The 107,855-nt window shown below is 43.8% G+C and overlaps 1 protein-coding gene across 2 annotated transcripts; it reads right to left on the reverse strand.

Annotated features, from left to right (window-relative positions):
* Positions 1-5,579: 5,579 nt before the first annotated feature.
* TBX15 (T-box transcription factor 15) lies at positions 5,580-98,326 on the reverse strand. Of its 2 annotated transcripts, none has more exons than XM_039559838.1 (8): positions 98,205-98,326; positions 42,123-42,336; positions 34,285-34,386; positions 32,328-32,499; positions 31,797-31,964; positions 28,218-28,282; positions 21,333-21,430; positions 5,580-7,938 (listed from the first exon to the last, which is right to left on the reverse strand). In XM_039559838.1, the coding sequence occupies exons 2-8, from the start codon at positions 42,212-42,214 to the stop codon at positions 7,154-7,156; spliced, it is 1,482 nt and encodes a 493-aa protein (XP_039415772.1). In that variant the 5' UTR covers positions 42,215-42,336; positions 98,205-98,326; the 3' UTR covers positions 5,580-7,153. The 2 variants fall into 2 exon arrangements, with proteins under 2 accessions (XP_039415772.1, XP_039415770.1); XM_039559836.1 differs by lacking the exon at positions 98,205-98,326 and adding an exon at positions 95,488-96,012.
* Between the last annotated feature and the right edge of the window lie 9,529 nt (positions 98,327-107,855).

Consider the following 107,855-nt stretch of genomic DNA (forward strand, 5'->3'; position numbering starts at 1 on the left):
CCCTATCTGAGCAGTGAAGGGCACTATCCAGCTGAATGTCAGAGCTTCCAAAATTCTCAACAAATTCAGAACATTACTGGAATAAGAACAGCATCTGTTGGAACTTCAACCAGTGTAAAATTACATGCTCCTAATCCTTCTCCCCCACAGCACGCAATGAGTTCCACATCGAGTCAGAAAAACAGCCCGACTCGGGGCTCCAGAGATGCACTATTGCACAACTATCCCCACTGTGGAGGTTTCTCACTCCTCCCTGAATCAGCTGGTGCTGACCACTATCCAGCACAGAAGCCATGCTCCCCAATGTGCTGTCGGAACACAACAGTGCTCAGCCATGGGAACTGCTCTTTTCTAGCCTAATCCTCTGTTCAGACAGGCTAGAATTGTTGGAGCTCTTTATTGTAGAAAGGAGGTGATATTTGAAGAGATGTGCTCCATACACTGCTCCTGTACTTTGTGGCCATGTTCTGCCTCCCGGGTGATAAGCAGCAGCTACTGACATGGAGAAGTAACCCTTGAAAGGAGTTACATGGATTTTAGTTGTATTTAATACAGTTTCCCAGACAGTAATTACAGATAAATTATAAGAAGCAGTCAGAAAACTGAGTGAGCCACTTTTCCAGCAGAAGTTTTGTGGGTCAGCATCAGGCTACAGAAGCCCCTCCCAGCTGACCCATAGAGAAGCTGTCCTGGGGTGACTGTATGGTACTGTATTCCCTATTGTCTGACCTATGCCAAACAGGAATCCTGTGCCTTCCTGTGTCTTTAAGCTGTTTCTCAGGAGAGGGGGGAGAGAAGCCAGGCGAATTTTTCACAGCGGTTTGTGCTCGAGGACACACACTCTCCTGCATTCCTGCTGCTACCGAGCCGAGGGAAGCACCTTCCTGCTTTTCTCCTCAGCTCTCGGCTCTCTGTAGCAGGGAAGAGAGTGGCATTCTCTTGTTTTTTAGCTAGCTTCTTGTTCGTTAGCTAAAGCATGGAGTTTCCTGGGACTTTGGCTTCTTTTCTTTCTCTTCTGGACTGTCTAGCAGCACCAGAACATCACCAGGAGGCTCTGCACCACGGCCCAGAGGGGCCCATGCCAAACCCCAGCTCTGGAGACGGGAGAGCCGCACCTACCAAGGATTCTGAATCTTCCTAGGTCTTCTCCACAGTGAGAGGTTTTATTATTTAACATTATTCATTCTTTTTTCTGTGCCTGCATGCACTTCGCTTGTTAAATAAATAGGGATTTTTTTTTCACTTTCCTCTGAAGAATTTCTTTCTGAACCCGGTGGGGGAGGAGCTGCAGAAATCTGCCTTCTATTCGAGGATATGTTCATTTCAGACCTTCCTCCAAATTTGTCTCAAACCAAGACAGAAGCTCTCAGAAATGATCCCATCTGTGGATTCAAAATGCTGGGCTACAGACTTGGCCAAAAAGCCTACTCCTGCAGTCTGTCTCTCTATAGAAGCAAAAGTGCTGAAGGAGTCATATGTTCTCTGGACAGAGACTGGCTTATTTATAGCAAACTATCCCTTGGCCACAGCAGCACCCTCCTCCCGAAGTCCTGTCATTGCTTTTATAGCTGCATTTCTACTACATCTGTAGCATGCAATGGGCAGGCTCAGGCATTCCTCTACCCAGCCCTCGGCTGCATTTTCATGTTGTTGTTTCATTTAGAATGATGCCCAGCAAGCACCATCCAGCAAAACTGATCTGCTAGTGCTGACCTCATATAGGATGTGCGCTCTGGGTCGATGCACCTATTTGAGTTGGGGAAAAAAATAATCTGAACACTTTTTGGATTTTTTAAATGGCAGATGCTATCTGTCAGCCCTCACCCACCTCAGTAAAGCTTCACCCAGTATGCAATAAATGAGGGACTCTAGCAGATCATCTTCTGCAATGCTTCTGCAATTTCTGTACTGTATTGTAGGGCCCCAGAAACATAAAACACTTCCCAAAGCATTAACTTGGCCCATTCAACTCAGCAAACTCCAAGACCATTCAATTTTAAGTTACTCAAAATTCCCCTAAGAGGGAATTAGAGGAAGAAAGAGAGAAAGACAGAAAAGATATAGAAAAGGACAAACATAGCTACCACTCCTGGTTCCTGCAGTGTTCAGCAGATAGAAAGTACAGAACGAGGTAGGGTCAAGACATGTCCTTGCTGCATGTCCTCATTTAAATACCTGTTGGCTTTCCTGGGCCCTTCCCCCAGGTGGGATTTCTGGTCATTTTAGCAGCCAGATTAGGGGCTCCATAGATGAGTGTATTGCCTCTGGTGTGCCAGGGATTGGCACCCACTGCCAGGCTGGGATACAGGCTCGAGGAATAGGGTGTGCAGAGCAGAGCATTGCCTCGCCAGGGCAAGGCCCAACCTGCCCTTTCCCCTCACACAGGCACCCAAAATGTTTCAAACCAGCAATACTTCCAGCCTCTCACATAATTCAGAGAATGTCACAGGCTGTGCACCTTAATTTGTATTAATGTTTGTGCCCTGAACATTTTGCTTTAGCCCATAGTACTTACATTACCTCCAGGAACACTATGTTGCACTGGACTGCAGTGTCCTGGTATTGCTGAGCTTCACTGACTGTGGTAATATTTATGTCCTGTGCCTGTCAGTGTGTTAAGGAATGAAGCTAAATAAATACTGTAAAGCTTGCAAACCCACCCTGATTATTTTTGTGCCATTCTTTTCATTTCTGTAACTAGTTGTTAGGTTTGCACTCGGATCAGCCTGTACTGTAAGATGAGGGATCTCCTATCATTGAGATTTCCACTACTCTTTCTATGATTTGGATAGGGCTTTTAAAAAGGGATACTTCTACAAAGAAATACATGATGTTTGACCTTCTAAATTTGCAGCATTGAAGTGGGAGATACAGAGCCTTCTCTTTTCCTGGACTGGGAACCAGAAGCCTGCATGGGCTGAGGCCAAATGGGCCAGCCCAGGAATGGTGGAGTTGAGACCCCCTGGTTTCTGCAGCTCTGAGTAGATCCCCTGGTGTCTAATAACATCCATACGCCAAATGAGACTTGTGGTTGGGGGCTGCATGCAGGACACCTGTTCCTTGTGTGGCTTCTTTGAATGAGATGTTACACAGTGGCCTTCCCTGCACTGGGAAAATTAATGGGTCCCTGGCCCCCTCCACTGTCTCTTTTAAAGACACATGTGAGAACTTCCATCCCAAAGCTGCTTAAAGCTGGCCAAAGTATCCAAATGTTCATGGTAAAGTAGGAAAGGAAGGAAGGAAGGAATTCGGAAGGAATTCGGAAGGAAGGAAGGAAGGAAGGAAGGAAGGAAGGAAGGAAGGAAGGAAGGAATTGGGAAGGAAGGAATTTGGAAGGAAGGAAGGAAGGAATTCGGAAGGAATTCGGAAGGAAGGAATTCGGAAGGAATTCGGAAGGAATTCGGAAGGAATTCGGAAGGAAGGAAGGAAGGAAGGAAGGAAGGAAGGAAGGAAGGAAGGAAGGAAGGAAGGAAGGAAGGAAGGAAGGAAGGAAGGAAGGGAGGAAGGGAGAGAGGAACTACAGCACTACAGCACTGCTGCCTCTGCCACCCACACACACATATTTTGCAAATGAGCCATCAAAGGGCTCCTGGATGAGAGTGGGACTATGCCAGGAGGGCTCTCAAGGCCTGTGGTTAGGGCAGTCACTCAAGGAAAGAGAGTCTGCCAGGGGTGGCTGCTGTGTGTTCTGCAACCCAGCCTGCCCACTAGGCCAGCTGGACCCTGGTGGATCTCCCAGTGATCCTGGTGCCTCTCTCACATTGTCTGTGGCCATCACCTCTCTGGGAAGCCCCAGCAACAAGTGGCAAATGGCTCAGGGCCTTGTGTCTGTACGTGGGTGGCAGGGGGAGAAGAGCCACTGCTGTACAGTGTGCTGTACACACGCCCTGTCACACCTGGGTCCACTTCAAATTCAAGGCTCACCTCGTCTTTCTGGGGTGGTGTCAGGCCTTAAGCAGGTTGTCTGCTCAGGGGAGTGTTACCCTTGTGCCTCTAAATGAACACTAAATATTTACAAATTTTAACAAGTTTGTCCTGTGTTTTCTGATACTGCTCTCCACACACTGCTCTGATTTCAGTTTGCACAGTGACTGCCAAGGAAAAGTAGAATATTTTTTGTCCATTTCAGTATTAGCTTGTTTTTAATCCTCATAAACTGTCAGTGTAACTTTCACACTGAGTACTGTTTGTGTACTTATAACTACATCTTGGAACAGGGGAGATTCAGATTTTTTCCTATTTTTTTCAGTTTTGATGCTGACTACTCTGACCCTGCAGCAAAAAACCACTAAGGAATAACTACTATCTTGCTAACTAATCTCTCTCATTTTATATATGTGCCCCCTAAGAGTTAAATAAATATGTCTATAAATACAGTCCATGAAAGCTCACCCAGGGGTCAATATGCTTCATACCAAAAGCAACTTCAATTCATACTAATACAGTAAGATTTTCTGAAGAATATTGTTGGATCAGGGACAAAGTACTCAATAACTTGAAGGATCACACTGCTGAAGAGTCTGGGTGACCATTCCAAAGCTCTTACCCAAGGATTCCTACTAAAATGCATGGAGACTAGGATACCAGTCACACTAATATTGAAGGTTGTGCCCTACATATGTTTTGCTTTTTTGGGCAACTGTTTCCAACGATAATTGTTTTGTTTTGTTTTGTTTAATCCAGATTAGAAACCTGTATTTTGATACAGAGAATGATTTTGATTTTGCTGAGTCTCTTCTTCTAGCTGAAATACAGACCCACTGACAAAGAATTAAATTGATTAAATAAGAAAGAGCAATCTAATGCAAAGAGCCAGCAGAAGGAAATACTGGTTCACACAACATACTATTAACCTGTAGAAATTGTTGCCATAAAATGGAATTAAACCCAAAAGCAAACATCAAAGCACAGATTGAAGGGCATTTCTGAAAGATTTTGAAAGCATTTTAGAAAGGCTCTAAAACCCCCTGTTCAAGATTAAACCGATAATTCATTGTTAGGGGTCAACAAAAGACAACAAGGTGAAGATTGTCCCCATCCATAATCCCCCTTACCCTTTTCAGCAGCATCCAAGGCTAGACACAGTAAAAGCCAGAATACAGTCAGACAGACTAGGCATAGAACTGGGAATGGCATTAGTATATTTATCTTCCCTTGTAAAAACAAAAATAAAGAAATTCTTGCAGAATTGATCTTTAAAGGTCTTTCTACCTTTCTGGTGCTTTTTCAATTCAGGGGAAAAAAAAGTTTATTGACACAAGGAAAGCTGTAAACTCTGCAGCCGTAACTTTCACCCAGGTTTGAGGGGACTTCAGCTTCCCCACAGCTTTCAGTTTTAATGTCTCAGTCTCATATTAGAAATACAGTGCAAATAAAAAACTGACACATACCCCCAAATGACATTTTAAAATTATTTTAAAATGAGAAATAAATTATATTGCTATTTTTAAGTGTTGTTGACTGTATTGACTGTGAAAATTTATTCTGAAGAGCTTCTAGAATAATCAAAATAACAACTCCAGCTGTTTTTAAGATACACTTCCTGTGAAGAAGGCAACTTACAAATTCCAAGGACTCAATTTTTCAAATTTCTTGACAGAATTTTTATTTTTATTGCAATATTGCCTGGACTTCACAATCTAGCACCGAGTCTTCACCCCCTCTATTGTGCAAACACATGTGACAGTATTTTGAAAATGTCTGTCTCTAGAAAACCACTGAGGAAGCCTCACAGACAGAGAAGAACACAGAGGGAACAATTGCAAAGATTTATTTAGCGCTTTCTGTGCTTGGCACTTAGAAACAGAGTTCCGTCCATAGGGCAAATCTTTATACAGCTTTTTCTTCATACATATTTTACATACCATTTTTATTGCCCTCTTTTATATTCATAATATTGAATACCCCACTAGGCATATAAATACATTTATCTACAACACCTCACAACAACTCTCAATAATATCTGTATTCTGTTACTTGGTATTTGCATTTTCACACAACTTAAATGCATAGCTTGCACCAAGCTACAATTGTTTTCTTATTTTTAAAGGATTTGAAGAGAAAAAAGGAAAAAAAAGAACAAGGAAAAAAAAAAACCCAGAAAATAAAGATGTTAAAAGGTAATGATCTATTTGGTTAAACAGAGACCATGTGGCAGGTGGAAGGTTGGCAAATACTCAACCTCACTGTGTCTGAAATGCTAATGGTTTTCTACGGCAACTCTCGCATGCAAGGTCAGCTGCACTCCTGTAGAGCTCTCTTTTTTCATTGCTCTTCCCCATGTGCTCAGTCTGGACAGTTTCTTCCCACTGGGATGAGTGCTGTGGGACACACACATTCCCGACCAAGGCTGTCATCCGTTCGGTTTCACTGCATTACTTCCAGTCAAGTCGACAGGAGCTGAGCCCCCTCCCCCCATTCATCTTTCCAAAGTTCCCTCCCCATTTCTGTCTGAGGCTCATTAGTGAGCTAAAACTTTTCTCTCTCCTCTCACTCCCATCTCCATCTGCAGGTTGGATGCTGGTGAGCTCGACCTTCATAAAGCAACAGCCAGTTGGGCAGAGCCATGGTGAAAATGCAGAAACCTCTTTGGAAGAAGCTCTGGCCCAGCAGCGCCATTCCTGTGCTACAGTGGAAGAAGGCCACACAGGCCTTGCCGCTTGCAGAAATGGGCTGAGCCACTCCAGCAGTGAGGACAGTCTGGGAAGGGGGAGGGCTTTAGAGCCATGCACAGCGCAGCTTCAGAGGATGAAGCCCTGGGAGACTGCCCTTCTTCAGCACCTCTGGGAGACAGCACAGGGAATGGGTCCCTCCACGCCGAAAGCTCACACTGCTTAAAGTTAAAGCTTAAACAGTAAATTCAGCTGCTTCTCTCCAACTTCTCATTAAAGTCATGCCCTCTTCTCTGCAATGTCCAGAAAAAGTAGATGCTCCATGCCAATCTGGAGGCCTTGGGCTACAACAAGCTGCCATGGCTGTCAGTCGAGGCTCTCCAGAAGGTTCTGGGGCACACACCTAGATGGCTTATGTTCTTTTTTATCATTACAATACTAGTTCCACTATAAGTTTGAAGGCAAAAGGGTACTGGGATGGGTTCACCCCTGGGAACAATGAAGGTCCGGCTGCCTTCAGTGCCAAGGAGAGGCATGGCTTGTTAGACCATGTGCACAGACATCTGTGAGGAGGAGCCCTGAACCGCTCCGTACTGTCTGTTGTCACAGGCGGCGGCCGTCTGCTGGTTGCTGGAGGGAGGGCTGATCATGTGCATGCCGTGATCCATCCCTGTGGAAAGGTATTGCCTCTCTCCAAAGGCCCCACTGGATGGGGAAGAGCAGAGTAAAGTGCTTTGGGAGGTGGTGAGTTTCTCTGGGCTTGCCGCCAGCCTGGGGGAAGCAGGGAAATTGTATCCATAAAGATTGTAGGGATTGTGCAGGGAGAAGGCGTTGTAGGAGCTCTGCTGCATGTGGCCACCACCAAACATGTGTGAAGAGGAGGAGGTGGAGGCAGGGTTGCCTGCTTGCATGACATACTGAAACTGGGAGCTGGGGAAAGATCCCAGCTGGCCACTGTATGCCTCCATCTTGCTGTTGCTGGGCAGGGAGGAAGGAGCCGGCATTCCTGAGATCAAGGAGGGAGTCCTCTGAGGCATGAAGGTTTCGGAGGGCTGCGAGGCAGAGGCAGTGCTGCTCTGCAGCCGGTTGTAGCCCCCATCGCTCAGCCCTGGGTAGCTCTGCAGTGCTGCCATGTTGCTTCTGGCACACGGAGGATAATCAGACAGGTTGAGGTTGCAAAGCTGACTCTCCCGGCAGCCAACATTGAAAGTGTTGGGGGCCAGATGGAAGGCTGGAGGAGAGCAGGATGGAGAGAGAAGGTGAGAAGAAGCGGATGGTGATGGGGTCCCTGTGCTGGAGGTGGTCGGGGAGGTCCCTGTGCTGCCTCCTGCAAAACAAAACACATGGGAGGATGTTCAGCACCCAGAACCACATCTGCATAATGAGATGGTCTCACTGAAAAACAGCTTAGTTTAATAAAGAGGCAAGGGTGGTAAAATGGCCGCTGGAAAACTCAGCCTTTCTTGGCAAGGGCCCTCACTTTATTAATAGCATCCCTTGGTCTTTCTTTCTTTTTTTTTTCCTTACGACTTTGTTTTTCAACAGAAGTTTTATTCCTTTTTAAAATGGGAGAGGGAAGCAAGCCTGCCACAGAGTAACCCAAGGCATTGGGAAAAGCTGCAAGGAAGCACTGCTCCATGAGTCAAGAGATCTGCCATTTCCAGGCATCTTTGCCTAGTCCTTTTTTAGGGGAAAAAAGGTAGTTTCTCCTCTTCCTGGTCTGCAGGAAGACCACCAGTCAGTGAACTGTATGGTCCCACCGCAAACATGCTTTATCATCTGCTCAGGGGCTCGTGGTGGGAAGTGGCTGAGAGCATGTTGGACTTATGCACCATTCAGCATTTTTTGTCAGCTGGCTCACGGTGCCGCGGGGCTGATTCAAGCCAGAAGTAACGCTAAAGTGAAGGGACACAGTTTCAAGCTATATCCTGCTCCAGAGAGTGCAGAAAGGGGATGTGTCAGGATTTTCAATCCTGTGCTTAAAATTTAAAAGGGATTCCATATGTTGTACCACTGGTGTTAACAAAATACTGATATATGCATGTCAGTAGTATCAATGCATTATACAGTATTTATCCTATGAATGATGGAATTGACCGTTCTTCACAGCAGGGATGCTCACATGTTCTGACCTGGGAAAATAATACTGTGTAATACTACCAAGAATGGTAGCAAACTGAAAGTAAGTGATATGAAGAAGATGATGGCACAATTTTGAGCTTGAGATTATTTATAGGCAACAGTCTGAATCAGAGGAAGCTTCCTTGAACAACCAGGAAAATCAGTTTTGTACATAAGGGAATTCAGTGTTCTGATGTGAAATCTTTTATTTTCATTTGATTATTCTCTTTGTATGAGATTCCCTTTCTTCATTAGGGCAACCTACACTCGAGACTCTTGTAAAAGGATGGAAGAAGTGCTGGTGAAGAAATTTGACCAGGGAATAAACAGACCCAGAGGAACTGGGAGGCAGCATTTCCAACAAGGTAGAAGATTACACATGAGAAGCAAAGGGACTTGAAAAGATGGTGTTAGAGTGGGCAGGTGAAATTCACCAAGGCAGAGATTGCACACTGAGAATCAAAAACAAGGGACAGCTTTTTCTTGTATCGCCTTATGGACAAAAATCCAGCAGGATTTTGAGGTCAGTCTAGGTCAGCTGCAAAAAAACTGGAGGAACTTAATGAAGTGTTGCGTGATGAAAAGAGAATAGGTGATGCTAGTGGTTAGGAGATGCACTAGGAAAACAGGTTCTGTGTCAGTATATGGTGGTGAGAATGAAAGTGAGATTATATCTGACTCTTTCTGACACATCTAGGATGAAACAGAATGGGCAGTGAAAATGTAACCTTGAGACATTAATAATATTTGTGATTTTTTAATTAAAAATTTTTTTGAACCCAGATTCCAAAAAAAAGAAGAAAAGCAGCATTGGGTAAGCATAGCCAGAAGTGATTGCTGTTTACCTAGGCAACACTAACAAAAGGCAAATTTCTATGTTGCTAAGTCAAAGCAGTCATTCCCATTACCAGCCATGGGGAGGAATGCTTATCAGTTATTGCTGAGCCACTGACTCTTTTTGTCACTCATTCAGAAGCATAAAAGAGAAACATTGCATCGAATCTCCATTAAAGTAAATGAGAGAAATTGAATTTCAAATGCCGTCATGGACCCTCTGCATTCACTTCTCAACAATACTGAAATGCTCAAACTTGCTCACATATTTTATCTCCAGAGTTCAAAGGCTTGCTGCGTAAATTTCTAATTTAGCATTTATTTTAAAGGCTACACTTCTCTGGTTCATTTAAGGCCTCTGATAGACAACCTCAGGCTGTTTTGGCTGTGGTAAGTTAAGATGGTACCTTCTCCAGCCTTTCCCCCTGTCTCTCTTTTACAGGTTGTCAATACTGCAGTAGGGTCAGCAGAAGGGAAGGTCAGCCTCTACACGAGTAGCTCAATTGCAGCCTGTTTTAGTTGAAATTGCTGATAAAGGTGAGATTGAACTGAGGTACACAACTACAGACACCCATTTTTCTGTTAGCCCTTGATAGAGAGAGCACAACATGTAATGGGGAGGGCAGGCAGACAGGTGAATTCATGTATCATCTTCTAGTTATCCAAGCCCAAAATATGGAGGTCAAATAACCACAAAACAAATATAGCACAAAGTGAGATGTATTTAACCCACAGGAAACCTGCTTTTGACTCTTTACACCATACATTTAATGAACAAACTGCAGAAAGTGACTCACTTGCTGACAGTGTCTGGAGAATAAGTAAAAATGGGTATGTATATATGTATGAGTATTTAATGATCTGCTTGAAATAAAATATGTAGAATAAATTATTAAATGCAGTGTCTTCATTTCAGTCTTCCTTTACCCCATAGTTAACCTTTAAAAACTCAGGAGGAGAAAAGTGCACACACCAGTTACCTCAATCATAAGAGGCTTTGGCTACACAGAGTAAAAGTAGAGATTGCATATTAGCAATTTCAAGGATTCCTTAATGGTTCCAACACTGAGAATTGCACATTTCAGGTCACCCCCAAAGAGGGTCTGAGTGATTCTGCTTTGAATAATCCCTATTTGCAGGCCAACAGGAAAACCCTGAAGTGACAACACAGAAGTGAGGAAACAAAGTAAAAAAGATTTTTCTTTTTCTCTGTTAACTTCAAAATGATGAGGAGGTAAGAGACCCATCAATGGGAGCAAATGGCAAACTTGACAATTATCTTCCAAGAATGCTTTGCTACTAACACCAATCACAAGCACAGGACACACCACACTTTTGCTGCAACAGAGCCTATTGCAGAAGCAGGAAGTTCCTGATCATTTGCAAAACAGTCTTTACACCTTTAAGTGGAACAGGAAATAGTACAACGCAAGGCCTGTCTCAGCTCATCCTCTTTGGACCAGCTCCGCTCTGCTCTGAAGGATATTTCTTAGCCATCTTTGCTAGCAGCCCTAAGTATGGGCCATACACAGCTTGGACTTACGTGAAGTTGTAACTTGGTGTGTAGCTGTTACAAAGTCAGCCAAGTACCCCTAGAGATGGCAGCAAGCCCAGCAAATATATCCACACCATACCACAGTCTTGGATACACAGATGTGTGTGTCATTTTAATGGAAGGCATGGATACAAACCAATCTAGTTAAACTGATACACAGAACTATGTTTAGGTCTGGTTTAAGTCAACTGAAACCACATTTAAGCAAGAATAAAATGAATCCCTCAATAATTCTCCTCTGTTCCTTTTCTCTACCCACTGTTTCCTGTGGGAATAGTTGCCAACACCAAAAGCATTTACCAGTAATGTCACAGTATCTCTCACCTCTTATCATGATTCCAGAGTGATTAATTACTATTTTGACTGGCCTCCAGAAGATCATTTTTTGGCTATGCAGACATTGGTCCCACCTATGTGTGGTGATCAGGTCACATTCGTATAAAATAGACGGTTCAGAACTTCAAAGGCCCCTCCTTTGTGTCTGAACCCTGCCCCACATGGCAGGAGAAAGTGTCTGTCCTCACAGTGTCCTGCTATTCTGTCCAGGGTTTAGCCAAGCAATGCTGTCAACCTGAAAGGAGCTTGTTCTCTGGGCATACAAGTGATAACTAAGTTGACCTTATCAAAAGGACAGAAGCATTTTCAATGAGGGGAACTGGAGAATGATCAAGTGCAAGAGAAGTCAAAATTTGCAAACTGGGTCTGAGAAGTACGGAAAAAGAAGAAGGAAATCATGGTGGAAGACAGGGAGACCATGTGGAGAGGGTGGGATGTAAAGGCAAACCTTCCTCTTCTTGCCAGCGTTTCCTCTTGTGACACCGAATAGAAATGCTGTCTGTGCACCAGTGTCAGATACAGGCCCACAAGGCTTAGGGAAGAAACTCCAGCTTTTCCTCTGGGTATCAACAAGAACTGCCATTAAAATATCATCTGAAGTAGCTTACGACTGGTATTTCCTTCCTGTCTCGTGTGTCCATCCAAGCCTCAGTAATGGTGCTGTCTTCCTGTATGTTCTCAATAAACCCTTGCTTTTGCTTTAACCTAGACTGAGCTTGTGTTATGGACAATTTCAGGGCAAACTGCAGCCCAAACATCCATAGTCATACATGCCTTAAATGTGCCTTAAAATGAGGGGTTTGGAGTATTCTTGAAGCATTCAGCATGACAGGGCATCTGAAGTGCTACAGGGACCTCTTCCACAGAAGGCAGGTCACGTAGAGAACTTCTAACACTGCAGTGTAGATGGAAAACACATCTTCCAGCAGCCAGCATTAGCCAAAGGAGCTTTCTGGCAACAGCAAGATAGTGGGGAGAGCGTCAGTGCCAAGGGAGTCTGAAGGAATTGTGCATGGAAAATTTTCTGGGATCTCTTTTACGAATGACACCATACTATTCACTTGACCCACAACTTATCCCAACCTCCTTTATCTGAAAGGTGCACATAAATCAAACTTTGGACTCCACTGCAGCATATTTTCCTTGCCAATGTTTCCAGGCATCGGATGCTACCATCACCTGCAGTGCCTCCATACAAACCTTTCGGTCCCTGAAGTCCTTGCTTAGTGCAGAGCTGCTGTCAGCACAAGTTACCTGAACATGAATGCCATACCCTGTGCAATGGCAGGATCTCATCAGACAGACAAAAACTCTAGAGCAGTCTGGGCACTTGGTCACAACCTGCAGTTCTCAGCATGGCTGGTCTCAGACAGGGATGGCCTGGTATTCATTGTCACATTGCAAAGAGATGTGGCTGCGTGTCCTCAGAGCTTGTGCCTTACTTTCTAACAAGGATGGGAGCAGCAAGGTGGTTTGTCTTAAGATTTTACATTTTGATGGGTCAGGCAGCACAAAGTTATTCTTTGAGTGCAAGTGCTTTTTAGAGAGCTTAGCCCACACCCACCTACAAGCTAGTTTATCTTGTGGCCAGACACGAACTGCAGGGTCAGCATGGCCAGTCCACAGCCTGGAGGCTGTGCTGAGCCCACAGGACAGTGTCCAGCCCACAGCCTCAGCCAAGCCATCTCCTTCCACCTCCATATGTGAACAGGACTAACTCAAAAGCCAGATGCTTGCATTGATAGGTGCACAACCTCACCTATCCACCTCCTGGAGGAGCCACAGCCCCTCCTCTGACACCTGCCTGAGATGTTGGCATCTTCATCATGTGATAGGCAGGTGTCCAAGCACCTGAAGGTGCAGGAGAAAGGGACTGTGGCCTCTAGTCATTCACCTGGCTCATAGCTCTCCTCCTGGCACTTAACTTGAGTAAATAAGCCCTCCTGAGAGGCAGTTTATATTCACTTGGGCACAGAGCCATGATAATGCAACTCTCCAGCTTTCCAAATGGAGCTGGCCAGGAGCTGGCATGTGTCTGGCCAGAAAGGAGCACAGAGGAGCCTGTCCGTGCAGATGTACTCCAAGGCATTTTTGAAAAGTCTGGGTTTTGTGAGGATTCTACAGTCTTGAATGCATATGTACAGGGTCTTTCTAAAGCACAGGAAAGAGCAACTCTTCCCAGTGTTTTGCAGTGTTTTATCCTCGGACACAACAGTAAATAAATGTAATGGCATGCATGCAGGAAAACAAATTTGAACAAAAAGGTAAATCCCATTCCTATTCTGTTCACTTGCACACACATGCACAGTAAGTATGGCACACGAAATTTACTCTCTGCCTTCCTTCACCCTTGGCTGCAGAGCAAAAATTAAATTTGTTAATTGCCCAAGGATGGGAACCTGAGGGAGTAATGAGGTCAGGAGGGAGGGTTTGTGCAGATTGCCTGACTGATAGATTACGAGGCCAGAGTGTGCCACTGTAATTATCTGATCTCATGTCCTTTTGGAGCCAGGCATAGCACAAACCTGGATCCATTTCTGCTTCAAGCAGCACATGCCTCAGTCCTGCTTGATGCCTACAGACATCTAAATGCCACAATATCAGGTGTCACTCCTGCTCTTACCTATCATGGCAACGTTTTCCTTGCAAGTATAATTGGCAGCTCAAGGTCTCTGCTCCCATTCCTAGCTTTCCAAAACTCAAACCTAAAACCTTCAGAAGGACTAAAAGATTCTTCATCACCATTGCTACTCCTCTGAGTTCCCTCTTTACCTCCTTGGAAAACTAAATGTCTTTGATGCCTGTTGTCTTCTCACCAAGAAAGAGCAGGGCCACTTGGTCTGTGACATGCTGGACCCTCTCTCTTCAATCCTTCCCTGTTTTTAGGAATGAAAACTTCCCACTTTTGTGGGAATGAGAGCCATTTCTGTCTTCACGGAGTGTAGCTGCCTTTTTTTCTCTCTAGAGCCCTTGGCCAATTATCAAATTATGAATCCACTGGTAAAATCTTTAAAAGGCCCAGATGAGACTCAGAACCTACTGTGTGCCAAGTTGCTGGGTTGTAGAGGAAACATAAAGAGTGCTTTGTAGTTCTTTGGGATACAGCTCACAGAGCACATAAAAAAAAAAAAAGATAATTACAGCAATAGGTTTAACGGGGAAAGTATGTACTGTATGGCACAAAAGTGAGGAATGAAAGGAAATTTTGGTTAAGGTTAGCAAATTACAGAGAAGGACTTTTTTAATACCTTTGCCTCAAATTACAAGAATCACTGGAATTAATGGTAGATCTAGAACAGCTCAGAAAAATACTTTACTTCCCTTTACCTCTTACAAATTTCTGCAATGCAAACTGAGCAGTCAGAAAGTTAGAGATAAAACTTGCCTCGGTCACCCTCAAAGATAAAATATTTTCAAGACATAATGGTAAAAAGCAACCCTTTTTTGTAATGTGGACAAAAAGTGCGATTCAGGACATGTGATTTCCATTCCCACCCATATCCAGAGCTGAGACAAGACAGCTGAGGAAAAACGTCAAAGTACTGTGGCAAATTCAAGGAACATGTAATTTTCTATTCATAACAAAATAATGTGCTGCTCTGAGGAAACTGTGCAAATCTTCAAAGTGTCATTGCCCACCTCCAGTTATTCATGTGAAATCTGATCACCACTCATCAGGTAACAGAGACTTAGGCTTCAATCACTAGAACTCAGGGTAAACACCTCTCCTGAGCAACAAAGCACTTCAGGCTCCTTTTAGGTCGTGAGGAAGTGGCACAGACTTTGACTTCCAGCTTCTTGTGTCACATCTGGGAGGGTATTTTAATTTTTCAGTGAAGCACCAAAAACGTCCCTTCTCTAAAGAAAAACTTTCTGCAGCTCAACCTAGAAGAAGCTGGAACAGCTTGTTCCCTGGTGCTTTGTTTAAATGAGGCAATCTACGAGCCATTTGAAGTATGCAGCAGAAACCAGCACTTGATCCCAATAACTCTGGCAACAACTGCTCTGTTTCCAATCTCCTCTTCAAGGTCAAAAGAATCAAGCAGATAATTGAGTCCACACCCAGCTATCTGACCTCTGCCAATAGCCTAGACTGTACACAATTGACTTAGAAAGGGAAGCAGCATCCAGATTATCCTGGTAACATTGGTGACAGAACTGATGGCTGCCTTTGGGAGGCAAGGGGCCAATCAGATGAAGTTGTAGGTGGTTCAACCTCCCTTGGCATAAGCAGCTCCACTCCTTTGGGAGACACTAGTTTTGGGATCTAGGATCTCAGATAAAACCAAAAGGATCTTAATATTTATTTACTTCTTTCTGCCTGTGATGCCTTCAGATGAAATTCTGGAGGGCTCAGTCTTCCTTCTGCTTGACACCAGTACACACTTGTGTGTTCAGGATTTTGTTTTCATATGGGTGCAATCAGGGCAGCTCTCTGAGCACCACCCCCATGGGGAAAGAGTATTATACCGAATGAGTTACAGGCAGTACAGACAAACTTTGGCAAGACAGAGGTGACGCTTGCCCAGAAAGGGTAATGTTTACTGACAGAGAAGCTGGAAAAGCAGCAACACCTCAGCTTGGGGTATCTGTCTTGCATCTGCTGATAGCCCATGCAGACTTAGGGTCTGTCTGGAAACATCGTTACTACAAGAAAACATTATTCCTTTCCAGCAGTAAATGAGATGCTTGAATCTCTTCCACACGGAGGAGAGGGAGCCTTTTGTGCGTATCCTTGTTGACACATTACTGTAGGGTTGAGATATTCCCCTCTTGGAAGGAGACAGTAGGACCTGTACTCAGTCAGTTTGTACATGCAAGCTGCTCTAGAGATAGCACCAACTGTTTTACGAGGGAGGAACACACCCCTCTTTCCCTCCAGTACCCTTTTAGACAATTTTCAATGCTAATCTCAAGAGCCATTAACACCAATTTTGCAGACTCTCTAAGAGGTGGACTCTCTACCTCCAGCCCAAGATCAATGAAGATGCTCAAGTTGATAGAGAAGGGATTGAATCTACTGGATCTATCCTTTGGTGGAGTTCCCGGCAAAACGCTTATTCAAGAAAAGAGCCTATTTGAAAGGAAAGCTGCCTTGAGAGCTCACCAATAAAGTTTAAGATGTTTGATTCTTGCAGATTTGCTATGCATCTGTCGAAACACTCATTTAATGACAAAGTGAATTTTTATGTGCTGCAAGCCTATGGATAGATCATATCATGTCACTCTCATATTGGTCCTGAAATTCTGCTTAGGAGGCACTTCTTCCTACCAACTGCCAGGGTACCTTTGATTTCACTTTTTGATAAGTCATCAGCTTTTGCAGAAAGGATTAGATACTGATCACTCTTCTAATATTGCCCCAGTACCTTTTTAGTCTCTACGTCCTTGCAAAACTTAGTCACTGATAGTGATCCACTCATCACAATATCCTGTGGGAAACTGGATACCACATAGGAGCCAGCAATAGCTCTTTTTACTCTTAGTGACATAATGCAGAGTTACTGGAACTCTGATTTTCTTTTTTCCCTTCTTTTTTTTTTTTATGTTCCCTTTTAAAATCAAGAAACTGAGCCACAAATTTTTTAATAATGAGAATCTGGATGAGGTTCAATCTAAGTTTTGAAAATATATTCCAATTAAAGACTTTAATAGATTCTTGGCTTCCCGCACATCTCATTGCCATGTGCATTTAATAATCCCAAGCCCCCTTTCTTGCTAGTAGTAGGTAGGCTGTAGCATGGGTGATACCGTTCTCTGGAAGGTCAGCTGCTCCTGAACTGCCATTTTCTGAGCATTTTGTGCAAAGGTTTTTTCAGGGGAGGGGGGACTTCTTTCTCTCAAAACTGGCTGCAGATCTGCTGTGATTGTGTCCACCATGGTGTTCACTCTTGTGAAGCTGCAGATACTTTTGGATTCTGTGCTCCAAAAGAGAGGTTTTGGTCTCAGTTCAGGGGATTTCACTAACTAAAGCAGCATGTTCTTTCCCTTGGTAGGACAACATGGTGACCACTCAGGTCACAAACCTGCAGGGACTTGCTGATGCGCTGTCCTTCAATGGCAACACGTGAGACTAAAGCTCATGGACCACAAGATTCAGCTGCACCAGGCATCTGCGACTGGGTGCGACATCAGACTCTCCAGTTTACATGGCAGCTGAAACCTATCATTGTGCAGATTAAAAGTTATTCAATCCCTGCGTGAAACAGCTGCATCCAGCACACCAAGTATCGATTTTGGTGTGTCACTGTGGCCCTTGCTCCACATAAAGCTTGGGCCAAACAAATGAGTAAGGCGCTAGGATGTAGGTTGAATGGCAGAAAGGATAATGTGGAAAAAATTGTAATATCTTTAGATAATTGTATCGTGCGGATGTGTCTGGAATACTCCATGCAGGCTTGTGTTTAAAGAAGCGACTAAGAAGCTGGAAAAGTTCCCACTAAAAGAGAAATTAAACGATTGGTCCTATTCACTTCAAGAGGCACAGAAGAGGGAGATAAAAACATGTAAAACAATTAAATATATGAAGAAGGTGGATGAGGGGAAACTTTTCCTTAGTTCTTAACACCCCACAAAAAGGGATAAACATTTAGTTAGAGCAGAAAAATTAAAGTCTCTTGAATGAAGCATGTTTGCCTGCTTGCAGGTTACCAAGCAATCCCAAAAGTAGCCCTTGGTACTTTTGTCCCCACTTTGCAGTATTTTTGGGATTTGTACCTCTTAGGAAATGCACTAATTCATTTAGCTCTTTATAAATTAGTATTAACTAATTAATACTGGAACCAGTAATACTGGGATTGTCCTCACTGGCTGGTGCATTTGTAGTCATCAGCTTTGAGATCCGTCAGCTACTCATTTCACAATACACACTAACTTTTCCAAACTGGTACATGTGGCAATAAATTAAACGCTCTCCAGAAAATCACCACACCTATACAGTTATTTTTATCAGTCAAATCTCTAACCTAGCCAAATAATTTTTTGTTGGACAAAACCATTTTGGAAAAGGGAGATGGCATTTTTATTTCATGAAAAAATTACTAAGTGACAAAAGAAAAGTTAAAAATCTGTAGAAATCCATAGCACAGAAAAATTTACCTTGAAAGCAAGGAAGACACCATATTTATGCTGCTGATGCCCCAAGCTTTTGCCCCAGAAAACATAACTTTTCCTATTACAGTAGGATGGATCCATCTCTAGAAAATCAAAACTGAATTCCACAGTTCCTATGGGGAAATTGTTCCAGCACATCCTTAAACTTCATGTAGCTGGAACCTACTGTATTTTTTCCTATCACCACAGACAGCATCTTATTTTAATACTATTATCTATTCTTTCCCTCCTCACAGGCTGAAGAACCATGGCTTGGTCCTCATCAATCCTAGGCATGTGGCCACTCTTGCTGCCCTCATCTTGTCTCTCTGCAGTAAGAACTCACTCCTCTTTAGCTGCAGTGGACAAATCTACTCCCTAAAGTCTCCTGTAGCCCCCATGCAATTTCCCAACAAACATTTCAGGGGATAAGAGGAAACCTTGCATTTCCTCAAATGTTTATTCAGAAATGTCACATATTCACCCAGCTTTGGAGAACACAGTGGGATCTAGAATTAAAGTATCAGTTTATTGAAATTTAACCCTGAAAGTTTCTAATTCATAAATCTACAAGGGTATGAGATAATACCATGCAGCTCAGAGCACTGAAGCTCCAGATGGGGGAGAGGAGGAAACTCTGGGGCAAGTCACATCCCTGTAAAATCTCAGAGGATCTGAGGTGCAATAGTTTATGCTGATGTCAGCTCTTAAACAGCAGTGATTTACTCACCTGTCACCCAGTTCATGTGCTTGACAGCAAGGAGATGAAGAGTTGTGCACATGATATATCCTGGTTGTCTTACATTTGGGGGAAGAATCACATGTGGCTTAAAGCCATCTCAGCAGTTTTTGCTCTATCTGCTGGCAATTCCGAGGACTCCATACCAGCATATTTGTCCTGGCCTTTGGGGGCTGTCCCAGCAGCCAGAAATTAAAATAGAGTGTGTTTGTACCTTGGCTTTGCACCTATTTTTGAGACCAGGGGTCAGCTTTTTTACAGCAACTACTGGAGAAATGAGCACTATGAGGGTTGGAATATTTCTGATTTATTATCTTGAGATCATTTCACGTGGCCAAATGCAGAGCTCAAGCCCTGTTTTGTAATGAGTTATTAGGTTTTGAGATCAACCTGTGAACACAACTTCAGTTAAGGGCTGCCCTAGGCTTTATTGTCTGTGGTGCAGTGGTGGTGGTCTGCACAGGGCCTGCTGGTTACAGGGTACTGGCTTGCTTCCTGGTTTTTCAGCTGCCGAACTATATTATAACAAGCTAAAAATACATTAAATATTTTCCTTTCCTAGTATTACCTTACCACGTAAGCAGTAGTTGGAGTTGCCACTAGGATGTTATCTGATAACTGAGGGGAGGGAGGCGGGTGAGCCCGAATAGGGGTGAGATACTGGGGAGAGGCGGCTTCAGCGACTGTGACCAGGAGGAGAGGCTGTTATGTTTCTATTTAGATGGGTGATGAAAACATTTCTAAATGCCTGCTTTAACCCATCTCTGACCACATGCCCCACCACAAGTGCTCCTCGACACAAGCCCATGAGCTTTTGCAAAATCTCTCCTGCCCCATGCTGTGCTAGTCAAGAAGAGTTGGGTGGTCATGTGAAGACCATGCATGGGGAGTCTAACAGAGATGGCTGGAGTGTGCTCTGTCCTACTCCTGTGCTGTGCCATCAGAAAAATTATTTAGCAGGAGACCTGGGCCCTGGGGTGTTGCATATGGAACTGGCATGGGGGACAGTCAGCAAGCAAGGAGAGATTCCTGTGCTGGACACCCTTCTGATTCTGCCTCAGTGATGGGCAACCCCAACAGCCATGGCTACTTCCCTGCATCTGGAGGAGAACACACCATCCCCAGGCGGATTAAAGATCTGGAGGGAAGTTTTGGGGATGATGTCAAGCTTGAATGTGAGAGGCTAGAGAATCTGCTACATAGGGCAGGCACTTGGTTTTGATTGTTTAACCTCACTGGTGTCACATTTGAACACCATTTTGAATTATTTCTTTTCTTGCATGTACGTTGGAATAAAAAAAGTATCAGGCTGCTGCCTTGATATCTCTTTCTCAGTGATCGCTGTGTTTTTAACCAGAAATAGCTGCACTAAATTGAATGGGGAAGACCTACCCCTGCAAAAAGCAAAATAGCAACATGGCCTGAAACTAGAGATGAAAGCCCTACTTAACAAATGAGATATGTAAAGGGCAGAAGCTATGAAAAGACGGAGCATGAACAAGTGGATAACACTTGGCCAATCCAATAATTCCTCCCAGATTCTTACTGGCAGAAAGTGTCTTTGGCAAGGCAGCATGACCCCAAAGGGAGACACATTCTTGGTCTCCTAAAGCTTCCAGAGGACACCCACCCTGTTCCCCATGTGTTTCCATACAAATGACAAAGGTAAACTGTAGATAAAGAACAACAAGTCTGATAGGGTTGAGCATTTCCTCAGTCTTTCTGTGCTCTCTTCACATTTAACTCAAGCTGTGTACTTGGCCTGGGTTGCCCAACCCTACAATCCTTCCTGCTCCTCCTTCTAGCTCTTAAGACTCTAGCTGTAGGGAGACCAGGGAGCCCAAGTGGTTCCATTGCCATCATAAGGCATGGCCTGTTCACCGTTTCCATCCCCCTCTCTGCTCTGTGACCTTCAGCCAAGAGCTCAACAATGTGTGTGACATCCCCATTCCAGCCACTGGACACACAGAAAAGTGCATTGCTGCTCTTATGCCCTCTTCTCCTCCTCTTCCTACAGCTCTTTGCAATCCCTTTGCTTGCTCACCTTGCTGCTTCTGCATGGTAGTGAAATCTTCAAAGGTGAGAGTGCGCACTGGGGGCCTCCAGAAGGCGTAGGTCTCCATGATGGCCTCCAGCCCCGTCCTGTGCAAAGGAAAGAAAACAAGGAGTGAATAATATCAATCAGCTGGGGATACAGGCACTGAGGAAAGAAGGCTCTGACCTTGCTTGGCAGGCTGGCAGTGGCCACCGGAAGGTCACCTTGGCATCTGTGAATTCCTCAAGTGAGCCTTCCCGTACAGGTGCTGACCACGAGAGTAAAATGAAATTTCCCCAGCCTGGGATTTCAAAAGCTCCTAGCAGTCTCTCAATGCCTTTTTCCCTTCTAGCAAGAATCTCAAGCCTTCTGCCTGCTTTGCAGGGGACACATGACTGTCAGCTCCTCAAGGCATCTCAATTTACCATTGAGTGGCCCTCCACACTTTTTGGATATAAGCTGTCATGCAAACAAAGGATTTTGTCTGGGATTCAGACTACGGAATCAGAGAGATTTTGTGAATTACCTTTCCCTGCCACTTCACAGTTCTGGACACTGTTCCGAAGTGCTACAAGAGGCCATCAAAAAGGGAATCTTCTTGGTTTTGGACTTTGACTAGAAATGCATAAGATGCTCTTTCTAAAAGATCAACGGTATATCTGCCTTGAGTCCCTAACTCACTACAAAGACTTATCAAAGAAAAAAAGCCAAAAATTGAGTGAGAATTTTTCTTCTTGACAGTCTGGGGTCTGCTGGAAGTCTCTTAGCGCCACGGGCTCAGTGAGGACGTAGGTGTATTATGGGAGTTTCTTCCCAGGAGAAGTTCTCATCAGTAGAAGCTGCACACTGCTCTCTTCCCCATTCCTTGCCTTCCCCTGCCTCTTTTCCCACAGTAGGTTATAGCCCTTGCACTGACTGAATACCAGTAGAGATTCTTCATCAAGTGTGAGAACATATCCCCTTTCAATGCAAAAGGCTCAACATCCCCAGAGCCTCTCATCAGATGCTGAGCTGACACCGCAGCTGCCTTTTGCTTCTGAAAATGTCTTTCTGCACGTGCCTCCACTCACTCAGTTAACTTTCCAAAGTCTCCCCGGAAGCTTGGATGCTTTAAATACATTGGAGTTGGCAAACCAAACTCTGTATTTTAAGAGGAGGTTTAGAAGAGAGGTTGTTGCATGGTGTTTATTAGCTGTTAAGCTGTTAGAAGCAGAAACAGAAGACATCTCTGCATAGCAGTCTCACACTAGTGCTGAGCACATTACAACAAAACTATTTGGTTAATACAGTGGCCTCTGCCAGCTCATGGAGCTCAGAGGCAACAAGGCAGGGCAGAATTTGAACCCATCTGCTAAGCTGGGCTCTGTGTGCAAAAGCTGCCCTTCGACTACCAGTACCACCCCCAGGATTTCCTCTGCTACCTGCGTGTGAAAGTCACACATGTTCAGACTCCATCTGCTTCTCGACACACAGAGCCAGGAAGAGAATGGTACCTTTTGCGCAGCCTCATGAAATGATCCCCAGCGCAGGGAAGACTTTCTGGTACTGTATATCCAGGGGGCATAAAATGACCTGAGCAAGTTGCAATGCAACCAGACCTGCTGTTGAAAGGACCTGCCTTGATGATTAGAACCACGTAATATATCAGAAATGCAGACTGAAAGTTCCAGCTGTGCTAATCCAGCTGCTCTGTGTCTGCCACAGGATTGTGTGGGGAAGCAGGGAGGCCAGCTCACTGAAAGCAGCAGACCACAGTCTGGCTCAGTCCTTAGATCCCCAGGTACACAACCCAACTCTGCACCAGCATTGGGCTTCTAGCTCTGGTCTCAGAATGCCCTTCCAATAAAAACCAATCCCTAATGGGAGGTAGCTCATGGAGACACTAAAAGCAGATTAAAGCTATTACCCCTGCCTCTCCCTGGAGCTTACATCATCAGCAGCTCAGCAATTGACTCACGATTCAAAGTTTCTTGTTTTCCATCTACCACTTTCCCCTGTATCAATACAGTTCTCACAGGTACCATATAATTTCTATTTCCAAAAGAAAAGGAAAAAATAGAGTAGCCAGGATATAATAAAAAGAAGCAATAAAACAGTATATCAGGAATAATATACTGCTTTCAAGGGTTGGACTTGACTGTGAGCTGATAGAGGGTAAATGGCAGCACTGAGAGTGCCAGAGCAGCTCGTAAAGCTGCTCTATTCCTGCCCTGTATGTTAGAGAAAGGAAAGAAGTCAACACCAACAGGGACCTACCTCCTCCTGCTCCAGGGGAGCAGTTCTACAACAGCCCCCTTGCTGTGAACACAGCTCCTGTCACCCTTCCCTTTCCACTCCGTGACTGCTGGCAGCAACAGTGTGGCCTTGCCCTGCAATGCTGAGGGCAGTGTGGCATCACAGGAACCTGAAGAAAGGATGTCAAACTCCACAGCAGGCTCTTCCTGCCCCAAATGTGAGTCCTTTACTCCCCACAAGTATGCATATGTTGAACATGTGTATAAAACATCCTCTCTGAGCATGTGGGTTACAGAGCTCAAAGTTATGTCCACTTCTCCTATGCACAAATTTAAGCCTCTATATACTAGACCAACCTGTTTTCCCATTAGTTTGTGGGTTTCTTTTTTTTTTTTAATCTTTGGTTTCTGGTTTTTGGAGCTCTTTTTCTCCATGCAGAAAAAATGCTGTGGGCGTTCTTGAAATAGCATCTAAGCAGAACACATCCTTACTGAATTTACACATCCTTCCAGGCATCAGACAAGATCCATGAGACAGCAGCTTCATATGCTAACCTGCTAGGCACCTACCACACCATGCATGGAGTCTTGCAGAAGAAAAACATGCATTCACGCTAAAGACCAGCTCTTGGTGAAAAGGCACACAACCTTTGTGTACTGATTTTACAACCCTATCCCCAGCCTTTCTTCTGTCTGCAATGTATTCCTACTTTTGAAATAAAATGTTGAGGTGATGGAGTGGGAATCAAGAGGTTTAATCCCTATCAACTCTAATAACTGTCTCTCCCATAGCAGTTTAGGACATTGGTGTGCTCTCTAGTCAGCAGAAATACTGGAGTGCTATTCTGTGTGTGTGTTCCAACCTCTAACAAGGAAAAGAATCCCCACCTGGCCAATGAAGAGGCATTTTGCGACAATAATAAATGCTGACAAAAAAATAATTGTTTTCAGTGTTTCTGAAAAGTCAGGAAATTTGGAGGGCCTTTGCTGAGGGTTGCTGATACCAAGTGTGCTGAACATTATCCATGTGGCATCTACTTTCTCTTCCAAAGAACTGCACTGAAAAATTAACTTCAAACTATCTATCAGGCCATAAACCCTTCCCTCTCACACCATCTTTATGAAGGAAGTAAAAAAAAAAAAGTATCAGAAGAGGTCTCACTGCCAGCAATTTTTAATAAGGTCAGTCCTTTTAAAGGTATCCAAAATTTGCTCTCTCTTTTTCATTCATTCTTTTATTTTTAGTGCTATAAAGTTTTAATAATAGGCAATAAATGAAACAGTTCCATTGTCTGAAAAGTGAAACGAGCTATCTGTGCACCTCCATAATCCATCCCATATGGCTGATCTTGCCATTCCCACTGCACATAGGATTCAGGATGTCATTTCATTGTTTGCTGGGGAAGCCAAACTATTGGCTCCAAGTGCCCTCCTGGCTCTCTTATCCTAGACAAAAGCTCAAAGGGCATTTCTAACACAAACAATTATTATTCACCTCAGCTGCCCACATCTGAAAGGAAAGTGCTGTTTTTTCCTTCATCCTAGGGGTTTTTTCTTCCATCACCCCATTGAGTTTCCTGACTGTTGTCCCTTCTGGCTTCCTCGGAGCTCCTGCAAGCATCGCACTGTCAGATGAACTTTACCCGGTCTCCAAAAATAGTCTCTGTGGCATTAAACCTGCACCCTCACTACCCAAACATTTGGCTAGCTGAGCTCCATATGTCAAAAACTGGTTTCTTGATCTCTTGAAGTTCAGGAAAGCAACCGAGTAATAATCTGCCTCATTCATACATTATGTGGGTATCCTTTCACCACCAGGAAACTTCTCTTTCAACATCGGGAACTTCTCTTGTTGCATTTCTACAGATACTTTATGTGCTTTTGCAAAAAGTGAAGAAGGCCCAAAAATTGGGTAGAGGGAATCTCTAATAAATGGGAACAAAGACTTGGCCTTTGAACACAGGCTACCTCCCCAGTCCAACAAGGCTAATAGCTGGGTTGCTGGACACTGCTGCTTAACATGGTTTGAGTGCTCAAAGACTGCTAAACATCTGCGAGCTGCTGAGCTGTTTCCATGCTTCCCTCTGAACTACCTCACTGCTCCTTCTCCCAGCTCAAAGACTGGGGCAGTAAGGGCTGGAGAGAGACACTCATGAAAATAACTGAAAGAGATCCAAGAAAGAATCTGGGAAAAGATTTCTCCCCCATAAGGATACAGGCAGTTACATCATGATGGCATGTCCCCAGAGCAGCGGGGTCTTAGCAGTCCCTTGCACTGATGAAGGCAGACCACAGTCATAAGGAAATAAAGGGGAAGGCTGCAAGATGATGGCAGTGAAAGATTTAAAATGGAAGCTAGTTTTAAAAACAAGTCACCTCCATAATTTCTGCAGCAGGAGACAACAGTGAAGCAATAACAATAAATAAGTGGAGGAAAAATATCCATCTCCATTTAATGGAAGAGCCTCAACATAAAGCAGAAAGGAAATGTCCTAGGAAAGAAGTGGCTTAAGAGTTCCTCTTCTTCCACCATTCTCTGCTTTTTTCCCTGGGGGTTGTTTCCTCCATCCTTTGCTGGCAAACTCTAACCATGGCTCTGACTCAGCAACAAATGTCACTGGAATGGGATGTCCTGGAGCTGTCTCAGAATTCTGCGTCTCTTGCTGCTGCCACACCTTTATTTTTTCTTTTAAGACCTTATACATAAAATCTCTTGAAAATATACTACTCACTTGCCTGATTCACAAATGGCCCTTCTCCAAATTACCCTATTTCTTTTGCAAAGGAGACCTACATTTTCAGTGGGACCTTCTCCACCCACAGTCTGATGCACTGCACTTGACTGAAGCTGTGGGAAGGACGTGGGAAGTTGCAGAGTACCACAATTGGTTTTTTTGACCAATGATCCTAATGAGATGACAAATTCACAAGGGAAAGAAAAGGCATCCAGCGCAGTTAAGAAAAGTCCTATTTGGAGAGTCCTTTCCACACACAGCTTGGACCTTAATGCTTTCCTCCCTCCTGTGTGAATATCTATGTATGTGTCCTCAGGGAAGGAGGCAGCTGAGCATGAGTGTCCTCCCCTAGCTGACAACAGCAGTGCAACTGCAGCCAGACCCCTGCTTGTGAGGCAGGCGCCTGACTGCTATATATGCTTGCAAATACCTTAGCCTGTTTTTTTCTTCCTAAAGCCTCAGGCTGCTCCCTTTGATGTGTAATACCTTAAAGATTTTAATTCCTCTTTACATCAGCAGAGAGCCTTACTGAGCCCTCCCCACAGCTGCAGCCGTGTAGCAATTTCCTGCCCTTTCTTAAATCAATGAGCTACAAAGATCAGTAATTCCCAACCTTTTCAGGAAACTGTCCAAATTCACTGAGCTAGGACCTTATTAATGCCTCCACATTAATATAGCCCACCATGTACCTGGAACTGCATCAATCCCTCTCCCAAACCCAGCCCTCAGTGCAGCTGTATCTGTGCACACGGGGAAGATCTCGTACCCAGGACACACACTGCTTTCACCACACAGGAGAGGAGAGCAGAATAAAAGTTTCATATGCCTCAAGGAGAACTGATGATCACAGTGGGGATTAAATGAGAGTGGCAACATCTTTGTGCGCAACTTCAGTAAGATGAGAGCAGAAGAGCTGAGCTAGGGAAGTCTCTAGGTCAGTTAAATGTCTTCTTTGTGATCATGGAGAGGGTAGCATTAAAATGAGTGGTGGAAAATGCAGGGCAGTTGCCCGTCTATGAACACTGACCTTGCCAAACCTCCTTATGAAGGAGACAGCAGTCCTGGTAAACACAAACAACAGGAGCACCCAAGTAAAAACTGAATTGCAGTGCCCATGGGGACAGCAAATGAGGGCTATGCACATGACTTCTACTCTGGTCTGCACACTCAGAGCTTTGCTTTACAACCCTGAGCTTCTTGTAATGTAGTCATATACGTCTAATTGTGTAATTAGGGTTTAAAGACTTTGTCACACTGATTTAAGGATACCCTCATCATTTAGGTCTGAAATATTTAGATCTGCTGCACATTCTGCTGCAGGATTTATGAAAGGCAGAAAAAGTTGAAACTTTTTTTTGATTTTCTTACTCTCTTTTGATAACGCTGTAATGTCTTTTACTAATACAATGGGGGGGAGTGATTAAAGCTCACATTAACTACTGTGCTGTTAAAGTAAAACTTCTTCCAAATAATATTTAAGGTGTTCTACTTAATTCTTCCATAAAAATCATGACAAAAATCAAGCAACATGGTCAAAGTGAAACAATTGGACATTGCTGGAGAAAAACTGAAATTGTTTGAAACTAGAATGTTTTTGCACTTTCATGCTGCATGCCTGTGAGAAACTCATTTTTTCTTCGAACGTAAAGCAAGCATTTGCACTCCAAGTTTTGGCATTTCCTGTGAAAATTAAAAATAAAAAATGCCCTTCAGCCAACCCTACATGTAATAAAGAATAATTATTTTGCACAGCATTAGACTGTGACCTGTCTGGTTTACTCTCTGCAATCCCTCATTTTTCTATCTCTGTTCTTCATTTTAATTTTTTAAAAATTGCTTTTCTCAGCTTTAGACACATGCCCTGTGCATTCATCAGGGAAAGGAGGGAAGAGATCAGTAAGGAAGCACAAACAAGCTTCTGTTACCTGTTTCTCCCAGAATCTCTGAAACCTTTAGCAAAGGGGTTTCTGTCAATTTTTAATCTGGTGATCTAAAAGGAAAGAAAAGAGAATTAGTTGATGTCTTCGATTTTTTTTTCTTTCAAAAAATGAAAATCATGGATGATTACCATTCTTGCCCAAGCCACCTGTGCAGTGATCTTCCCTACTTATTTCCCCAGACCTCTGTTAAATTTGCCCTTCCATTATCCATGAACAGATGATCTGCTTATCAAAAAATGGCACCAGAGACAGAAAACATGGTAGTATTAGGAAACCTGGCACAGTGCTGGGGCTTAGAAGTTGTTCCTGAGGTAGCAGCACACCAGGTGCAAAGCCCCAGGAGCTGTAATTTACCAGTGGTTGTGTGGTTTGGGAAGCAGGCACACTGCTCAAGTTTGGCTGCTATCTGAGTTATCTCAGCCTCAACACTCCAGATATCCAGTGGCTGGATGGAACTCATGGACCTTCAAACAATGCTGAAGAGAAAAGGCAAAGCAAAGCAGAGGCTACAGGCTCAAAGATGTCAGATGGCCACCCAGTCACACGTACAAGCTGCTGTTGTTCTGGTCAGCATCTGGGTGGCCCTCAAGAGTTTTCTGGTCTGGAAATTTATTTTTTTTCTTTTTTGTTTTTTTCCTCCTCTAAGTGAAGGAGGTAGCAGCCAGACTGAGTGCTTTGGGGCAATCTTCCTTCCTGTTTTATTTTTAAGCATGAATTCCATGTTGGTAAATATGGAATATAACACCAGGATTTTGACCTTGCAGCCTGTGGTATTATACTCCCTGTTGGCTATTGCACAGCCTGGTGTAGCACAAGAGCTTTCCTCTGCCAGCCTCACCTTGTTCTAGAGATTCTATCTTTGGAATGAAATGAGAGTGAGATCTCCAGATCCTACCAAATTTGAGGTGGTTTTGCTGAAACTGCTCAAAAGGGACCAGTTTAATACAGTCTGATCTGAAGGGGATTTGCAGGTGTTTTGCTTCTGTCAGAACCAAGCCCTTACTCTGGATATTAACCTCAGATCTGGAATGCAGCTCCTATTTTTGCAGAAGCTTAATTTGTGAACTTAATTTCCGCTAGCCTGACTTTGCAGCTGTCCTGGGACTTGTGTGTACAGAGACAGATATGTTCTGTGGAGGATGGAATTACAGCAGAGGGAATCCCTGTGGTGGATTTGCTAACATTTTACAATTGTTTCCAGAGACGCTTCCCCCAGTAAGGCAAAGCTTTACAGCCACTGGAGGGCATGCAGGCAGATTCAGGGGATTTAAATTTGGTTTTAATGAAAAGGTTTCTCCAGCCCATCATAATCTCCTTACTGGTATTATAAAAATGTGATTGTGTCCCCCAGATTTTTTTGAAAGAAGTCCCCAAACGTTCGGAATCCAGAGAGACAGAAATTTCAGTGTTTCTTTACAGTGCGGCAGCTTATGGTTCCAGGCCCCAACAGGGATCCCTCCCTTAGCCTCTCCCTCCCTGTGTAATTATGTCTTATAAGTCTGGTCATTAAGGATGAATGAGAGGCTTATTTCCCGTCATTTCTTCTCCTTTCCCTATCCTCTTTCCTTGCCTGATCTACAGTTAAGATTTGTGGAGTATCTGCATTTAGGCGAGGGGGGGCAGAAATTTCCCATACTGCAGTGATAGCAAACCCACCACTGTGTTGCAATATTTTTGATCCATTTTAGATCCTGATTTAAGTCAGTTCAAGGGGACCAGACTGAGAAAAAAAGTCGGGAGTCATGGGAAGAAAAAGAAGCAGTCATAGGAGCACTGTCTGCACGCATGCTCTCTTATATGTTGCAGAATAAAAAACTTTATAACATTTCACTAAATTGTCAGAATTCACAGTTGTTAAAAATTGGTTAAATATTGCAATCTGCCTTCAGCTAATTTAATATGGGTCTGTCCTTCAGTCCACAATTACTAAATGAAGTCTAGTTTAAGAAAAGTGTAGATCAGTAACAAAGTCGAGGTCCCTAGACAAAGAATCCTGCTGTGGCAACATCTTTTCCTTACAGTATCTAAAGTCAATACTAAGTCCCATCACTGGGAGCTGTGCAAGTCCTGAATCAAACAGAAATAATCATAAAATCACAGAATGGTTTGGGTTGGAAGGAACCATAAAGATCATCTCATTCCAACCCACCTGCCATGGGCAGGGACACCTTCCACTAGACCAGGTTGCTCAGAGCCCTATCCAACCTGGCCTTGAACAGTTCCAGGGATGGGGCACCCACAGCTTCTCTGGGCAACCTGTGCCAGTTGGAACCTGGAACAACGTCACCCCCCTCACAGTAGAGAATTCCTTCGTAATATCTAATCTAAACCTATTTTCTTCCAGTTTGAAGCCATTCTGCTTCCTCCTGTCTCTACATGCCCTTGTAAAAAGTCTCTCCATCTTTCTTAGAGGCTCCCTTCTGGTACTGGAAGGCTGCAATTAGGTCACCCCAAAGCCTTCTCTTCTGATCCTTACTTACAGTGGGAAGCATTTTGCTTACCCAGTCCCCATCCTGCTGTCCATCCACTCAAGAGGTATGAAAAGAAAGGACTCATTCATCTGAAGACTGAGGCAAAAAAGTTAAGTACCTCAGCCGTCTCATCAGTCGTTAGCAATTTTCCAGCACTGTTTATCAGGGGGAGATACACTTTCTTTAACCTTCCTTTTCTGGTTAACTTACTTATAGAAGCCCTTCTTGTTATTCTTTGCATCCTTTACCAGGTCTAGTTCTAGCTTTGCCATGGCCTTCCTCACCCAATCCCTACATAGGTTAGCTGTCTTTGTTTCCACTGCCTGTGCATTTGTTTCTTTCCATTTGGTTTGCCCAGCAGGTCCCTTCTCTGCTGTGTTGGTCTCTTGACTTCCTTGCCTGATATCTTGCTCCTGGGGGATGCTAGTTGTTGGCCTGTATGGAAGACTTCCTTAAAGTCAAAAAAACGTTTTTTAACTTCCTTAAAAATCTGCCAGCCCTGTTCCATGCCTTGTTCCTGAGGGCAGACTCCAAGGAGATCCTATGGACCATCTCCTTGCAGAGCTGGAAGTTTGCTTTGCTAAATCTCAGTGGCATAACTTGACTCCTCACCTGACTCATATCCCTCAGGACATTCATGCATGATAATTTCAGTTCATATGCAATACATGCATTCAAAGGCTATTTCTGTCAACAAACTGATAAGATTGGGCTTCTTTAAAACTTCTTCCTTCACAGCTGTAAAAACCACAACTGTTTTGTCTCTAACTGACCTGGAGTAGCTGTATAGCCTTAAAATTAGAGTGAATCTAGTGTTGCACCATGAGGCAGCAAGGAAATCTGAACACAACACACCTCTTTACAGTTGATCTCATTTACTCATCTTATAGTAAAAGCTACAGCCCTCTTATCTTCAAGGTGGCTTCCTGGCTAGAGACTTCATGTCTACACACTACCCCAGAGCAAGCTTTTTCTTTTCTAGCCTGTAAAGTGTAACTTTTCTATGTTTCTCAGAGAAGTTAATGTTTCCGTCACAAAGAGCACACGCATATTTTTATGAACACAAAACGTAAAAGGAGCATGAAGGATTTACCTGTTGATTTTGGTAGGCTGTCACTGTGGTGAAAACAGTCTCAGGGAAGTTGAAGGTTTTCACCCCATCTCCTGAAGGAACTGGCTTTGTAGGAGAAAGATCACTGCTGAAATCCTTGCGGATGACGTGAACACGAGGCTGGTACTTATGCATTGAATGTAAGATTATCTGAAGAGAAAACAAAAGGAAAAGGACTTTTTTTTTTCTCCCCAAATATTTTACACAGCATCCATATGTACAAAAAATCAGGGATGGAGTAAGAGCTAATAAGAAGAAAATTATCCTTTACTTACAAGCATGTACGAGACAAAGTTTGTGCTATGAGCAGAGAGAAAGCTGCTTTATAGGGTGTATTCAGGCAACAGTCTGAGGAAAAGCACTGAAATAGGGAAAAAAGCTCCATAACTCTGGAGAGCAGACACAGACACGTGCCCAAGGGGACACAGGGGCATCAAAGCAGAAGCAGCACCTTTTCAAGTCTGAGAGGAGCAAGGCTGGGACAGCAGGCACCAGGATTAACTTCTAACTTACATGGCCTTGATCATCAAGCTCGTTGTTGGTCAGCTTGAGCTTGTCAAAACTGACCACCTGCCTCATCCAGGTGTCTCCAGAAGCCAGGGAGTCAGGGTGGATGTAAACCCTTGGGGGCACTGGGGAGTCAGCATTGCCAGCCACCATCCACTTGGAGCTGTGATACACATACCTGAAAGAGGAAGGGTAGGTGGCTAAGGGAGGTTGTTGCTCATGCACTGTAGGAACATGTCCAGGGTTCCCCCTCCCCTGCCACCCTCATGCACCCCAAGCTCTCATTTGCAGTCAGGGGAGAATGTGCTTTATTGCAACCTCCTACCTTCTAAATGAAAGCCAGATTACCCCTGAACCACTTGTTCAGACTTGACTCCTTATTAAAACCACCTTGCAGTTATTTTCCCTGTAAAACTCTGCCACATGTGCCTTCTCAATCCTTAACCCTCTCTGAGCCAGAGTAAGAGGCTGGAAAATACGGGTAAACAAAGTCTTCTCTGAAAATATTAATAAATGCCCTGCAATTTCTGGAAATCTGCATTGTATCTCATACCAGACTTTGGAAAACACATGTGGCTTCACCCAGAAAGGGCAATATCCAGTGGATACCAGTAAAAAAAATTGATAAAACAAAATTTCTGGTTTGGACTGTTGCAAAACAGGAAATTCCATACAGTATTACATACATTGGGATTAGAGAAAAAAATTATTTTTGTGTTCCTGGCCTTTTGTGGTCTTTTGTGTTCCTGATCTAGCCATCCTATATATGCCATAAATTTCTCTACCACAGCTTTGCCTAGACACTTTTTTTTCTCCCCTGCAGCTCCTTCCCTCTAAGGCATTTCACAAACAGCTCTGCTGACACCTCTGAGTTCTGCCCTGTGCTGCCCCTCATTGGGTCCCTACTCAGCTCTGCTAAGATGTTTCAGTCTTTACCTACAAACAATTACTCATTTCCTGTATTTTCACAAGAAGTGGGGGAAAAAAAAGAGAAAAAGATGAGTCTTTTCCTTTTGTGCTAGTTTGCTCTATGTGGCTGCACAAGCTGACAAGGACAGAAACAAAGGGTAAGAAAATAAATGTATTTTCAATGTCAATGTTGTTAGAACCACTCTCTTAGAAAGAGAAAAAACATTCAGCTGAGTATCAGAAACTGTCTTGCTGCTTCCCAGGAAAAGCATTTTCCTGAGAAAAACTCTGTACAATTTGGGAGCAAAAATGCAGGATTTAGCATTTGAAACAGAGGTTCAATTCTGAATCCTTGACATGTGGTTCAGTCAAGACAATTTGGAGAAAAGACTTGCTCTCAGGGGTCTTTTAATAAGAAAACATAAATCACCTCAGTCTGGGGAGTTTTCTGGGATGCAGAAGATCATGAGTTTTCCAGAGTATTTTTTAAGATCAGAAGCCCATTAATATCAAAGAAATCTCTTCTTCCTGTCTTTAGCTCAACAGTGGAAGGTTTCTCAGTGACTCCATACTGGAGGTCAGGGACCAATATTCACTGAGGCTGCTGTGCTGGACAGTGAATGCTTTTGAAACAGAAACCACCCAATCCAGCTCAGGCCAGACCTGAGGTGCCTGGCTTGGTTCAGCTGCTCCTTGCCCATTTCTTTCTTGCAGGAATAGTTTTAGGGGCTGCAGAGTCCCCATTGATAACTCCAGTTATCAATTCCCTCAGACAGTCATTGCTAATCGTGTCAATCACAAAATGTGTGACAGGGATCTCCTCAATTAAAAACTGCTATTTGAAAAGAGAAAGGTTTCATGCCAAAAGTGCAAGAGACTGTATTAAAACTCTGGGTTTGTGTCTAATGATTCTGGTCAAATAACTGTGTTGGTGTAAATCAACAGGGTCTCCTCCAGCACACATTTGCAATGGTGTTTAATGGCAGGTCTTTCCTAGGCTGTCATTGACAGTAAGTTGTTACCAGATTCCTACCTCTGCCCCTGAAAAGCTTACCTGTATCTCTTGTTATCCACAGGGACAATGTCCATGGCAATATAATACTGCTGGTGGGGATCCAAGCCTGTAATTTTCACCCTCATGGCTGGAAACATTCTCCTAGGAAAATAAAAGTGAAAATAAGGAAGAAAATGGTGAATAAGGAAGCTGAAGAGGCTCCTTACACCTCTCTCTGGCACCAGAAGCATGCTACTTTACACAGCCCAGTCCTTGGCATGACTCCTCTGGGCTTGGTGTGGGTAGAAGAGATGGTGCTGGCACTGGTTTGAATCTTCAATTTTTTTCCCACTTAGAAAAAGGGGTAACAGGATAACAACCTGTAATTAATGATAAAATACTTACAGTCAAGCACTCTGTTCCCAGTTCCTAGCAGACAGTTCTGCTGTGCTTCACACAAATTGTCCTCTCTAAGGCATTTCTAGGATGGGCAGTGTACCTTTTACCTCCTGTTTTTCCCACTGTCTATCCACCTGTAATTCTTCTCTCATATTCTATTAAACACAGGATCACTTTAGTTCTCTTTTTTAGGAGAATGTCACGTTTCAATATAGAGTTTGACAGTACTGAGGTAACATTTAAAGCAAATACATCATCCTGACAGATCCTCTCATGCTCATGTTTATAGTTATTTAAGAAAAAACATCCCTCAAATTAATCTGCTTATTAAGAATGTATTTCACATTCAACAGAAACACTGGCATTATTGTCATGGTATCCTTGAAGTCCTGGTAGTGTTTTGTGCAATCTTTTTAATAGGTGTTGTCTTTTCTACGCCATATGATCCAGATCTATCTTAAGCATTATCTCCTGATAGACAAGTTATGGAACTCTACACCAACAAGAAGCAATTCTCAGCTTTTTCTTCTTGTCTGAGCACAAGTTCAGCTCTGCTAAACACAGTCACTGTTCTGGAAGTGTTTGTACCTAGGCAATTATTTCAGAAGAGAACAGATCAGAACAATTTTAACCTTGCAGTGTGTTAGTGTGGCTATGGCATAATTTTTCCTTCCTAAAATTTTTATGGTGGCCAGAAGACCAATTTCTGTCCTACACCTCCCTCAAAGAGCATGCTGAGGAAATTGCTTATGCCATATTATATTTGCAACTAATGTGGTATTTTTACACCTTCATAAAATCTGAGGAGCAGAACTGAATGAGGTGCAGAAGGAATAGAGCAGCACTGAAATCAGAGCAGAGCACTGGAAGAAATCCTCCATTGTTTCACTGACAGTTAACTCAGACCTGAGGTCTGCTCAAGTGGCTTCTCAGCCTTTATCTGAGAAAAACTTAAGTTGAGGTCTTATAGGATGGTGTTACTGAACTGAATGACTTCTGCCTAGAAAATACAGAGCTTTGGTAGGGCAAACCCCAAAAGTACTGGATGCTCATACACAAGCACATTCTGCTTCTGTGATAAGTAGACATATCCTTACAGGATGGAAGTATGTGGGTGGAAGGAGGATATTAAAGGGCAATTTAAAATCACAATGCCAAAACAGTAGGAAAGTATACAAGAAATGTTGTCCACTGTTTCAAGGAGCAATCCCTAGAAACCATCATGACACTTTCCCTTCTATTTAGTGAGGAGCAGTGAAATGTCAGAGAAGATTTAGTTCTCCTTCCAACATTTCTGTTTCTCAAAGTACTGCTAGTGAACACAGCCTGGAGGAGGAAGAAAACAGGAAAGCTTGTGTCAGCACCTCCAAACATGTCTCTCAAACTTTGCATGGCAGGGATATGACCATGAGGATCTATTTCATTCTTTCCCAGCCAAGCCACATACAGCCACTTGCAGAAGAGGGTGGGAAGGAGGAGGAGGTTGATGCTCAGCCTTTGCCCTACCCACAGCTCTTTCTTTTCAGGCCACACTGAGAAGACAAGATCTGACCTATTAGTAACTGCATCTGCTTTGGAAAAGGGCATTTATCGTGGGGGTGGGGAGAGCACCACCCCACAGCTGCCACAGCACAGCTAACCGGAGTTATGAGAGACATAAAACTGTCAGAAAAGTCATCTGCAGAAACCCTTCAAGGAGAGAGCAATTTGTTCAGCTGATGGTGTGAGTTTGCAAGTAGAATGACTTGTAGGAGGGAAAAAGGGAATAATGGATTAGTCTTCAGTGGCTTGAGGGCATTACCTTGTTTCTGCCACAATGGCTCATTAAATCTGCCAAGCCAAATGGGTACAGGATGTGGCATTTTATAGTCCAGCTCTCTTTAATTAGAGAGAGGTGGCTTGGGAGCAGCTAAAGAGGTAGGTCATGTTTCAGAGGGTTGATGAGAAACCCATGATTAAAGCAGAGTCTCTTTGGGTCTAAGTCTGCACACTGTGTTGGGAAAATTGAATGCGCTGTGTGTCCCAAGTAGCTCTCTCCAAATCTGCAGCCCTGTGTGAAGTTTCAGTATAGCCTGTGGGGTTGTTTGCTTCTGAAATACCTTGTAAAAGATTACCACAGACCATTCAGCAGGCTTAGAGGCTAATCTCTAAAATGATCGGAGAGAGCTCAGCTGATCCCACTGCTTTCTCTAAGGGTTAAGTGCACTTTTAAAGTTTTGTAAGTTATTACTGTTTCTCTTTTTCTGTGGGTGTAAAAGTAACTTAGGTTTCCTTGCCATAAAGATGTGGCCTGGAATTGTCACAGCAGGTCTCTGGCACCATTGCTGTGTGGAAAGGGGGAAATGGAAAAGGCAGAGGCTAACAGTGGAGATTTAGGGATGTACTTGTGTGCAAGCCTGGTTAAGTCCCTGTCCTCTGCATTTCCCCTTGGCTGGCTCTTGGTTCCCCAGAGGCACCAGACTTATAGAAAACAAGAGGCTCAAAGGTTTGGAAGGAATTCATTTGGATATGGCTGTATTAATAAACAGTCAAGAATCTTTCATCTAGAAAGGTATCAGCTTCATAGTCAACAGCTACAGGACACGAAGGCTGTCTGTTTTCGTAGGGAACATGTGATGACATTTGATATATTTTAGGAGGAGGTTTTATATCAGCAGCAGTTTGAGATGATCAAGTTATTTATATTTTAGCTTTACCACTCAGCAGGAAAACAGGCTTCCTAAACTTAGACTGTGAACTTACACACAGTACCCTTTTAGGGGAAATACGATGTGATATGAAGTAAGTTATTACAACTGCTTTAGGACCACTTAGAAGTGTTTTAAAAATCCTTTTAGTAACAACCACGTGCCTCAGTCTACTCAATTTCTGTTTTCCTCCATAATGAGAGTGATGTTTATGAACATCAAATGCAAAGAAAACTAATGATAGATAAAGTTGATTAAAATAGTATTTGCCAGTGCTGTAGGGTACTGTTATTAAGAACCATGTTTGGGAACTTTCAGCAAAAGAAAGAAGTAGTTGGATGGTGGAAGATAGCAGTATTTTTTGGTGGTGGTGGTGAACATTTTCTTTTAAAATGTAGTTCAATTTTCCTTTGTGGAAACTGGTCAAAGAAGAAGGACCACAGGTATACCCCCAAATGGGATATTTTTCCTAATAGAATAAAGCTTCAGTCTCTTACCCTTAAGTTAGGAACTTAGATAAGATTAGACTTGTATAAGGGTGACATATATTAAATGCAAACCCTGAAATGAAGGGATGTGCTCTTCAATTGTAGCAAAGAATATGTGTCTATTTCAGTAATAGACAGAGCAGTCATTTCCCAGTCATAAAAAAAATCCAGTTGAGAAACTCTGCAAAAGAATCTGATTTAGGTCTGCAGATTAAGTGTGCACAATGTTTACAATGTGTGTGAGTTTACAGGGCAGCCTGAAGTTACCCTTGTTATTTTATATCTATATTTCCTTGCATTTGAGACTGATGCCAAATGTGTATTTCTTTAAAGAAACAAATATGTAAGGAGTGAAGGAAAGGAAGGCAAGGCAAGGAAAGGAAAGGCACAGGAGGAATGCCCTTCTGTTTCCCACTGCAGCATGGGATCATGTAGAGATGTGTTCTGAGAGGAAAAGCTGAGGGCAGGTCTTGGTAGCAAATGGATTTATTGTTTATGAGGGAGAGGGAGACCAGCGGATCTTCTCAGTTGTTCCTAAAAGGGACATTCTTCTGGAAGCTGGAGAAAGTTTATCTGGCCCACTGGGCCAGGACCTCTAAAAAGCAGTTTGGTAGCTGTGGCCTCCCAGCCCTTGCTCTCAGAAGTCCTCTCCATGGGCCCCTTCAGCATCAGCAAAGCTTCATCACAAAATCCCTGCTGCTGTCTCCAACTGAGGAGCGCTTTGGGACCTGCCCTTCTTTCCACTGGAAAGAAAAAATAACACCTGGTAATGTAAACAGTCAAGTACATGCTACAAACAACTCAGACTCATGATTTCAGGGAGGCAAAGAGACTGCAGGCAAAGTACCACTTAACCTATCAGGAGGCACAGAGAAGTCAGGAGAGGACAAGATCACCTGTTTCACTCACTGGTGGCTTTTTCCAGTCTTACTACCGATCCTGGCTGTCAGCATTTCGGTTTGAGCCATCCTGCAGCACAGGATGATAACTGTGATATGACAGATGAGATCCTTTCCCCCATTGCTGAGATGAGATCCTGGCTCTGTGACAGGTAGAACCTGTGTTCCCAGAACAGTACTTCTTGGATGTGCTGGTATGCGTGGTAGCACTCATAAAACCACCTCTGTAAACAGTAGGCAGCCATTCCCTTCCAGAGGAGGACTCCAAGCACTCCCTACAGTGTACTCCCCCAGAAACAAGTGCACCTCGTTTCCCACTTTGGGGAGCACTTCTGTGCATCAGTTAACAGAAAGTTACCCCTGCAGCTCAGGTGACCATGGACATTAGATAGGGATTGTAGGGATGTGGAGAAGGTCTCAAATTCCCCCACTGATGCTGCCAGTATGATCACTGTTAGTATAGGGGAGCAGAGAAAAAGAGTTAAAAAATATTTTAGGACTAGTTGTTCAAATCAGTATGACCTGGGGCTTAAGATGAATTTATTTTATTTTGTACAGAGTCTAAGTTTGCCTTTCAAACAAAAAGGAGATAAAGGTAATCACAGATTTGAATGATTGCAGCTGACAGCCATTTGCATCTTTTACACAAGGAACAAAGGAGTCTTGTTATAAGCATCTGATTAAAATCTAAGTAACAATGTTTTGATTGAAAGGAAAAAGGAAGAGTTATAAGAGGACTGGAGTAAGTTTATGGAAACAGACAAAAAAAGAGACATCTATAAATACAGCATCAGGAAAAGAAAAAAAAAAACAAAGCAGAACTAGAAGTGAATGAGAGTGGGAGTCTGAAAGTCAAAAAGTGCAGTGTGCCTGACATAGGCAGGATATAGCTCCAGAAATATGTTTGAAATAAGAGCGTAGGTTAGAAATTAGCATTACACAGCAAGAGCAGAGAGACATTGTGGGGACAGGCAGGAACCAGGCAGTGCTTTACAAGTCATAGAAAATTAAGGAGCAGCTGTAGTTGTAGGCAATAGAGTCTGTAATTAAAATGACTTCCAAAACAAGGTGGCCTTATGGGACTCAGAGTTTCCAAAGAGAAAGCAGCAAGAGAAAAATCTTCTGTGGGGAAGGAAGCAGATGAAAATTACACTGTGTGTCTCTAACAATTTGAATAAGTAGTGGGAAATCTTCAGGAAATAACACCAGTTCTGCTATTTATGCCAGAAATAATAAAATCTAATCTCTGGGATGCATCGTATATCATGCATCCCATATGGAGAAACAGGACTACTAGACTCAGCTCTCACCCATCACAGACACGTCTTCTCAGAGAGAAAACTGCTTAACCTGTTAAACTGTTTAACCATCTAATTTGCAAATTCTATCACATCTGTATGGACCATCCACTATAAACAGGTGTATTACCTAGAGAAACTGCCCAGCTCTTCATTGGGCTTTGCAATGATTAACCTACAAATGTAGTCAACAGGAAAAAAAAACAAAAAAAGCAGCCCTCCAATATCGTTAACATCACTTCTGGAGAAAAACATCATCAAGCAGAAAAAACCACATCTATTTAGTAGTTACATCGATTTTCTGTGGTCAGTGATGTGAGAGTTGGCCACCAGGATTCATGTAATTACAAGCATCTCCTTTCAAGGATAAAGAATATTATTCAGGATTATAATGAATGTATGATTTGCACAGGAAGTTATGACTCTGTTGTGATACATGGTCTTCTGTAAGTGAAAATATTATCCACACTGGAGCTTGCAAGATGTCAAAAAGGTCATCTACTTTATTCAGAAACGAGTGAGCTGCCAAGATCCTCTTCATACCACTAAGTTCTGGCCATTTTAGTTTGAATTGGTGGGCATAGAGATATTTACGTTGCTTTTAGGTCTATCTACTCCATGTATCATCAGAGAATTAATTATAGTTAATCTAACAGGTAATAATGTATTATTTTAAATTTCTGAAACAGCATGGTCCGGGGACCAGGACAATAAAGCCAGAAAGAAGGAAGTTGGTTCTTCCAGTGCCATATTTAGTGATGTTGAACAGGTAACTTAAACTATTTAAGTTTCAGTTTCACCACCTATGAAAAGAGGATAACAATGATTTTCTCTGTGTCTGCTTTAACATCTGCAGAGAAGAGGTGTTGCACAATAGCAAGTGGTATCATTCCTGCTACTTTGCCTCTTCCATTGGAGGCAGAAGGTCAAAACGAGCAGCCCACTCTGTACTGATGCAAAATGCTTCCTGTACCACTGAGATCTAAAACTGGGAGCTGATCTGTCTCTGATAACATTTTTCAGGGATCACGTGGGTTATTTGTCCTGTGTAACTCCCCTTAAATTACCTGCGCTTTCTGGGGCTAGGGAGCAATAGCGCTCACTTCACAAGAATATAAAGCAACAAGTCGAGCTGTTCTGGCAAATATTGAGAGCACAGACATGAAACAACGCTGTAAACAATAGAGGACCGTGGGTTTTCCCCAAAACTTGGGTAAAATTTCCCTGCTGCATCCCTGCGGCAGAGTCGGGACAGCTCCCGGGGCGCGCCCGGTGTTTGCTCGCCGTGGCGGGCTCTGTCCGTGGTGCTGACGCCCGCCTTCCCCGAGTCAATCCGAATTAAAGCCTCATTAGGTGGAGGTAAGAAACAGCCTGTTAATGCAAAAGTGCCTAAAAATCCTAGTTTAGGGGCATCTAGAAGTGTAAAGCTACCTCTAGGTTGTGTTTTGGCAAACAGACTCCTAGCCATTTTTGAACAGTAGTCAGCAGTGAAGATTTTCCCCTTGGCTAACCTGTCATGGCGAAGTCTTCCTTTTTAAAAATTCTGGCTAATTAGTGGCTCTTCCTAACCTCAGCTGTCATGGTATCACTGCAATAGCAAAGGAAAACATTAGGCTTGCACATTTTTATACAGGAAGTCATTAACACTGCATCTATTTAGAACTGCAGGAAGATATTCATTTGGTGCAAAGGTGAGTTTGAATTTCACTGTATTTGAGATTAAATCAATAAGCTCATAAGTGCTATGGAAACTTGAAAGGAAACTCAAATGGCTCACCCCCAAATTCATAACTCATCTTAAATTCAATATAGCCAACAGTACAATGATTGTTTCCTGATTTATTTGTTCAAAGGAGCAACTATCCGCAATGGTTTCCTGCAGCTGCCAGTTCTCCTTTGGAGCCACTTATTCAAGCACTCATATGAAACAACTTTACCTGTCTTAAGAAAGCTAATACCAGATACAGCTGAGAAAATGGCCCATTTAATTTTTCCTGTATGTTTATCCTTTTGGATTATCAAGAAGGGAAAAAAAATGTTTATTTCTCAAAAACACAATGAAATAAAAATTGGTTTGTTTGGTTATGATTTCTTTTTTAACTAGACAGAAAGCCTGAGATGTCTTACCTGCCTGCTTTCGTGATGATCATCTCTGTCCCAATGTCATGAAATCTTTTCCAGAGGTCTGCACACTGCAGCTCTACCTGGATCTCTTCCATGGATGAAGGTGGAGGAGGCTGAGGGCCTGAGCCACCAGATGTAAGGTCAGAATGGGAGCCAAATGAGCAGGATGTCCTTTCTGCCAGCACCTCTGTGTCTGACCCAGTGCTCTGTTCCGAGTCTGCAAAGTAAAGAAGCCAGATAAGACACTTCAGTCCTACCTACTGTGTGGGGGGTAAGAGGAGGAAAGAGGAAAGTCAACACAGGAAGTGCTAAAGAATAGTACAGTGGCCTTTTATATGGGATATATCTATCTATATACATACATACATAAGGTTTTTTGTGATTTATAGCCTGATTTGGGGCTTTGAGTTTCCAACATGATATCTGGCTTTTTTTTGTAAAGTTTTAGAAACAGCTGAAAAAAAGACCCTCAACATAAAATATAAATACTAGCAAGCTGTGGTGGGAGTACAAAATGTAGATGAAAAACAGAAATGAAAAAAAATTAATTCAATCTGTCGTTTTAAGCTGAGATTAGATGGGTTCCCTGGAAAACTCCATTCCATTTAATTGAATATTCTCCTGCAGTACTATTAAAGACTTAGATATTTTTAAACAACACAGGGGTTTTTTCTCTTTAATATCTTCGTCATCAAAAACAATGAACATTTTTTTATTTTGCTATTTGGCAGCACTGTTCTGGAAATGTGTTTTATTTGCTCCAATAAAACTTTTTTTGAACAATGATATTTCCTGGAAAGATAACCATGAAGCTTTTGGTGAGGAAAATGCTCTAGGCTAATAAAGGACAAAAAAAGGTGATAGTAAACATATGGAATATGCTGCCAAGGAAACAGTTGAAGCAAACTGCAGAAAAGATCACATGACACAACCTCCTGTATGGGGGAGAAGAAGAAGCTTTGCTCAAAAAATAAACCAAACAAAAAAGTGACATTCAACTAGTTTAAAAGTCCAGGCTGGCATGTTGAGTCAGGTAACCGTTTCTTCACAAAAATGCTTCATGTATTTATTATGTATACATATGTTGTATGTATTCAGTCCTCCTTTTCATACAGAGGGCTAAGGTGAAATTTTGCAAATAGCAGTGTTAGTTTGCAACAGCTTGCACACCTACGCAGCATCAAAATTACTCACAATACATTCTGCAAAGCAATGTGCTGATGTTTTGAACCTTATTTTTAATAAATTTGCACAAAAGAGCTATTTACATGTGTTCTCTGCACTCGAAGAAAGAGAGAGGTATCTCTGTCTGCAAAGGAAACCTAAGGAGACAAAAACTAACAATCTGTGCTAAAAATGTGATTACATCTTGGCATCTAAAATTCCTTCCATACCAAGAAGATTCCAGAAAGTGTTTAGCAACCCTGAGGTCATGGAGGCTGAATCTGAGCTTTACAGTGTTTCTGAGACGGTGTCTCCTGGAGCAGCTTGCATATCAGTGCAGAGGGCTACAGTTAAGAAGAAGGAGGCAGTGAAGGTACCACCCACAGAACCGCCATCCTCACCTCCTGCCACATGGAAATATTTCTGGAAAATCCATTTTGCTGTGGTATGAACATAAACTGATAGTTTATGAGAAACCTTCAGCCCCAAGTGCCATCAGAAAGCATTTATCTTCTGTGAGAGCCCTAGGTGATGTCACTGGACAGTGGACATTTTGATTGAGGGATGTTTTCAGTAAGCTTTGCCAGTTATTTAGACAATCTGCCAGCACAATGTAGAAATTCTGCAGGACACGAGAAATGTTCAGTACTTATTGTTCCCAACCCATTTTGAACACGGAGTTCTTTATGCCTCCCATGGACTTCCAGGTTAGGCTGAAGCAATAATAGGTCCATCCCTCTAGAGGAGCACAAACTTATGCATAGAGGATTGTTACCCGGAGACCACTCCTACACCCAAAATTAATATGCTGCACACAAGGTGATTCAAGATAATATGGGATAATCTTCTGGGGTTCTGTGGCCACAGGACAGTCTGAGAGTACAGAGGGCCTGAGACATTTTCTCCCTGCTACACAACCCCAGTGACTCAGGAGCAAGTCTTACCTTTCTCCCCACTCAAATTATTCCACCTCAAAGCTTTGCAGAAGTAAGCATGAGTAGGGGTCACTATGCTTAGGTCTTCCTAGAGATGGTTAATCCCTTTGTCGTTCAACAAAAAGAAAGAGGATGATTCACAAATCACAGTAAGACCTGTTTGTGCATCTGCTCATGTCCTAAACCATTAACCAGAAGTCTTACATATTCTCTGAGATCACAGAATCGCAGAATCAAACAGGTTGGAAAAGACCTCTGAGGTCATCAAGTCCAACCTTTGACCGAACACCACCATGGTAACTAGCCCATGGCACTAAGTGCCACATCCAGCCTTTCCTTAAGCAACTCCAGGGATGGTGACTCCACCACCTCCCTTGGCAGCCCATTCCAATGTCTGATCACCTTTCCTGTGAAGAAATTCTTCCTAATGTCCAACTTAAAATAAACTACACTGGGAGTCCAAAGGGACTGGATCTAGGGAAAAGCAGAGTTCTCCTTCTGAAATGAGGTACTAAACTGTAGGTCTGAATCTAAAGAGACAGGTTTAGACCGCATCATCTGTGCTTGGTTCAGGCACTCAGAAACTGTGTCCTCTGAGGCAGTATAGTAAACGGCCAACAGATGGCACTTGCCTAGATGCTGTCCCCACTTCATTCCAGCATTTCCTGGACAGCCTTTCAAACTGGGCATGTGGCCGGAGCTTTTGGAATCCCTGGGAATTAACTGGAATTGCATGCTGCAAAAAATTAAGTATCAGAGGCTTAAGTCCCCTCTCACTGATTTTATACTGACATCATCCCACTGACTTTACTGACTTCTGGAGGGGCCTTTTGTTAATTATGGAAGTCAAAGGAGAGCCATAACCTTGGATATAATTTTCCATGCTGGCACAAATCAAAAATGGCAAAATGAGTTCACCAATTACTGATAAGCCAGTATCTTCCCAAAAATGTGGTACCACACAAAGATTAGAACACTTTTTTCCCCAAGGATACTACTTTGTGACCTGAGTTATGAACTTTTATTACGCCCAAGTTAGTGCACAGAACAGTAACTGCCCCTCCTTCTTCTAAATTTGGAAATGGAGAGTCACTGGTGTTGTTGCTCTTAGTTCAGAGTCTATAGGCACTGAGATGTGTTTTGTGTTTTCTTCAGCCTTTCCTGAGCTAAGCTCTCCTGATTGTTGTCATCCAGTTGGAGATACTGAGTTCAGACCCAGGAATTCAGGCGAGTTTAAGTGCATCTGACAGACGAAATTCAACCCTAGTGACAACCAGGTCTATAAGACTCTGTGACTTTTAACTGGAGTTCTCTCCATGTGCTAGGATTTTGAATTAATCAAGAGACAGGTGTGAACATCTGTAAGTGCGCAATCTATAGAGAGTTGCAGGGTGAACCCATCTCCATGTGTCATAATTAATTGTGCCAGCTGGGAGCTAGCACAGCTCAAGCCACTGTTGCACATACTTGCTCACAATGAAACAATCAGGAAGAAAATCTGAATATTCTTCTGGCATTCAGACCGGGAACTTGATTTCTTCACACACCAGCTTCAGTGGGGTGCAACTTTGCTAAATGCAAAGAAATTACTTTTACTTTACATTGGTGTAAGCAGAGGGGAGCCAGGCACCAGCTTCTGAAGCACCAACAGGATATAACATAACTGTGAACACCCAGAGATGTGGACTGGGGCTGGTACTACAGATTGTGTATGACTGAAGGACAAACAGAAGGATTTCTGAGGAAGATAAACTACCTTATAAGTTTCTCCTAGCTCCAAAGTGACAAGATAAGAGTGTTTGTCTCTCCTTAAAGAGGGGCCTTATACAAAAGCCCACTTTCTGAACTCAAGGTCCAGGGACAGGGAAATGCAGATTCCATGACATGGCTTCCTTTCAGAGTTAGGAGACATTCTCAGACTGCTGCCCCAGGAATGCTGACTCTCTTGCACTATGTTAGGCTGCAATCCTAGTGCATCAGGATGTGGCACTCAGGGATATGGATTATTATGGTGGTGCTAGCTTCACTGTTGTAGATAATTTTGAAGGCCTCTTTCAACCCTGATGTTTCTGTAATTCGTGCCACTTTAGACATGAGTTAAACAAGCAGCAATTAAAGTAGTTTTATGGTTTTCTCTTGCTAGATTACAGTCCTTGAGAAATAATACTTCACAACAAGCTCATCTGTTGCTGACAACTAACAAAAGTGGAAGGATGTGCAGCTGAGATTTCTAAACCTACAGTATTTCACAGGACTTTCAGTTGGAACTGTCTCAGGTCAAAATATTCCTTTTTGTTTTTACAGGAAGCCATGAACTTGCGCTTCCTGATCTTAACTGCTTTTCTTTATAAGGTCATTCCTCTCACCTGTCTGCTCGAGGAAGGGCCCTTCCTGCTGCACCATAGCTATGGAGGTGAACATCTCCAAGACTACTGCTGACTGCACCGTTAGTATCAATCTGCCTCTTTCATTTCCCTGTTCTTTCAAATCTCTTCTAAAACCATCCATTTCCACTCTTGCTCATTACTTATGTTCTTTTTTTCTGATGTTTCCACCAGTTATTTCTGCTGTTCTGTGGAGTGATGCGTAGCCAGAAGAAAACACAAACATTTCAGTTTTTGTGGAGACAGACATGGTTACCACTGGGAAATGCCAGTGCTTAACTCTTCCAAACCAATAGGTTTTTCCCTGCAGATAATACAGAGGAAATACTAAACACTGTCCCTTGTTACAGGCAACTTGCTGGACAAACAGGATGACCAAGTGGTTTTGACCATGGGACCTGGACTGATCTGTCAAAGCCAGACAGACTATTGCAAGAACTGCATTTCAAGGAGGTTGGAACTATCTAATGGGAAAACACTGTAGAGTTCATGGGAAAGACCCCCGGGTTCAATGTGCAAAAAAATTCTCTGAGCCCTGAAGCATAACTCTCTTTCAGTGTCACTGTGCAAAAAGACAGTTCCCTCTCTACTGCCCTGTTGGATGTCTTCCAATCATCCATTCTTTCCACACTGACCAGGCATCCAGCTACTTACTGCAGTTTGACAGTATTGGAGGAGAGGAAATTTTTCAGCACTTTTAGCAATTTTTGAGTCTAACCAGACCAGAGGGTTGCTTTCAGAGCTTCCAGGGATACCCTTGGCCATTTCTGAGCTTATAGAAGAGCATTAAAGGAGTTCCAATTTTTTCTTTCTTAATCCCTTTCTCATTTCTGCTATCTCTATATCACCCTGGAAATCCTCAACTCATAATTTCTTCTGATCCACAAATCCCCAGGCTTCTTGTTGGCAGATAGGAAGGAAGACACCATTCTCACAAGCATGGTGACTCTGAGGTCAGCATCTGCACTGAGTGCCCCAAGATGATAGACAATAACCCCAACCAGTTTCCAGCACCAGTACTATGTGTCCTGGGATCAGAGCTTTCCTACAGAAATCAGCAAAGTGCTGCTGCCTGACTTCTTTCTAAGACTCAACTGGCTAGTATTCCTCATGTAAATTTCCTGGGTTTTCATCAATTTGGTACAAGAGGCAAACTGGAGATATTAGAAGACTATTTTCTATGCAATTTCATAGATGAATCTTCAGTAGAATTTTCACTGCAGCTGGAGCACAGCAGGGATACTCCTCCCCTTATTTAACCAATACAAAAAATAGAGCTCGGTTTAGTCCTTGGCCATCATGCAGCTCATGCACTCAACAAATGTTATACTTCAGACTATTAAAAATGTAAACTACAGGAGTGAGAACAATGACAAAATCCTTACATACATAAAGCACCACCTACCCAGAGGAACCAAACAGACTTATTCTCTTTCTCTCATGAGTTTTTCTTCTTTTTTTTTTTTTTTTGGTTTTTTCTCCCCCCCCATGTGTAGATATCTAATGTAGATCCTGTCAGATTCCATTAGCATAAAGATTTCTCTTGGGTGGAATGTGGCAGCTGTTACAAGCTGTTAAGGGTTTGGTCTTTTACTGTTTATTTTTGTTTGCAGGGTTTGTGAATATTTAGTGCAACAGGTGGTCCTTCCCTCTCCCCTGCAGTTGATTTGCTGGCCATTTGGACCTGCAGACTACAAAGAAGGTACAAAATCCAGGATGTGGACGGACACAGAAAATTTGAGGAACTTCATTTTTTGGGTTTTTTCCCTTTTTCCCTATGAACTCAGCCAAAATTAGCAGAGTGGACACTTTGCTTTTGCTGCTGGTTGCAGACAGATCTCATGGTTCTTTTTAGAGTTATGATTTTCAAACTGGCTACTGCCACCCCACAAAGTCAGCAGCCTAAGAACCATGCATAAAGCAGTGTGACATTACTGGAATTTAGAAACAAAATGTCACAACCCTATAAAAGTGAAAGAACAGAAACTCACTAAGTCCAAACAGTTTGTAAGAGTGGAAATTCATCTGGCTGTGGTGTGGCGGCTGCTGGTGCAACTACTTCAGGTACACAACTGTTTTCCCTGATAATTAATGCTTGGGGAGAAGCTAAACCAAAGACCTCAGTAACTTATAAATCACACAAGAAGTCTGGCTGTGGCAAGGACGCAGGAGCAGCAGAGGTGAAGCAGTCTGGAGTTCAACAGAGCCATTCAAATTAGCATGGTGTGTTTTGCACAGCTGATCCAGCAATTGCTCTTGCTGTAGGCAAAGGTTTCTAAACACTTGGTGATTGTAACCATATGGACATACTGCACACAACAAATAGCACAAAGATAGTTCTGCAGGTGTTCTTATAGATTATCTTATCCCCCTGAACTTTTCCATTCACCCACATGCCCTACTACATTAATCATCCCTTCTTCCAGCATTAGGCCCAGTATTAACTATGTACAGCTAGAATTTATAACCTGTTTATTACTGATAATAGAGTCATAGAATGATTTGGACTCAAAGGAACCTTTGATAGTTTATCTAGTGTATTCCCTAATAACACTTATTGTTATTCCATTTGTGACTACAAGTTGCAACCAAGATCAGGATTCACTGATCTGGAGACAGTACAAACCTGTCCAAACCAAGAACTTCTTCTATACTCATGCTGCATTGCAATGTCAGGAAGCCAAAAGAAGCATTCAAGCAATTCATTTCTAGCCTAAGACCCTTTTATGAAACCACGGCAGGACAAAATGATATTCATGTCAGCGAGACTCCAAAAGACAAAACTGGAAGATGTTGTAGAGATGGGGAAATGTGGCACAGACAAATGAAAAGACCTGATACAGTCACAAGTTGTATAAATGGAGACAAGCTGATTCTGAGTGAAGAATTCCTCTGGCACTTAAACCTCAAAATCCTCTTCATCCTCCTGATATATACTGCTGTAAGGTGTTTTTGTAAGATGGCTTGAGCCAACAAAACATGCCAAACCTGCTCAAAAAAGGCTGCACCTACCAAAACTGAGTTTAAAGCCAGTACTTTTATCACACATCTATATCCCCATGGCAAACACAACTGCTAGGAGAATATGAAAACAAACAGAAAGACACAAAAATCCCCACAGTGGCTTTGGCTCTAAATGCAAGTCTTGCATCAACCAGACTATGCACTGCCAAGAGCTGACTGCCTCAGCCTTGTCTTATTCCATGTAAGACTGAACAAAGAGACACAAGACTCAGCAAAGAAAAAATCACCCTGATTCACTGGTATGTTCCAGCTGCTCTGCTCCACTCCAGCAACTCAAAACAGCTGTAAACCTGGCTTAACCAGAAAGTTAAATTGGGTTTATGACTTCTCAGTATTGGCAAAGAAGTACAAAGCAGCTGGAGTTTACTAGTGTACTTAGCCCTGGGGGTTTGCCCTTAAAAGTTAACTTTTGCTCCAGCCAGAAGAAAGAGTATCAGCCACAGTTTAACTTTAAAGTGGGTTTTTATCTCACAATCTATTGTAATTTTTCAAAGAATGCTGAGAAAAAGAAAGTTTATACGCTATGCCAGCATACAGTTTAGGACCAGACATCCAAGACACCAGCTCCAGTTTTGATCCCTATCAGCTGAAAATGGAGATGCTGACTGCTGGGCTCTGAACTCATCCTTGGCAAGTACGAATTCTCCTTACAGAAGTGTAAGCTAGGTGACCAAGATTGTTCTGAGTAGTGTCACAGTGTAGGCTTTCTCTGTAGACTTCATACCAAATCCTGTCGTAGTCTTTGAGTAAAACTGCCTGCAATTCATCAGTCCATGCTTTAGACTATCTATCACAACTAAAAATATCCCCTCAAATAGATGTCAACCAGAGACCTGTTCTTTAAACTCTGCCATCTGTGGATGGTGGTATCTTGTTTGTTTAAAAAAATTCTATAAGCATAATTTTTCCCAGCAGAGGCTTCTGGCAGTAATATTTCAGGAGAACAAAATCCTCTGAAGCAGCAAAAGTTGGACTCAGGGTTTGATGTTGAATTTTTGTCTTCTGGTAAGCAAGAATTACTTGGGCTGTCAGTGTATCAGACTAGCTTTGAGGAAAATGCAATTTGAAATTTCAGTATAGAAGAAACCAAGAGATTCCTAAAATTCCCTGAGGAGATTCTCTGCAGCTGTCAGTCAGATTGGACTTAGGACAAGGAATCACCAGCACAGCCTCACAAAAAGACTGCTCAGTAGTGAGTATTTATAAAGACCATATTTAAAATAATACAAGGTTTAAAAGAGCATTAAGAAAAGTAAGATTCAGTTAAATCAGAAGAAAAAATGAAAGAGTATAATACTGAAGAAAATGCAAAAGAATGCAGAGAACAGCAACTTTTAAAAACTTGAGAGGTACTAGGGAGAAAAGTGGGATGTTATTAAAAGAAGGGGGAGGTGAAATTGATGACAACTTCAATCTGGCCAAGATCCTGAAATGTACAGGCTACAAAGAATTTGTCTAGTCAATGTCCAAGAGTTTGTGTAAAATTAAAGAGTGGAAATGCACTTGAAAGTTAGAGCAAGCTAAAAAAAATAAGAGACCAGGCATTAGATACATTATATGCTGTAGCCTGTAAATATAGAGTCATTATTCTTATAAATAAAACCATACAACAAATATTTTGAGACCAACCCAAACCAAAATGTTGGCTCTAAATAACCACAAATTGTGCAGGAGTTTGAAACTAGATCCCAGCTCTGTGGCAGGCCCTTCCCTGGTGGAAGGGGGCACCAGCTCTGGGATAGTCTGTTTCTGGATCCTGCGGCTTGGACTGCTCTCTTCCAGACAGGAAAAAAAATCCTTTGTAAAAAGAAGGAAAACACGACACAAGATTAATGCTGCAGAGGTATTATCTCTGAGACCAATGTGAAATTGTTGGGAAATTTAAAATGACTATGAACTCCAGGAAATATTAACCGTTTTTGTAGGCATAAACACAGCTCAAACAGAAGAAGCTTAACATTTTAAATATTTGCAGGCTGGTATTTGGTGGCCTACAAACCACAGGGAAAGAGACATTATATATTTTCCCTATACCATGGTGGTTATCATGACAGTAGTATCAGGGATCCAGATGGTATCTTAATAACAAGAAAGTCCTATATTTCCCTTTGTCCTTTTGAACTCTTGGCACTGCTGTCACACAGCAGTGAGTTCCACCATGTAACTGTGCACACAAGAACAGAAAGAATACTTTTTCATGTTAAAATTATTTGCCTTTATAGTATGACTGTCCCTTTTCTGCAGTGTTATAACAAGATAAATGCCAATCTATGTATTTCCTTTCTAAATGCGACTATTTCTAAAGGAAGTCATTAGGAAATTTCCATGGGAATAGTTTCACAAGAAAATGCAGCTCCATTAAGCTGAAGTTTCAAGTTTAAGTTGTTCATTTCATTCACAATCTACAATTTTCTTTTGGGAAAACAGTAATTATCAGGCTAGTCCTGTTGAACTGATGTTTGGGTTTGTAATAGTTCAACAAATCATTAAAATGCATTTTTTTCATCTACATGCTACATTAGCCAAGCTATCTTTCAGACCTCCCACATCCCCTTCTGAGCCAGACTTTGGAAGACTATCTGCCCTTGAACAATTTAGATTGCCCTCTATCTAAACTTCTTGACTGTAATCCAAATCCTTTCAGACTTCATTCATAACAAAGCTTCTCCTTGACTCTAAGCACTTCAATTGCTCACTTGCTGAATCTGTCCTATTTTTATTTCATACATGGGTGCACACACACACACACACACACACAAAGACACATAAATAAATGCATGGGATTGAGTTCCTAAAAATATTTGGGGTTTAAATCAGTGATCTGCCAGTAACTCACACAGCAGAAATTACAGTATTTTCAATAGTACTTTCCATTGGGAAGTTTCTTGCAATCTAATGTTCTGTTTCCTGTTTTGATCACCTCTGTAGAGTGACCAGCTGTTTTTCCTAAACAATAAGTCTAGGACATTCTTCACAAGTGATAAACATATTCTCCCTTTTATTTGCTTCACATACAACTGATTTGCATCCCAACCAGCCAATTTTCCACCTCTGACTATGTAGCCACACAGGTAGGATTGAGAGAAAAGATTCTTCAGAAGAACCTGGGCACAGCTCCAATTTTATTAGCTTCTAGCATTTCAATACCAAGCTAAGAACAAAACAAATTATTTTTTAAAGTAACAAAATGGGGGACGGAGTTGGTACAAACGACTGAATAGGCTACAGGGCTGTATTACAACAGTATGGTGCATGGACCTGGAAAAGATGTGTTAGGAACTTCAATCAAGCCTGTGCTATGAAAGGCAACTGTGTCATATAAACACAATTTAATTTGAAATCTGAAATATCACATACACATGCCAAGCCATAAACTGAATTTCCCCTCAGAATTATTCTAAAATCCCACAGCTCCCATGTACCTCCACGGAGGAAAAGCAGCACAAAACTGGTGACTTAGCCTGAGGGATCAGCCTCAGTGAATACATTCTCTCCTTCACATTCTCTCTCCCTTAACATTCGTGCTCCTTAGATGTGTATTTGTGGCTTGGCTTTTTCTCTTTTCTTTTAGCAACTGTCTTCAGCTGAAGCTCCCCAAGTCACATCCTGACACACTCTGCCAACCACAATCCCACATGTCCAAGTCCCTACATGCCATCGCACACGCTGATTCCAGGAAGCGCACGCTGCTGGACTTTGTTCCTTCCCCTGAGCCACCCTGATTTACTCCTGCTGAAGCCACGGTCCCAAGTGTCAAAACACCTACGCTGCACAGTTGTCCCACATGTGTATATCCTATTATCCAAACAACAGATGCACCAGCATGCATTCGCACATCTACTCCAACATCTGGTGATCACAAGCTGACTGTGAAAACTCCATGGACTTCATTCATCTTTACAAAACTCACAAACACTTCATCTGTACAACTGAAGAGGTGCATAACCTTTTTCACTTCACTGAAGGAAGTAAGTGCTTTTAATGTGGCATTTACAGGCACACACAGGGAAATACAACCAATCACTTGCACTTACTCTGAAAGCACTTATTTAGTTCTTCTGAATAACAGGGCATGAATGGTTCTGACATAAACACTTCACAGGTGTTGCACACAACGTGCATATAGATATACACCTTTCTATTTCTTAGTCATACTTGTACCTGTGCCTACATGCCTTACCTGCTGTGAGGCTCACTTTTCCACTTTCTGTTTAGAAGTTGTGCCAGAATGAAACTGATAAAAGGAAATGGAGAATCATATCCAGATAGTCATAAAATTAAAAACATCCCACTGCTTAAGACTAAAACTGATGCTTGCATAATTCAGCATTTCTGCATGTTGGAAGTTTCCAGTCTGTTTTCCTTTGTTTCTCTCATCCACATCTAATATAAAAGATATATTCAAGGAGAATGTTGGCAAAACCTTCTGACAGTTTGGTATTTTATGAAAAATACTTCAATTCAGAATGCTCATGCCTGTCTGACTCTCAGTTGAGCACACTAGAAACAATAGCATGCCCCACTGTGATGTCCTCTGGGAAGACCATCCTCCTGATGGTCTGGAAACACTGAAGTCAAAAAGGTCTCAGGTTTGCCTGATTCCCCCACCAGTGATGTCAAAGCATCACTGGTGACCTCAGAAAGCAGTTGGTTTCTGTGAGCTCAGATAGCACCCTTTAGGGATGTCAAAAACAGGGCTAGTAATTTTCTGTGTACCCACACATTTACAACCATGCAGAACTAAGCTATTTCATAACTTACTCTTTTAAAACCTTTAAAAGCATGTACTACACTTGGAAAATTATATGCATATTTTGATTTTGCTGAGGGTTTTTTCCCAACCATCTTTTCTCTAAAAAGATTGGGATTTTTGACGGTGGAAAGAATGGCTTGCTGTATCTTACTGCAGATGAGGTGAAGAAATATGATGCCTTCTACTGAATTACTTCATTTAGAAAACAAAGATTAACATTTTCATGTGGAAAGGAAATCTACAACATTCTCAAAACTTTCAGTCTCAACTACAACTAAAAATGCAAATATGTTGCTGAAGTAGAAAAAGAGAATTTACGTCACCATTAACTTCTACTTTACCCTTCATGATATGAGTTTAAAATAATATCAACAGGTATACAGATAGCACATTGAATTTGCAGTCTCCACATGTCTCTCAAAAAAGCCCTGTTCAACCTCACTCTGCCATCCAGCTTTAGAACTCGCACACTGGGACACTCCTCTCTCACTTAGGGGTTTCTATCACAAGCAACTGTGGCACAGAGAAAGCTGAAGGTGTGCTACCGCAGCAAATGCACAGAATGGAAAGTCAAAATCACTCAAACTAAAGCCCAGAGGTGGAAAGACCCCTGTGGACACCAACACACCAAGAGTTCAGTGCCTGTCAGTCCTACCAGTACTTGTTACCATTTAGCATATTCCACACAAAAGGTCTTAATGAAAAAGTGTGTTACTTATCTGACATATAGATGATTCTTCACATCCTTCCCAGACACTGCTGCAGATTTATCTTACTGCTCAGTTCGAGAAGAACACAGAGGAAAAGCAGAATTTAATTTGCCATTGGGGTTTCACTGGGAGTGGGGTATAATTGCACAAGCAGCCAGATAGCACATCCCTTACTGGGTTTCTAAACATATTCTTTTGTCACTTAATTTATTATCTCTGGTGCTCTTGGACATCCTCCCATGCCCTCCTTATTGCTGAAATGATGCCATCTGTGGCTCAAAACTTCCTTTCAGTCCTTCCCATACTGCAGCATGAAGTGGTTGGAGAGAAGCACTGAACTAGTAAAGGATCCACCAATTCTCGTGGGGAAGAAGAGAAGAAGGAAAAGATAGTTCTAGAAGAACATGCTTTCCTCCCCCTCTCTCCACCTTCCCTTCAATCATACTTCTGTCACCTTCTTCTTGTGTGGTAAAATTTGATGTGAAAAGCAGCCCAGGCTTGTCTCTGATGTTGCTGAGTTTGACCATGTGGCTACAGGAGGAGGCAGCAATTTCCTCTCCCAGTACAGTTTGGAAGCCCCACAGCGATGCTTCAAAGTGAAACTCTGACCCACCCCTTCCAGCCTGGAGCTCAGCAGGGTCTGAGATGCAGCTGGGCTGCTCTTCAGTGAGATGCACTGTGGAAGGTGGAGAGGGAGAGGGAGGGAAAGGACAAGGCTAAAACAGAAGTACAACAAATATACAGGGTAAGAAAGAAGAAGGAAGAGGCTGGCGATAAGGACAGCTTCTTGGGTGGAATTGGCTTCTTGGCACCGAATGCTGTAAAGAGAGACAGTCCAGGAGGCATTACAGCCTTACACCTTCTCACAAAACAGCCCAGCCCAGAAGGAATGATGGTGAGTCAGGCTAATGTCCTCGATGCCACACCGTTCTTTGCCTCCCTTCCCACAGGTCATGTCAGTCTGGCTTTGTACTGATGGCTGCAGGTCTGATCTGCTTGAGCAGATGAGCTCATTTCCTACTGTGTGCATCAGCTAAGTAGGGACCTCTTAACCCATCCCAGCAGCTTTCTTTCCCACTCCCATTTCATGATGGAGAAAAACATTAACACAGTAGGGAAATGTGGGGTTGCTTCAACAGAACACTCTTTGTTGCATAAAGCACCCAGAATCCTGACTGGCATTCTGGGTTTGACTCCTGAGAGTCTGGTTTTTACGTAAATTTTATGGCGTTTAGGTGTAAAGAAACTAGTACTAAAATGCTTTCATACATTTGCACAGAGGAGTTGCAGGCAAGTTCCACTGAGGCATAAAGATTAAAAAAAAAAAAAGAAAGAAAGAAAACAAAGTAAAAGAAAAGAAAATAGAAGTGGCTAAATGGCTATTTCCATGGCTGAATCTCAAGATATCTTTGCAAAATGCCAGTTTTGCAGCCACAGTTACCTTTCTACTGCTAAAACGAGTCAGGATATTTACAGAAAGGTAAACTAATGAAATCTGTTGGCCTTGCTTGAAAAAAGGAGCAATGGGTTTTCTCCAGAAGGCAGCAAAGCAAATCTAACATTGCATCTATTACATCCCCTGCCTCTCCATAACTTTCTCTGCAACCAGGGCAAGCCTATCACAAGCTCATTATATTGAATATTTCACAGAAAAACAGCTAACTTGTGAATTTTACTCTAAAAAGTGTGCTTTTCTTGCAAGCAAGACACAGCTAGAGAATAACCAATTCCTCTGTTTACTGAGTGGGAGGAACTGAGAAGGTCACATCCATAGGACATGCTTTGTGTAATTACTGTGGTGTTTCTAAATCCAGGAAGGCATCTCCATGTCAGCTTATAGGGTTACTCAGCAAGCATAACTTCATGTTTTTTCTTGAATAAAGAACTCCTTACACTGATTGGCAGTCAAAAAAAAAAAATACTCAGTAAGAGCTTCCTGTGCAGAGAAGCCCTCAGAGCACAGGGCAAGTGTCCTGTGCTGGATATTGCTGGCACGACCTATAGTGTCCCACTGCCTTCACCACACTCATCCAGCCTCACACCCCCACAACTCGTTCTTCTTGTGTCCCTTGTGCTCCAAGCAGCAAGAGGCCATACAGCACTCTCTGGAGGGACAGGTGGCAGAGCGTGCCCCATTCCACAGCACAACCCGGAGGCACGTGCTGTCCCCCGCACTGAAACCTGAGCCACAGCAACCCCCTCCTCCTGGAAAGGCTGTGACAAAGAGCTTCCCTCATCCCAGGAAAGACCACGGTTCTCCCCTGCATGTAGCACAGGGCACATGCACCAGCACATGCCTCCTGCAACCAGCTGGTTTTGCTGCATCATTGCTCTTGTCCTGCTACCCTGCACATAACCCCTTATGCAACAGCCAGAGTTCTCCGCTATACAGAGGCACAGGGGAATGGCAATGGGGGTTATGGTCACTTCAAACATGTTTTTTCTGCTACTGCTTCCTCTCCAGGGATGAAGTTCCCTTCCCTGCTCCCTCTTACAGGAGAGAATCCGCCACATACTTCTCTAACATGAGTCAATCCCACAGGTTGCAGTTCTTCATGAACTGTCCCAGTGTGGGTCCCTTTCCACAGGGTACAGTCTTTCAGGTACAGACTGCTTCTGCATGGGTCCCCTGCAGGGTCACAAGTCCTGCCAGTAAACCTGCTCCAGCATAGGCTCCTCTCTCCATGGTTCCACAGGTCCTGCCAGGACTTCCTACAGGGTTACAGCCTTCTTCCATGTATCCACTTGCTCTGGCAGGGGGTCCTCCATTCACTGTAAGTGGGTCTCCGCTCCTCCGTGTACCTCCAAATCTCAGCTGCAGCACCTGTAGCACCTCTTCCCATTCTTCTTCACTGACCCTGGTGTCTGCATAATTGTTTCTCTCACATGTTCTCACTCTTCTCTGGCCACAATTACTTCTGCACAAAAATTTTTTCCCCTTCTTAAATAAGTCACACACAGTACTAATGGCTATTAGACAAGAAAATAACTAAACAATCTGGTGCAACATGAACAAATCCTGTGATTTTTTTTTATGATAAAGCTGTAAGATTCATCAGCACCAATAATGATAAGATTTGTCAATACTGGTATATTGTTCACTGCAAAAACATTTTTTTCTGGAATCTGGAACAGTCTTGCCACCGTTACATTTGTGAACACTTGCAAGGATAAGCGTGGGGTTCCCCCAGTCTTCCTGTAAGCAGGACTGGGCAGAGGAGCTTGGGAGCTGGCAGGGAACTAAGCAGGAACTCCGGCCACACAAATCTACATGCAGTGAGTACTGCTTCTGTCCTATCCCCACACACTGACCCACTAAATGAGTTCTGCAGACTGTCAGTGTAAGGACTGTGTGCTGCTCTTTCACCCTCAGAGCAAGGGGCACAGCACCCAGCTTCACAGGAAGTAAAGTGTACTTCCAGCTATAAAATGTTTGCTTAACTGCTATACTGAGCTGCTGGAGTGGAGCAAAGCTGCTTTCATGCTGCTTAGCACCTGACCCACTGTTTTTCCTGGTTTTATTATTTCTCTTTTACAGTATCATTGCTATTTCACACTTTATTTCTTTCACAATCCTGAGACTGTCTATGTGCTCCTGGTGATTTACTGCATGTGATTTCCTCCCATTTGTTTACTCCTCAGCTTTTTATTTCAAAGGTTTGAAAAGCACTCAAAAGAATCTGCCAGAAATGTACAGCTTTTGAGTAAAAAGTGTATTACAGTTCATGGAAATCATTCACACAGGCCAGCACAGTCTGTCTGAGAATGCAGAACTTTTAAACTTTATAAGGCAGCATAGTTGCCTTGACAGTACAAACCATCAGAAAGCAAAAACCTCTGTGGTAGCACAGACTGTTTTAGTACAGATCCCAATATCCCAATAAATGCTTTCTTTTCCACATACAATTTAAAGCAATTTTATGCAGAATTTCTGACAGAAAACTGTTATATTCCAGCTTCTTCAGGGAGTTCAAGCAATTTCTCACTTATTTTAGACCTAGGTTGTTTTGAGGGGGTTTACATAAGGGTTGCACATGTGCAAGAGCAAAGACACACAGATCTACTTACATACAATGTCCTCAACCTCCTGCCAGGAATATTTCCCTGTGCCTGTGCTCAGCTGTGCTAAAAGCATCCTGGGGAGGACCAAGCTGAATCACACTTACGACAATTGCTCAAACCTGAGCCATTCCCTCACAGAGGCCATGATTAATTCATGGTTGCTATCTCAAAGCAGCAGAAAATGTGTTAACATTCACCACTGGGCAGGCTGCCTTCCTGCACAAACACAAAACCCTCACACAGAAGTTGGGCTCACTGACAGTGCCTAAGGACTTGCAGCTACAGACGAGAGGAGCCTGGTCAGCAAATCCTTTCTCCCAGCCTGTATCCCTTCACAGTCTTCCCTTTTCCCTCGCCATAGGCAGTGGCAAGTGGCAGCCACTGGTGCTCTCTAAGGCTGCACACTACCTGAGTGCTTAGCAAAGAAAAGGCACATCTGGCAGTTTCCTTTCCCTGCTCCCAAAGTCCAGGCATCTAGCAGAGGATATTACAGGAGAAATGCAGCTGAAGTTTGGGTTCAATTCAGTTACCGTCTCAGGAGAGGTAACCTTACAGCCTCCTAAGCCAAACACTCCAAGTTTTAATTTTTAGTATCATAAAAGCCTTTTTCTTAGAGGCATGGTGCTCTCTGCTCTCAGCAGTTTTAGATGGAGCAGGTAAAATCTGTTAGGGACAATCGGAGCAAGAAGAATGCACGGAGAAAAAGAGTACAAGAAGCAAGATGAAAAGAACCTGGAAGGAGACAGCAATGGAAATAGATGATGTGGTGAGGTTATGGGGAGAGAAATAATTTACGCAAGAGGAAAAGAAAATAAAAACAATAGGCCAAAGAGTTAATGAAATAAGTGAACAGCAGAAAAATAAAGAAAAATAAAATCTGCCCTTGCATACTCAAAATAATTCAGTGTCTGCAGATGTAGTAACCAAGAAATTAAATCACTGAAAACATTCTCAAGTATTTCCTATGTGGCTTGGTAGCTAATGCAAACATTCGGGAGCCACCTCTCCAGTCACAGGGAAGGCTGCAGTACTTTTTATTTATTAAAATTAAGGCTTTGACTGTAAGTTTTCTTAAAAGATCTGTTGGCTCATATCCACCCCTGAAACTCTTCAGACCATCCTGAGTTCAAATGTGTCCAGAGGAAACAGGTAGAAATTCTGTAGATTACAGTAGTAAGACAGGGGAGGAAGCACAGGAGAGGGAGAATGGGAAAAAGCTAAAGAAATCAGTGGGAGAAAAGATTAGGAGAAGAAAATATCTATAACAGCACAGCTTTTAAAAAACACAGTGCAAGTAATAAAGCAAAATAAAGACATTAAAAGGACATTAGAAAGGCATAAAAACTTGAAAGAAAAACAGAAAGAGGAAAGAGATTATGGAAAATGCAAGTCAAGCTGAAATTCAGAAATTATTCTGACATGCTAAAGAGTTTGCACACCTCACCAGTGCTCCCCAGGTATAACTTTTATTCCTCTGTGAGATGCCCACATTGCATGAAACAGACAACCACATGCAGGTGGGCACGAAGCCACATAAACTGGATTACAGTGGAAACTATGAAACTCCTCTAATACTGAATCTTAACCCACTACTGTATTTCTCTGCGTGCTTTTAATTCAGTACAAACTAATCCCATCTCTCACCTCAATCACAACAGTTACATTATCTACTTCAGTGACATTTTTCGTCATTTACAGCGGTACTAGAGATTTTTAATTGTTCTCTATTGTGCTCTTTTTCTGCACAGATACAGCTCAGACAGCAAAATGAAGAACAAGCTCTGAAGTGTAATATACTAGAGAAAATATTCCTACGTCTCAAATTAGAGTGCTCTTGCCAAGGACCTTGAGATGGACTTACACAGGCAGCCAAAGCCAGGACTTTCCATACCACCCTGTGGAAACTCAGATAGAAGCAATTATGGATTCACTGGGGAAAACATGCAAAGATTATGTACAAGACAACAGATGACATCCCATGACCACTATTACATCCTTTGGCCCCAAACTGAGGTATGAATTCTGTCTTCTCTACCAACAGAGGCCTCTAAAATCAGAAAGTACACACAGGAACCTGGGGATTAAAACTGCTGAGTTGCTCCAGTTTTTGCAGCTGTTAATCCAGCAGAGGAACAGGAGAAAACATTTTGCACAGCCTTCAAAATTCCCCTGATAGTAGAGAGAGGGCAGGTCCAGATGCTTCACACAAAATGAGTATTAACAACAGAATTTACTGAGTTTGTATCTGTGTTGTTTGTCCCATTTCCTCATCCACCAATACCTCTTGATCAAAGGAGGTTGAGTGGCTGCCAGCAGAAGGCTTGGCTGGGTCCCATGGTCCTGTAACATCAGTTTCTTGAGGAGAAGCTTATAATCGTGGTGTCTTACCAGGCCACAGGGCAACCATGCCCCATCCAAAAATGCCTTCTTCTTGCACTGTATGGGGACTCTCAGCAGCAGAATTATTTAGGAGCCTTTGCAAAGCATGGATTGTGACTGAAACGTCCAGGATTCCTGAAATGGTCTTAATATATCCATGCACCTTCAGCACAGTGCTGAACCATGGAGCTGAGGACCACAACAACCCTGTTCAACCTGCACAGCCACCATGACCCACAGTACCAAACTAACCTTGGGAGTCCTGCTGTGGCCCAAGGGGAAAAAGTGGGATGAATACCTGACATGCAATTTCTTCTTTGGCTTTTTGTTCAGCCTGGGGAAGAACTCTGCAGGGGCCAAGCATCATTCCTCCTGCAGAGCTCCTCCGCCTGCCTGGGAGTGCACAGAGAGGAATGTGGAGGGGGGAGCATATGGACCAAGCTCTTGTCATCAAGTAAGACCTAAAGCTGACTGGCTTTAGCCTCAGGGTTGGGTGTGTGGGTATGTGTGCATTTGTATGTGCAGCTAAGGACCCACTGAGAGGAGGAAGGCAGCAAGGGGGTTGGACATTCATAAACACTAATTGAGTGACAAAAGATACCAGCACTTTTTTGACTCTTTGTTGTTCTACTCTATCGGAGAAAGTGATGGAAAAATGAAACTATGAAGGTGGTCAAAACCTGCTGATGAAATAGTTTTTCTTCAGAAAATGCCATTTTGTGAAAGCTGAAGTGTAACAAAGAGGTATCAATATTGTTTCATACCTGAAACAATGTCTAATTCTCTGTTTCATTTTGATTAGAATCGTTTTTATACATTTGCCAAAATTGATATTTGCAAAATGTCAATAATGTCTATATATAATCTTCTGAAATGTCTTGCGTATTCCCCCACTTATTAAAATATTTTACTCTCTACTATGTGCAGTGATACAAGAAACAGAAAAATAATGCAGATACCAGGCACCTGTAAGAACAGATGTTGGAATGATCCAGCTGATGGAAGGAAAGGTGAGCAATTCTTGCTCCCTTTCCACAGTAACTTGGTTTTGCAGGTGCCCTGCTCTGCTGCAGGCCCCATGTGGTGTGGGAAGACTGTGCAATCCCATGCCTGTAACAATGTGAAATGTCCAGACAAAGCACAACTGCTCTGAAAAACTAAAGTGTCAGCAAAGACACCTTGTGTTGCCCACTCTTCAATCATCTCTAGGCCAAATCCATTCAATTTCTCAAAGGTTTTTGAGGGAAGTCTAACCTTGCAAGCTGGCCTGGGATGTGAAACATTCATAAACTTCCGAGAGGTTCCCTTTCACTGAAAAAGACATTATTCTTTCAATTCCAGCAACACCTTTCTTGGTGGAAAGTAATCTCACTTCCCTCTAAGAGCAGCCCTCCATAAAACAGAGGTATGAAGTTCACAAGAGATTTTTAATTTTAGCACAGGTTTTTGTTTATTTGTTTGTTTATTTGTGGAGGTAGATTTTATAAGTAGCAGTTCCGCTCTCTGACTAAAATTCACTCTTAAATGTCAGGACATAACCACAGAACAATGTTTTAGAAAGTACTAACTCAATTCCTCTAAAAACCTGTGCAGTGTTATCTTAAGACAGAGAGTAAGTACACCCTAATGTAATCCAAAGTCTAAAAAAATGCGCTTTCCTTGCCATTAAGGGTGAAAAACAACATTTCGGTGTCATTCATGGTTGTTTTTTCAAGATTCCCTAAGTGTTGCATCCAGCTCCTTAAAACTCCTCCTATGGAGCAGGCAGGCATGAGCCAGCTGAAAGTCATCTGCAGCAATCTTCTGTCCCGTTGCCTTATTTTTGTTCGGGTTTCGTGAGGCTGGTTTTTTTTAGCATGAGATTTCAACGGAACTGAAAATATCTCGTAGCACAAACTCTGCAGCATGCTGTGAGTAATTTACAGCTGCCAAAACCGTCTAAATCAAATCCCATGAGGGATTCTTCTTTCTTCAACCCATGCACGTTAGAAAACAAAAATGGCCAGCAGCCATTCTCCTTCTCCTCCTCCTCTTTCACTGAGCAGATTCCTGCAGCTGGAGCAGTGTCATTAGAAGCTGCACTTATGGACTCCGGGACAGAAGCATGGTGCGGTTTACAGCAAGCAGTTCAATTCATAACAACAGCTTCACCTTTTTTTTCCCTTTTTTTTTTTTTTTATTTTAAGTGAGGGAATTTCAGAGGTGAACACTGTGGTCTGGATTCTGAGCATTGCACAGTGTGCTGGCCGTATAATTTTTTGTAATTGCAGTTCATCTGACTGCATCCAAAGGCAATCAGACATAAATTAGGATTTAATGTCTGACCATCATTCCTCCTGCACAGCATTTGAGATTGCATTTTTAAGGCAACACTGAGAATTCTATAAAACACCATGCAAACCAAATACACACACAGAGCAATTCAGGTTTTCCTCCAAAAACACCACAGGCAGTTTTGAAAAATATATGCCTTGATTTATTCATTGAGGAAGTTGGTTTTTAAGTTTTCAACCTCCGAAGAGAAGCTTCAGGACTACACACGATGGCTAGAGCGTACAAGGTGGGAAATTCACCTTTCATGAAATTCTGGAGAACACCTGCATGAAAACCAGCAAAAGACACAAAGTATTGCATTAAGTCCTTGGACGTACAGAAGACAGAGAAAGCAACTGTTAGCCAGGCTGACAAAACACTGCTTGAGGTATATTACCAAATGGAAAGAGCAAATCGGAGTGGAAAATAAGCAAAAAGAAACAATACCATGAGAGGTATTCAGAAAGAAAAATCTAATTGCCAAAGGACTCGGTGAATTGTAAATGTCATGTTTCATTACTGGTGGCCAAAAATGCCCACCCAGTATCATCACTGCCTTGCTCAGTGCAAAGGAGCCCAAAGGGAGACATGCACGACCCAGAACTGCATGGGGCCCTGTGGAAAAGCAGATGGGAGGTGGCAAAGAGGATAAACAGAGACACTGTTGCCCACAGGGCCCGCTCTGATGCTGTTTGGTACAAAAGACTGTGGGGACTCTGTGGAGAAGGTTCAAAGTAGTTCCCAGGGTTTCCTTCCCTCCACTCCTCCCAGCCCAGTTCCCTGCCTATTGCTTGACCTGACTGCTCAGACCAGGAACTGAAGTCTGGGTTTAACTGCATATTTAGTTGCTATACTGTAGTTATTCCAGATAGCTTTTGCTCTGTTAAATGCCCATTACAGCTCTTCTCTGAATACTGGCAGAAGGTGTTGTTTTCTGAAAATCTGTATGGGTAATATCCTGCACAGCCTGGCCACAAACTTCCAGTTTCCTATTTTTTCAACGTCACAGTGTTTTCCCTATCTCTATTGCAGTGGGCAGGCTCTCCTTTGATTTTTTTTCCTCTTCTAGAGGACAGAGGATTCCAGGGTTTTACTTTGTCTTGGGAAGCTGAAGGAGTGAAGCTGTCCTCCTCTTGTAGAGCAGTATGCGATAGTTCATTCACTTCACCCCACCAAAGCCTCAGAAAATACAGGCTCATCTTTCGCTGCACAATGCAAATCTGTTAACATGAGCTATTGGCTGGGTTTCTGTGTGGGATGATTCCCATAACCAGTTCCTATGGTCTGCTCCACAACAAAATGCAAACTAGATTGGTTTGGGTTTTTTTAAAGAAACTTCTCATTGTCTTCTGTGTCCCGCAGGCCAAAAGCAATTTTCTCCGACATTCTTTGTACCACCGCCTGCACAGTTTGTGGTAGAAGTTCATATATTTGCAAGGTCCTATTCAGAGATATTTTCAGCACACCAGAAAATGAAAAACATTTTAACAGATGAGGAAAAAATTAGCAACATATTAGCTAAAACTGACTTTCAACTTAGAGCCATCAGAAACCACTGTTATAGTTAGCACAGAAAACGTTCCAGTTCAGGTTTGGGTTTGCTCAGTAACTCATTTCTACAAAGTCACTGTGACCTGAACTATGCCTTCCTGATGCTTCCCTTAAGCCGAAGTAGTTTTGCTCTTCAATCTTCCCAACCCCTGGGTTTCCACCATTTTTATGATGACATCATTTTTGTTTCCCTGATGACCTTTCCCTTTCCATAACGAAAACTTCTGTACAGTGGTTTTCACGCCTCCTTTATCAGGACAGTTAATTGCCAAGTGCATTCTGCAGAATGTCTCGTTTAACCTCCTCCCTCCAGCTCCACACAGTCTGAGTAGATTCCCCTCTTGCTTATATTAGCCCCTCTTTTATCACCAGAAGCTTGCCTGGCTGTTGTCTGGGTTTGAAGAACTCCTTCTTCGGCTTTAGAAAGATTCTATTAGAAAGAATTATTTAAGCAATGCCAGCACTAAACCTTACTGTGAACTCTTCAAACTAGGTAAAGAGTAAATTATTTCGCTTTACCTTAAGTAATCTTATTTTTTAAGACAAACTTGAGAAAACTGAAAAATTATCCACGCTGCTTTAAAAGTTATTACCTTTACAGGAGCTCTTCAAGGCACTATCTACACAAAGATGTTCAGGAAAACTATACTAAACCAATGAAGTTGGTAATTTAAAGTGGATTTTCTAAAATGCTATAAGCTACTTAAGAGGAAATCCCTACTGAGAATTAAGAGGACCCTGACCTGATTTCATTTGCTTCATTTCTAAAGATCAGATACCCAGGATTTTCATGTAAATTAGCTAATGCTTTTTAAGGAAACAATCTCAGAAAATCCATTTGTTTCCCTATATTTCACTGTTCTGTGCAAATGCATGTATATTCATATGCACTGACACACATCCAGTTCATATCAAAGAATGCAAGAGAAGCTCTGGTACCACCCATTTTCTCCTTCTCCAGTTCTTGCCTTCCCTTAGGGAAAGGGAAATACTGCTGCATCTTCCCAAGCACCTTCCCATGCCACTGCAAAGGAGTTGTAGGGCTGGAGTCTGCCCACCAAAGCAGTGAGTTCATGGGACAAGCCTAGAGAAACCTTAAATGAATATGAGTCGGTGTTAATTTGTACCAAATCTAACTGGAATGGAAATACCTCTCTGCAAAATGTCCAGTTCTTGTTCTAACATACAGGCCTGCAAGAAAAGAATATTTCTGTTTTAGGATTAGAGATAATGGTGCTATCTATTTATTTATTTAATACAATATTCCACTCAATCACATGCCAACATGTTGAACCATAACTCTAGTCTGTGTTTTATGCATGTTCTGTGCTTTTTACAGCAGATGTACCTGGATCCCTCACTTCACTTGTGATCTCTGCTACATGCACCAGGCATTTTGCTCTTAAACGTGTCTCCCTGGTTTTGTATTGCTAGGACCAAAAATTTGCCTTTGGTCTCCTATTCATTTGTTGGTATTAATCTTTTCTCTCTACACTCAGTAGTTGCAATTTTTCAGCCTCCCAGCCTCTGGAGGCTTGTATGTCAAAAATAATTTAGGATGACCAATTTTTTTCGGGAGGTGGGACTGAACAGAAATTAACATGCATCCCTCAGGTGGTTGTTGGCTGTAAGTGAATGTTTCCCCTATTTCTACCTTTCCCCTGTTAATTTCTTCTAACACTGACCTGAAGAAAAATGATTCCCTCCCATAAAAGTTTAAGTGTATGCAACTGTAGCTGTACCCTGATTCCCAGCTGTGGGTGGGAAGAGCAGGCTGAGGAAGAATTCGAACATATGGAAATGATGTTTCGTTCTGTGAATTGAGCAAATATCAGGATCTCCTCCAGACACTGAAGATGGAGGCAGCACCCTGACATATAATGGCAGTGGCCTGGTAGCCACCAACCCAGGTCACAGGAGCAAGTAGCGAAAGCTGTGTGTCTGCATGAATGACAGCAGGGCCGAGAACGCCCCATCCCAAAGCAGCTGCAATTCTAATATTACAGCAAACTATTAGCACACACCAAGGCTTCCTGAGAGCAGGTGGGAGTGCTTCCATCAAGATAATCGCTTTCATAAAAATAGTTTGCTTGGTGGGGGCAGAAGATTAGCACTTTTTGTGGTTAACAGTTTAAGGGTGAAATTGTGTTCTCAAGCCTGACACGAAAGCTGATTAAAAGTCCACGGGTATTTGTATTTCGAAACAACCCATTTCAATGTTCCAACACAATTTTGGAGTAACAGTCCGTAGGAACACAAAATATGCAGGAAGCAATGGGCAAAGGAGACAATTTTGACCAGAGGTTTAAATTATCTGAATGAGTCAGGCCAAAATCAGCAAGAAAGTCTACATTAGTAAGTAATAAATTTATCAGGGATTTACAGGCATAACACTCTTCATCAGAAGACAGCAATAAATATTTGCTTGTAGCCTATAAAACTAAGAATGCTGAATTATTAAGATCAATGGACTTGGATATATTAATATAAATACAAAGTAACAATTACTCATGTCTAGGTCTCAGAAGTAAGACAGCACCATTCAAGAATGCTGAGGAACATTTGTATTTATTGGTAACAGAGGAGGATGCTACATAAATTCAGATCAGCCCCCTAGGAGTAAGCATATTCAACTTGGCAGGCCACAGCCACTTGTGCATAACAATTCTGAGAGACTTGGCTGAAGAGATCTCTGACCTGCTGTGATGGTCTTGAATGTATGCTGGAAGTGCAGAGGAACAGTGAAAGACTAGAACAATGACAGTGTTAAGTGAATGGGATGAACAGAGGAGCTCTGCTGACAAGTCTAGATATTTCTTCTGGGCAAGAAAAACGCAGAAGTTGGGAAGGGATCCCATTCATAAAAAAGCCAAAGAATAAAGATATAAATAAAGCTATACCATATATTTCAATGGAACATAAATCTTGTTAAACAAGGCATGCTAAAGCAGGCAAATGCGAAGTTGTGTATTTAGGAACAAAGACTGGGAGCCAAACCAACAAACTGAGGCTTGTATTTTGAACAGTGGTGTGCCTGAAAAGGGATAAGGTGTCACAGTGACAAGCACACCATGTGAACTTCCAGTGTAATGCTCTGGAAGAGAACAAGTAACTGTGTTTAAACTGAGGAGTATTGAGTGGGAATTGAGGTAGCTTTAATCGAGATTTTCAAAGCTCTTAAAGTGGAGGTACTACTACTGAACTACTGTGTATACTCCTGTGCATGAATTTTCTAAAGGATAGTTACAAGTTCAATGAGATAGAGAAAAGAAACAGTAAAATGACTTTTGGTTTTGAGAAAAAGGTGTTTTAGAGGATGATGCAAGGAGTTGTGCCTGCTTCATGTACCAAAGGAAGACAGGGTAAGTTTATTATAATGCAGGAATATGCTTACAGTATAAAACATGAAATATAAGAGAATTCTTTAATTTCCTGGAGGAAGGCTTGACAAGAACCAATGAAGGAAGCTGAAACTCGTTTCTGAGGGAAAGAAGACATATGTTTCTAGCAGTGGGATGGTATCTCCTGCTGCAGGTGGTGCTGAATTTTCCTGCTTCTGAACCTTTCAGATTAAGCCTGCATGCTTTTCTAGAAGATATTCTTTAGCCAAATAATAAATTGACTGAATAAGATGCTGCAATCTCTGGTAGATGGAAAGCTAATGAGGCAATCTAAGGGTCTCTTCGGTCCTTAAACTCCATATATCTAAACTGCTGTTACTTATCACAATTAGAAGGTTGGCAGGACTCCATGGATTTTCATCAAAGTAAGCAAAAATGTTGTTATGCCAAAGACTGTTCCTTACCCCATACCAGGATGCATAAATCTACAGGCATCTCAGATGATCTCGCTAAGTAGTAACTCTTTTAGTCCTTGTGTTGATTGAACTTTGAGGCCTTTGTGTTAAAGCATTGAACAAGGAAAAATCTTTGTCTTTGGAAAATGATGATGATGATGACAACTTCAAGGGAGTTTCACAGCCCATTTTCTGTGTGACCCTCTTAATATTTAAATAAATAAATAGAAGTTCAATATGTGTATTTTCCCTATCATATGATAGCAAATACAAAAACAGTGAATACCACTTTACATTGTAAAACAAAACACAAGCAGCTACTATTATTTATTGGTAGAAAACTGCAAAATACTGTAACTAATCAGAGTAATATGAAGAAAACCCTACAAAGGCCACTTAGGAGCTGTCAGAAGGATATTCAGTCTATGCTCCTCGTGGTTTACAGAGTATCCCTACTGCTAGTGAAAAAGGTGATCTGCAGTATTAAAATACAAATACTTTCATTTGTATTTTAAAAAAAAGTCACCATTGGGAAAGAACGTTAGCAAAGACAGAAAGCCAAAAGAACGCGCTAAGCTTCACAACAAAGAGGATGCAGACGTCACAGGAGGGATCAGTTAGTTGCCCTACTCTGCTCCTCTGAGCTTCAAAAACAGAATCAGGATTTGAATCAGAAGTGAAGCTGAAAAAAAAAGAGAAAAAGGGAAGTAAAGCAACTTCATTTTTCTCCAGTGCAGATGGGCCAAATTCCATAATGCCAAATTCCATAATTCCCTTCACTCTCCCTGCCAGTGGCATGAATCTAGAGGATCTCTGTTGACAGGAGAGGTATTATCAGGAGTACCATCTGCACCCTCTTCCACACTAAACAGGTCTGGAATAGATGGATATGACAGTAAATTTGTAACAAAGCCTGTGAGAGTAACCTAATGTTTGCATTAGGTTCTGAATTATGTTGCTTTGCTATTTCCTTTTGCATCCTGGATTGTTAACTGTTCCAGCCTATCCTATACTCTCCTCTGTAGGCTCAAAAGGAAAGAACAGGGAGAGGTATTTCTGTTTGCACGTTTTTCATGCTTTACATCTTGCAATGTTTATGGCTTTGATGTGACTTTTTAAGGAAAAGCTTACACTGGGCTTTGTGGGGGCAAATTTGCCACATTTTCCCACTTCATGATTTCAACCAAACTTACTCCAGAAGTTCTGGTTTTAATATCCTAATGCATTTTTTCAGTTCAGAATCAGAGAAAAATCAATACAGGGAAAGGAACACCCTCAGACTATACAGAGTTCCCCTGTTAAATTACCGTCTTCAAGCTCTCTTGATCAGGTCTGATTTCCTCTTTAAAGCCCTTTAAAATCTCTTATGAGCCTTGGATATCCCTGTAGAGCATATCCTGCTTTCAAACATGCTTTCACAACTGCTCCCAGTTTCAAGAGACTTAATAACAAGCAGCACTTCCCCCGTCTGGGCAGCAGAAATCTCTCCAGCAAGGCAGGGTGCCTTCCTTGCCTTGACTTTCAAAGAGAGCAAAAGCTTTGGGGACACCCAAAGACTTCTGTGCTGCCAAGTTACCCCGGATGGTGAGGCCGCCTCCATATGTAAGAAATAAAATTCCTGGTGGACACCATCATCTTGGCAGTGGGTGCACGACATGCACAACACCATCTTGAACACAACCATCTTCAACACTGCCCCTAAGATCCAGGCGGTGTTTTAAACCTTGTCCTTCATTTGATTTGAATGACTTACCCAGATTGGCAGGCAAACAGCTGCTTTTTGTGTAGGCTGTCAGGGATGATAGCAATTAACCTCCCTGGCCAGAAGGGAGAGGCCAGAAGAGCTTTTAAAATAATGGTGTCCTCCAATCCCTGCCCTCCCAGCATCTCTCTGATGCAAATGCCTCCCACTTTAGTGGTCAGTACCTTCTGTTAACAAGTAATTTCTGGTCACTTGAAGTTGCATTTGTGCTCCAAAGGGCACAGGACACAGCAGTCCTTGGAGACCCAGAAGGCTAGCAGTAAGTTATTTAAGACAGGAGAAATTCAGGCTGGCTAAATTTAATGAATCTTGGGGCAGTGGTATAGTATAAAATACGTAGCAAGAAAGTAAAGTAGGGGTATCATGAAGCCTTAAAAGTTATCTGAAATTTTGTCATCTCCTCTATTAATAAAAGGGGATAGTGGCTATTGCAACAGGCAGCACTGAACTGTTAATCAGCTAAAAGGACTAGAATGACATCCTGTAAGTTTTAGTGTTGGGAAAGCAACAGCTGGAAAGCCAGCAGAAGAGATGAACCAATTCAAACGATGTCTTTAACTGTTAAACAATTGACCAGCTTCAGTCAACAAGTTTTACAAGCAATTAAAAAAATTCTAAAAATTAATAATGCAACTTGCAATTACAAGAAGCTCCTTTGCAGACCAACAAGGAAATTTTCTTGAGCTGCAATTTGAGAATATACACCATACTGTTTGTCAGGCCACCAGGAGAAGGGGTGGCAGTTTTATTAGTCAAATACCTCCTTTTCATCCTAAAAGCTTGGTGTTTGAAGATGGCAGATATATTCTGATCAAGGACTTCTAAAATGGTAACTTGAAAGAGTACGTACTCCATACTGCTCCATGCGGGAACGAGCTTCTTTCATGTGACCTCCCTTTTTTAAAAGAATTTTTAATAAAATTCAGGACGGAAGAGAAAATTGTAGTCAGTTCACTAATCCAGCCCTTGGAAGAGCAAAGTGATCAGGATTTGCAGATAAGCAGGTAATTTAATCACCTTGTTAGATGCTGGTAATGTTCAAGAGGTGGTAAGGTCTTAAAGTTGGGGTTGCTCTTACAGTTGTCAACCATGTGATGCATATTCAGGCACTGATGCGTCCCTTATCAGAGTTATCTAAAAAAAACGCCAGTAAACTCATTGGGATAAGAAACCTCTGTGGGTTGCTTGAAAGTCAAGGATAAATGGTGAAGGAACTGGTAAAGCTTTCCATCTTAAAAAGTCAAGAATCAGTGAAGGAAAGGCCTGGTGAATCCCTTTCGGTCGGAGATAAGCAGAAAGTTGCTAAAAGCTTTTGTTAAAATATTCATAAATCCACAGGGATTGAAGAACTGGATTTCCTGCAAGTCTGTTAAACAGAACCAACCTAAAAATGCATAAACCAAAGCATCATGTAAAACAAAGATGGTGGGCAGGCTTTTGAAAAAGCGGATAATATGGCAGTTCCTTCAAAAGGGACAGAAAAGGACATATGGCTACATGCTGAGAAGAGATGTTGGGTGATTTGCAACCAAAAGGTTTTGTTTATTGCTTATCTTGCCAAAAGCCAACAACTTTTAAACTCCTTTAGGGGCTTCTTCCCCACAGAACCACAAAATAAAAATAAAAATAACTATATATATATATATATACACAGAGAATTCTTGGATAACACATTTCAAAGGAGGAAGTGAGTACTATCATAGAAATTCTAAATGTAAATAAGGCAGCAGGAACAGATGGGTTTATGACCGAATATAGTGTCCTTAGACTTATTTATCAAGATCATGCACAATGAAATGGTAGTTTCTCTTTGAGAAGAAACCCCAGGTAATTTCAAAGCTTGAAAATTGTATGGGTTGGACTTCTTGTCCCTGGATGTAGAAATAATTAAGTGACAGGACCTTATAGTCATGGCAGCAACACTATGAATTTGAAGATACATCGAGGACTGGCACTCAGGCTCTGCAAAGGTCCTACAGCTCGCCTGTTGGTGGATTGTTGGATTGAATGTCTTCAAGAGGAAGACAGTTGATGAGGCCCTGCTGACAGCTGGCAGCTGTTCATTTTGGCCATGAGAAATTCAGCAGAATTCTCAAAACTGAGCAAGTGAGGGACAGATCAGAGGCAGGACCTGCAATATCTCTGGGAAACAGTGGGCACAGGATCCCTCATACAGCTCAGCATCTACACTAAAAATTGTTAGACAAGAGAAAAGGAAGGTGTTGGATTTCCTCATTTCCAAAAAAAAAAAGTCTCAGAAACTGCTGTGGATTAAAGATTCAATTAAATACCTGCATGTCTCAAGTCCTTAGAAACCTTAAGAACTGGAGTAAGAACAGAGTTTTCTCAGATGGGCTAAAAAAAAAATTGTGAAAATGAATATACTCCCTGACATTCTTTTCCCATTTCACCACATACTTGTGTGTGTACCAGACAGCACTTTAAAGACTTGAAAAGCTGTTGTCATTAATTTCATCTGGCAACAGACAGAGCCAAAAACAAACAGTTCCATACTAATAAGGCCTCCCACAATGGGAAATCTTATGGGGCTGAAAGAGTAGCACATTGTTACAGAGCTCAGCTGAAATAAGAAACTCGGCTGAAGGATGCTTTTTACTTGAGGAAAAAGCCATATTTGTAGGCTAATACAGAATGAGAACGTTGTGAGAAAATTCCTGAGATGAGTGCTGCATAAGAAAGAGATTAAGAAAGAAAAAAATCTGAATTTAAAGCCACTTCTTTACTTGGCCTTCCTTGAAATAAATAGGAAAATACCCTTTTCCCTTCATCTTTCTCTCTTTGCCATGTTGGTTAAAAACAAAGAATTCTTCATTCAATCCAATGTATATTTCTCTTTGCATTATGACAGCTGTCATTCATTAACCCTTTTGGAGGTGGATATCAAATATCATTTAGAACTTTGTGATAATAGATCAAGAAGTCCTCTCTTCTATCAGCAACAGCAATCAGCAATAATCATATAAAAGCTTTCATCTGACCTTTTCGCACTTTGGAGCAACAGATGTGGATGAACTCAAGGAAAAATGGAATAATTTCTAAAACAAATGCAATTTTAAAGGGAAATAGATACCTCAGCATTGGGAATGAGAGAGAGGACACATAAGATACTCATCTTCCAGGTGTGATTTGATCAAAACCAACTTTAATAAAATAATATTTCTACCTATGTATCTGCCTCTGTAGCAATTCAGTGTGTGTTCTGCAGTGACTTTTCCTCCTGGAGAACCTCTTGAGATGCAAGCTGCTTTCCTGTCATCCTGTGTTGCACCAGGGACCTGGGATGACAGAAATGTTCTCAGTGGACTTGACCCTGGTCCTCGTAGCATCCCCTTGGATCTGCTGGGCTGCCCACTGCCAGTCCCTCACATGGAGCTCACTTAGTGCAGAAGGAAGAGAGGATATCCCTCTTGCTGTGAGACCCTACGTGTGGAATGATCAAACCTGGAAGTTATCAAGTCTCATCCTTGAACCTCCCTCTCCTTTCCTCCTTAAAGCTTGCTAATTCTGGGACACCTTGGCACCAGATGGAGAAACCCATCAGTTCACATTTCTAGAAATTAGTCAGAAGATCTGAATCCAAGTTCTATTCTTTACTCACACAAAAGGCAGAAATTCAGCAGGGACTAAGCCCAAATTCCTAGTCATGATATTTTTTATCAGTAATATTGATTATTTACATATTGCACATACACTATTCACATACTACTTTTCTTTAAATTTGTTAACAGGCATAATACTTCCATTAAGTGAATTGTATTGTGTTAATGCTTTGGTGAACCTTGAATATCTTATTTTGCAATTTCTGCATGTTCTAGCTTTGTTTGGACTGGGTTTTAAACAGAAAATTGTCTTTCATTTTGGTTTGGGGGTTTTTTTATTTATTTAATGGAAGGTAAATAGATTCGGAAGGGCCTGGCCTCATGATCATGTGCCAGACAACATCTGGGGAGAATTATCAGCAGTAATATTTCTGTAGACAAGATAGTCTAGGAGAATGAGCATGGTGAGTTTTCTAGGGAAAAGCAAAGAAAGAGGATTCTGAAACAAAAGGGAGAAGCTGGATACTTGGAGAAGAGATAGTAAAAAATCAACTGAACAGAAAGTAGTTGAAAGCAACCAGGAATAAGCAAGAAGGAGCAGGGTTGACATACCCAAATAAACTGTTATTTCTTCCTACTCAGGCAGATACATCCCTGACAGAAAAGGTGCCTCTAGGCAGAGACTTTCTTCCGTGCTTTTCATCCCAATTTGCTTCTCTGCAAAACCCAGAGTGACTAGGAGAAATAGACCAAGGAAGTAAAAGACTCTAGATGTGTGAGACCAAATTCAAGCCTTGAGCCCACGCCTCAAGCCCTTGTAGATTACTGACAGGCAGTCACTAGCACACGGTAAAGGTGCAGACCAGTCTGACCTCTGCATGGTTTGCACTGTGCAATTCTTACCTTTATTGAACAAAAGTAAAAGGAATTTATCTCAGATTACACAGATAATGCTTATCTCACTGGAGTTCTGCCCAACTGGCTACTGTATTCATACTTCTGTCTTTCTGGGTCAGCGTCATATAGTATCAACAAGGGAAAATTCACTCAGGCCACTGGAACTGATTTATACCCACAGGAATGTGGATTTTGACTTCTTTTTTCTTTATGCTACTTCCCCTTTACAGTAATTTTTTAAAGGTTTTTTTCCTGTAACGTTCTTGGGCTTCATGTGCCTGATACTGCAAAGGCAGATACAACTAACTTCAAAGGCCAGTTCAGCTGCAGTTGTGGCTTGCATGGTACGGGTTTGGCCTGCTGAGCTCATGAAAGCAAAGTTTCATCTGTTTTGTGGATTGGGCTCTTGACCTGCCATAAAAATAAATGCTATCTTCTCCCGTTATTAAATGGTAGGCTGTTTCTTGTTACTACCGTGGTATACGCCTCTCTTCCATATGCCTGTCATTAAAAATAATAAATTGGGTTCCCTTATCTCATGGAGATCTCTTATTTTGCCCTCCTGTTTTGGTCTCCTGTTCATTTCCACGTAGTCTTGCCGACAGACTCACACAGTTTAGATTAAAACAAAATGCAGCAGCTTTTTTCCCCCTGACAGCAGAGACACAAGCAGTTCACACCTTCATCTGATGTTCCACTTAACCAACAGCACTCTCTGAATGCACAAGGGAAGCAAGACAAAAAATCCCACACAATATAAGAGGAAATTAATTTGTGTACAAAGATTGTATTCCCACGACGCTTCAACATTGTTGAAACATTAATTGACTGTTTATCATGCTGACATTTTGTGTTGCTCTTTGTTAATTCATTCTGTGTGTATTTTTCCTATGCCGTGAAACCACAAGTGTCTATTTATACCCTGCAATAGCTGACCAGGATCTTGAGTATTTTAGAGATTGAACACTTTACTTTTAACGATGCTGCTGTTCTGATGAGTTATCAATTATCACTAAGAAATTCAGCATAGTCACTTCATTGACATACTGCTGATACTTAATAACAGTCATGGTCGTCCTCCCGACTAAATTCCTCACGCTTCCTCCAGTGAGTGATACAGTTCACAGTGATTGCACCACAAGACACAGGATTATTTTTCTGCCTAGCTCTTCAGCAGGTAATTGCAGCAAAATCAGCAAACCTCCTTCTACTTCTACATGTAAATTAATTACAGTAGTTTTGTTTAGTGAAGGATGAGAATTCACAGGTTTTTTGCACTAGAGATTCACTTTGTCCTATCCCACTACAAGAACCTAGAACCCCCCGCTGATTTTGCACTGTTGACATCCATTGCAAATGGTACTCACACACTTTTCTGGATAAGAAATCATCCAAAGGCAATTTCTGTCTTGAGGATTTGTCCTTTTTTATCCTTTTGTTATGGTTAGCTTAATTTGTCAGTCCTAAATTATTCTTCTGTTGAAAAAGGCAATTTTTAAAGCCTTTAGTTTCTCTCTGTTAGAAAAAAACTCATTAGGCCACATTTCAGACTACTTTTTTATCAAAGCAGCGCCAAAATATGAAAAGTAAAGCTTCTCGAGATATACTACTGACCACTGTGATCATCTTTTTCTTTCATACCAGTCACCACAGTGTTATTTTTTTGTCAGGAATTACATGGTGTCTGCAGTTCTGCTAGTCTAGGACGTGAAGATGTGCTGAGAAGTTGCGCTGATGAACGCGCTGTGAATCCATTAGACGTGTGTGTCTTCTGAGATGCTCACCAGGAAAATGTCTCAACCATGCCATGGCCACATAGACTCTTTGAAAAAAAGAACAACTAATGGACCAAACCAGATGACATTGCTCAGTGGTTTTCCCTTACAATCAACTAAAAATTTGCCCGACAGCAAAGCTTATGTTTATTCACTACTTTCATTTTCACATATTGTTTTCTTGCTCACAGCTCTGCTTGTGTGTGTTTTCAGGGTGTTTCATACATGACCCCTAAGTCCAGTCCCACTACTATCCAGTGTAAGGACTCCTGCTATTAATTGTAATCCTGCTGCTATTAATTGCAAACCTGCTGCTGTTAACTGCAATATGTGTAGAAGTTGGCCTAGTCACAATGACATGGAGAGTCATTTGGAAAATGTATAAATTAACATTATCAGTGGGTTTAGCTGTTTATATTGAATTCATCTGCTGAGCATCTCTTTACATTCCCTCCTTGGCATTTCCATGCATTGTTCCAATCTCTCCCCAGTGTTCAACTAGAAGGACAATGGGAGAAAGCAGTTCCACATTTCCATCTATCTGTACACAAACGGACTCAGCCTGTGCATTCTTTCTTTTCTTATTTTTACCCCCCAAAAGAGCTCCCAGGGCAGGAAAGGAATTCTGGATCAGGCCTGTCCATAGTTGTGTGTTCCCCAGCATCCCACAGAGGGATGTTGTTGCTATTATTTTAACAGCAGATCTCTGCTGTTGTTTCTATTTTAATGGCAGATTTTAAAGCTTCCGCTGACATTGGTACAGACCCTGAAGCTCAGCTAGAGAATCAGAGGTGGTGAGCAGATGGTGATACAAAGGAGGAATGTTGTATCTATAAATATTCTGATGAAATTCATATCCAGTGTTTCACACAAGAGCCAACAACCTATACTAAACTATCAATATGAGGTTTAAATTAGTCTTATGTGGTAAATGGGTTCTTAATCTGCGTTCCCTAACAGGGAAATCTTTACTCAGAGGGTGTAACTATTTATGTCAAACCATTTTAAAAAAATATGAAAGGTTAATTTTGTATTAATTACCATTTTAAAATGTTACCATTTACCAAATAAGGGATAACATTTCATTCTGAGTTGTCAGAGCTTCTAACAGAGTCCAAGAGAAGGGGCAGTAGCGGGGGTGCAGCAATGAAATGTTCCTGGGTTGTTTGTCACAGTCAGAATTAAGGTAATGTTACAGTACATGAGTTGAATGTGCAGCAACTCTGATCTCCTTCTGGAAGAAGGAAGTGCAATATCCTTTAAACCAAGGTGCCTAACAGGCCTGCAAACCACCCTGTGGACATCTCTGTGAATCTGCAGTCTCTAAACCAGCAGGTTTGAGGTTTAATGTTCTGTTTATACCTTCAGGTTCTAATTTGTTTGCTAATGGTGATATACTGATTTTTGTTAGCTACCTCCTTATATGTATTTTGGGAAAGGAGAGGAAATGCTGTTTAAAAGACCTATGTGAGTAAAAAAGGGGCGCAGAGAATCAGTGCGCTTTAACAACATGTGCATAAGCTTTATGCAGTTGGGTTTGTTTTCTGAAGTGGCACTCAGATCTGAAAGTTGAAGAATGAAGCTATACTAATGACAAAAAATGTGTGAAAGTGTGGAACATCGTTTTTTCATCATCTTTTCATAAGCACAGAAAATAACTCTAGCCTAAAGCATCACTTTTGAACATTGGGTTATAAAAGTAATGGGATAGATTGCCTGTCTGTATATCAAACATTTTAGCTGTATTTCTTAGGAAATAAGCCTCACAGAAGGCCATCAGTTGGTAAATTTTCCTTTTTCCCTTAATATTCTCACCCACTGATCCAAACTGACTTACTGGTCAGCTTCTAACAACTTTGACAGAAGGATAACAGTGTCAAATGAATTACATTTCTACACTTTTTGTGAAAATCAAAAACAAATTAGCACCTTCACTGAAGAGGCTCTCTTGACTACTTGCTCTATGTGCTGAGCCCAGCAGAACATCCTCAGACAGGAACCAAGTGGAGAAAACATTCTCCTGCACCCGGGATGCTATGAGATATTCAGGGAAGTGTATGGGGAGCTGAAAATGTTGGTAAACAACAGGATACAGTCATTGGGGAAGGGGCAGGAAGAACTAACATATCTGGTGACATCAGAACATGATGCAAATCATTTGTCCAGCTGCTTACAAGAGCCTTGTTTCTTTCGCAGAAATACCCTTTAAGTCATCAAGAGTTCAGGGCCCAGAGGAAGAGCAAAACTAGACTTTTGGGGTGGAAAATGCTTATAAAACCTTCCTGAAGTGCTGGTATGTGCTCGTTCATATTTTATTTTACAAGATCTAAATAATGACATCTCACCTGTGGTCTGCAAACAACTTTCAGTAAAACAGCTGCACCAGTGTGCAAGAAGACAGAACGAGAACTAAAGATTGCCTCTCTTCTACATAACTTTCCTACAACTGAAGTCCAAAAACTGAGTAATAGCAAAACACCTTTGCCCAACTTTTACCACAGGTTGTTAGCCAGAAAAAAAGAAAGAAAGAAAGATAATTTCTCACCTAACTGCTCAGTGCTCTATCATTCCCATTCTTCACGGTTGGTCTGACATCTGTTTGTGCTTTACCAAGCTCTGTAAGATGACAGCAGGTTTGCAGTCTATCTCAACCACCTCTAGCACAAGGTAAAGGTAGCCTGTTATGGCTAGACTAGATTTTTCAATTATGGTCATGCACACCAATACCATACTTTAAAACTCGATAGACCTTTGAAGGCATGGAAATAATTTCAGCACACTTTTTTTCCCCCTGCGCATTTTCGAACGCAGTTTAGGCTTTTAAGTTCATGTAAAGCCCTAAATTGCATCTGATGTATTTTCCAGCTCCCAGTGAGACTTCAGTGAGACTATTTTTCTGAATAAGGGCATATAAGGGGCCACAACTTATTTTTGTTCAACATCCTGTCTTCTGTTGACACCATACAAGGTGGTTTAATAAATACTGCAATTTCTGAATGGACTTACCTAAAGTTCCAGCATCAGAACTGCTGAATGTGCAAAACAAGATCATGCATGAAGGAAATAAAATCAAAGTCCCACTGCAGTTCCATGGCAAGCAACAAAAGGACTTGAGAGTTTTACATTGAAATGAAAATACAGGATGAAAATAAAGAACCTGATTCCTCACATCACAACTGAAATAATTTGAATATCTACTATTTTAATAGCTATTTCTGCTTAAAACTATATACTTATGAGATGAAAAATTACATTCCTCTCTGAAGGGACTGTCCCTTACTAAAGTTACACATCGCTTCTAGCGTGTCTATAATTGAAGTATTAAAGAAATATACTTTACTCCATATTCTCTATTGTTTATTTTGTGCCACAGACAGAACTCTGTGCAGTTTCCATTTCCCTTACAATTAGGCGCTGCTCCTACAAACACATAAATGTGAGCTCACCTTTCCTGCTGGGAGGGATTTGGATGGGAGGCTCACTGCAATAAAGGATATGAATACGTTTTGGCAGGATCAGGGCCTCAGATAGCAAGGAGGAAACAGGCTAACAGAAACCACCTTTGCAAACATAAAAAGGGAAAGATCTCATGAACAGAAATTAAAGTTTTATATGCTTTTAAGTGCCAGCCAGAGCATTTAAAAGGAGAAGAAACTGGAGGACATCAGGACTGATCTTTTTTTTTTAAATCCAAGTAGAGAGCGTCCCTTTAAGGATTTATGGCATGGCACAGCCCAGGGTTTGCTCCATTTGGCATTGACTAAACTATTATTTTCTTTTGCCAAGAGATTCAGTGACTGGAAGTGCAGCTTTTTCTTCCTCACAGCTGTTTGCTCGCACATTATCAAATATTTTCACTCCAGCTTTTGCCCTCGCCTGGCTCAGGGGATGTAAATGATGCAGGAATTTCGGCTGCTCTGCTTCAGTTTAGCAGAGTGATAATCTCAGGCAAACGCTTGCAATCTGTCTTTCATTAAAAGAGTTTTTTGCACTTATGTTTAACACCGCGAATTTTTTCAATTGCTCTTTAAAAGAAGATTTCACATCCACTTTTGCCTGGAGGGAAACCCATGCTGCCACAGATATATGTGCTGGATAAAGGAGAATGCTCTTGTTGAGTGATTGTCACCAAAGACAGCAGACATTTCTACCTTCAAGTCCTGAACATTAGCTACTTGCTGCAACCTTAGTTGGACAAATCTATACATAAAACAATGATTCTCCCATTAAAAAGCAAGGCCTTTTTTTTCTGTTCCATACAAAAACAGGTGTGAAAATTCGACTGTAAAATGAAAGTAGCTTTCACTACCAAAAGCATGAAACCTCTTGCAGAGCATGATTCTCTTATTTTTAGCCATCAAATGCAACACTAGTATCTAACACTTGTCACCACAAAAAAAATATGAGCACAAAATAGGAACAGAGAAGACTGGTATTTCTAAAATACCTAAAATATGTGAAATGTTTAAATACGGTGTTTTAGTGTCTCTAGAAAAAGATTATACTACATTGTTATACTAAAATCATATCAAAAATACTAGTATTATATGGAATATATAATATCTACATAAAACAGTGATCTAAATTATATATAATATATACACGTACGTATTATAGATCCATCTAGAGAGGGAGAGTCTTATACATGCACATGATGTGGAGAAAGTATATAGCAAGTAAAATGGGTTTTAAACTGTGTCCCATATTAAACACTCACTTTTTCTGAGCTGGTAAGAGTAGCAGGAATATCTTCACTGAAAAAAAATCCTAAGTTCTTAAACAAAAGAAATTCTAGAACAAAAGCAAAAAAAGAGAGGGAGAACGACATTCTCTAAAAATGGGGAATATTAAATATTTGGTATAAGTCATCATCACTGTTATGCTTTTGTTTAAATACAGAAAAAGGATGGGTTAGAGTTCTCAGTTGCTTGCTGAATTTGGCCCCAAATAAGTATCTAAAGACTCTTCTGAAGAAAAACAAAAGGCCCAAATATTTAAAAATATCTTTTGAAGTCATGTCCTCATAAAAAAGTAACCTTTTTTATCTGTGTCAGGATAGTCAAAATGTAATTTAAGAAAATGAAAATGTTAGATCTCCAATTTGGCAAATCCCTTGTGCAAGGGACCCAATCACTGACTTATTCCCGTGCTTTTCTTATTAAACCAAGATGTATTTTGAGCCAACAATTTGAACTGGAAATCCTGATGTGTTTAATTGCTATACAAACTCTGCAAACTAGGCCTCCGGCTTCAGATTCCTCTGCCCTTACAAATAAGAAATTACTGCTTTCTAGTCTCTTCTTTGTTGTTAAGACATACAAGAGTAAAGGGGGGTTTTCACAATATCTTAGATAAAGAGGAAATACAGCTCAGGAATTTCTGATTTTTTTTTTTCCAATAAAATATCCCTTTTTAAAATGGACATCTCACCTGTAATTCATTGTGCACTGAAAAAAAAAACCCTCTAGACCTCTGCTCTATTTCACAAAACTCTACTTTTATTATTTCTTCATTCTTCATTTAGGGTTTCCCCTGTACTGAATTTTGATTTCCTACTCTAATATCATCAACCGTTCTTTTGAATTTATTATTAAATTATGTCAGATTCAGACCAGAAGTAAAATAATGACAAAGCCTGGTTGAAGTGCCTGTTTCCCCTATGATGGAGATATCAGGGAAGAGTTAGGAGCATTTGACTTGCTGTACTCAAAGGGGCAATTCTGGCATTTGCCACGAAGTTCACATCTTAGTATGTACATGGGAAAAAATTTAGCCACAGTGTAAACACTTGGTGTGAATGTTGTCTTATGAAAGGAGGGTGGCTGACCAGCAACACCTTCAAAATATTACCTTTGTACAGCTGCAATGTCCTGAAGCCCTGGATGTGAATTGGTGCTCTGCTGTACTGTTAAATGTGAGCAAAGGACAGCACTGGGCTGTCACCAAGAGTCACCAGTCGAAGTACGTGCGATGGCCCAAGTGCTAACAATGAATCACCTCCTGCTTTAGAAACAGAGTTGGACAAACACCCTGACTTACAGGAGAAAAGTCAAAAATAATACAACTCTGACTGTGGAATAAAAAAAAAAGGAAGCAGAAATGGGCGGGGGGGGGTAAGATTAAAAAAGAAATGTTTATTTTTCAGGGGAAAAATGCAAAGTAAGTAGTATACACTTCATTAAATGACCATAATAATAAGCTTTTTCTTCCCACTTGTCTGCATAGCAAACATCATTGTAAATGGTACAGTAAATAGCAACTATCTGAGATGTAATTATTTATATTTTAATTCATGGCTGTCAAGCATCTTCATGAATTCTCAGTAAATTCTTTGAATATTCACAAATAGAATGATTGAGGGTCGGTTCACAAATACATACTTTCACTATACTGCAAATAATTGTAACAAGAAACCATTGCTACTATTTTTAATTCTTCATTTAAGTTCATGGGTCCTAGCCAGAAAGACATTTCAAAAAACTTTTGCTGTTGTGCAGAAAAGCTGGTCCCTCTCCCTTCCAACCATGCCCCCAGGAAAAACACACAAATAAACAATGTAAAAAGTACAAATTTTGAGTAGAGGGGAGAGACTGAATTACCTGAAGTACTTGATTATTATAAATTGAGTTTAATTATGTCCTTAACAGTAAGAAATGTGCTATACATAATTTAATTAGCAATTAGGAATTACCTCTAGGTATACCTATAGAATAAATAACTACACTCACTGCAATAATGTCTAACATAGTCTCTCTGCCACGTAAAAGACTTCTGTATACCAACAATTTAAATATTAATACTATAAAGCACTGAAATATATGATGTTTATATTCAATGAAAATCCATAATGTTCAGCCAATGCAACTGCACAGTAAAGTAGATTGAACTCCATGTGTAACATCTATTACTGTGACTATAAAAAAGCCGAAGACCTGAATAAAGTAGCAAAAGTTGCAAACAGGATTTTAAATATTATTCTAAAAAATCCTGTGGAGCTCACTATAAGAGAAAATATTTCCTCTAGAATGGTCTTTATAATTTTTCCTGAAATTCCTAACTTTTTTTGCATTAAACCACAGAGAACAAAGACCATGGGAAGAAACCCTGCTCTTTTTCATGAAAACTTCTGCTCAATTGAGAGGTTTTCCCTTTCCTCTCTCTTACATGTCTAAACAAAAACAAATTATTACATTTACTCATATAGTGTCCTAAGTTGTCTTTGGAAACTATTTTGAACAGTGTATTTCATGTATAGGAACCGCGCTATTCATTATTCAAAAAAAAAAAAAAGAACAACACAGGAAGGTACCCAGATGCAGGGAGAAAGTCTGAAAATAGTTTCTAATTTCTTCTCATGCTGAGAGCAGCCAGTGGGTAGGAAATGAAGCCCTGAACCTCTCCCTTTCCCACCTCATTCTCCTCTTCCTTCCCAACAGCGATCCCTCTCTCTGGTTTTCTATCAGTTTTCTGGTTTTCTACTCCTTTGCCGCTAGTCCTGTGCCACTTTGCCACAACTCTTCTCTTCCTGATTTCACCATCATTTCATTCCCAGGAGGATAATGTACACATGTGACTCAACGTGAACAAAGCAGTGACTCCGTTCATTCCCTGATGCATTGCATCCCTTGTCCCAGCCAAGTGAGCCCCTCAGAAGGATACAGGACACCCAGTCCTCATCCAGCTAAGCTACAGCACAATTACTCTTGATTTGCTCTTTTTCGATCACTTCTCAGCCCAAGGACAAGTCAGCACCTACAAAAGCCTCTGGACATTCCAGTCCTGCAGGTGTCTGAGAGCACAACCAGGAGGAGGGCGTCTGACATCCCAAAAGAACAGAGGCAAAAAACGCCCCAGACATTTTCCATCCCCCTTTGGGGCTGAACTGCTCCTCTGAGGAAGGCTGTAACCATAGTGGATTACTTTCTTATGTGCCCTGTATGGGCTCAGTCCAACCTCGTTTCGTTTTTTCTAAATCAATTATTCCAGCATTCCCAGGATAAATGATGCTCAGCACCTTAATGTAACTCGAGCAAACAGTCTTGAAAGGCTCTTAGTAACCAGCCAATTCACAATCAAATCTTTCATTCTGAGAAGCAGACTGAGGTTGGTTTTTTTTTTCCTGCAGTTGCATTATACGGTTGTATTTTCACAAAAGCTATTAATTATTGTCCATTTCTGGAACGGCACACTGCTAGGCACTTCCACAGCTGCCCTCCCTTTCCCCAGCTCAGGCACAATTTCCTGAGTTAGGGAGTAAACAGAATTACACTGTACAGAATAATCCAAGCAGTCTCTAATGGGGCAGTGTGGGCTTTCTGCCGCTCCATCAGCATCGCAGGGACCTGCATAACAGCACTGTGATGTTACAGTTTATGTGGCTAACACTCACCAGCACTGAAGTGAATAATGTGACTGGCTTGCCACTAGGCAGATGGAGACTTTGCTAGGCTTTTTTGATGGTAAATGAAGACTTTTTTTTATTTGCTCCAAAGAGCTTGGCACAGGAAACCCCCAAATCCTACAATAATAAATCTTCTGTTTATCTTTTAAATTCTGAAGCAAAATAAAAACCATTAGGCACCCACAGTCATGTGCTGAATTCTATACTTTTATAGCTTGCTGCAACCTTCTGGAATAAAAAGGTTAAGCTTTATGAAGCAAAAAAATAACTTCTCTGTGTAAAAATAACAGCCTTATTGCCTTGTATGGAGCTCTGTATAATTGTATTACACAATTCAATGGCAGGAGCACTTAGAAATAGCAAAGACAGGCATAATCCAGAAACCTGCATCTGATCCAACCTGATTGTTTTCACACTATCAGGCATTTGCACTAAATCTGAAGAGCAAACATGATCCAGCTATGACATCAAATGATCGCCCAGGTATTACTCTCCCTGTCACGATTATTTAACTCATACAGACTGACATGATATTCCAGCAAATGACAAAGGATTCCCCCTACATAACTCAAAATTATTCCAGTCCCAACTGTTGTGCTGAGGAGGAGGCTGCTTCCAGGCTATCACAGCCTGTTTAGGGTATCTCAGAGCAGAAATCAAGGGAGAGGTTAAGCTCTCCATGGGGATTACACGTTCTTAACACCACTGAAAATAAGGTCACAGAAGTTGCACCCTTGAAAATCAGCACTATATAGTCCTTTGAAGTGCAGATAGTTGGCATGTCAAAGAATCAGGCCCTCTTTCAGCAGTGTGCTTCCACACAGCCTTCACACTAGGATACATCAACTAAAAATTTGGTATTGCCAATCCCAGTTCTTGCATGGTATTTAAATACAAGGTAAGGCAGCAGTGGAGTCCAGCGCAAGCTCAAGGCTGAAGTTTGCTTTCTTAAAAAGCCAGTGGGAGAGTTTCCATTAAGTCTGAGAGGGTGTAAGGGAATACTCAACAGGGCTTCTTCTGCTATTTTTTCACCCTGGTGAGAAAGGCTGCTTAAAGTACAATTAAAATTCATTTGCATTTTTTCTGTGCAAAGTGCAAAACTTGAAGAGGGTGCTGACAGGGCAGAACCAGGATAATTTCTTTATCAAAGAATGCAGTTCTTGTAAAAGTTATTAAATGTGATTATAATAACACCTATGAACATTTAATAACTGGGCTTTTAATAGGATCCTTAGAGCAGGGCTGAAGAAAATCCAGTGCAACAATCAGGTGGAAAAAAAACAGTCTATCTGTGAATCTCTCCATGTCTTCCCAAGGTCCCATCTTCCTCAGCAAACTCAGAATTACAGAACTGATCTACAGGCATTTCAGGGGTAAACCAAGAAGATTCTATTTTTAAAGCCTCCCTAACCTACACATCATATGCACCATACATTTCTAAATGTTATAAAATGTTCTCATTGGAATTATTTTCTCTGCATAGGCATTCACACAGATCACAAGAGAGCAGCACTTCTGCTATCTTATTTAGGGATACTGCTATTACTAGTGCAGCTTCTAAAAAGTCTATGATGCACAGTTCTTCACTCTTATTAAAAGCAAAGTCACTCTGGTGTCTTCAATTTTCTCCTCGGTTTTGGAGGAGATTTCTGATCAGGGAGTTCTCTATTTCCTGAAGCTCCTAAAAGCTGAAGCTCGGGTTTGTTAATTCATTGGTCATGGAAAAATATCAATGTTAGCCAAGAGTGCATCCAGCCCCTGAGTGAAGTCAAAGAACTGTAAGTCATTCATAGCTATTCTGTGTGCCCTGGCCCACTGATTTTAAAACAATTTTTGCTGTGGCTGCATTCATATATATGTGCTGATTATTAATATGATTTGTGTCAGCTTTTAACCAGTTGGTTAAGTACTCTTTAGAAACTCTAAATTGGTTCTTTTAAAGGTGGTTGGCAGTAACTTCTTCCCAAGCTCCTTTCCAAGAACTACACATGTGGACATAGTTGAAAATGTCCATTTAACAATACTGGAAGATTTCTTTCCCAAAAAGCAAAAGCTTTGAGAAGAATGAACAGGTGCAGTGATAGTGAAGTGAAGCCACCTACTATGACAGGGTCTCAGTTCTATCATGCAAGAGTTTAGCCAAACTTTTTTCTAAGTATATATATATCAAATTAACCAAGAAAATCCAGCTTAGGAGAAATGAAAACTTCATTAAATCCTGCAGAATTTGCCAAAGATCTTTAACTTCTAGAAAAAAAAAAAAAAAGGGAAGCAGTTTTGAGTGTCCAAATGCTTGATTTGAGTATTATATAAATAAAAATGCCTTATTCTTTATTTGATAAATCCTTCTATGATTTATTTTAGAACTACCTTTTCATTAATTGAAACAAGGAGGCTTGGGATCTAGTTCTAAAATGGTTGCACAACTTAAAAACATTAGGTAGCTTGATGATATAAAAATAAATTCTGAAAGACTGGCCAAACCCTAAGTTTTCCTGATTCTCCATAAAATTTAAAGAAAAAAAAAAAAAAAAAACAAAAAAAAACCAAAAACCTTTTGCTGAGCTAAATCTAAGCGAATCCTCACCATCTTCACTCTTTTTTCTGCTGAGTCCCAAAATGAAAATCCTCCTTGGACTTCCTCCTTTGCTGTGAATCAGAATGTGCTGGCCTAAGCCACTTGCTGGGTGAATCCTTCCCTCTGACAGCTGCAAGGCTGCATTTGTGAACACCCAGCAAACCTTGGACAAGCCACTGTCACAGGGGTCTGACTCAGACAGTCCTATTACCATCTTCCCAATACTCTCAGATCAATAGCTCAATTAGGCAAAGGGTATATGAAAATATGATTGTAAATATTATTGTAACAAGTGCTTTTATCACTTCTTGGATTGATTTACTGATTCATTGTTTCCTGACCTTGAAGAATATGCAATTAAAAGATGCCTCCAGGATGCAAATTGCTACTAGAATTTCAATTGGCACACATTTCTTCTCAGTTTTAAAAATTCTCAATCTGCTTTCGAAGATATTTCAATTTCATTTTACCATACCACTATGTCTTTCCCTAGCACTTCTCACCAGAGCACACTACAGCTTTTAACACAGGAAATACAAGGGGGTTGTATTTTGAGACAGCAGATGTTTCGCAGGTGTAAAGGTTGCAATCGTAACCTGTTTTCAGCTGTATTGGAAACAAGCAGCCGAGAGCTGCACCTTTGGGGTTTTTTCCTCTCTGGAAACAAAAATGTCTCAGCACTGCTGCACAGTACTCTCTACCTGAGGAAACTGTAGTTCAAATAAAAAGCTATAGAAGCAAAATCTTTCAATGCCCTGCTGCACAGAGCTGCTCTGGACAGTATTAGGAACTGGAGAACTGGGAAGATTCTGCATTTTCTTGCCTGCATTTTCCCTATACCCAGGTGCCCACTGCTGCTCTTCCAAATGGAGCCACACAGCTCCCAGGCTGACAGACACTGCCCATATGTTTGTATACCCACGATGCCTTTTCTGTCAGGATTCAAACAGAACGTCCCATCCCATTACTGCAGAGTAGTTGCGCTATTTAGGAGGATGTCAGAGAACTAAGAGTTAGCATAATACCCTGTAACTCCATCAACGGGCACTAGCACGCTCAGCCTCTCTGGGAAACTCTGTTGATCTCTGAAACGTTGTCAGGTTTAGAAAATCTAAGTTTCTTTCACTGAATTCGATTTTACGTCACCAATGTAAACTACCAATCTCAATATGGACACTTGGCGTGATTTAACTCACACTTGAATTGGTTTTACTAATTTTTCAAAAAGGACAATGTAAATGCCATCTGGTCCTGTCTCAATATATTCAGGAAATTTTCAATACTCTCAGACTGATTTTAGTGCATTATTTAAACTATTGTAACCTTATTAGTCTAGATCAGAAGGCAGGAAAAAGAAACTTTGGGGGGAAAAAAAAAAGTTTTGATCTTTGAAGACCTAAGACTGGGAAGCAAAGATTTATTCAGGAATCCAACGGATGACAATAGGAACAGTGATCTGTGTGAATAGAAGTGACACAAATGTCACCGACTGCGTTGCAAAACAATGCAAATGCTCTTTCCTGAATGCAGCGCTCTTGGAAGGGATCTTTCAACTTTTCCATCTGAAAAAAGCATCAGTTTTCCTTAAAGACAGATACGGATAAAGCAGGACACTTCTGCCTGAGGAGAGGCTAGCTGGGCTGATATTTGATATAAGCGCTCAGTCCCAAATGGGAGGGGGGAGAAGTGATTGATGGTTCGTAAGGAATTACTTGACTTTTGCTTGTAACAGAAGCTTTTTGGATTCTCCCAAAGTTCTTGTCAAAGACAAGAAACACCTTTTGAAACAGCAGCTTTCCCCTTACCAGCAGATGGAATAAACCTGTGTAAAAAATGCTGCAGATTTAAAATACATATAAAAGAAAGGAAAAAGTTGTTTGACACGCTGCCCTTTTTCTAATGCGCTGCTGCTCTATGAGGTTTGCCTCTATTATTCTATTACCTGCCCTCTTAATACAGCGTGAGTAATTCACCTCTCTGCAGGAGGAGTTTCACAAAGCCAGCAGCAGGAGTTCCCCAATTCAGTAAGACGGATATAACCACAGGGACAAATCCTTCTCGCTCTCTGGCTCCTCCAGCTCCAAGGTCAGAGTTGTATGAACTTGACTAAGACAACCATTTCCCGAGCCCCCACAGGGCTCGGCTCTCCTGGCTCTCATCTGGACAGCTCCATCTGCCTCCTGCAATTGTCTCCTCTGGGAAAGACGAGAGCTTTAGCTCTGCTGCTGAAGTATGGGGGGAACAGAAGTATTAGGAGGGGCAGATTTTGCGTTTCCTTCCACCGTGTACACAAGGGAGCAACGGATCTGAGCTCTGTACCCCATCTTAAAGAGGCAAACTGATGATCCAGCAGGTGGAATGAATTCATACGATCCCAGTCACACACAAATTCGTTAGAAAGACTTCTCACCAATAACTCCCAGTCCCAAAGCAAAGGCAAAGCTGACTCTCTGCCTTACATCTCGTTGTCACAGAGCATTGCTCATCTGCGAGCCTCAAGGACCATGCAAAGGACGATGTACACCAATGTGCTCTACCTCGGGGAAGAGACGAGAAAAAGTGCTCTGCCAGCTCTTGAAATCCTAGCCCCATCCACGGAGCACTCAAACAAAGGCTGAAGTGAGAAACCGAATTAAGTCACTCCCTTTTCACGGGTTTAACAGCCGCTGCTCAAAGAACGGAATGCATCAATATGAGCATTCAGAAGCAAGGCTATTAAAAAATAATTTAAAAAAAAAAAAAAAAGCGGAAGGGTCAATGGCATTTTCTCCTGCTCTTAAAATCTCTGTACCTCTCCGGAGGGTGGGCGGGCTGCATGGCTCCCGCACCCCCGCCGGCGGAGGGGGTTTGCCCGTGGGCAAGGAGGAGCAGGAACCCCGTGGCGGAGCGGGGTTGGGATGGACATCGATGCAACCTCCCGGGAGACACAGGAGAACAACAAGCCGCCCTAAAAGAGCTGAAGGTTTTACTCTCGTCAGCCACCGAAGGCTTTGTCAAACTCCCGGATCTTAATCTTACGGATAAGCATATATAATAAACACATTGTGGATCTTAAAATGTGTGCCGTGTTTCTTCTCTCTTTGCAGAGGCTCGCAGTAGCTCGCCAGTGTAGATTCAGATAAACATAGGGAGCGAATAATTAAACTCGCAACAATGCCTTGTTTTCTTTTGTTTAATTTGTTGTTTGGGGGTTATTTGTTTGTTTCCAGGTGGTTTGGGGGGCTTTTTAACTGATAGGTGCACTTCTAATATATGCAACCAAGAATACCGATGGGATGGGCGTGTGGAACAAGGACTGCACTGGCAGTAAAATTCGTTTACGAAATCGCTTGTGTGCTTCTTTGTAAGGAAAAGGACGGCCCCAAAGCCGAAAAAGTCTATATATTTAGCCGTCGGACCGTTTTGTTCTGACTCTGAAGCGCCTGTGCCCGTCTCGCCGTGAAGAGACCCTGACCGCCTGAAGGAGCAGCCGTGTTTCTGTGAAGGAAAACGCGTCCACGGAGACACGTTCCACCCACCCACTCCAAAAAAATAAAGAAGTCTTGCGCGCTCTGCTCTGCCTCGGTCTGTCCCTGCGCCCTTGGGGTGGCAAAGGGACGGGCCGACGAATGCCACCGCCGTAAACGACGGTAAACAATATATACATCAAGGGAGGCAACGCCTGGGGCCCCCGTGACCTTTCCGCTGTTCAGGTTAAATCTATAAATACCCAGAAGATATCCGAGCCCATTGTTTTGCTGCCCTCTGAAACCGAACCTGCCAAGGGGACGGAGGGGCGTCCCGCCACCCTCCTCCTCCTCCTCCTCCTCCTTTGGCCTCTCGGTGGCGAGAACTGAGTGCCGGGGGAGGATGCGGGAGCGCGGCCGTGGGCGGCGGAGCAGCGGGGGAGGCTTCCCGGAGCCCCCGGGCGAGCTCTGCCTCCCCGGCCCGGCCGCGGCCCCACGCGCGGCGCGCCCCCAATGCACGGGGTGGGGGAGAGAAGGCGAGAGCCTCTGTAATCCCGAATTCCTTTTCACAACTTCGTGATTGAACCCGCACGTGATTAAAATCCAGATTTATCCCCCTTTTAAATGAGTCTCGTAAAAAAAGCACATTAACTCTGGTGGCGAGATTCATGGCTGAGACATAAATAACTCGGATGCTCGGGAGATATTTTTTTACAAACCTGGGGGATTTATCTGCTTGCTTTTCTCACTTTTGCCCACGCCACACCCCGACCCGCCACCTCCCAGCCTGCCACCTCGCTTCTCCCAGGAAGATGGGGCACCGGAGGGTGGGAAAGTCTCTCGGGGAGACACAGTCTCGCCAATATCATCACGGAAGAGTTTGGCCAAGGCTGTAAGATGGCACGTAAGGGGTCAGGGTTTCCCCCGAAACGGGGAAACAAGAAACGCTGTCTCCCAGGCACTCCCGAGGGCTGAGTTTGTGCACGACCAGCACAGATTCGCACCGAAGCCGGCAGTGAAGCGGGGCAGCCCCTCCGCCTCCCCCCCCACCCCGTGTCCCGCGAGTGGGAGAGAAATCTTCATACCCGCCTGCACGGAAAAGATCTGGGAAAAGGAGAGCGAAGCCTTACTCTACTGGCGGCCGCGTTTAGTTCCCCGCGGTGAATGGTTTTCAGACCCTCCCGCGCTGAAATGGAGGCAATTTAAGCAAAAAGATCGATAAATGGGGCTAGACCGATTTATGTTATCCCACGATAATCCAGGCATAATTTCCCAGCGCGTGCTGCACTACTTGCGGCCTCTCCGCAAGCACCCCCGTACCAGCAACACCGCCAGCAGAAGGAACAGCCCGTCGCTACTCGGGGGCAGCGGCTTTGAGTGTTGAACCTTTGGGACGCCATAAAAATTCCCTTTTCTATTTTTTTTTTTTCTATATCGCTGGAGATTTGGCAAGTTTAAAATACGTTAGGTGTAAAGTTTGTTCTTAATTAGGTCTTGTAAAGATGGAATTTGGTGGTCATTATGGAGCCGCTAATCAATTTTCACCCAGCAGCAAAAGTACGCCGCGGAGGAATTAGGTTTAATGAAGTGACTGTGCAAATTACAGTCGCGGACTTTATTTAAAGTCTATCAACCTCCTAAAAATGATTTCTCAAACTGTTCTTGATTTCCTTTGCTTTATGAAAAACATCACGTTTACTTTCTGAGGTTTCAGGCATTAGCAGCCATTCTCTCCCGCTCTCCAATCTGGCGCAGGAAAAGTTTTTCCATTTTCCAATTCGAATTCACGGAGAAATGGGCAAATTAAACATTTAGACCGCACAAAAATATATCCCATTGTGGCTAAAAATTTATGAAAAACGGTTCTAAAAAAAAAGAAAAATCATTCTGAAATAAAAAAGAAGACTGATGCACTGATACTCTCTGTTATCAGAAAGCAGATTTTTGTCTTTGGTCGCGTATTTATTCTTTTGAACCGGGAAGCCTCTGAAACCGTAAACTATTTTTTGACTGGTTGATCTCTGCTGTCCCCTCTACTTTATGCCCATCCCTCCGCTGAGAGAGACGACCCTGGCAGCAGATTTTACCTACTTCTCCTTAGGATCCGCACCGGGGAAGGCGGCTGCTGTTAAAAGCAAATTGAAATGCGGCTCCTTGAGAGCATAGAGGGACGAGGTCTTCACAGTCTTTAGCTCCCTTCAAAAACACTTCAAATATTTTCAGCAAATATTTTTAATACCTCGATCAATAATTACTTCTCTCTGTCTCTCTTTCCCCCTCCTTTTGTTTTTGTTTTGTTTTGTTGGTTTGGTTGGGGGTTTTTTGTTTGGTTTTTTTTTTTTTTTTAACTCTGAGTTTTGGGCAACTTATGCTTATTGATAGCTCAGGGATAGCAAAAGAAATAAAAACAAATTTTAAAAGGTGTTTGCTGTTCCAAGTGCAGCGGGAAGGACTTGGCAAGTGTGAAGGATATTTCTGTCCTTTTTCTTAGGGGTTGTGCAAAGAAATCGTTTGACCTTTTTGCCCCATCCGAACATTAAAAGCAAACAGAAAATCACCTAAAATTCGCTTTCTCCCCACACTATACTTGTGAGAGCGGGGCAGCTCGATCCGTCCCTTGTTAAGGCCCTGGGGAGCAGGGCGTGGGGACGGCGAGAAGGGCGCGGGGACAGCTCGGGGAGCGGGGCCCAGCGCGTTTCCACCCTCGGGATCGTCGCGGGTCCGCGGCTGCGTTTCCGGGACCGTCGTTTTAGGCCGGAGAGAAACGGCCGGGGGGACAAGAGGAGACCCAGGGCTTGGCTTGTGCCAAATGATAGCTGCGAGCTACTGGATTCCTTTTAAATAAAAATAAATAAACAAGAGTTTAAAATTAAAAATACAGACACCAGGAGGGAAGCGTTGTGCTCCCTCTCCCCTAACCCCGTCCCGCCGGCCTTGGGGCCGCGGGCCCGGCGCTGCTCCATACGCCGCGGCTCCCGGGAGGTGCCAGGCTCGGGAGCGGGGCTGGACTCCTCGGAGTGCCCCTTGCCCGCTGAGGTCCTTTTCCCTGCCGGGAGCGTTTTCCCTCTGGAGACGGTAGGTTCCTCTCCGCGACCCCCCGCGCCTCCGCTGCGGCTTGTGAGCTCCGTCCCAGGAGCGGGGCGAGGCCGCGCCGCCGGGACCCAGCGGGTCCGACCCCGGGAGAAGGATCCCGAGCTGCAGGCGTATTTAGAGGGTCCCCATCGCTCCGAGGAGTCGGCGACCGTCGCCTCGGAGCAGCTTTGATCCTGGAGCCCACAAAATTCTCCTACACCGAAACCTCCGCTTAGGGCGGCACTGCCTCCATGGAGAAAACACGGGGGTTGGCCCGTGACTCGGAAAAGAGGAGAGGGGTGCATCTTGCACCCCACTCCCTTGCCCCCGACCCACCCGGCAACTCCACGATCGAGGCTCGGGGAACTCTGGGGCAAAACGAAACGCGTGTCCCGAGACACCCGGGAAGGACTATCGCGATCGACAGCCACGGAGAGGAAGGAGAGAGGGAGAAAAATGAAGCAGAGGGGACACGCCGTCCCTCACGGGAGATCATGGAGCTAGGGGAGGGGGGAAGAGACACAGTGAGTAAGAGAAAGTCCCCATAAACTGAAAGCAAGAAAACAAGAAAACCCAAACAAACAGAAAAAACCCAAAAAACAAAAAACAAAAAAACAACAAAACCAAACACAAAAAACCCCCAAGAAATCTCCGCACAATTCCCGCTTCTTTTTTTCTGTACTCCCAGTCTCGGATGTTTTCCGGGACGCGCTGCCGGGCGGGCAGCTCCCGGCAGGACCCAGGGAGAGCGGCTGGGAGGGAGCGGGGCAGGAGGGGAGTCCCGAAGAGAAAGGAGTCGCACTAACCGGGGTTGAGGTCCAGGCACTGAGTCGGGTCTTCATTGTCCCCCAGCTGGCCATTGGGGCTGAGGCTTTCCATGGACAAATCCAGCCCCTTGTCCTCCCAGTCTCGCAGTTTCCTCTTTTTATTTGTCCCGATCAAGGCTTCTACCGAGAAAGCGTGCGCTCGGGAGCTGAGGGCCACCGCCGATCTTCGCCTCTCACTCATCTTATCCCCCAGCCCAGACCCTTGGGCAGAGGAGCGACCAGTGGCTGGGAGCGCACAGCTCGGGGACCAGAGGCAGAGCCTCTTGCCTCTTTCCCCCCCCCACCCCTCCCCAGCTGCACCCCCAGAAGAACCAGCCCTCAGTCTCCTGAAGGCACTACATGAGGCTGCAGATACTCCGCAGGCAGAGCCAGGAGGGTGTGCTCAGCCCAGGTCCCAGCACTTGCTCAGAGGGGCTGCAGGCTGGATTTCTTTTTTTTTTTTTTCTTCTCCCCTTTCCTTCTGTCTCTCTCTGATTGATCCAAACTTCTGGGATTTTTTTTTTCTCCAAGAGTTAGGCAGGCTGCGTGCGCCTGTCAAGGAAAAAAAAAAAAAAAAAGGAAAAAAAAATGTCCCCGGCCAATAGGAGGGAGAGCTCGGGAGAGACCCAAAAGCTGCGACCCAATAGGGAAGGGAGGGAGACTCGGGCTTGAGGGAGAGGAATTTTGGCCATCTGAGTCCTGGAACACCGGCCGGGAGAATTAACTGTTTGAAGAACGGGGAGCCAGTAGGAAACCCATAACTCTAAACACAGAGAGGTAACAACTCCCGCACTTCTCTCCGCCGCACCCGGGTTTCCCAAACGCTGCTGCTGCCTAATCCCCACGCAAAGTACCCGAGAGGTGCTTTACCACCCAGCGGTGCCGGATGAGGGGGTGTTTTTAAAACTTCATTTATGCTATGTATTACTTGCCCTTGCCGGCGGAATCGGTGTTTGGCAGAAGCAGAAGCAACGTCTCGAGGGGGTTGAACTTTCGCTTCAAAACGATGCGTGTCCGTGGAGCGGCGGGGCTGAGCGGGCGGCGTGGGCTGGCAGGGAGACCCAGACACCCCCGGGCATGGGGAGCGCCTTCTCTTTGGGAAGGGTTTTATATATATATCTATATAATTTTTCCCCCTTTCCTGCTTCTTTTTGTCACTCTAGCTATAGCGAAAACAAAGCCGCTAGGTACAGATCCCGGCTGGTTGCCTGCATAATATTCAGCATTTTATTTCTGCTCTCTGGCTCACTCTGCCCTGACATCCTCCCGGCTGAGGCGGGTCCGCAGCTGCTCCCACGCCCCTCAGTCACGCGTGGCTCGGGGGGGCTCGCAGTGAAAAGCAACAAGGGCTACTTTTGAGAAGGTGACAGAAGCGTCTGTTTTCATTAGCTGGTGGGACCCCGGAAAATAAATGAAGTCAAGCGAAACACTGTATAGGGAAAATACAGCGGGGAAAGCCACGGGGGGTTAATTCGATACAAGTTCAAAATTAAATATAAATAATTATAAAGTATGAGAGGGGATTAGCATGGACCGAGCCGCGGTGGAAAAGCGGGCAAAGAGACACACCAATTTTCAGGAAGGGATTATTTTTTGTCCATTGTTTCTCCGCTGCTCCCCGAAGGTGCAGAGCTGCTTAGGGCAGTGCTGGGGGGGAATGAGGTTTTTCGTAGACGATTTTTTTCTGTGGGGCTGGAAACAAGTGAAAGAGGCTCATGTGGGAGTGTAGGGGGGAAAAACACTTCCTTTTGCTCCCAGAGTGAATCCACGGTGCCCACGTCAGCGTGGTACGGCGGAGCCCTTCAGCGCTCTCTCCCCGGCCTAAGGCGCCCGCCGAGGTTCACACGCACGGAAACGGATTTCAGATGAAAAGCGGGAAAGAAGCCATTTCTTCGGCAAATCCCGGAAAAGCTAAGCCTTGTTATCTAGGCCGAGGAGCAGGTTTTGTACGTCTCCATCACCCGCCCTACACCCCTCATCCCCTCCCCGCCGCTCCTTTCCCCTCCCCTCTAGTACACCTCCTTGACAGGTCACTCTCCGCGGGCTCAGCGACGGGCGCAGCGGCGCTGCCACACGGGATATCGTGTATTCCCCACCCCGGCACTGCCCGCTCCCCGGCTCCGCGGGGAGCCGTGCCGGGACAGGAGTAGCAACAAGAAGGGAGCGACCGAGGCGAGGAGGAAGCCGACAGCGGCAGCGGGGACTTGGAGGAGGGCACATGTGTTTCCAGAGGGTCCCCCGGCTGTGTGTCCTTCCCCAGGCGAAGGAATGTCTCAAAAAGAAAACAAAAACAAAAACAAACAAACAAACAAACAAACAAAACCCCAAAAACAAAAACCCAAAACAACAAAAAAAAAACCCCAAAACAAACAAAAAATCAAACAAACAAAAAACCACACCAAAAAAATCCCCCCAATAAAACCCCACCAAACCAAATATTTTCCCTCTTTCCGTAAGCCTCGGAAACACTTGCCTGGGAGGCAGACACGGAGGAAGCCTTTTAAAGAAGCTGGAGGGAGATTTTAGCAAAAGAGCCCAAGAAAATAGTGGATTATTTATAGCGTTTTAGTGAAAAGAAATGGTGCTGGAAAGGCAGGGCGATTAAAACGAATTTTGGGAACTGATGTGAGAACTCAGAAATACGTTTTCCATAGCAATAAGTGTGGTTTTACTGGCGGACAGTTTAAAGCAGCCCCGACCCCTTTTGGGTCTCTTACCTTGGGGCGCTCTCCTGTGCCCCCCGAGGTCTGCGAGCTGTGTCCGAGCACTCCGCGCCCGGCTCTGGCAGCCGAACACAGCCTCTGCAGGAACGACAAGAAACACAGCGCAGTTTCCAAGCCAATACGGCCCCTAATTGCCAAACCCCAGGGAGCAGACCCTTTAGCCAGGGGCGGGAGAGCAGCTCCCCGCGGTCCCGGACACCGCTCCCGGGACCGCCGGGATTCACGGCCCAGGCGACGGCCCTTCTCCCTGGCCCTATCCTGGTGCCCGGGAGGTTTAGGACAGCTCGCCCTCCCTCTGCCCGTCCGCGCCGGGCGGTGCAAAAGCGGTAAACACAAAGGCATTGCTGCTCCGCCGTGCGAGCGAGGAGAGAGGGCAGACCCTGCAGCGACCTTGCGGCCCCACTGGATGTGCCGGGGGAAAGGGGAGGGATGAGGGGGGCGGGAGGGACAGAGCCAACGCTGCCCCCTCGCAGGGTTCGCTGCCCCCTGCGCTGAGAAAGCTCACCCAGAGAAAACCCCCTCTCCCGAGCAGGGGGATGGGATTTCTGTTGAGCTTTTGCACCAAAATCTGACTGAGCAAAACGCATCCGCGCTGCCCCGCCGGCGCCCGGTTCCCGGGGCTCCTCTCAGCCGCAGCGGCACTGAGGCCAGGGTCCCCTCTCCCCGCGGCGACCGGTGTAAACCTCGAGTCTACCAGAGGCCTGGCCTTAATCTGGATTCAGATCCGACTCCCGACCCCCGGCCGCCAGAGATGAATGCGCCCCTTTGCCTGGTCTTTATTCCAGACTCTTACTCGCAGGGGTAGCGCCCATTAAATCCAGGAAACTGCTCCCTGGAATAAAGTGGCAGGAGCAAGGGTCGCAGGGCCAGGCCTCGGGGTTTATAAAGAAATCATTCACTTCTGCTTTCCAGTTGTCGCGGAGCGAGCCTGAAAAATATTTGTTTATATATGGAAATATTTGGGGAAAAAAGAGAAATAAGGGGAGCCGGCTGCTGGGCGGGAGTGCTGTCCAGATGTGCTGTTTGCAGGGGCTGGGCCAGTTTCAGACCCTGCTCTACAGCAAGGAAAACCTTTCCGAAGGTGCTTCATCCAGATCTAGCCCGTGGATTTACTATTATTTCTCTTTTTTTCAAAGTTAGTAATTGAAAACAATGTTAAAACCAGTCAGCGGGCGCGGGCTGAAGGCTGTCTGATAACGTGAGCGAGTGATTTACTGGGCTTTAATACAGCGTCGATTATCTTTAAACGGATCGGAGGATTTCGAGGCTGGCTCTCTAATAAGAGGCAAGTTTAAAGCAAGCACAAGTGGCCGCTTGAAAACACGAGCGAGGTGATGTTCCCGTGCTGCGCGGGGTCAGTTATTGTGACTGGGGAAAAAAACACGCCTGCAATTTATTTTTATGGTCTGCACAAACGGTATTGTTGCGTATATTAACTAATTCATAATTATACCCCTATTATGCTGTCGATTCGTTCCCCCTCCCCTTCCCCCGGTTTTCTCAGGCTTTGAGAATTGAACCACCGCAAAATATTTACAGTCTCAAGTGTTTTTAAATGGGCTTTGTTTGTGTTTTACAGAATAAAAATCTCTATTAGTGTTTAAACAAACACCATGCCAGTCTCTTAAGCCTTCCAGATGTTTGCAATAAAATGTCAGGTTTTGCCTTTGGGACTCGAAATAAAATTTAACTACCTTCACCCTGTAATTATTCTCTTAGCTCTCCCTTCCTAAATTTATCTGCTTTCTATCAGGACAGAAAAAAAATCCGATTATACACTTGAACTATAAAAAACAGCCACTACTTTCCCTCCATTTTACTAGGAATTCTCCCCCGTTTGTTTCGGCGCATATATTATTTTTGTCTCTCCTGTTTTCGGGGCGGCAGGAGGAGACCAGGCGGAGCAGAAACACATCGGCACGTTTCCTGGGCTTAGGACAACAAAATGCCCCTTGTCCCCGGGCCTCTCCCCCCGTTCAGCCCCATCCCGGCCCCTGTGTTCCCGGTGGGGAGGAGAATCGGGAACTTAAAATTGTCCCTGAACTTCCATCATCTCCGGGCGTCGCTTTTCCGCAGGCACCAGTCAGACCTGACTGAATTTCGGAGCCTCCCCGCGGAGCTGTTTGGAAATAGGCAATTATGATGAATAATTCAGGCAAAGCAGGTTCCCCTCGCAAACAAAGACCAAAGTCCCGGCTAGAGACCCTTCTGCCTTCTCAGCTACTGACTTGGAACAACACAGGCAGGATTAAAAGCCATGCATTTTGTATTTACCACGCCAAACTTCAGAAAAACCCGGAACGATAAGCGGGGGACTAGATGATCTCTCTCTTCATTTGCAGACTACAGACCCGCTTTGCCTGCTTGTCAGCAGGCTCGCGGAGTTTCTGCAGCTTTCAGCTCTCGCTGCTTGCGTGAAACCCGCAGATACACGCGGGCGGGCTGCTCTGCTCCACGCTCCCTGTGCGCTGCAGCCCCCGGGCACAGCCTGGGGGCGCGCCCGCCCGGGACACTCGGCTTCACACCCACGGGCGCCCCGGACCCAATCCCGGCTGCTCCTGCCGCCCGCTTTTTTATAAGATATTTATTTTTCCTCCCGCTTCTGCAGATTTTCTCCCTGACTTGTGCTGAGGTCTCTGCTGACAGGTGAATCCTCGTGGCTGTAGCTCTCGGATGGCGAGAGGCAAAAGGCAGCTCCAAGGAGGGCAGAGGCGAGCAAGACCACCAGAAAGCAGGGCTGACCCCCTTTTCCCCCCTCCCCCTGCACCCCAGAGAAACTGCGCACCGCTCGGGCTCCGAGGGTGAGGGACAGAGGTGTCTGATCAGCCATGCCAGCCTGTCCACAGTTTGCCACCCGCCTCATTACCTTCCTGACAACCTTATTTGCACACACACACTCACACCCCCGAGAAGAGGTGGCAAAGCCACCCGAAGTCGCTCACACAGGGTGGTGGTGCTGAGGAGAAGGTGGTGCTGGGCTCCTGGGCTCCGCTGCCCCCCTGCGCGCTCCCCCGGCCTCGTCTGCAGTGGGTCGCTGAGGTTTCCTCAGGCCCTCCTTCTTCCTGCCCCGCCGCTCTTTGCAGGTGGACTCGGGAGTGGTGTTAGCCGGCGAGATGGGACCGAGAGAGATCTCAAAGTGGTTCATAGGTCTGGGTTGGGTTTTTTGCTTGTTTGTTGCCTGGTTTGGGTTGTTTGTTTGTTTTTTTTTCCCCACACATAAACCATCCTGAAGGAATTTCGGAGGTCTAGAGGGTTAGGAGACCTCGGGAGCAGCAGGAAAAAGACGGCAGGGAGGCTGTACATATCTAGACAAACTCCAGGACAAGATCCACTGTCAGTCAGGGCACAAGAGCAGGTCCCGAGAAGGTCACCTGCCAAGCATCTCCCGGAGGCTGAGGGGCTCAGCTCTGCCGTGGCTCAGCACTCCTATGGTTCCGACCCCGGATCGGGACTCATATGCCTCCCTTATCACCCCACGACGCGTGGCCGTAGGAATACGAGGAGCACCGGGAAAGCTGGGCCAGAACCAGGTGTGGGGCAGCCCATGCGCAAGTCCCGGCAGGGAGATTTTAGTCTGAAAGGTGACTGTTCTCAGCAGGGCGCCTGACTATTTTTCCATGGAAAAAGAAAAAGAAATCAGTTTCACGCCGGTAGCAAACAGCATTTACACAGCAGCGCATTGAAGAGCTGCTTCTTTGCAGATACCTGCTGCTATTATAATTTGGGATAGTTTGAGGGAGTTGACGTTTGGGGGTTTGAGGGAGTTGACATTTGGGGGTTTGTTTCCTTTTTTGTTGGATTATTTTTTCCAGTCCAAACGCAACCCTCGGCTCCCAAACTCACAGGACTGAGTGCGGTGAGTGGAGAGATCAGGGCACACGGGGCCTATGGTACCTTGCAGCCATCACAGCCTGAGCTACCTCCGGGGAGGAGGAGAGGGAGAAGCCAAGCGTGCTTTTACATCCCCCGGGCCCAGGCGGGACCCACCCGGCAGCCACGTGTCCCCTTGTCCCGCTCTTGTCCCCAAGCCTCACACATGCCGAAAAAGTGGCATTCCCCAGAAAATGCTGTGGGCCTTGTGCACAATAGTTCTCATATGGGGTGCTGCAGGCGGACAACCAGCCCCTTGTTACTGAGACGGGATCCAAAGCCCACTTTTCCAGGGAGGAAAGCAGGAATGCACACAGCATTTCAATGTGTGTTCGGTCAAAAAAATAAATATAAGGGGAATTTTTTTTCTCTTCAAGGCACAGCTCTTTGAACCAAGAGACGTCTCTGCGCTCCCCTACCTCATACATGATGTGTTATACTGTAAACAACCCCGTTTAGGGCCGAACCTAAAACGAAGCAGACTTTAATGGGACTATTCAAAAGATCTGTGGCCGCCGGATGTAATCCTCCCTCTATGGAAAACAGAAGTTTATCCCCCCGTGCTATCAACTGTAGGCACCACTACAGAAGCAGGAAAGTGGTCCCCGGCCTCCTCACGAGATACGTTTGTGGCACAATCCAGGAACTTCAAACACGGCTTATTTTGACCCACGTGAAACACGACTGCTGTGTAAGGCAGGCAGGCCAGACACGCGGCTCCAGGTCCCCCGAAAATGGTCATGACCCACCGGACCCCAACCCAGGCTCCCTTTCTGCATATCAAACCTCGCTCGCTCTTGCTCTGCGCCCGGAATTTGCCCAGATTTATTATTAAGCAAGTCTTTATTAGCTTCTAATACTGTTTTTATTAGTTTCTAGTAACCAGAAAGCTGCCGGGGACTGGGGTCTCTCAGGACGAAATTTTGGGCTGGCGGGAGGAATTTCTCCTGGTATCTGTGGTCCGTTTTTTGCCGTGCGACCTGCACTCCTCGCAGGGATTTCTCCTGCCTGGAAGATAGAAACCTTGGAATCGAACGGAGGGCGGCGAGCGTTTACGCCGTGGGATACCCCCTGATCCAGCTGAACCTTTATCCCTCCCTCAGCGCAGCTTTCTTGGCTCCCCACAGCCCATCTCGCTAATTCCCCGCAAAGCCGCGGAAACCTACAGATATCCCCCCGCTCCCGTGTCGGTGCCGGCCGCATTCCTGTCGGGGTCACGTTCTATCATAATTCTATAAGTGAAATTGTCCTCTCTCTCCATCCCCTGGGGATACGCGACCACGCAGCAGCGAGCCCTACAGCGTGTGCGGTGCTTGCCCCGCCGCAAGGCCTCTCTCCCTGCTCTGTGCTCGCCCCTGGCGCAGCTGGCACGGAGTCGCCCCGGGTCAAGGAGCGGCCTGTGGCATACTCGGAGGAGGAGCCCGAGGGCTGCAATGCCGCCTTTCAGGCTCCCGCTGAACAATATTTTGAGGAGGGCGGTGGGAAGCAGCCAGCTCCTGTCCGCAGGGGCCGAAGCGCAAGGACATCTCCGCAGCAGGGACGAGCGGAGCCCCCCGGCCGGCCGGCCCCAGGGCAGGCAGCCCCGGCAGCACTTCCCGAGGCTGCCCGGCGTGGGCGCAGCAAGCGGGAGGTTCCGTGTGAAGCCAGCACGGGAAGCTCAGCCGCCACGGGCTCCGGCTTAGGGAAAGACAGTGCCGGCAGCAGGCGCCGGCTCTCGCCTGGCACGGCCGGCCAGCGGGGGAGGTGGGAGAACCAAATTCAGAAGGGACAGCAACTCTCCCACGGGGGAAGGCAACAAAGCAAATTGAGAGCGGGATCTGACAGTTCAGCACAGATCGGGACTTAATCTCCTCGGGAATGAGCAGTCAGCGAGGAAGGGAGACTCGCTGCAGGGCAGAGGGGTGTTCAGCCGCCTGCATCCAGCCGTTCCCTCGTGCGTGGGTGGCAGGCAGCTAAATAGGTACTCCTGGCTTTGGGCTGCTGTCAGGCGGGGCCAGCATGACGAGAGCGGCCGCACAGCAACCAGACAAAGCCAGCCTGTGCCACACTGCAGCCGCGCTCGGGGAATAGGAGTTCTGCCTTTGGAAAACAAAAACACAATAGCAATTAAGCACTCATCTGAGTGTGACTGCTTGTTTGGCAGAGACTGACCGGAACACGGAGGCTTTCCCCTCGCCAGCACGCACACTCGCCCCCATTTTCCTTCTTCACTATCCGTGCGAGAGGCGTCCCGCCCAGAAAAGCTCTCCAACTATCGGGACAAAACTCAGGTTGTGGGTGCCCCCGTACCGCCCGGGGAATGAGGGCGCAAGGGGGACAAATACGGCCTCTTCTAAAATAGCAGGGCCGAGCAATAGCCTTTGAGTCAAAAGTACCTCCGTAGCAATCCTGACTGGAAGTTTTCTTCTTTACAGATGTTTTGTGGCATATTGGTCTATTTGTTAAGATCCCCCTGTGCCTTGGTAATCCTGCCCTGCCTCATTTTACTCACTTTATGTTGATGTGGTTTCTCCTCTTGCCTTTCAGGATTATAAAAATCTCTCCCTCTCCCTTCCTCTCTTTTCCCTCTACAGTCGGGTTTTAGAGAAATGTTGGTTAAACCTCATCTGCTGCTTTATTTCTCTTGTGATGGCAAATTCGGCGTCATCTGTGGACTTGCCCAATGCAAACATTGCATTAAGAAGTGTTTCAAGGCATTTTATTGTTGCTCTGCCGTGCTTTGATGTGGTCCATAGGCACCGATTGTTGATGTCTCCCTGGGACTCCTCAGTGTCAGCATCTCATTTCTGTCGCTTCTTCCTCCTCCCCCCGCATTTCTCCCCTTTTAAAAATAAGGGTTTTGAACGGTGGATCAAGCGATGGATCCCACCACTTCACCCTCGAGTCACTTCTGTCCCATTTCCCAGGGGTAGGTCACTTCTAGCAATACGGGGCTGCCCCCTACCCGGAAGACCACAGATTTCCCTGCCCGCAGGCTGCAGTGGGGGGCGGCCGTGTGCCTGGCCGCCAGCCGGCAGGTCTCCTGTCCCCCACGGACACCTCTTTTTCCCGCTGGCGTGTGCTGCTCTCCCCGCACCCCTCCCGCAGCGGAGGAGGCAGCGAGCAGCCCACACCACGCAGGGGAGCGGCAGCACCGGAGCCTCCACTCCCGGGGCCACCCTGGCGGTGACTCGCCAGCCCACGCGGGAAGCCACCCTGCGGGGACGTGTCTCACCAGCTGCCTGGGCCCTCTCGCCAGCGCCCGGCGGCTGGAGCCGTCTCGCCCCTTGGCAGCAGCAGGATCACAGCCAGTCTTCTGTTGCCAGTGTCTCGCGTGGGTCCAGGCGGCCTTACAACGAAATCCTGCTCTCATGCGGCTGCTGCGGATCCGCTTCCACCCGCGCGGAGGGAGAAGGGCGCATCCTCCGCGCAATCCGACCGGGACGCCGCCAGGCACGGCAGAAGCAGAGCCCGGGTCGAGCTCCCTCCAGCGCGGGCACGCGGGGAGCTCTGCAAACATCCCCACTGGGCTCCCGAGAGAGCCACTTCACACTTTGCGTGGTCTGTAGGGTCAGCAGGCTGATCCGGGTCGGTATCTTTGGAATGGAAAAGCCGGGCAGCGGAAGTGGTTGCCCAGCAAGACAACCACCAGCAGTCTACGCCGCCCATTCAACACGGGCCTGTGTTTTCAGTGGGAGAGTGATGGGGTCAGTGTCTCTCGGGTCCACCACACAAACACACTCCCCTTACCCTTCCTCCCATTTGATTTTCCTTAGCACAATAAACTCCTGACCTCCGCACGGGTGGGTTTCTCCCGGGAGTCAGGCCATTAGGCAGGTGGCTGTGGCTCGGTCAGGGAGGGGGTGGCCCGAGGGAGGCAGCTGTCAGCCTGCTTCTCCCGTCCGGCCGGTCTTAGCGCTGTCCCTGCATTCACCACGGGCCCGGCGGCGGCCGTGACCCTGGGGACAGGGATGCCAGTCCAGGCTTCTCCGGGCACGGGAGAAGCAGACGAGAGAGAGCCGCCCCGGTGGGCTCAGGCAACGGGTCGGGTTGGCTTTGGTAACTCCAGCCTATGCATTGTATCCCTGGGCTGGGAGCGTTGCAAGAGACGCGAGGCTCACAGTTTTATATGGGGCAACTAATTTTTGAGGAACGCTCGAAGCGGGTTGCCCATGTGCCAGTGAAAGCAGAGGGGTCTCACATATCGGAGAGGTAGACACGGATCTCTTCTTTCTGGGGACCAGTGACAGGACCCGAGGGAATGGCCTGAAGCTCTGTCAGGGTAGGTCTAGTTTGGATACTAGGAAAAAGTTCTTCACCCAGAGGATGGCTGAGCACTGGAACAGGCTCCCCAGGGAAATGGTCACAGCACCAAGCCTGACAGAGTTCAAGAAGCGTTTGGACAACGCCCTCAGCCACATGGTGTGATTCATGGGGCTGTCCTGTGCAAGGCCACGAGTTGGACTTCGATGATCCTTGCGGGTCCCTTCCAACTCAGCATATTATATGATTCTGTGATCCCCCTCCTGCTCTGACGAAATTGGGTAGGGACCACTTGCCAAGCCGTGTCATGGCCCTCGCCAAAGTCCCAGCCCCGGTTTTTAATAGCTGCTGGGCTCCGTGCAACCTGACGTGTGTGCGCCTCTCTCCACGGCACCGCGCCCCTCCGCCAGCCCGGGCAAGCGCATAAAAGGGAGGGTCCCATCGCACGCTCAGGCAGCCCCTTGTGCACTGGCAGACTTCTCCCTTGTGAACGAGCGGGGATGTAAGATTAGCCCTGAGCAGATGTTCCGGCGACCAGGCTCGTCCGGAGAGAAAGCCCCGTCCTTCCCCGCCGCCTCTTTCCTGAGCTCTCGGCGCTCGCTCGCTCCCGCCTCCCGGGCCTCCCCGCGCGGCCCGATGACCTCATCCCCGGCATGTTTGCCATTACGCTTTGAGTTACCCAACCATTTTTTTTAAAAAATTAAAAAATATAAATTGCTGCTTTGTGAGATCAAAGTAACGATTTCTGGTGCATCTGGAAACTGGAGAAAAAAATTGGAGCGGCAACAGTTGCACGACTTCAAAGTGGTTTTTAACAATGATTTTTCTTCTTCCTCTCCTCCCCAATCTTTCAAGCATCAGAAAAAGACAATGGGCTCCATGGCTGTTTTCCAAAGAAATAACCTGCCTAAAGTGCCGCACAAAATCTCAAGTAGACAGGAAACACCTTACACGGCTTTATTCTTTCGATCAAATAGAAATAGTGGGAGACTCGTCTTTCTACAAGCCCAAATCCCATCGCTTCTAAACGGCGTCTGCGGACTGTTATAAAGTGTAGGTAAACGAGTTTCAGGCGCGGGCCGCCACTAAGTCTTTATTCTTTTATAGTGGTTTCTAACAACCCAGCACATGCCCCGTATAAGACAGCAGCCGAGTGTAACCCCATAACTTGCAGGGAAGGAGCAGAGGGCGGTGGCGAGGGAAGATTTCACTAGCAGACACCCTCGGGCTGACAGGGGATGTAGGGCACGGAGAGAAGCAGGTACTAGGAGAGGCAGAGAAATTATGTTTCCATTTCTTAGTAGGAAATGCCTGCCCCGGCACCCTAGGGATCGTGGATCCCAAGAAGGGAGCAGAGCGAGTGGGAAAACCACGCTCTCCTCAAGCCCCGCTCCCCGCCGGGGTAACGTCTTTGGGCGCTCAGTGGCCCTCAGTGCCATCTCTGTAGTTGTTTCCAAAGAGAACCAGGATATTTCCCTTCCCCACCCCGTGTCCCTCAAGCCCCTCGGTCCCATGAGTCGGGACGGTGCCCGC

The sequence above is a fragment of the Corvus cornix genome, chromosome 1 (genome assembly GCF_000738735.6).
Source record: "Corvus cornix cornix isolate S_Up_H32 chromosome 1, ASM73873v5, whole genome shotgun sequence".
Classification (NCBI taxonomy): domain Eukaryota; kingdom Metazoa; phylum Chordata; class Aves; order Passeriformes; family Corvidae; genus Corvus; species Corvus cornix.

What these genes read in the sequence shown, in the direction of transcription:
- TBX15 (XM_039559836.1), bottom strand. Translation starts at nt 95,689, where the DNA reads ATGAGTGAGAGGCGAAGATCGGCGGTGGCCCTCAGCTCCCGAGCGCAC. An exon ending in GTGCCTGGACCTCAACCCCG is followed by an intron (nt 42,337 to 95,487) that starts GTTAGTGCGACT and finishes TTTACTTTGCAG; the next exon opens with ACTCGGAACAGAGCACTGGG. An exon ending in TACCATGCAGAAGCAGCAAG is followed by an intron (nt 7,939 to 21,332) that starts GTGAGCAAGCAA and finishes TTTGTTTTGCAG; the next exon opens with GAGGCAGCACAGGGACCTCC.